The following is a 112,407-nucleotide window of genomic DNA, read 5'->3' on the forward strand; positions in this document are numbered from 1 at the left end:
TTAAATAAGGGATTTAAAAAAATTAATTGTCTGTTTAAATACTGTAGACAATGATGAATTTACACCTAGACATGTGGGGCCTAGGCCTAGTACAGTACAGGTTTATGGTGTGCCATCATCTGAAGTAATTGCTTGGGTCAAATTCATCATGGCGGCGATGTGGAAATGTTGTTGTCATTGTAAGTTCGTAAGAAAAAAAGTAAAGTGATATGTGATAAGTATTTTTTTAAATCAAAAAGCGAAAAAGTCCAATGAAATCACGATGTTTTTGTAAATCATTTTGTGATATGAAAATTTGACATTCAATGTATTTTTTTTTTTAATAAATGTCTCTATATTTATTGTATATTTTTTTGATGTTCCTATATTCTTTTGATAGATGTATTTTTTTGATAAATATCCCAAACTGCCCAAGCAATTAGGCGATGCTCAGTTTAAGATAAGCGATGATCAGTTTATGTACGTCATGGTCTAACGGCGTGGGTCTAGGGCGACATAATTTTAGGGGCGAAACAATTACAATAGTAAAAATTTTATGGACAATTGAAATTTAAAAATTAATTTGGATTAGTTTTGAATGAATGGCAAATTTTAGTCAAATTATTCTTAGATTTGTGTATTATTTTTAAAGATTTTTTTTTAGGGAAACTATAAGTATAGAAATCAACCCTAGTAGTTCAGTTGGTTAAGGCGTAACCAATTCCGTTCGCGATATTCCTAGGGTAGCGGGTTCGATTCCCGCCGTCACAACAAAAATTAGTTTAATTAATAGTTGGTATATGGGCTGGTGTAGTGCATGAAGAAGGTGCACTCAGCCTCTGAAAATAATTGAAAAGCTGATAAATGATATTATCAGCGGAAAAGGTGGTAAAACACATATATGGTATCACAATGGGCTCTATAGCATAAATGTGTTCTTTGTGGACCAATAATATAACCTAACCTAACCATGATTATAGAAAAAAAGTTATCTATAAGTGTTCAATTTATAATATTTATGTACTTAAACCTATACTTAAGTATAAATAAAAAATTTGATTAATTTTATTTGTTATCTGTTCCTAGATAACAAACATGAATTTGGCAAAATAAAGAGTTATTCGATTAAAAAATTTCGTTTGTGATAGATTTTTTCTGAGAAATTGACGATATAATAATAGTCTAGCCAACAAATTAAAATTGCTGTAATATAGAAGTACTAGTCGTAAAAATACGTGCGATAGCTCCTGATAGCTAGTTAGATTCGCAATGGTGTCTAGAAAAATGTTCCAGAAGCACTTTTCAGCACATAAAAGTGCAAACTTTATAAACATTTAAAGATGGCAAAAAAGGTATTTCGTTTTTCGCCAATATTTAAGAAATTTAAAAAAAAAAAGTGAAAACAAACAATTGACTGAATTAATTATTGAAATACCATGCATAGGCAGTGTTGATTACTCTGTCACATTACACATACACACATGTCACACACACATAACTGATATTTCCATATAATACATACTATTTAATTTACACCTAATTCCAGTCCTCACGAATAAACAGTGATGTTTACGAAAAAAGTTTCAAACAAAAGTTAGTTATTTTTTTATAAGGAATATTTTTTATATTTAAACTTTTGTTCTAACTCTAACGGTTTACAAGATGGGTCCGATACCAAAATTTTTTGCGTAGCGTCAATATTTTTAAGCGTTACAAACTTGGGACTAAACTTACATATATATATAAGTTTAGTCCCAAGTTTGTAACGCTTAAAAATATTGACGCTACGTAAAAAATTTTGGTATAGGACCCATCTTGTAAACCGTTAGAGTTAGAATATATATATATATATATATATGCATAGTGTAAAGATTCTTAAAGATAGGAATTCTATCACACCCAAATTTAACGTTCCTGTGTTACTGCAATATTTTTCAAAATTTTACTATCATAGTTTCTATATTTGGCCCAAGGAGTGGTATGAGTGGTGAGTGAAAATTGGAAAGTACGATTTTTAATAAACACTTCCGCATAGAACAAAAAGGACGCGATATCGGACACTGCTTAGGGCGACATCGATACCTAAATCCACCACTATGAATACTGTGCGTATATAAAAATTTGGGTACCCATCAATGTTAATTACTTTTATTTTCAAATATTTGAAGCGAAGCTCATTACATTCATATTTGGAAAAAGGCAATAATAACCTTCATAATAAAAATCTATTAAACAAATTATGATTAATAAAAACCCATACTCATATAATAATAATAATGTTATAGAACACGCAAGTTTTTTTTTTCATTTCAATAATTTTATACTGTTTAATAAGTCCTCTTTAAAAATTGAACACAATTTATATATAAAAAAAAAAAAAAATAAATAAATAACTGAAAACAAACAATTGGCTGAGTTAATTGTTTAAATACCATGTATAGACAGTCTTGATTACGCTATCGTTTTTTTTATGTCATGTAAGTAAAGAAATATGGCCACTCTTACATAGCCACACATACATGTCACATACACACATAACTGATATTCCCAAATAAACATACTATTTAATTTGTACCTAATATCCGCCCTCACGAGTAAACAGTGATGTTTACGAAAAAATGTATCAAACAAAAGTTGATTATTTCTAAACATAATCTAAAAGTTGAACATTATTTACATTTAAACTTTTGTTTTATTTCTAACGGTTTATAAGATGGGTCCTACGAACCCAAGGTCCAATTCACCTATGTTGCTCATTATTTTCTTAGCCTCACTTTTTATGCCCTAAGCACGCTATAAAAATTTCAGCTAGACATCCCTCTTCGTTTTTGAATTATCGTGGCGATAGACGGACGACCGAAAATGGATTATGTGATTTTATGAAGATCCAAACCAAAATTTTGATCGTATAATCAATATTTTTAAGCGTTACAAACTTGGGACTAAACTTAGTATACCTTGATATATTTCATATATACATGGTATAAAAATTTCATGAGCAGCAGAACTCCGTCAATAAGGTTAAATTTCCCCCTCGTTAATTCTTTCGTGTTTTTGAATACATTAAATATTTATATACATCTGCGGATTAAGGCAGTATTCTGGTCTAAAAGTTAAAAAAACAAACGATTTTTTTTAACCCCCCGAACTAAAAAAAGGGGTGTATATGGGTTTGACCGCTATGTGTGTGGATCTATCTGCATTTGTCTGTATGTGGCATTGTAACGCCTAAACGCATGAACCGATATGGTTTTTTTTGTTTCGTTTGAAAGGTAATTTAATGGAGAGTGTTCTTAGATATCCTTCAAGCGCAGGTTTATGGTTCCGTACCCAAAAAAAAAAAATGGGCTATTATCTTCAAAATTTTTTCAGTTTGGGAAAGGCTTTAAAGAAAAAGGTAATTCAATGGAGAGTGGTCTTAGAGATGTTTCAATTAGTGTAAGTTTAGGAAAAATTTGGCAGATTTTTTTAAATTTTGTAAATTTTTTGCATGTTTTTAAAGGTTAGACCCTTAAGAGTTTGTCCTTAAACGGATTTTTCAAAATACAAAATATTTTACTAGATACAGCAAATTTTCTGGTAACGAAGTTCGAAAATTGATCACTCTGTACTGTGAGATTCTGTTGCTTCAGAAGAAGGCAAAACAGCTCGGTTAGCAGAAATAATTTAGAAAGGCAATGCATGTGAAGTAGAAGAAGGCCCAATGTATGGATCTGGGATCGCCGATTAATCCAAAGTTCAGAGTAATATTATTATCCGAGTTACTTTGTCGTAATTGTCTCTCAAACTTAAAACGCAGGTACAATTTTATCTTTCCCCGTATCATCTAATTATGTAAAATAAAGTACTTGAACTGTACTATCAGTCATTGTAAAAAAAAAAAATCTATTAGAAATCCAAAGAGAGAATTAATTTCTCGATAAGATTCTATATAGCCGCCGCAACAATTTTGAGGATCCAAATTTTCCAATTAAATTTGCTCTCTATGAAACATTTTCAATTTCTTTTGTGTATGTGCGGGATTACCCTAGGCAGTTCTTTGAATAATGGTTAATCCAACCCTGAATATTTATATTAAAGGGCGAGAAAGAAAGCTAGAAAGGGTGCGCAACGTGTTAAAAACCGCTAAAAAAATGATATTTCGATATAAAGGATTGCTGAGATATTTCAACATTTAGATTTTCAACCCTGCTACGAAGTTGCGCAACGCATCGAAAGCTGGAAAAAACTATGATCACTTAGTTATAATCCTGTTTTCCCATTGCCTTCTTTCAACTCAATCAACCTCCCTCCCGTAACTCCGAGCTTCAATTATTCATAGATATATTATTGTAAATTATTTATTTATTTATGCAGTATACGGATGAAATAAAAATTACAAATATAAATTACATTCTAAAATTATAAATAACAAAAAAACAATCCTATCTTATATATTAATACTCTAGCAAGTTTTTTTCTGTCCTACCATTATCTTCCTTATTTCTTTATCAAATTTCATAATTCACTCCTCATTTTCAAGTTTAATATTATGCCTAGGTTTGACGAAAAATATACTCACGGTCTAAAAATGACCGCTTGGGAAAAACACGCTAGACAAATAATTTGAACGAAGAATGTCATAAATTTAAATAATAAGTTTATTATAGGCAAGTTTTATTAAGGCAGTTTGTACAGATGCTTTCCGAATACACTAGACATATAATACTCAAAACATTATTATAGGCAAATATGTTAGTTTTGACAGATTCTTTCCTAATACTTTTCTAATACTCTAGGCATAATTCCTATTTTTAATACATGTTCTACTAATATTGATTTAAGAATTTTTGATTTTTTTCACCAATTTTCCACGAAGTTTGTTGTTTGTTGTTTTTAGCCACGGGTACATGGTTGCTACGGATTACGGTAATTACGGGAGCGGAACTCCACACGGGTCGAACTAGTTATTCTTTATTAATTGTTACACAGAAAAAACTCAATAATCCGGCACTATTAAAAAACCAGAGGGTGTCAGATTATTGGAATGTACAGATTACTGGATTGTACAGAAAAATTTATAATAATTAAAATAATAGTGGCACGAAAATAATTTTTTTTTAATTAAAAAATTACTAAAAAGGGCACCCCCGCGGTCTATTGAAGTGCAGGATTAGAGAGATTGTACTAGGTATTTACAACTTTTGGAAATATGTACTAAATTGCAGGTAGTGTTTCTCTAATTCCTGTTTAGTTCCAAATCCAGATTCTATCCTTCTTTTATAGATTCAGATACTATCCAAATGACACCAATTTAATCACTCTATAGAAATTGAGTTTTCACATTTTTAATTTGAAGAAAAAAAAAACGATATGAGATATCAATATATCAATATGATCGATCATTAATTTTAGACAAAGAATGAATAATCATGACATTTTTATCAAAATGATTTCATGTAAATTATCACCTCCTAGAGGTAACAACAAGATAATTTTCTTTTGTTAAAAATGCAAGCCATTTACACTTCCATATGTGCCACAAAACCACAATGGGTATGTAAACATTATAAAATTCAAAGTGGCAACAAGTGAAATTTACAAATTTTTAAAACTCCCGGATACGGAACCCTAAATTCGCACTTGAAACATATCTATAGATAGTGTTCTTATAAGAACACTCTCCATTAAATTACCTTTTTCCTTAAAGTCTTTTCCAAACTGAGCCGATTTTGAAGATAATCGCCAAGTTTTTAGTTTTTTTAAACTCGCACTTGAAACATAGCTAAGAAAACTCTCCATTAAATTACTTTGCAAAGGAAACAAAAAATACGAGCAAACAGACACACACACATAGCAGTGTCAAACTTATAACACTCCTTTTTAGTTTCGGGGGTTAAAAATGAATTTCATCGATTTTTTCATTAAATAATGGTTGTGTTTGAACATAAAAATTTTCACATTTGAAGATGGAAATCCCACGATATGCATTTCTACTTTTCTACGATAAATCCACATATTAATGAATCACGTTAACATCCACAAAAAACATTAATATAAAAAAGGGCAGTAGTTCTCACAGAATCCTAATAAACTCGATTACGTCAGCCCAAAAAAGTAGTAAAATCTCGTAGCGAAATGTCCTCTAAAAAATATTAATAAGAATGATATAAATTTATTGAGTACGTTTTCGATAAAGAAGCATAATTTAAGTAAATTTTCGGTGACTTCAAACCCTCACCCCATCTCTATAGGAGAAAATAAGAAAATCGTCAACCCCTTCTCTCCACTTCTAAAATGATAAGACATAGGAATTTTTCAAACATTTTATTAAATATCAAAATTTAAATTTAAAATATCAAAGTATTTTTAAAGTTTAAGTAAAAAATTTACAAACTTTTACAAAATAGGCAATTGAAAATTTGCAGATATCTCCATACAGTGGTATTGTAAAAGATTCTTTAAAAAAGATTAAAAATTAGAAAGTACCAGCTTTTAAACGAGATATTGCTGTTCCAAATTCGATAATTTTTCACAGCGATACACAGCTGTTTTAAATTTTGATAAAATTTAGTAAAATAAACTTTTTGTTTTAGTATTTTGGTTGTGTATATAATTACCTACCTAAGTTAGGTAATTAGTAACCTGTTTCAAATATTACTAAAAAATTATCATTAAAACATTTGAATGCCCTTCAAATAATCTACTTTCCTACAATTAAAATAATATTTAAAATTTTGTCATACATTAAAATCTCTTTACCTAAATATAACTAGGTACTATTTTTCAAAACCAGCTCTGCCCTTGCCTCTCAGCTCATCTATAATCCATTAGTAACATAAATTCCATGTTAGTTTCAAAGACACACCATCTTATACCGGCAACGAATTCGCTCTATAAGTTTTAGATTGAATTAAAACCTCACTCTGATTCATAAATGGCAAACCTTAGATGAAAGCTTTAAATTAGAAAATTGTTCTTTAATTTTTAACCCCCGGACTAAAAGAAAGGGGTGTTATAAGTTTGGCCGCTATGTGTGTGCGTTCAAATATCCACACCATATCCCAACAATAGGAATAAAAATAAAGCCTTAAAGAGAAAATAAAAAGAAAGCAAATTAATTTCAATAAATAATTTTATTTACAAAAGTTTTATATAAAAAATTTACGTTACAGTTGTGTTTTGTGTTCTATTTTTTTTAAATGTACACCGATCATATTCAGTCGATTGGTATCTGATCGGATTTTTTCAATATTTATTTTCATTTTATTATTATCATCAGTCTGTTTATCAATGGTATCAGCACCACAAGTTGCTGCATGCGTACGTTTATGTTTTAATAAATTACCAATACATGAGAATCTAGCACCACATGATAAACATAAATGTGGTTTGATACCAGTATGTAATGAATTATGTGTTATTAAACTTTCACGATATGCAAATGATTTTGGACAAAACTGAAACAATCAACAAAAAATATTTAAATATTTAAGAAATGATATCGTATACAATTGGCTACACATGTTCTTTTGTATAAGCCAACATGTATAACTGTACAAGTCACTTGCGAAGCATTTGAACTTTTACGAGCTTTAAATACAATCAAACTGAACGTGTCTATCAAAGACATACAGACTTGTACAAACTCGGGCATATTTTTGGGGGGTTATAACTTCTCTCATCATCGAATTCTTAATACAATGAAAAAGTGTCGAAAGACAGATTATACGAATTCTGTCACGTATTGCAAAAATCGTACCATTTTTGACCCGAAATTCCACTTTTTGACACAAAAACGAAAAACTAAGTATTTATCGTCCAAACTGTTATCTATGAGATATGTTTGGTCGCTGATTATGAATATAATGTCAGAATGCTGATTACGAATTTCTGTCAAGAATTTCATTTTTTTTACACAAAAATGAGAATTTTTGGCTAAAAATCTGACATTGGATTCGTAAATATTGCAGAGTTTGATGGGGCATGTTCTGACATCAAATTATTTTCAAAATACATATGAGCTACCAATTAATAACAGTAAACAGTGGCAGATTAGGCAACTGCCTTGGAGCCCTACATTGCCTTAGAGTTCCGGAGAAATTTCAAAAGAGGAAAAGACAAATTTATACAAAAAGGTCGCTACAATGAGTATTATGTTGATTTGCTAATACTAAAAAAACAAATTTTAATGAGAAGGACACAAGGATGCGCAAAGTTGATTTACGAAAGCTAAAAAAAATAAAAGTGGGGAAAGGATAAATTATGTTATGACAAGGCTGCCGCACACAAGATGATTAACGAAGATTAAACAAAAGTCGACTTTTTTCACATCGCCTAGGGGCCCCGTTGTATTTTATTGCCTAAGAGCCCCGGCATAGATTAATCCGGCACTAATATTAATTAAATTGAAATTTGTATGCAATGTTTTAATGTCCGGTTAATCTTAATCTACTATATTCGGTGGTATGAGAATAGGTCATAAAATATTTTTCACCCTACTACCCTCACTCTAAGGTGGTAAAAAAGGAGATGATATTTTATATATGAAAATCTCATTTAATAATTTTATAGAGAAATAAATATCAAAATGCTACAATGTCAATGTTAATAAGGTTTTCTTAACTTCATATGGTTTATAATATTTACAAAGAGAATTATAATTATTCTTCTCACAAGCTGTATGTTAGAAATGTTTCTTTATAAATCAAAATAATAATGCTATATGTATAAAGTTGCAGGTTAATTAAGAATAATAATCGTTGATCGAATGAATCGTGAAGTTCACGGGGTCATCTAGTAATAAAATATTATAAATAATTGATTTACCTGACATTTGAATGGTTTCTCTCCGGTATGACTACGTTCATGTATTTTTAATTGTCCTTTCCAATTAAATGATTTAAAACAATAGTTACATTTGAATGTTATAACTTCTGTTGTTGTATTATTATTATTATTATTGTTATAATTTCGATGTAATTTCGTTTGATGTGTATTTAATGTATATTTATTTGCAAAATATTTCATACAAACATTACATTTAAATTGCTTTATTAAATCATTACATTCATTTAAATAATTATGTTGTTGTAAGAATGTTTTCGATTTAAAATCAGAACGTCCACATTTCTCACATATGTACGTGTATGTTTTACGTTTTTCACCTTTATGAGAATATTTTTTATGACTTTCTATGCTACGAATATGATTGAATGTTTTATCGCATGTACTACAATCTGTGAATTAAAATACAACATTATTAGTACAATCATCTTGGGCCTTCACCTCCGTAAAATTGAAAAAAAGTGAAACTTCCTGGAAATAGCTGTTTTTATACATGTTTTAAAAAACGAAAAGTGGGAGCGTGGTAAATTTATAGCTCACTTTCAAGACAAATATACAAAGGACCACACACGATCTGATAGGAAAATTGCTTTCTGTGGAAGTTTTTCAAATCGCCACCAAATGTTCTTCGGATCGTTCTGATTAAAAGCTCTCACGGCCACAAAATATTTTAACGGGTAGTTTTCGAGCTACAGGCGTTCAAAGCTACACATCTTATTCTATGGACCGTGGGACAGAAAGGGTGCTTAATAAAATGATGAATACATACTTGAAATTTCGTGAGACTATCTGAAAAAAGCAGCAAGGAATTTGAATATTTTGACAGATAAAATTATTGCACCGATGAGCTGGTCTACTACCTCGAACTTGCCGTACTTAAGTATTTTTGCCTTTCAATGCATACATGGTTCATTTTTGCTGAATTGTTTAATGCTTATTAATGTTATTAAGTGGCCATAGTATCCGACCAATTCACGGCTATGTTTTTTTATATCGATAGCTTAAATATGACTTCATCGTGTTCCTTTGAGAACGCAACGCTTTCGAAAAAAATCTTACAGAGAAGTTTGATGGACTTGCCAAAAGGCAGCCACTCACGAAATTTCAAGTATGTATTTATCATTTTACAAAGCACCCTTTCTCTTATGAGGCCCCTATCTTGTGGTATTTGGTAGGGCAGCGTGAACATGCAGAGGTACGTGGAAGAAGTTTTCCAAAACCACGTCGCACCATTTGCTCTACTTACGCGTTGCTAACCATCACACAAAGGCTACACAAGGTCGGTTTTTAAACTTGCTTGGCCCGCGCGTAGTGCTGACCTCAATCTTATCGAATACATTTGGGCCAACCTTAAAAGGCGAGGTCGGTTTTTAAACTTGCTTGGCCCGTGCGTAGTGCTGACCTCAATCTTATCGAATACATTTGGGCCAACCTCAAAAGGCGAGTTCGGGCAAGAGTACCAGTGTCAACTACGCTAGGAAAGTTTAAGACTGCTGTGATAGAGAAGTGTCGAAATATACCACAATCGGACATTCAGGATGTTCTTTTGTTAGAAAATTTTGTAGGATCTTTTTGTTAGAAAATTTGACCGTATGAACTTTCTTCTAGCCAGTTTTTTAAACGTTTTAAAATCCTTAAATTAGGGTTTAACTGCCTCTCAAAAAAAAAACAATTTGAATTAATGAATTGACGACATTCGATTATATGTACTTACGTAATATGTCCAAATGTTCTTTTTGCTGATGTTCATTTCGTTCTATTTTATTCACAAAGACTTCTTTACAACAAGAACATTTAAATTGCCTTTGATTGGATTGTTGTTGTTCGTGTTCATGCTTTTCAAGATGTCGTTTAAACCAGTAACTATCGTTTTTAAAAATACGATCACAATATTTACACTTAATACTTTCACTGTGACTAATATCTAAAATTTAAGAATACGTAAATTAAGGTATTTACATTTTACTACATACATTTTAATTTTTATAAAATTTCATAATTTATTTTTCACTACCAAAAGTATCCTATTATTGATCCCCACATGTGTATGGTAACCAAAATTGTTTTAAACTTACTTTTAATACTATTTTTAGTCTTTCTTAATTTTTGTAGCCTTGTTTGTAAATCCAATGAATATTCCGTATCAGATTCTGAATAAATATCATCATTTTGAACATTATCATTGAATAATTCATTATCGTTTTGTTCATTACAATTTAATTTCATATCACTTTCAAATTTAATTACCATTACATTATCATTATCGTTATCATCATCTTTCATATTTTCTTCTTTAATCCAAATATTATCAATATCATTATCATCATTATAAATATTATCATTATCGATCTCTGATTTTACATCATCAAAATATTTTTCATTATCACTTTCAGATTTAACTTTATCAAGTTGAATAATATTATCATTTGATAATATTTCAGGTATTGCATTATCATTTATTTCAGATTTAACAATTAATGATTTATCATTTATTTGATTTATCACATTATGTACTTCATTTGTTTTTCTAATTGATGTGTCATTATCATTTTCAATTGTTTTATTCAGTTTTAATTTATCTAAATTTAATGCTAAATCATTATCATTGATCATTTTATTATCATTTAATAATGATAATAATATTTTTTTCTTTTTGGTCTCTTTTAATCTTGTATTTGATGGTGTATTTAGTTGTAACTTGTAAATAAAAACAAAAATTACCTTTTTAGATCATTTTCATACTCGGATTTGAAAAGTCCGCTAGGATATGCGTACAATATTTAGGAGGTGGCAACAGCTGTAAAAAAATCTCATACGAGCTTATGAATCCAGATATTCGGTTTTTAAGTTTATTTATTCAGGATTATTTCAGAAGATACAGGATTTTAAATTCAGAAGTGTTAATTTTGTTTGAAAAGCGAATATCTTGGTCCAAAAAACTCATACCAGAATTTTTATAGCTCATTTTTAAGAAAAAGAAACAAATTTTTGATTGCTCTTAGCAAATTTGTTGTAAAATAATTTTAAAAATTTTTGTACGCTTCTAAACTTTTTATAAAATTTTGGGATGACATTTCCCACCCTTTCAACCACTCGTACAAAGCAGCAAGAGGTGATACAAATTTTGGGTATCAAATTCTGCAAATTTTGTTTAAGTTATTTTTTGGTTGGTTATCTAAAAAACGAACTATTAATCATAATAGATTAAACATGTGTCCATCCTGTATAGTTCGGATTTTCTAAATGTGACTATAAAAGCGGTTTATTATTACTTACTTTCAATTTTGTATCAGTATTATCTACTCGATGCGTTGTTAAAGGTAATTTTCCACAGGTGTTTGCATGTGTTCGACGATGTTTTAACAAATTTCCAATACATGAAAATTCAGAATGGCATGCTTCACAAGCATACGGTTTGACTCCTGTATGTATTGTCGTATGTGTTATTAGCGATTGTCGATGTGAAAAACCTTTATTGCATACCTAGAAAACATTATTCATTTAATTTTCCTTTTACTTAACATACGAGACGTTTAATATCAAAGTCAGCTCAACTAGATTATTTTGGGTTTGTTTTATGTCTTAGATTCATTCTAAAAGCTCCTAAATGAGCTCTAATCGGAGCCGACTCAACCAATGACCTCGTCAGAGCAAATAAATCAGTCATAAAAACTCTAAATAATTTTCTGAATACTTTTTATATTCTTTACGAGAAGTATTAAATATGATAAAACCTATACTAATTAATTTTTCGAAAATATGAAATGTTTAAAATTTTATTGATTAATGCTGAAGAAGTCTTACCCTTACTTTAGCTAAATTTTCATGAAATCTCTGATTAATTCTGAAAAAGTCTTCTAGGAGAGTTCAAAACATTATAAAAATGCAGTCTTCAAACTGCTTAGTAAGTTTTGCATAGATCTATTCATACTTTTTCAGAATTTTTTAGACTTACTCATTCTTCTAGAATTTTTCTTCAGAACATTGCAAGCTAAATTAGACTATTGGCAGAAAATGTTTCCACCAGGGCGCAGAAATTTATAAAACGAATTTCCACTAACAATTATTTAAGGAATACAATCTACAAACCGTACATCGATCTGTTTCTGACATATTTACAGGATCGATTTTTGAATCATCGCAATTTTGGTTGACAAAGTTAAGCTTTGACGAAAAGACATTGCCGGGCAACAGGACGTCAAAAATTCACTCGAAATACTCGATATTTGCAATGACGATGCTTTTAAAAATGTCTACCAAATGCTTCGCGTTCTGGTAGTTTTACCTGTGACATGAGCGACGAATGAACTCTCCTTTTCAACTTTGCGTAGTCTCAAAACAAATCTTAGATCGACAATGTCTGAAAATCGGCTAAGCCTTTTAGGCGTAGAGGTCAATGCGCATAGAATTTTGGAAAAGTTTTTTCCTGTACCTCTCACCATTAACTTAAAAACAATTAACGAAAAATTGTGACCGAACTTTATGATTTAACAAGATGAACAAAAGTTTGAACCCCTCTCTCCTTACCATCCCATTTGATAATTTCCGCGCGCGGGCCTGTCTCATATTAATGTTTATAATATAAAAATCTTACCTCACAAACAAATGCTTTCTCCTTGGTATGTTTCCGTTCGTGTACTTGACATTGTCCATCAGTGTAAAAAGTTTTCGCACAATATCTACACATATACCTTCGTTTATTTGCATGTCGTAATTTATGTGTGTATAATGAACCTTGAGTCATCAATAATTTATCACATTCATCACATTTATATCTGAAAAAATCAATTCATATTCAACACATTTCTAACAGTTTATCGTCAAAAAGTTTTTTTATCCGACTGTGCAACGCAAGGAAGTGGTAATCTTTTTATCAGGCTATATATGCATGTATTATATACATGTGTTCCTATATGGATCACGAAAGAACAAATGCGTGAACAAATTTTCATGATTCTTACGTCAATCGATTTGTCTTAATTTTGCGAGGGTCACTGAAGATATGGTAGTAATGAAAATTTAATACGAAAACCACCAGACGGCATATTGCGAAAAGAAAATTATGTTAAGTGGGGTATCATTAAATAGGTATTGAATAAACAAATCGATTTACGTAAGTCAATAAAATCGGCATGATCTAGTCGATCAATTAACACCTGTTTTACGAGAGATACAAATATCAAATGTTTCATTATTTTCGTTAACCGAAAGGTACTAGCCACATATAAAAAATAACAAAGAAAATGGAACCCAAAAAATTTGCTGACCAACATTGAAAAGTAGAAACATACCGTCGTACAGTACCACATTTTGATTGTAAATGAACACTCAATTGTGTTTTATCCTTAAATTGTTTTCCACAATCGTTACAAACAGCTAATTCTTGATTTCTGCCTTCATGATACACTTCTGTATGTAAAACGTAATTCGTTTTATCTTTAAACGATAAATTACACAAATAGCACCGATATTTCTAAAAAATTGTATCATCAATTTATCAGTTTTAAAATATTCTCCAAAATATGTATATAAATATTCTCCATCTGTTTGTGGATTTTCAACAAAATTTACTTTAAAATCAAGAAATTTTGGTCCATTTGACTGAATGACAAAAATTTGCTAAGATATTGCTTGAAATCGATCCGAGATATCGCTTTAAGTAGTGGTGTTTGGGCAATATCATAGAAACTATACATCCGATCATCAAATGAATCCGATTATTGTACTTTTTTGGGTCAAAAGTACCTTACATGCTAAGATTTATCGAAATTGAAGACAATAAAATTCAAGGCAAATAATTAATTTTAACAAAAATATTCTTATACCTTATATTTGTATAGTTTATCATTATGCATTGATGATTTATGCCGTATCAGACCCTTTTCTGATTTGAAAGTTTTCCTTTTCTCATTAGGACATTCACTACAAGTATATAATGCATTCGATTCATTTTCCTATAAAAAAATTGAAATTTTTAAAAAAATTAAAAAAACATTTTAATCAATTAAAATACATACCATTATAATTATTAAAAAACAAAGGCTCTACACTATAAATACTATAAATTTTCTTAATTTTTAACACTTTCAGTTTCTTCTAGTTGCAGTTTTTGAGGTTAGGATAAACACTGGTCAATATTTATTTACATTTAGAAATACTATAGATGAACAAGAAGTCACTTACCATATTTTTAAAGAGTGCTGCTATTACCACCCGCTAACGGATATTCGTGGTTAAGGATCACAGGGTGAACGAAAGGGCATAACAACCAGTAGACCAATCCTAACCCGACCCCATTAAAAGCATGGTCAACCCCTGGATCATCGGTAAGACCACACGAGAGAAAATTCTCAATCCGTGACTAACTGTATATCCAAGGATATCCATGTCTGAAATTACAGGCACGGATATCCGTGGCGGGTGGTAATACACTACGTTGTTTTAAACCAAGACTTCTTTTTTCCGTGCGGCTAATCGTAATTTTTCAAAAGCTCTTAATATCCCAAGACGAACATTACTCGGATTTATGGTTGCCAGTTTGACACCTCCAAGTTCCAGTCGGTCAAGTTCTTAAGTCGGGAGGAAGTAAAATTGATCCAACTACATATATCACCCATAATACTGTTCAATTTACAAAGTAGCGCTGGAAAAACAAGTTTAAAGGGAAATATTGATTTGACATCAAGTCAAAAATCCTTTTTAAACTTTCTCCTTTATGGAGTAAAATAACCTGTTTTACTACTCAGTTTTAGAAACTACTAGACACTACAACTTTACAAAGTACCCGTACTAAGTGAAATTAAAAAAACCACCGACAATTTTTCGGGTACTTGTAGCTAAGAACACTACAAAATAAATTACCTCTTTCCTTAAAGTCTTCTCCAAACTGCGGTATTGAAGAACATCGCTTAGTTTTTACTTTTTCCGGGTACGAAAACTCGCACATAACTAAAAACACTCTCCATGAAATTACCTTCAAAACGAAATAAACTCAAAATCGGTCATACGTTTAGGTGCTACAATATTACAGACACAAATAGCGGTCAAATTCTTTTTTGGTTCAGGGGGTTAAAAAATCAATTTGTGAGTGGCATGTTTTTTTTTGTAAATCCAATTTTAATAAAATCTTTACTATTTTTTCAAGGTACTATTTTAGGCAGAATTTGATAAATTTTATCGGCGTATAAAAATTTCATATTTCAATGGAATTAACTAACTCATCACTCGGTATCAAATCACCTAAAATTTTTAAAAAATATTCCGTTGCATAACTTTCGAATACATCCATCACTTTTCTCTTTGTGAAGTAGAAAATTTTCATTTCTCTGAAATACAAATTTAGGAGCAGGAAGAACAGGATAAGGTTTTTTATACACAAAATACAAGAATTCGTTTTTCAAATTTTATTGTAAATAAAAAATACAATAAATAATTTTAATCAACTTAAGATGAAGCACCACCGGCTGGTGTTTTTTCTTCCTTAACACGGTCCTTCTTAAGTTGTCCCATAAATGAAGCTTTATCAGCTGGCGTTTGGAATCGACCATGACCAAATTTGGATGATGTATCAATGAATTTAAGATTAATTTTCTCTAATGCAGCACGTTTGGTATGTACAAGTAATGACTGAAAAACAAATCATACAAATATTTTAGGATAAAATTTTTCAAACCACTTAAGAAATTCTCAACAAATATTTAATGAATCTCAGTCCTATCATTCAACGTCATAGAATTATTCAGAAATAAATTTTTGGCTCTAGATTGTTAACATCATTGAAAAACTTTAAAAGAAGTCATAGTTTTGTCGGGGCACATTTACGATAAAAACTCAACTTTAAAGTATTTTCTAAATCTTATCGCTTAACTAAAAATTAGGGAAAAAACTTTCCCCTGAAAAGTCTGCTCCTTGAACGAGGCACTCGTAAGCAAAATTCTGCAATTATTCAACATTCAAATTAGACAAATGGGATGGACGACTAGTATATACTGTTTGCCTTCTTGAATACTCAAAATAGAGATAATTTTATGCGGCAGTAAATGTTAAATAACGTAAGGGGGTAGGGAATACCCCATGATGAAACTGGGAAGTGAAAGAACAAAATGTATAATGTATAATTATTCCTTTAAGAATATTTTTTCGTGAACTTTTCGTAACAAGCGACAATCAAATAGTTAAAATTTTATCGTGATCCCAACATAACCAAAACTTACAATAACAAAAAAGTGTACAAAAATATCGCTTACCTTTCTCAATGTGATAACACGTTTCTTAGGTCCCATACAACATCCTTTTAGCATAATGAAATCATTATTGACCTCACCATAATGAGGGAAACCGCCCATTGGTGTAATCGATTTCTCTGATAAATCGTATTCGGTTGAAGCATTATTTTTAATGACTTTTCCATCCTTGGTATGGATACCAAGTCCAATACGATAGATTTTCTTGTTCATTTCGGTACGATGATGATAACCTTTTTGACCTGCACGTGCTACCGTGAACGATACACGAGAAGGATGCCATGCTCCAATACAGGCAACTTTACGTAAACCTTTGTGTGTTTTACGTGGTAATTTCTTTGTATGCCAACGTGATGTAACACCTAGTAGTAATCAAAAAAACCAGAACAGAGGGTTAAATGTGTTGAAATCTTTTGATTATGTAATAAAGAATAGGAAAGGAATGAACTCAGTAGGAAGGCAGCATGAGGTATTTCGTCAAGTGAATCAGAAATTGCACATCTCATGTTTTTTCATCATGTTAATAGTTTTTTAGTCAAAAATTATGGTGAGTGGAGATTAAAGTGGCTTTTTGAAAGGTGCCCTTGAATCTTCACCAGCCGAAGTAGCTTTTCTTTTAGTTTTCTTGGTATGTACTTGTTCTCCGAAGTATACAGAAGAAGCCTGGGTAATTGAATAGACGGGGTCGACCTTTAAAAAGGTCTGGAGTGACATCAACTGATGGAAGGTGTCAAGTCAAAAACTTTTTAGCCTATCAAGTTGATAGGAATTTTTATTTTCTTGGTATGCATTTGTTCCTCGAAGGGTAAGAAACTCAGGGTGATAAAACAGGCGGGCTCGATCTTAAAGAAAAATCTGGAGTCTTTGAAAAAACTTGGACACGGTGACTTTTTTGTTTGTCAAATTAGTAGAATAGTAGAAATTTTTTTCTTCATGATTTGTTGGTTTGGAGTCTTTCTTCGAAATGTACAGAGGCTTGGGTGATTGGACAGGCGGGCTCGACTTGTGAACAGGCCTAGATGTCACAAACTGATTGAAGGTACGAAGTTATAAGCTTTTCTTTTTTTTTTTGTAGTTTTTGTTTGGAGTCTCTCGACCTTGAAAAACTGGCGAAATTCAACTTATCTGACTTTCAAGTTAATGGTAATTTTTTTAGGACTTCCTTGCTATGTATTTGTTCCTCGAAGTGTACAGAAAAGACCCAGGTGATTGAACAGGCAGACTCGATCTTTATTTTGTTTTATTACTTTGACTGATAGTTTCAAGGGCGCTTTTATAGGGAGGCACACACACAAAATCATTAGCTATGTTAAATGAAGGTGTGAGTTTTAAAATTCGCAGACAAAAGACAATTCACAATTTTTAATAAAAATAATCCAGCAAAATTAGCAATGTCTAGTTTTTGCCCGATTGTGTTCGAGTTAAAAATAAATTTTGAAGAAATTGATTTAAAAAAAGACTATGTCCACTATCTACGAATAATTTTCTTTTCTAATTTCCTTTCCAAAACTATTCCTTACCTTTGTATCCTTTTCCCTTGGTAACACCAATACAATCAATCATTTCATCTTGAGAGAAAACTTGTGTAACTGGAACTGGTTTTTCTAAATGTTCACGAGCCCATTGAACTTTTTGTTCAATAGTTCCACCATTCAATTGAATTTCCATAATGTGAGCTTTCTTTTGACGTTGTTTCAATAATTTCATCTAGAATTTTTAATTAAAAAATCTTTAGAAATGTCGAAATAAAATAAAATTTTTTTTTACAAAATAGAAATAGGACTGTGCTTAACATGGTTTATCTCAGTGATCATTGCCAGAAAGGCTACACCAAAGCTATGGAATATGCTAACCGATCCACTTGCAATAAAGCAAGGGAATACATGATCTACGATGTCGCGTTAAGATACTGTTATGGAATAGCAGCTCCCGCACGCGGGGTCCTTGAGGAAGGATTACCACTGACATCGAATAAATGAAAATTCCTTATTTTAATCCCTAGACGTTTTCAAAAAGGCTTAGAAAATAAATGCATATCTGTATAAAGGTGAGGTTGTTCGGACACTATCATCGTGTGTTCAGCGTGAGTCTCAGGTTAAGATAATTTGGAGTAGATAATTAGCCTGAACAGATAATGAACATAATAAGTTTTTCTCAAATTAATTTAGCGGTAATGAAAGCTTCTTTCAAAGAACTCTGCATAATAATTTTTGAATTTATTTTAAAATACATTCGTAACTCACAGGGACGTAAGGGCCAAAAACACACACCAGTATCAACTCAATTCACAAGGTTTAAGTCAAAAAAACCTGTAGACTTGTGCTAACTCGAATCCATTGAAGGCATGGCCAACCAGTAGATTAGTGAAATTATTCAGATGAATGAAAATTAATGATTCTTTAAAATTGACATCCTAACCTCAAATTAAGTGGTTTTGAAATGCTTGTTTTTCGCGAATAATAAAATTACCTGGTAGCTAAAAACAACGAACAAATTTCGTAGAAAATCAACGAAAATAGAATTAGGATAACATGTTTTAAAAATAGTTTTGCAATATCTATTGTTATTTCTCAATGATGTCTTCTACATTAAGAGAACATCTATAAAAACTGTTACTCAATACACTTAAGACTTTTTTGTTAAAATTATTTGTCTAACCTGTTTTTTCCTAAGCGGTACATTCTTACTACTAACAAGTATGGTCCTGTTAAGTGTGATTGCCTCTCGTCAGAAAATGAATTAGCCCCCGTTCAAAAACGTCTAAGTTTCCAAATTTTTTATGCGAAAAATACGTGAAATTTATATAAAATTACCTGAGTGTGGGCAATAACACGAATAACTTTACAATATTTAACCATTTTCTTAATATCCTTCTCAATTGATTTACGTCCTAAATCGTCTTGCCATTTTTTGCTTGCTTTTGTGAATGCCTTCTTCTTACTCTTGTACCTATTTGGAACGTTAGAAGTAGAATTCAAAAAAATTATTGCAACCACAAACACACAGAAGTCTCAAAAATCTTTGCTGCGAAAAAGTTAAAGAAAAAATGGATTTGTCTCATCATATTGAGCGGAGACTACACATCCATAAAAATGTTGTGACCAAAAAAACAAACTGCTCAAAGGCAATTTTTTGTCAACAAAACATTTCATAGTGGACTCTCATGCAGCCATTGGAGAGCTATTTTTTGAGATAATTAGTTTTAAAGTTTTAAAAAATTTCAAGAAAATTCGGGTGATAAAATAGTGTTAATAGACGAAAGAATTAAAGCTCTAAAAACGAGCCAACTGTCGATTTTATGAGAAGTACGATGGATCAGAATGCGATTATGTGTGCATCTATAAACTTTGCGAACAGAAGAGGGATAAATGAAAAGCTGGAAGGACAGGTTAAAACATCGATGGAAATAAATCTAATTTTATTACTCGTGGGCTTTTGGGGCCGCTTAACTTGAATATCGCAACAAATACGATACCCTAACTGGTGCCCAGGGAAGGTAGTATACACCTCGTGCCTTGGAGTTGAGAATGTGTTTAAAGAGAACATATTTCGACTAAACTCGTTACTCGGGGGTTTTCGAGATCACTGAATACGAATATCACTACTAAAATGGCTTCCGAAGTATGTCTTAACTCCAAGACACAAGGTGTATACAGCCATCCTTAAGCACCAAGTATCTCGGAAGCCATTTTTGTTTTCCCAGTTTTTCATTTCTACCTCAACATTTAGTTCGCAAAGTTTGAAGAATACACCCTCAAAAATGCTCACAATTTATCGACAGTTCATGGGTTTATTCCTTTATATATAGTTTCGGACTGTGCTTAACATGGTTTATCTCAGTGATCATTGCCAGAAAGGCTACACCAAAGCTATGGAATATGCTAACCGATCCACTTGCAATAAAGCAAGGGAATACATGATCTACGATGTCGCGTTAAGATACTGTTATGAAATAACAGCTCCCGCACGCGGGGTCCTTGAGGAAGGATTACCACTGACATCAACATAATACGGTATCACTATTTTATCACACCAAAAAATAATTTAAGTTTAGTTTAAAAAACTTACCAATTCTTGTAGAAGCGACGACGGCAATCTTCACTTAAATGTTCGGCCCAAACAGTGACCAAAGCACGTAAGCCATGTGGAGTTTCAATGTACCCAACGCATCCTACAACAATCATTGGTGGAGTTTCCAAAATTGTTACAGCTTCCACAATTTCTTTCTTGTTTACCTCTGTACAAAAACAAATACTTGATTAGGTTTTTTTTAATTAAATTATTAAATTTAGCCTAGTTTGTAACACTTAGAAATACACGTGTTCATAAAATCTACATAAATCAATTGACTCGACATCATGCTCGAGTAGAAGCCTATAATTGACTTTCGAAAATCAAATAAGATTGGAAACCAAAAATGTCAATTTTAGACCTTTGTTAACTCTGAATTGAAATAATTTAGCCTACGAGACAAAAGAATTGAACTCAAAGAGCAAACGCATTGAGAAGTGGTTTGGAAATATAGATGAGAATTTGAAAATTTACTCAGACCGCCCTAGAATAGTATCCACATGATTATTCAGGTAATAACCATAAACAGAAATATCTAAATCATCACAGTAAATTTGTAACATTGAAATCAGTATATACAGGATCTTTCAATAATTGAACTGTACACTTTTCACAGAATTCACAAAAATGTACTTACTTGAACCAGGTCTGTCAGCTTCACGTACCACGTGGGTCATACCAGCTTTGTAACCAATAAACGCAGTTAAATGGACTGGTTTGGTTGGGTCATCTTTTGGGAATGCCTTAACTTTACCACGATGGCGTTGGGATCTCTTTTTAGGATAGAATCCCATAGACCCATGTCGAGGGGCACTAAATTTACGATGAGACTGTAACGAAAAAAATAAAAATTTTAGACTAATGTTTAAGAAAAACCACCTAAAAGGTTGTATTGGACTAAGAAAATTTACTCAGACCGCCCTAGAATAGTATCCACATGATTGTTCAGGTAATAACCATAAACAGAAATATCTAAATCATCATAGCGAAATTTTCTTCGAAAAATGAATTTAAAATTTATTTAGAAACATTAAAAATTTAATTAAAACTTGAGTTAAATATTAAATTATAATAAAGATTACTAAGATAAACTTAGATTTTGATAAAAGTACTTACCATTTTGAAATCACAATATGAAATGAACGATGGCTACGTTTTTCCGTGACGACTTGGTTGACGTAGCTTCACGAAACACGAACAAGTCTAAACCGGCTGTAAATAGTCATGCGTAACATAGGAAACGATAGATTGTAGAATATGTTCGACTAGAATAAAATCTAATTAGGATTCCGTCTTCTGTATAGTAAAATTTTGTAACTTTATAATATGTATTACAAACTTTTTATAAATTTGCTTTCGTGTTTGTTAGTTTAAATTATTGTATTTAATACGACTATGGAAGCGGTGGCAACTAAATTTCTACCAACGTTTCCACCATATTTGATATATATACGTTTTATAATTTACAATAAAAATTTGGTACATACAAGCTTTTATAACACTAAAATGTAGATACTAATTTTTTTCCTGTTATTCATGTCCGTAAAAGCTTGAGAATGATTTGGAGCGCCTCGAGTGGTAACAAATATATAATCATCATCATGATTGGCATTCTTCTACTCCTGTCCAATTGGCGCTTTTCATTTTTATCCACTGACCTTCATTTTTCTTTCATCTTCTATGTCCTTTATCCATATTCTTCGAATGATCTTTTGAAGAATCACCCTCCTTGCAATGATTCATCAATCTTTCCAAGACGTCCTTAGTATATTAGATGTTTACGAAAAAATGATCAATAACCGAGGGAGGAATTAAAGCCTTGAAAAATATAACTGGCACCGATTTGAATTTTTGCTCAATTCATTTATAGTTTCTCAATAAAATGTTCCGTACAAAAATTGCTAGTATTTTCAAGAAAAAACTTTTAAATTTAAAATTTTTGCTTTAGGAGCTAATAGCTGTTCGGATACTATTAAAAATTTAACAAAATTAGAGTGAGCATACTTGTTTGCTATTAAAAAAATCAACAATTTTGTTCGAAAATACCCTTCAAAAACTCAGTGGGTTCGCGCAAATCTAATTTGGTGTGCCAAGTTTTAAACACATGAGATTCAACACACCCAAGGCCAACGGGCCAACATATCGATACATACTATCGAATATTGAAATTGATATACTACGATGGACATATCGTATGTTCTATCATCCACTTGACCTTTTTTTTTTAATTCAAGGTCTATTTATATTTTGATTTGAAGATAAAACTAAAAAATGTAATTAAAAAAGTACAAAAAAACCAAAATAAACTTCAAATAAATAAGAAAAAAAGCACCAATCATGAATTTTTTAACTAATTCCATACGTACAAAATGTCTACAGATATGCACAAACTTTCGAAGGTACGTATTTTTTCTGGAATGCAATAGTTTGTATTTTTTAATTAACTTTCTAAAAATCAATTAAAAATTTACATAACATTTTTTTTTCCTGTAGTGCCAGATATATTTCTTTATCGAAAATAACTCAGAAATCAAATAAAGAAAGAATTGAACCAGAAGATGGGCCAATAAAATATTCACGTAGTGAAGCTGCACAATGGCAAGCCAGAGATTCTCGTATTGGTGTACGAACTGAAATGCCATGGTTTCAACCGTATGTAATATCGTTAAGTTTAGGAATATTTCTATTATATTTTTGTGTATTTCGTGAAGAGAGTGATATCGATATTGGTTTAGATCGAAGTTTATTTGATCATATCGAAGGACTCGAAGAGAAACAGATCATGATACGTATTAATTATAATCGTGAGCATAATTTAGACACACGAGCATTAGAAGAACGTTTAGCTGAAATTCACCGATTAAAGAAACAATTGTAGTTAGTTAATTGTTGCGATAATGATTGTTGTTGATAATTTATAAGGATATAATTTATTTTTTTGCTTTTTAAATAAAAAAATTTTATAAAACTCAAAAGTATAATTTATTTTGCAACCCTAAAGCATTTTTATTAGTCCAAGCAATGGCTAATGGATCTAAAATTAAACGATAAGGAGCTATTCGTACAGAATCGTGTCTTCATCGAGAATACTTTTTAAGATAAATTATCTGAAAACTAGCGTGAATAATTATCTGCAAGTTATAAAGGAGTTGGTTGGATTCTGAAGTTTTTTGCCCTTGCGTTCAAAAATGGAATACAATTGCAGAAAACGGAAATATTCTATTCACGCTAGACACCCGTTTATATACGTATAACGGTATAGCCTCAGACAAAATTAAAGGGTATAGAATATCGAGGTCGAATAGCCAAAATGAAATAAAAGATGATCCAGTCACAAACAGAAATGTTTGTAATTTCTGGATCAATTTTTACAAGGAAAAACTTCGCGTCCGCGGAAAAAGTCCGCGGGACATCATCCTTTTTGTTAAATGATCAATACATACTTAAAACTTCATGAGTGGTTTCTTTGTTTTGGTGAGTCTACCAAACGTTTTCTACCACTTTTTTCGCAAGTGCTGCGCTTTCAAATGATCCCGATAACGTCATATTTAAGCTATTGTTATGAAAAAACGCAAGAGGGAATTTGTCGGACACTATGACCACTTGCTAACATTTGCATGGATCCAAATTTCAGCTCAATTGGAAACGAAGAAGTGGGTCAAATTTTATATTCTAGGATGTAAAAAAAATCGATGAGCCCTAACTTTTTGCCGCCTATAAATAAGCTCCTGAGGCGATGTCGATGATGAGCATTTTCTTTCATAGGACATATATATGGCAGATCAACCATTTTCGGGATAAAGAGGAGTGTAGAAAAATGGAACCTAATCGTTCGGAAGCAACGGTAAGTCAAAGCATCCTTTTCCATTTTTTATAAACTGCGAAAAATAGTGGCAAACAAAACTTTTTGGTACTTTCTATAACCGGATAAACTCAAGTACGATTTTCTTGTTACAACATGCACTTTTATGGAAATATAGTGGCAAACACCGCAGACTGACAGTATGACACAGTAATTAGAAATCAAGCGTGGAAGAAGGCTGTTTGCCAAATTACTTTCCATAACGACCGCATAAACATTATACAATACTAGGGCAGAAATTTCGCTTCGAAACTAACATAACGGGCAACGTATGGCATGTGTATAAGGGGATTGCCCACCTCCCCCCCCCTCTTTTATATTTTTGCTCCTGGTCAGCACAAGGCATTAACATCAATTTGGAGAAGAAGTATTTGTGTTTGTATGTGTATATACATACGTACGTACGTTCGTACTTGTACACCGTGATATATCCTAGATATCCTAGATTCAATATGACACGAATAAAAAATGATATCGACTTCGTTGAGGTCAAGTTGATTGACGTGTCGATCGAGGCGTGTTAATGACACAATATGATCCAAAAAGAATTTCATTCAAAAGAATAACATTCGGTCGAGTTTTTATTATTTTAATTTTTTATAACTATTTATTACGCTGGGAAGTTATTCGTATGAAGCTCAAGGGTAAACCTACCCACGGCTTGTTATATTAATGAAATTAATCGAATTAAATAATTTTATTCCCAGTTGAACAGTTGAATTCTACTCATCTATGTTTTAAAGTATTTTGAATCCTAAGGCGGGAATTAAAACATGGTGACATCGATTGATGGAATGCGCAAGTAAATAAGAAAATATTGATTTGATTTGTATGTCAAGTTTCAAGCATAGAGATAATACCATGAAGGCTATAAAGAAGGAGAACGATCGCTATGTACTAAAGCATTAGCGCACCTGTCCCTGAAAGTTTGTAGAATTTATAGTTCATTTTTCAGCCACCAGCCGCGCTGTCGTCGGTAAGTTAATGAGACAACTTAGCGATCCCAGCGCCTCACTTATTTTGTCCATATTTTGGGGACAATATTTTCTATTGCGATCGTTCTCCTTCTTTATAACCTCCATGTATAGAATTAATAAGCTCTGTTATATATAACCTCTTTGGTTTTTTTGTTGTTATGTGAATCAAGTGAATGGAACATAGATTCCGTTATGTTATGTTTTATATTTTATTATTCTGTGACATAGATGGTGAATGAACCACACAAAGAAAATGGAAAATAATTCATTTCATGGAGAAAAACAAATTAAAATCGAAAAAGACTTAAATATAGAACTAGTATTAATCAAAAATGAAATAATTGAAGAAAGTGATACAGTAGATGATGAATATATTAAAGAAAAGACGCTAGAAGATAGTAAAGAAGCAAATGAAGGAAGTTATTTGTCCTGTGAAAATATTAAACTTGAACAACAAATAAATACAGAATTAATTATTAAGGAGGAAAAATTAGATGAAATTATTGTAGACGATCAACGAACTGAAAATGAAGAACATTTTTCATGTATTGATTGTGGCAAGACATTTAATCGCATACAACTTTTAATTAAACATCAACGAACTCATGCAGAAAAAAAACTTTATTCATGTGAAGTTTGTGAAAAATCATTTAATCTAAAACATAATTTAACGAAACATTTACGATTACATACCGGAGAAAAACCATTCTCATGTGAAGATTGTGATAAAACATTTACACAAAAACAGCATTTAATAATACATCAACGGACTCATACAAGAGAAAAACCATTTTCATGTGAATTTTGTAATAAAACATTTACACAAAATTCACATTTAATTCAACATAAACGAACTCATACGGGAGAAAAACCGTTATCATGTGAAATTTGTAATAAAACATTTACGTATCACATTCAATTAACTCAACATAAAGGAGTTCATACTGGTGAAAAATCTTTTCCATGTGACCTTTGTAATAAAACATTTTCATGGAAACATAATTTAACGAAACATAAACGAACTCATACAAATGAATCGTTTACTTGTGAAATTTGTAATAAAACATTTAATCAAAAATATAGTTTAATTGTACATCAAAGAAAACACACGGGAGAAAAATTATTTTCATGTGAAATTTGTGATAAAACATTTACAAATAAAAGTCATTTAGCTTCGCATCAACGGAGTCATACCGGGGAAAAACCGTTTGAATGTGAAGTTTGTAATAAAAAATTTGGTTACCAAAGTGTTTTAACTGAACATAAAAGAACTCATACCGAAGAAAAACTTTATTCGTGTAAAATTTGTGAACAAACTTTTACTCAAAAAGATGTTTTAATTGTACATAAGAAAACTCACACTAGAGAAAAACCATTTTCATGTGAAATTTGTGATAAAACATTTATTTACCAAAGTCATTTAGCTGAACATCAACGACATCACACTGGCGACAAACCGTTTGAATGTGAAATTTGTAATAAACGATTTATTTGGAAACAGAATTTAACTCGACATTTACTCATTCATACTGGAGAGAAATCATTTTCTTGTGAGCTATGTGATGAAACATTTACTCAAAAACAACATTTAATTCATCATAAACGAACTCATATTGAAGAAAAATCTTTTTCGTGTGAATTTTGTGATAAAACATTTACGTATCAAAGTCAGTTAGTTCAACATAAACGATTGCATACAAAGGACAAACCATTTTCATGTGAAATTTGTAATAAAACTTTTACATATCGAAACGGTTTAATTGAACATTTCCGAATTCATACGGGAGAAAAACCTTTTTCATGTGAATTTTGTGATAAAGCATTTGCTCGGAAATTTACTTTAATTAAACACAAACGAATTCATAGACAAGAAACGTTGTTGAAATCAGAATCTTGTTGAAAATTTCTATGTAATTTTAAATAAAATAATAACTTTTTATTTGATAAATTGATTTTAATTTTAATTATACCAATACCACAATCATTGAGGCCTTTTTACTTCACAAAAAATTTTCAACTGCCTATCTTTTATAGTTTTGGAGAAAATGGACACCAAAATTTTATCCTAATTTGAGCCCTCAAGGGTAAATCATGATCTTTACGACAAAAAAGGTTTTAAACAAAAGTTGTTTTTTTTTTATAAGAAACATTTTTTACATTTAACTTTTGTTCAATCTATGACAGTTTAAAATATAGGTTCTACGGACCCAAGACTCAATTGCCCTATGTTAATCATTTACGAACTTGGCCTCACTTTTTACGTCCTTAGCACGCTATACAAATTTCAGCTTGCTATCTCTTAAAGAAGAAGATGCACTATTAAAAAACTATTCGCACAAAAACTGTTACAAAAACAATCTTTGACTCTGTACAAGATTTAACTTCTCTCAATCGTAGCGTGTACTTTGACATTTATTAGTTTGAAGGTAAAACGCAGAGGAGTCCAACAACACCAATATCATTAAATTTTAATCAATAGAACGCAAGCTATGGGTCAAAATGCAAAAAAATCATTTTCCAAGATGGCGGCGAAAGGGTTAATTTTGGGAATACGCAAAAGATTTAAGGTCTCCAAACAATTCCCTATTAAATAAACAAATAAGAAATCTAGTGTCACAAACTTTTGGGTCGCTCCTCTTCGATTTTCGTAAATGCACTAGTCTAATTCTCAAAAAACAGCTGACACGTAGGCATATGTGCCTTTTATATTTTATGAGACAACATTTGTACAAAAATTCAGCTTATTCCGTTAGATTCCGAGATAAAACCTTATGATGTATATATGAGGTATATGTACTTTTTATTTGAAAGAATATATTATAGAAATTTGTATGATCTATGACCCCGGGCAAACGTACCCAGCATATTCGCTGAGAGGCACGCATTAGAATAATAAAAATTTTCTATTACTCGATGAGATTTGTTTTGATATCATTATTCCATTTTTGGTGCGTACTTTTAAAGGCACTTGATCATTCGAGTGCCTCACGTTTGGACATTGTTTAATCACTTACGACCTTTTTACCGATTCGCTTTTGTCTAAGTCTCGAACAGTTGTCAAAAAACTATACAAGTAGACATATCAAATAATTTCCCTCTTTGTCAAACAGCACTGTTAAACAAAAGTAGAAGATATATGGCGTCTCCTCTCTTGAATAGTATTTGACACACTGCTCGAAGCAAAACAAAAAAGAATCGTTTTTTTTTATTAAAAGGTCTATTAAAAATTATTGCTTTCCAAATGGATCATATAGAGTATAGACCTTTTTATTTTAAAATTACAATTCACTTTTGTTCCGGACTAATAAATGATTATAAGCAATGTGATAATATACCTACTTATAATAATCTGTGAAAAAAATGAAAACTTTCTGATTGTTCAAGGTCGATATAATCCAAAAGATAAATGCTGAATTAATCCAGAAAAAATCAAACATTTCATTTAAAAAAGATTTTAAATGAAATGTTTTTTGAAAGTAAAATCATCATGTTTTTAATTGATTCTTTATTGAATAAACATTTGGATTCAGGGAAAAAAACAAAGATAACATCTTTTCAGAAAAAAAATACAAATTTCCATATTTCCTTGTATTTATCATTACGCCATAACTCGTAACCCACACATCACGTATACGATTATAATTACTATATACAGGTGTCTCAATAGTATTGTGACTTTCTAGCTCAATTTTTATAGGCATATGAGTAATCTTTCAAAAAATATTTTTAACAAAAACTCGAAGAAAACCATTTTTAAATAATTTAAAACAAAATTCATCAAAATAATAATAGTTTAAAAGTCTATGTAAGCTTTTTCTTAAAAATTTTAGTCTATAACAAGGGACTTAAAAATCAACTATATGGTTTTATTCATAACAAATTACTATTTTATGGTGCAAGCAAATAGATTGCATCGTCAAATAACCCCCAGTCAGACACAAAAGGAATTGTTTTATATAATTTCAAATAAATAATATTAAACTAGATAAGATATAAAAAAAAAACAATATTACTCATCCCCGCTAGACCCCCTCCGTCATATAAAATATTCTAATTTCTATTTTCATGCAATTATAATTATAGAAAAACTCTTAGCTCAACAATTGCGCATGCGTTTATTATATCTGTATACTTTTTTGGGAGCTAGAATTTTGTAATGACCCAACCTTTTGTATCTTTTCTTGAATAGAAAAATATGAAAATTTCCATTTTCAAAACAATACTGTAATAAATATTATGGTTGATTGTGAAGATATTTATTAATATTAATTATTTAAAGAAAATATATTGATAATAAAAACTTTGAAAATAATAATTTCTTTAATAATTTAAACAAAATTCCAAAATTTCGGGTTCATTCTATTTTGAAATTGGTAGAATTATGGTTTAAAATAAATTTATAAAAGCAGTTTTCGGTCACTTTGAAAGAAATTTTTATAAAAAATGTGTTTTTAATAGGGTATACGACAATAGGGACCTAGAAATTTCGAAAACTGAAAATAAAAATTTTCTTAAAGCACAAAATTTTAAAAATATTTGTAAATATTTTGATGAAAAATTTCCACTAATCAGAAATTTTGTTACAAATTTCAAGCCAATCAAAAACATGTTTACAATGATCCAATGAAATGGTATAATCAGTGATTACAGACCAATAGAATTAAAAAGTAGTAAGCGTCAGCTGTTGTTTCAGTCTTTCATTTTGGTATCCATCTCAGTGTTCTGTTTCTGTTCTCATTCTTATTCGTATATTTGTCCGGATAGTTGTGTTATTAAAGTTTTTGTGAAAGCTTATTATCAAGTAAGTGATTAGAAAATTCAATTATTTCGATTAAAATTATTTTCAATCTCTGCATTAACATGCCAGTAACATTTGGTGATAATTAGTTTTTATTAATTTTTAAAATAAAAGTGAAAATTTTCATGTTTTATTTGTGATATATTGGTGACAATAAAATTGTCCGCCATATTGTTTTGACTGTATATTTCTAAATAAACATTTCATTAGATGAATTAAAAATTTCTTTTAGTTTTAATTTCATCTCTCAATTAATTAAAACAAAAAAATTATTAATTTTAATTGAATTAAAATTTATTTCGTTAGGTTTAAAGTGAAAAATGGCGCGTACCAAGCAGACAGCTCGTAAATCGACGGGAGGAAAAGCACCCCGTAAACAACTTGCAACAAAAGCAGCACGTAAATCAGCACCATCAACCGGAGGTGTTAAGAAACCACATCGTTATCGTCCAGGTACCGTAGCTCTTCGTGAAATTCGTCGGTACCAAAAATCAACTGAATTGTTGATCCGTAAATTGCCTTTCCAACGGTTGGTTCGTGAAATTGCCCAAGATTTCAAAACAGATTTACGTTTCCAGAGCGCAGCCATTGGTGCTTTACAGGTAAAAACAATTTTTTTGAAAACTTTTTTTAATCGCTATTTTCACTAATCTAAACAGATCCTACAAAGCGGTTAAGTGGTAAAACTTAACTTATTAATATATTATATTCATTCAATATGTCTTTGTAAAAATGGGCGCGAAAATTCATAAAGGCGGGAATAATTTTAACAAGATTTTCAAAACTTTAAGACAGTATTCTGGTTTATTTTAGACATTAATTAAAATTTAAACTTATAAATCCAAGGTAGAACCAATAGAGACATTTTGAAAGCCACCAAATTTAAAACGAATCGGTAAGATAGAACTTGAAATATCATGACAACCATCTCTATAAATGTAGTTTTAAGAAAAACGCGTTTTAATTTTGAAAAATAATTCCGCCAGAGTAACTCGATTAATAATAATTAAAAATCTTATTTTGTATTCATCGGCGATCACAGATCCATCGAACCTTCTTCTACTACAGTTCCTGCAAAGAAACAATCCCTCAAGTCGCCCGGCTACATCTTCTGTTAATTGAGCGCGTCGCTCGGTTGGCTTATGTGCCGCGTCACAAAATTCACTGTATCTCGAAAATAATTCGAAATTTGAAAAATTATTCGGCTTATTTTTACTAGTCCAAACCTTGTAAATATGCCAAAAAGCCGATTTTTCAACTTTCTAGATCGGGATCCGCCCTTAGCACCCCGAAATTTTAAAACTTTCAGTTGTACTGGCATAAGTATAGTGAATAAACTTAAGTAATATTTTGTTTTCTTTGAATTTCTAGGAAGCCAGTGAAGCTTATTTGGTAGGCTTATTCGAAGACACCAATTTATGCGCTATTCACGCCAAACGTGTCACCATTATGCCGAAAGATATCCAGTTAGCACGACGAATTCGAGGAGAACGTGCTTAAATATATCTTATCATCATATTGTGTTCTAAACACACATTTCCATCGCCCCCCACTTTTCAAAAATTTATTATATTTCATTATTGAATATTTACTTCTTAATTTGAATTTTGTAATTAAAAAAAAAATTAATTAGATTCATTTTTCACCAATAATATTAATTAATTCATTATCATAATTATTCAAGAAGTTATCAATAATTTTGCCCCCCTTTTTAATTATTTTTTCGTAAAATAAATATATATCATCACTTTGGTACAAAACACATGGTTTTTTATTTTAGTTAAATTTTATTATTTTCGACAAATTTCTAACATAAAATAGGCTGAATTTTTCTTAATGATTCGACCTTTAATTTTTTTTTTTTGTCTAAAATATAAGTTAAAGCTTCAAATTGGCGTGACGTTGAAAATCAATCAACTTGTTTTAAGGAAGTTTCAACGTGATAACTACCGTAAAACCTACGTTTCCACAGTTTAACCAATTTGTTTTCACAGGTTTAATTTAGAACGCGAGATAATTAAATGCCTAAGTTCCCAATTTTGATCATTTTACGTCAAAATGACGAAATTTGGCCTTAATTATCTCGCGTTCTAACTTTGAAGTTTAATAGTAAGCCCTATTTTTTGTCTGTGTAAAAAAACTGGCTAAATTCTGTAGAAAAGCAGATCTTGCAGTAGTTACCACGCTGGAACTATCTTAAAGAAGTTAAGAAGTATTAAAAGCTAAACCCATTTTGACTTTACTTCAGTGTTGAAGAGCATTATAACCTTTTAATAATTCCACCATTTGATTGATGATGATCGGTAGCCATTTTGATTGTCCAACACTTGAGTTATACTGAACGCAACCTTTCTGTAGTATTAAAGTGATGATTTTGAAATATGTACTAATAAAAAAAATTCACAATTTATTTTCCACTGCCAAGATAATCTCACGTAAATAGTTTTTAGTGTGAAGGATTATTAATTAAAGTAGAGGAGTATTGGGAAAATTATTCTTTATTATTTGTAAGCAAATATTTTTTTATAGTTCATATTATATTTAATTTTTTTTTTTTGGTCTTATCTGGATAACTTATCTCTATTTCACAGCTATTTTATGTTTGGAATTTAAAAAAAAAATTTTTTTTTTAAATGTATGTTAATTTTATTTTTTAATTTATAATAAGCTATTATAAATGTTTTCTTAGTAAAATATCAAAAAAATGTTCAAAATACCTAAAAAAAATAATATTTTATTTCAAAAATACGTTTATCCTTTCTTTTTTTTAATTAAAATTTGTTCAACTTACAAGTTTACAAAAATTTTTCTATTGTAGACACACACAAAATGTTCTTTTTTTCGATTTGTATGTCATTTCAAAAATGTTCAAATTTTTGTGTAAAACGTATTATTGTAGGTATATGTAAAAAATAAAAAAAAATATTCGTAAACAATATGAAAATGTTTTTTTTTTCTAATAATTCAAACCCTATTTTGGTGGAGCGATCAGCAGTGATTGTAACTAAAAGGTATATCTAAATTTTCTGAAGGCGTAATTTTGATAGAAAACAAAAATTGTTGTTATAATAAGACACGGATTTCGAAATTTTGCATGTGAATCTGCTATTTAACGAAAGATACAATATGGAATAGGTGTACCTGGATTTATCCTGACAAAAATATTTTTTATAGTTTTAATGATTACAAGTATTTTGCACTTTCATTGAAATTAATTTGTAAGAGACCATTTTATTGCAAATTTTATCTTTTTTCAGAATTTGCTGTGACATAACTTATCGAGACAGAAAGGTCGAGCCGATTTTTAATATATAAAGCCAATAAAATTTTACCCTTATCGCAGAATTACTTTTTTTTAATTTGTTCGTTTTGAGTTCTACTTTCGAAATATCTCGGTGTGATAGCTCAAAACTAGAACAAAATATCTGCCACACTAGTAAAAAAATTAGAAAATTCTGACACACCTAGTCCATATTGTACCTATCATTAAATATTATTGATTCATATGCGAAATTTTTACTGTGACGGGCTCAGGGTTATTTATGGACTGAGTGTTCCCTATTCAGCTGTGTAGTAAATACGGGCAAGAAACTATCAAAGACATAAAGCGAATGTACGGCCAGTAGTTGTCTTTAGAATTTTTACAAAACTATCTAAAAGAGACAGATATTGCCCACACAGCCGATTTGTTTCCTTCTACAGAGCGGTCAAATTTTGTGCGGGTTTTGCTTAGTCCATTCTCTGTCTTTGATTTGTATGGTATTAACTATATCTTAAAAAACAATGCAATAAGGAACTAGATGTCCACGGATTTTTATTGCAGAAATCGTGTATTAAATTAGAGGGTGGAAATTGAAGAAGATAAGGAGGAAAAGCATCACTTTCGTTTTCTTCCAAATATCTCGTAAACTAAGCAAAATTTTGGTAAATTTTTTATAAAACTTTTTGTAGAGAATCAAATTTTCCATCGGATTAGTAATTTCAAAAAGGGGTTTCGAATAAATGATTAATTTTTTTGGAAGGAATAACCTTCTACAACTTTTAAAATTTCTGTTAAATTAGATTTTATTTTCTAACATCAGGGAGAGTTTCAATACTGTAGGGTGACTTTACTATTGATAATAGACCTTTTCATCATGTCATATGCGCAAGTGCAGAGTTTATTTTTTCGTACTGACAGCAATAAGTAGGACTAAGATAGAAGATATTTGTTATGCATTTTATCAATTGGTTATAAATCATTTAGTACGAAACAAATGTGAATGGTGATTTTAAAATGAAAAGCCCTATTGGGAGTTATAACTTTACCAACTGACGATAATAATTCGTACTAAATAGAACAGGAAGTGGGCCCATTTTGAGTTGTTCCAATTAAGACTGCCAGATGGCAATACTTGTACTTAATATTTTTAAAGGCCATTAAAAATACTCAAATTCAAATAAGGTAAACCCCGCCAGCTGGCAATAATAATTCATACTAATTAAAACAATAAATGAACACGTTTTTGGTAGTTTCAATTTAGACTACGAGGTTACTTAAAATTTATCAATACCGGAACCATAGATGTAAGAACTTCTGGCTACTATTATGGAAGCTCTAAGCTTGGACTATGAATGTAAAAACGAATATCACAATTTTAAAAATTCTTTATTTAATTTTTATATGCAGCAAGTAATTAAAAAGTACAAATGACATATTTTAAAATAATTAAAAAATATAAATAATTTTAAAGCAGTCCTCTACTAATTCTAACCATTTCGTATACCCAAAGCTTGTTCTAATTCTGCACGTTTCTGTTGTACCTTTGAGTAGAAGTACCGTGAAACAGCTTCATGTGCCCATGGTTGATAATAGAAATCAGATCGACGTTCCTCTTCCGGATTACCCACAATATCCGTCATGGTTTTAAGATCTCGTGTTTGTGATATAATCCATTTATTAATAAACTGTTGGGGATCTTTTGCAAATGATAAAAAGAATTCTCGATTTGTTTTTAGTTGATTTATTGTATCGACTGTTTCATGGATTTTCGAATCCAAGCCTTGAATCTCTTGTTGAGATGCAGTCGATAGCAAGAAATTATTCATTTGGGTTTTAAGTGTGTCATCAACTTCTACGTCAATATCATAACAAGCTGTTTGTTTACTTTCCGTTGGTAACGCTGAATTTGAATTATTTTCCACGGATATAACGTGGTTAATCACAATTGGATCTGGGGGATGAAGTAATGGATTTAAACGTTGTGGAATTTCAGCGAACTTCATCCGTTGACAACTGAAAATTTGTTCTAAATATTTATCACATACAATATACTCTCGTTCATGGACATCTTGAAGACGATGCGTTTTGATATACTGCCAGAGGGCGGAAATAATTACAGGACGTGTTTGAGTATGAACTCCAAGTAATCGCGCAAGACGGGGATCTAATTTAAATTGTAATGGTTGATAATCTAATAGTAATAAAATTGTACATCGTACATTTTTATCACCAGGTCTTTTTACTTGAAAACCGTCGGTTTCTTGAGTCGTTAATGTACGATGCCATTCAACTAAATGATTATCCGGTCCATAAAGTTCTTTATCCAGTTCGATTACCAGTGATTTAAAGAATGACGAGAATTTTCGTTTAATTTTAGTCGGATCATTTTTATTGTTATCTTCAAGAAGTCGACCTTCGACACGAAGTTCCCATGATGCAACGCTCCCTTCAATTGATGAATTTTGGGTACTTGGTGTAGTTGTGTTCGATGAGTCGGTATTAGTGTTCGAGTTTGCACCAGAATTTGCTGAAGATGGTGTTGTTAAATTATTATTAGACATATTATTCGAATCTACGCTATTTGGATCCTTACTAGGATAAAATGTATTTGAGATGAAAATACGTAATTTACGTTTTTGTTTCATTGGACGTTTCAACGCCTCTTGAATGTCCAAACGTTTACGCATTATCGTTGCATCTAATTTACGCTCAAATGCTAATAAATCCATATATGCTTGGCTTTCTGGAACTAAATCACGTACTTTTTGTGGTAGGATTTTGTCAGCTAATTTTTTCTTTTTCTTATTCGCGGAATGTGTAAAATCACTAGAAATTAAAAAATATGTTCATTTTTTACTTCGGCAACAATTTTTAATACACACAGATTTTAGTACAGATAATAAGCCGAGATGCATTGGAAAAGTTGGCAAATAGCACATGGGCAAAAATTTGCCTGAAATGCTTATTTTGGCTTGAAATTTTCACCTATTAAATATTTTTTATGGCTAAATACGAATCCGATGTCATGTCTTCCAAAAATCGTGCCATTTTTGACCGGAAATTCTATTTTGTGCCACAAAAACAACAAAATAATTATTTATCTCAATTTTCATCTTGTCGCTGAATACGAATCCGATATCTGATTATCACGGATTTTTGTTGCGTCTTCCGAAAATTGTTCTATTTTGCCAACGAATTATACTTTCTTGGCACAAAAACGATAAACTAAGTATTTGTAGTCCAAACTGTTTTGTAGAAGGTATTTTTTTCCGCTTCTATAATATTATGGCACGACTTTCGTAATACGTGACAGGATCTGTATAAGTTGACATCGGATTCGTATTGAACGATCAATAGTACCTACTAGATGGAAATTTTAAATCAAAATAAACATTCCAAAAAAATTTTGGGATGTATACGCCTCCTGCTGGGGCCCTATACCACTCATGACTAGGCTAAGTTGGCTAAATGTTTCTTGGGGTTCTAATAAACCTCAGACTCTATAAAAATGAGATGTTAAATATCACTGGCAATAAGCCAATATTTTCGAAGAATTTCCTTTTTAATTTCCCTTTTTTTCTAATAATTTTTCAGGTTAAAAAAAATTTTTACCGACGTTTATTTATTACCAGTTTGAAGAGCAAAATTAACGGGTAAAATAAAAGTCGTAATGAGTCCCTCTCGTAAAATATTTTATAAGATAAAAATGATCTTACGCTTTCTGCTGTTGAATTTGTCCCCGGCTATCTTGATTGCCCCGTTTCACACCACCTGTAGATGGATTTGACATTGGTCCTCCACGTATAGGTGAATATGTTTGTTGTGGTGGTCGTGGCATCATTGGCCCACTGCCTGGACCTCCAGGACCACCTGGACCACTACCAACAGGACCAGTTGGACCCGTAACTGGACCTCCAGGACCACCGCCTGGACCACTCATGTTTGGTGGTGGAGTAAAACCGCTACGCTGTGGAAACTTTTTAATGCACATCGAAAGCGTACACATGATAAGAAAATAAAAATCATAAAGAAAACAATAAAGAAACAGAAATGAAAAATAAAACGAAAACAAAAAGAAAATAACTTACAGGAAAATTTGGTGCAGAATATTGTCTTAAACCTGAACTTTGTGGTGGGCCATACCGTTGAGGTGGTCCTCCAACAGGAGTTGGACTTGCACCAGACGCAGAAAATCGTTGTGCCATTTTCTTAAGAATTTATAATGCATAAAGTTTTTTTTTTATATTTGGATTTCACAGGCTAAAAAATATACTAAGTTATAAAATTTCTCCTTAAAAGTTAAATAAGAAACTTAAACTTGCATACAAATGTTTACCTTTTTTGATATTAATAACAAATTGGTTAATTAAAAGTTTAAAACACCGGTTGTTCTCGTTTTGACAATTGTTTAATATTTTATTCAGAATTTGTTAACGCCATTTTGTATTGATTACGCTTGTACACAAATCAAAAGCATTTTTTGTGGCGCTTCATTTAAAATATACAAAAATGTATAAATTAACATATTTATTAAAGATTTCTGTTTTGGGAAATAATTCAAAATTTAATAATGCGATTTTCAAAATCGAAAAATTTTTTATTAAATCAATGAATTTTGGGTAATGAGTAATAAGGTATGTAAAAAATTATTTTGTTTATATATATATATTAGCCTAGAATATAATAATGTACTGAGCATGAATTTTATGATATGGAAGTGTTAAATAAAAATAATATATTAATGAAAATATAGATTTTATCAAAATTGAATTAGTTGAAAATACATAACTTAAATGTTGAGTTGAATAAAACAACATTAAAATACGATGGAACTCATAGTCTCAGTAGCCGTGATCGTCTAGTGGTTAGGACCCTACGTTGTGGCCGTAGTAACCCAGGTTCGAATCCTGGTCACGGCAATGTAACAAGTTACATTGTCACGGAGAGACGCAATTTTTTTCTTAATTTCTTTCAAAATAAAGTGAAATTTATTTAGATAGCAATAAAGCAAATTGATTTTTTTTTCTTTTGACTTGTGAAAATAAACAATTGAGTTGTTGAAATACCTATATTGACAATGTCGATCTATTTGCCCCCCCCCCCTCCGTATTATCCGACAAATTTGGTATAATTAGAATCAATAGACTAATTATATTGGAAGCTACCTACAGAGTGATCAACGTCTATACATGGTATTTCAACAATTAACTCAGTCAATTGTTTTTTTTCACTTGCTAATATTAGTCTACCAAGTTATAGATAATATTCTGAGCGATTCGAGGCTATACCGTTTAGCCGATCTTCAGACATTGTCGATCTAAGGTATGTTTTAAAACGACGTAAAATTGAAAAAGAGCGTTCATTCGTCTCTCTGTTGTCACAGATAAAACTGCCAGAACGCGTTTACACGTTTATGATTCAAAAAGTTGAGGGCAAGAATCCAATTTTTTTTTTATTTTGTTAGGAAAGAGTCATACGAAATTTGTTAAAATATTGCAACGATTAAAAAAGAATAACTGAATCAGTCTTTATATTCGAGCGTTGAATCTATTTTGACGTGAATCTCACATTTGATACTCTCATTATCGTTTTCAATAATTTTTAATGTGTGGTTTTTTACACAAAAAGCGACGAAACAGCTTGAAGAGCTAACTAGTCAGTGGAAATACGTTTCATAAATGGCTGCATTAACAGGACTAAATTGTTACTTCAAATTTATATGGTCAGATTCTCAATGAGAGAGGTTTAGCCAACTTTAATTTCAATAAAAATTTGTTTAAAAGATAATTATATATTATATTTATTACTAAATCTTTAACCATTTACAAATTATATATATTTATCAATAGTTATTATAATTATATAAATTGAGAATTGAAATATTTATTTATTAGCAAAATTAACAATATAAATAAAGTAAGATATATAATTATTATATAATAATTAAAGGCTGACAATGGTAAACCTTCTCTGATAGGACGTAAATTCACTCTTAGCTTTTAGCAACATTAAAAAAGCAACAAGGTTTTATAAGCTCAAGTGCAACCAAGTTTTCAAAAATTATTAATTTTTTATTTAAAATGTATATTCGGCATTTTCCTGTCTAATAAACTGATTGGTTACAAAAATACGAAGGGTTTAAGGATGATAATTTTCGATGTTACTTTTGAATGTGCTATTATTTTTGTATTTGTCTTGTAGCAAAGTAAGAAGTCCATCGAATAATCTTTGGCAGACGTTAATTGATCACCTAGATCTTGTGATTTAACGCCTATTAATTTTTTTCTTTGGAGATTTTCTAAGGCAGAGATCTACAGTAATGATCTTCAAATCATAGATGATCTGAAATTATATATCATTTACGTCATACAAGAGATAAGCGTAGAAATGGGTCGAAAAATCCAATATTTCCACGTTCGTCGATGAATTTTATCCATATTCATCAATGAAGTATTTCGTGATTATTGGTAATCGATATGTTTTCACTTGTCATTTGTATACAATGCATGATATTCTAGTACAAAACATATTAAAATGGAAGCATATTTCAGCAAAAATAACATCGAAAATTAAAACCTTATACAGGGTGAATTTTTTTAATCTATCATGACTAATAGCTCGGTTTGTAGTTAATCATTAGAAAAAAACTTAAACAAAAGTTCTCCAAGTTTCTTTAATAGTCAATGTAGATCCTAAAAAGTAATAATACTTTAAATTAGAAAGTTGATCCTCATAAAAAACTAACATATTTTCGAAAATCGTTAGCTTGCGAAGGAAATACGACTTGAAAATATATGTCATTAGTGCATGTAATCAAAGAAAATACGTTAAATTAGAACAATTTTTTGAGACAAAAGTTATCAAGTTATGAAGATACATACAACTATTGTTTAAAATATTTTTTGATAGGTTAACTGCAAAACTATTAAACATAATAGATTAAAATAAATAGCTATAAAATAAAATAATATCTGTACTTGAATGTTTACAGGGATAGTTTTTTTTCCGATCAGCTCTCGTAAATAAATCCTATATCTAATTTGGTTAGTTTAAACAATTAAATTGTATAATAATTAATTTTAATAAAATATGATTAATTGTGATTGTTTATAAAATTTCAAATTTCTCAATTTGATCATTGTCGTGATCATCAACAATATGATGATTGTTGTTAGTATGTGAGTTGGTAGCACCACTGTTTGTAATAAATGTAAAATGTTGATTCACTTCGTTGTATAAACTATGCTCGTTTAATATTAAATTATTATTATTAGTGATGATATCTGAATCGTTATGATTTGTTTGAATATTAAAATGTTGATCGTTTGTTTTATGTTGTGCCAATTCTTCACCAATTATCTAGAAAGAAATGTTATAACAGAGTTAATTGTTTAAATAACCTATTTATAAGCTATTCGAGAGTTTACATTAACAATATATATGAGAGGCTGATATAGGCACCTGGTTCTTAATCGATTAATTTAAAAAAAACTTGCTAAAAAACGTTAAATTAATTTATCGAAGGACCTCGGACACAATACATTGATTTTTGGTTTCGGTTAAAATTTTTTGAAAACTATGGATTAACGTAGTTTTCATTATGCTGATCAAAAGTTCTTATAAATTCAACCCTCAAAAACCCTTACTTTCTGAGCTACGGCCCTTCAAAGATTATGCCTACATGATATATTGATTTTTGGTTTCATTAAAATTTTTTGTAAAACTATGGATTAAGGTAGATTTGTTCATGCTAATCAAAAGTTCTTATGGGCTCAAACCTCAAAAACCTATCTACATGAAGGGTTTTTGAGGGTTGAGTTCATAAGATATTTTGATCAGCATGAATTCAAATTCAAAAATTCCTTAATCCATAGTTTTCAAAAAATTTTAATCGAAACCAAAACTCTACATTGTGCCCGAGCTTCTTTAAGAAACTCCTTCGATATCAAATTTTTGTTTCAATACGTGTCCTAGATGAAATGTACAGTGGAATAAGGTTCGGGGCATAGTGGTCCAAAATATATCTACTTTTTTATGATCTACAGAAAAAATAATTTTATATTAAATTATATTGCATGATCCGAGCGATCTTCAGAAATGATTTTTTTCCAGGTCTTATTATTAACAAGAGAAAATAAACAATTGACTGAGTTAATTATTTAAATATTATGTATATACAGTGTTGATTACGCATTCGTTTGTTTTTTTACGTCATGTAAGTAAAGAAAAATAAACAAACGCATACATTATATATGTAACGTAAAAATTTAAAATATAAGCAATAGGTGGTACCTGAATATACATACTATACAGAATGTTCGATTTACATCTAGGCATATAAATATCACGAGTATGACAGAATATATGCATTAAGCAATGCATCTAAGTGAGAGGTATTAAATACATATGTTGAAGAATCGATATGCGTTGAGATAGTCGTAAGACGCTTGGAGAGTGGGAGTTTCTTAGTTGAATAGATGAACTACAACAGATAAGCCACGATACAAGTCACTTTTGCAATTTCATATAACACCTATTATACTTCTTACTTAGTTGCATTGCTTAACGCATGTACTCTGTCCGCCCGCATGTCACGACAGGCGGGCGGACAGCCAACTGAAAATGGTCTAATTAGGTGATTTTTTGAACACCAATACCAAAATTTTGTTCGTAGCATCAATATTTTTAAGCGTTACAAACTTGGGACTAAACTCAGCATACCTATATATATTTTATATATTCATGGTACAAAAACAAATATTTACCTGATAAGAATCAAATTGATTATTATAATGACGTAACTGATTTTCTGTAGTTAATAAATGATGTTCATTGTTAAAAAAGTTATAATTATTGGAATGATGATTATTGTTTGATAATGATGAACGTTGATGGCTAGTGTCTGTAGAATTGACAACTATATGATCGTCAACAGGAACAGATAAATCAATTGAATCAAATGTACTATTTGTAATATCATCTTTTAATGACGTCACCACAGATATATTTCTTGTGTCTAGATCTTGATCATCTTTTATAACTGTTTCAGTTATACTTGAATTATATGGTGATGATGTTGATGTATCTGCATGAAAACTCATATCTATATCAATAATAAAAGTTAATTAATAAATTAAAGTCCAGCCTAAGAGCGAGACCTTTAGGTCCAATATCATATTTTAAAACAAATGACATAAAAAAAGCCTTCCAATTAAGTTATATCAAGGCGATTGACATTTTTATGAGTTTAAATAATTTATACCCAAGGTCTTCTTTACGTTATTGGGGGTCCTGGTTACTATTACCTTATGAGTCTCCCATTAATCTTTATACTACGGGAATCTTTTTAGCCAGCCGAGACAATTTTCAGTCCACGGGGGCCTTTTTTGCTACAATTTGGAGGCTCTAAGGAATTTGAGACTCTGGCACTTGCCAATAGTGCCCATTAAGAACGGGGGGCCTTATCATATCTGACAATTATGTGCGTACAAGTTCGATATCTATTATATAAATGATTCGAGAGGACAATTATCTGGTTATTTACCGTTATATATAGTTATTTGGTTAATTAACCGTTAAAATAAATTTCTGAATGCTAATCAAACATTTTTATAACTGAGAGTAATTTTTTTTAAATGAAACTTTTTAATATCTTACAAGTGCTTATTGAAATTATTTATTCAATTAATTTTTGAATAAATATTTCAAGGAAGGGCTTAAAGGGTTCAATAGAGAGAACCAGGGGCTATTTAACACATTTTAAATATGTTTAGATATAAAAAGGAAAGAAAACCATCATGGCTCCCTTGCTATAAAATAACCGCGGAAGTATTTTTTGAGTGGAATCTTCAATCCGCGGTGAGCTTTTATTATGATCCCACCACCTTCGGATCTTTTTCTACATGCAAACCAAATAGGATAGGATGGAGGAGAAGCAGCCCATATGAGCTAATGTAAAATCGTAGTATACGAGTTTCAGCGCCTCTACCGAGTAAGGCTTTTAAACTTAATAGATATTAGTCGCCCCCGCAAAGTAGTCAAATTTAATAGTCATACCCAAGGCTGACAAACTTAATAGTTGATCGCCACAGACTCCAGATGTCACTTAAAATTATATTGCTGCTTCTTCTCTACCTTATACTCTTTGATGCAAACTTGAAGACCATTGGCGGTAGATTAAGAATTTGGGAGCCCTTAAAATGGCGGGGATCTGACCACTTACATGAATACTTACATCCAGAGCTATTTGGTAATGATATGGACATATTATCACAGGATTCCTTTAAAAATTCCATATTGTTATCATCATTATCATTAATATTGATATTACTATTATTAGTATTGTTTAAATGATTATCCACAGCATTATTGATGGAATCTTGAATTAATTGTTCTAGAAGTAAAATTCAGTAATTTACTTTTTGTCAACCCAAGAGAGCAAGGCCGGATTAACCATGTTGCAATGCAATTCTCCGAGTCATTTTTCATCCTTTTGAAGATTATTAGCTCTTTTGAAGTTGATGAAGGGCTGTGATTAAAATGAAACGCGGGTTGAGAGTCGTTACGTAATGTAACGCATCCATATTATTAGTTCCGCTACTCGATACTAGATGGTTATGTTCAGTAAGTATCAAGTATTTCATCAACCGCCGACAGCATGAGGATCGAAATTCCAATTCAACTTTCTCTGTATTTCATTTAATCATTTTAAATTTCTTTTGTGCATGCGTGGAGCGCGTATCCGTGGCTGAGTCCCTAGGCATTTGCCTACTCTGTCTAATGGTTAATCCGAATCTATAAGAGATTCTTGAAAACCTTTGTGTAAAACATCTCTCTCTTCGAGTTATGAATCGCACGAAGAATGTATTCGACACAAAAGTTTCCGAGTGTAAAACAAAATATATTTACTGTTGTCAGGACCAGGCGATTCAACAGACATACTCATTGTACCATCTGGTTCAAATTTTTGTACCACGGTTGCAACAACTGGTATTTTTATTTGTACAGTGGTTGTTGAATTCGAATTTTTAGCTAAAATAGTAATAATCTTAATTAAAAATAAAAATTTATACAGGATGGTCCAAGTTATGACAGTAAGGAAAGCGTCCTTTTCAGGATGTTGAAATTTTGGAAAAATTTGATGTATTTGGATGTATTTGTGAAAATATATTCTCCCATGGCTAAACGCCTGCTTGGAAAAAATTGGAAATCGGAAGTAAAAAGGATCACAAATTACTGACTATTTATTACATAATCCTCTAACACTTTCCTGGTGGTTAGCTCGGAACTAATAATTTTTGCAACTTTTTAAAAGAAATTTTAAAAAATTGCAAACAATTGAATTTCTTGGCTTTTGTTAAAATTATCCTGGTGGAAACAAAATTGAAAGAGAGAATAAGTCTTAATCAGTCTAAGAAGCTCTGAATAAAACTGAAATTCTCAACGTTTTTGGACTGCCTAACTCAGACTTAATAAGTCTGGGTAACTCTGAAGTTCCTAAGATTTTTTCATAGTTTCTAAGACTTATTTCTTTCTTCAATTTTTTTTTTTCACTAGAATAAACAAAATTAAAAATTACTTTTTAAACGAACACCCAAAATCAGAATTCGTTTGTTTACGTTATACCTTTGTGATTGGATCACCATATTTCAACTTTCTTCTTCAAATAGATTCGGAGTAAACAGGTTGTGATAATCGGACAGACAGACAAACAGATAGAAGAATGATCCTATAAGGTTTTGGGTTTCTTTTTCCGTTTGACCTTAAAAACATTAGAATAATAAGAGATCTTACATGAATCATAACGATCAGTTAAATGTATGCCCGTTCCACTTCCATTCCCATTATCAGAAATTGTAATTTTACCGTGAGCTTTTAAATCTTCTGCTGTGGCAGGTACCAACATATGTTTGCCATGAGGTGCGGACAGAACACGTACAAGTACAGGTATTCCACCAATTGGTCTTAACAATGCAAATGGTGCGGATGATGGTAAACTGCTTGTACCATTTGCTTGTTGAGCTTGTAATGCTTGACGCATTGCTTCTGTGTTGATAGCATCCACAAGCACACCATTTGTATAACGAACTTTCGTTGATGATTGTGTTGGAACTGATTGAATCGAGCCCCCTATATCCGGTATGTGGATTCTACGCATTTTACTGGAATCAAAAAGATGTAATATGATTAATTTGTTGATACCTCAGTATAAATTGCGCGAGAGATATCCTGGTAGAGAATAGTACAGCTAATGGATACTCTCATACCGCATCGATTTTCAGATCAGATCAAAGTTTATATTAAGCATTTATGTTAATAAATGATAACGGGAATCGATAGAGTGAAGAATTCTAAGCAAAAAGTGTCATTGAAACATATTTCGAAAATTTAATACTTTCCGAGTTAATCTTAATAATAAATTTACAAAAAAAAGTCTAGAGGGCCAAAATTTAGCTCGTTTTCACAAAATATTTTACTTTCTGGACTTTTTTTTGTAATTTTACATTTGAAATTTTTTGTCTTTTGAAGTGAAATTTTCTTTAGACACGTTGAGCACTTTTTGGATAAACAAAAATCATGGAACTCGCGTCATCGTAACGCTCCATACATACCACAATGAAAACAACGGTTCTCGCCCTATCACTGAAGTTAAGCAGGGCGAATTTCAATCGCCAATAACTAAAAAGCAAAATATTTTGCGGAAAACGAGCTAAATTTTTGCCCTCTAGACTTTTTTTTGTAACATTATTATTAAGATTAACCCGGAAAGTATTAAATTTTGGAAACATGCTTCAATGACATTTCTTGCTTAGAATTCATCCCTTTATCGGTAGCTTCCAACTTTGTTTCTTACGCTATTTTCTACTAACTGTCCAAGTTTTCAGGTCAATCGGGCCAGGATGCCAAGATATCTCTCACAATGGACTTTTCGAGAACGCAATAACTTAATAGTAAACTTACTCTTGTCCTAGATGATCATTAGCACTAGAATTTCCAACTCCATTAAGAAGTGGTGTGCCCCCACTACCATTCATTAACAATGTATTACCAGTGGCCTTTGATTGTTGTAATATTAAATCACTAGTATTTATAATATTTCCTGATGCTGGTAATCCTGACAAAGATGTTGCTGATGTAGATGCTGTCGTTGCAGTTTGTTGTTGATTTTTGATGCCATGTTTATATTCTTCATGATTACGTAATGCCATACGTTTTGGAAATTCTTTGTTACATAATCGACACATGTATTTTGGTTTATCATTACGTTGATGTGCCTTTTTTATTTAAAAATAAACATACTTATAAATTTCTTAACTAACGCCTATCTATTGTTAACTAACGAAGGTGGCTATAGCATTTACTTAAATTGGTATTAAATAAATAAGGAAGAGCAACAGTTAAAATTTTCCATTTTCGTCCCAACGCCACCTATTTAACTTTCGTTGAGTTTTTTATTTTCATAGGTACCCGATTGTTTTGGGTGCATCGTGTTCAGGAAATTCCCCTGATCATTTTGGTACCCTTTTTTACGTCCAAGATTAGAAAAATGTTTTTAAAAGGAAAAAAGTTTTGTTTATTTTGTGTATAATTTTACATTAAAAAGTATTTTATAAAAATTTAGCTACTTAAAAACTTAAGCATTTTCAAAAAAAAAAAATATTTTTTTGGCAAAACAGTTGAAACAAACAGGGAAAAAAGGCCAAAATTTTAAAAAAAATAACCGAGATACAGCCCAGCGTTAAAAAAAATTTAATCTACTTTCTTTGTCTGTTTGTTTCAACTGTTTTGGCATCAAAACTTTTAAAAGCATTTTACGATGGGACATTTGATTATCTACAAAAATTTTTTATAAAATTTATCGAAATTTGGTTTTGTAAATTTACGAGATACATATATGTATTTAAAAAATCAAAAGGAGTGCTATTAAGCAAGTGCTATCTTCAATTTCAACCGTCAAATTTAATAACACTCCGCCGTTTGTTTTTTCTTTAATAACCCATAAAGATTCCTGCAGTAAAATTTGTGATCGTCTTAGTTCCTTATTGCCCAATTTTTAAAACATAATAGCCTAATAGGCTTTTGTCTACTAAGAATAAATCGGATGGATAAGAGTTTCTAGTGATTAATCATGATATGTAGATGACAAAAAAGATTATTTTTTGAAAATAAATCACGTGGCAGCAAACATCAATTAGAAAGTGTTACGTAACGCCATGCCAAATTCTATTAATGCTGTGATACACAAAAATTATGGTTTACTTACAACTGCTTACAATTTTCATACTCAAAAATGATTCCTTGGCAAGTCGTGATGTCATTCAAGACACCATGACATTCTACACTGTTTTCGAAGTAAATTTGAATTGGTTTTTGAAAATGCAAATATTGTTTTTTTTAAATAATACTTTTTTGGTGTAAATCAGGTATTTTTGTAACGTTTAACTCAATTTTTCAAACTTAGGACAAAAGCCTATTGCGTGTAAATGATTAGGAAAAACAAGGAATATTTAAATAATGAAAAGGATAAAGGATAAAATGATAATATACCTTTAATTTATGACACATTAAATTAGACATTTGATTAAATCCTTTCTGGCATACATCGCATTTATATGGACGCTCGTTTGTATGCGTAAAGATATGATTTCTTAAATTACCTTAAATAATATAAAAAAAGGATAATGGATAACAGTACCAGGATATAAAATCAAAATGGATTAAGGATTAATGAAAATGGATTCAGGACTTACCTTTTTGATGGAAGGCTTTGTGACATAAGTGACATTGATGTGGTTTTAAACCAGAATGTGTTTTACGATGCGAAATTAATGTTGAGACACGATTAAATGTTTTACGACATAATTCACAAACGTAGGGACGATCTGCTGAATGTATGGCACGATGTTGTGATAACGTTGACATTTGACGAAATGCTATCGATTGATTAGACCTTAGTTAATGTAATTTGGGCTTTGAAAATCATATTAAACCCGACTTATCAAAATCGCTCTGTTTAGTTCTATCGTTTAATCTATTCGAGGGCTTCTACAGGTATTGCTTGAAGTCAAACATCCTGAAAGTTTAGGCTTATCAGTGAAACATTTGTAGCAATAAATTTTTTTTTACATAGTTCCAAGTGGTTTATATCCTCAATAGCCTTATGATCGAAGGATACAGGGTACTTTTTAAGCTGAAGTCAAAGAAAAATTTTTGGATGTATAGACCCACATCTTACGCAGACATTAAACTTGTAGTAGACTTTCAGGTTCAATGAAAAGCTCTATTTCATAACTGGTAATCGATAGATGAATACTTTAAATTAGAAAGTTGTTGTTCATTAAAATAGTTTAGGCAAAAATGGATTGAAATGATTTATTTCGAATAATTGTTTCTGCGGAATCTAGACACACTTCGACAAAAATTTCCAATAAATCCAATTAAAGTGGTATGTTTTTTCTAAGACCGATTTTGTTAAAATTGAATGAACAAACACGCTAAAAGCTAGATCTTTGTTATCAATTACTGTATAAACTATTCGGTTTACAAAAATATTTTTCAAACAAAAAAATGTTTCGTGTATTTATTTTCGATTAAAATTATTTTTCGAGTTTCACGTATATGTCAAATTTAAAAAGGATGCTCGGTATATATCTCATCCATAAATAGCTCTTCCAACTTTTAAATTAACGCCGGTACTGTAATTTAACTTAATCCCACAAAGTTTTTTCAATACCAATAAATCATTCCTCTGTAATTCCCTTCTTTTTTTGTTCTATTTTGACTAACCCATTCTAATGTAAACGTACTTTTTGGTAAAGAGAATTAAGAAGGCAAATTTTTGGAGAAATGCTTATTCGAGTTTAGTTGCATATAAAAAGGATGCAGTTAAGCAATCGGAGTTGTATAGGGAATTCAGGAGCTGTCGTAAGTCGGGGTTAATATAAACATAGGAATCATCGATTGGAAAATCTTTACCTTTTCCACATGTATTACATTGAAACTTCCTTTCATCGGTATGCGTTGGTAAATGACGCATTAAAGTATATTGATGTCCAAATTCTTTATTACCTAATTTGGAGAAAATTTAATAAATATTTAAATATAAAATTCGTCCTTTAGAGCCAAATGACTCAAGGAGACAACAATCGAGCATTCAAACCCAAATTCGTTTAGAGATTTAAAAATCTCCCTGTTGTTTATGATAGCTAACGAGTTCAAGCTTACATAACAGATATGTAAACTTGCTCCTCAACCTATCAACCAATAAAACATTTCAAGATAAACAGATGAAAAAGAGACAGACTGAAATTTTGTTAATTATAAAGCAAATCTTAAAATTAACGCAAAATTGAATTTCTTGCCAATTGTAGGGTAAAATGTTAAATATGACAAAATAAAGACAGCATAAGAGAGACGGCTGGGCCGGTTTTTTGTTTTTAAATCCGAGGACTGCATGAAAAACCTCCGCATTTATACTGTTGAGCAAGATTTTGATAGGAATGAGGAATTAGCTGATTGAAATAGGTTAACTTCTTCAAATATGAAAACATCATAGGACGTCTTAGGCTTATGTTGACAAGCAGGCAACCTGTCTCCCTCATACCTTAAGGGAACAATTTGAGAGCTGTATCAACGAAATTGAGCGGCAGTAATATAAAATGGCAAAAATGTTTTGGGATTGAACATTGAGTTTTTATTTTAAGAATTTTTGACGGAGTAGGCTAGACCCCCAGGAACCTTCAGCCACTTAGTCATAGGAGGCATATATCGCCAAAAAATTTTTTGCAATGGTTGATTTTGGTTTAAAATTGTCATATAGTAGGTATTTATGGTCGCTGAATACTAATCCGATGTCAGATTACACGAATTTTGGTGTCTGATTATAAATCCGATGTTAAATAACACGAATTCTGCGCCGTCTTCCGAAAATTGTGTCATTTTGGCCAAGAATTTCCCTTTTTTGGCTCAAAACACACACAGTGTCCAGAAAAAACTATTTAATTTTTAGTTACTAGCTCGAAAATGGCACAATTTTCGTAAGAAGTGACAGAATCCGTGTAATCCAATATCAGATTCGTATTACTATATGCCCCCCCCCCTCCCATTGAGACCCTAAGTCCTCTATGACTAGGTTAAGGTGGCTGACTGTTCCTCGGGATCTTATAAGCGCGTTACAAAATGTTTCATTAAAATCGGTGCTGCTTCCCAACTTTTCTATGTATCACGGCTTATTAAGTGTACTGTTAATTAAAAATCTACTTTTATTATTATCTTTAAAGAATTTTTACTATAAATAGTGTAAGTTTTTATATTTAAATTGTGGTTCGCTCAAAGTTTTTGAAATGACGAAAGCTTACTAGCTTTTGATCAGTAAATTAAAAGTCTCCACACAAAAAATATGAGTTTGAATGGTCAAATTCAGACATAAGTATCACTTTAATCCGTTATAGATGTTTTATGATGTACTGATTATTTTACAGGGGCTTGAACTAATAGACCACCTACTAAGTTTAAAAACCCATGTGTACACAATAACACTCTTTACATGCACACCCCCTGGTAAGTAAATAAATAGAATATATAATAAATAAATACATACAAACACCACATTCCCATACTTTAACATGTTTGCCATCACGATTAACATATTTAACATAATGTAAACGATTTTTAAAGCTATCCGATAATGTTGTACTACCATTTTGTTGATTTGTTAAATCATTCAAACATTGTTGAGTTGATTGTGAGATCAATTGATTCAAATCATGTTCATTGTGATGACGATGACCATCTAGATCCACTCCCATCATTAAATCAGATGTATTGATTTCTATTTTCTGTTCAATTTGATCTAAATCGGTACTCGATAAATTACTTGTACTTGAGTACATTTCATCCAACTGCATATCATCCAATATTAAATTTTCATTGCTTTGTGGTGAACTATGATGTTTTGATGCTTTCATTAAATTCACGGAGTTCATTAGGTATTCCGTTGCTAGTTCTTGCTGTTATTTAAAAGGGAAAAAATGGTAAGTTTTTTTTGAATGGATAGAATGGATTGGGTGCGCCAACTTTTATGTCGGTCTGTAAACATTGAATAATTAAAAAAAAAAAAAAAAACAATTTCTGATTGCTTATTAACTGCGCCAGAGAGTGTAAAATTGGCCTGGCCGGTCATCAAAATTCGCTTAAAAAATCAGGGTCCGTGTCAACCAATTAGCGACTGTTTGGTGACGATGCGATACTTTTGGGTTCAAGCCCAAAGGAGATGATGCCTGTTGGCCACGATATTTTCTACGATATGCACGTTGAGTTAACAGAACTGAACGCTGTACAGCGTCACTATTTCGGTACATTTTTTCGGTGTAAAACGATTCATCGTTAAAATTGTAATGCATTGACGTTTCAAAAACATATCTAATCAACTCAATCAGTTAACAAATGAAAATTTATTCAATGTTTATATACCGACATAAAAAATGGCGCACCTTGTACACACAAAAAAAAGTTGAAGGAGGGCATATCTTTTTAGCATCTCAACCTTTAGATTTGATCTGATGAGTGTTATTTTCCTGCCTTTTGTTGTTGGGAGTCAAGTTAAGACAATTTTTTAAACGCACATGTTGGAAAATTTTTTGTATAGATGTTTGATACAGTGAGCACAATTTCCTAGAGAAAATATATTTTTTCAAGCCTTCTTCCGTACTAAAATCGATGATAATTAAATTATAAAAAAAATATAATTTTCATGATTGAGACGAATCAAACTACAGTTTTGACTTCACATTTTATCCCTTTAAGACAAATGGTGAATTAAGGAAACAGACGTACAAATACCCAAAAAATACTGCGTAAGACGATAGGTCATTGTTAAAATATCTAGAAATTATTATCAGAACAGCGTCTAAAATTTTGCTTGTTAACTGTGCATAAACGATGAGAAAATGAGATCTTCACGCAAAAATTGTTAAAAAATGTTTTGAACTGATTTTAAAAACTTCGCAATTCAACTCCATGAAGATTGTTCACTTAAAGCTTTCGCGACAATACCAATTTCCGATCCTGTGGAAATATAAAGTCATTCGGGTTTCAATTCCAACAGAACAAATCAAGGCTGTCTTGTTGATTCTATTTTTCGAAAGAGATGAAATGGAATGAAATTTTTACCTCTGTCATAACTTTAAATTCTTGATGATTATTTAAGATACGATCTTGACCAATTAATTTTATCCCAGATGAAGGTAGCGTATCGGCAATTGTTGTGTGTTCAATTTCTTCATTATTTACACTACTAATTGCATGATGATCTTGGGCTAAATGGGCAACATCTACAGCAGTACATGATTAAAGATGTAAAAGTCATTAGTATCAGGAATATGGGCGTAGCTTTCGAGGGAAGTGGGTAAGATTTGTATAGTTAACTCCTCGGAATATACCCAAATTTGTCTTTAGCGTACTCGGTAACATAGAAACTGAGCGAAAATTATTTATGAAAGTGCCTTTGTCTTCTTAAAATATACAGGGTGTTTTGTTAAGTTTATATATGCTTGAAACTTGAAAAATAAGTTTTATCGATAAAAATGCCTCAAGCAAAAAATGTTGGGTGTGTGACGCACATCTTACACAAACATTAAACTTGATCTAGGTTTTCAAGCTCAATGAAAAGCTTACTCTACACCATAACTGCGGAAACATTTTTCCACAAATCGTACAGCTTAGGCAAAGGCGGACTGGAAAATTTTATCCAAAATTGTTTCTGCGAAATCTGGGAACTCTTCGAAAAAAAAAATTTTCCATTAAATCCAATAAATTTGTTCGTTTTTCTATTAAGACTATTTTTGTTTAGGGTAGTACTATCGGTAATAGACTTTGCATTCAGAATTTAATGAAACTTGGCATAGTTGTCCATTATTATATCATAATTAACCAGTTAAATTTTTTAGGGCCTTCAGAGAACTGAAAATCTGAACGTCCAGTTTTGTGAAATAAAATAAAATCTGTGATTTTCCATAAGGATCAATGTTAAAATATCTTTTTTTCAGTTTTCTGAAAGCCCCTAAAAATTTAACTGGTTAATTATGATATAATAATGGACATTTATGCCAAGTTTAATTAAATTTTGAATGCTAAGTCTATTACCGATAGTAATACCTTAAGTTGAATGAACAAACGCATAAAAAGCAAGATTTTTGCTATCAATTATTGTCTAAACTATTATGTTTACAAAAAAATGTTTAAAAAAACAAAAATGTTTGCGTATTTATAAAGAACAACTTTCTAAATTAAAGAGTTTATCTAATGTTTGTCGGTTATGAATCAGAGTGAGGTTTTAATTGAACCCGAAAACTTCGATGCCAGTATAAGATGTGTGCCTTTGAATCTAACACTTTTCTTTTGAAGCATTTTCTTCGATTGTATTATATATCGAGTTTCAAGCATAAAGGCACTCTGTATTTCATATATACATATATACAGATATTTATGATTATGATTAAGTCAAATTAGACCGACAAATACTGATCGTTGTAAAATACCGAGATTTTTTTTTACTTACAGATATAATAAAATCGGATTTAGAAAAAAAATAGCCTCGGAAAAAATAGACCGATAAAAATTTCTGTAAAAGTGACTCATTTTTGAACGCAAGGGCTAAAAAATTCCGAACCCAAGCAACTTCTCTCTAGTCGACAAATTCAACCCAACCATCTCGTTATTACAACAATACTCCGGGTCTACAAAATTTTCGGTCTATTTTTTTTGATTACCGATAAAATCAGCCTATCAGGAGAAAATACTAAGTTTGTGAGTTGCGAGTAAGGTCGAAACGTTTAAACGAATTTTAAAGATGAAAAAGACACATTTTTCGATTTTTGTAGGAGGTTTGCCACAGACAAGAACGAACGTTATTGCCTGATGCTTATCACCGACAAGCATTCCTATTGAGATGTATATGCATCTTACAAAAAAACGAATACGTTAAGAATCTTCACCGTGACTTCATGATTTAAACAAAAATGGGTATGGTTTCGATAGTCTTTCAGCCCAGCTCACTCTAAACGACTAAACGTCATTACACCCATGATTTTGAGTATTACCAAGATCTAAACCATGACATATATCCACAAATGTGGCATTCGTTGAACAACTGGATTCTTTATCAATATTCGCACTAGCATTTATTAAATCGGAATCAATATCAAATGTAATGCTCCCATTATTAGTGCCGTTCTGTACATCAAATTCTTCATTTTTTATTGAAATATCATCTTCGTCGCTATACAACATTAATTATCTATTAATTATATGCAAAAACGGCGGAACTGAACGTTTATAGAAATTAAATAGGGGAAATTAAATTGTGAAGAATATAATAGGAAGAGATCCCGCAAAGGCAGAGTTCGACAAAATGAGTATATGAAATGTATACTGGGAAGTCGAAATAGAATAAAAATAAACTACTGTAAATCGGAAAGGAATTCAGTTCAAAATTTAAACGAACACAATTTTCTAAATAAAAAGTACCGTTTTATCTTTTAAATGAAAGACCTTATACGCAAGGTCCTCAAAGCGGAAGAAAGTTAAACATATTAAATATAGCCATAATATATCTTTTACGAAGATCGTCAATCCATGGCCATAAAATTTTCTTTCGAAGAAATGGAACCTATGAGGGTTTATAGAAACCAATTTATATAAAATTATTCAACCATTCGAATAGAAGAACCATGCTTCTTCCATTATTAGAAGGAAAATAATTTACATATAAAATAAATTACATTTTAGTTACTAAAAATCAAAATGTCTACTTCGAATATATTCGTAAAGATTGGTAATTATCTTCGAAATTGTAATCAATTTCTAATGAAACCTTATTCTACTGCTTACCACAATTGAAAATGATATAAAAATAAAAAATAGAATTAAAAAAAATTACCCCCAAGCACTCATCCATGATGCAGAGACTTCTGTCCACGGTGTTAATTCGGCCATTTTTGGTAAGATTAATAATTGTCAAATAGGTATGTGTAGTTAGAAATAAAATTGATAATTTGGAAGATAAATTTTTTTTTTAAACAAATTAATAAAACTTTGAACACAATCAATTAATTATTGAATAATAAAATAAAATTTGTAATTGACTAGTCGATTATACGACTATAAAATATTATCATTCAACACCAAATGAAATTAATGTTGAATAATTCAAGTCAATAATAAATACTCCTCAAATTATTAGAAATGGATATCAATGGTAATATTTGATGTGTGAACGAAATTTTTGATTTGACAGATCTGATCTTAGGATAGTTTATTTCCATAAAAGTTTAGGATGTTTGATTAGAAATATTAATAAAATAAATTGCAAAACTATTATTCATAAAATATATTATTAAAATAAAAGATAAAAAATCTTTATTTATTATACCCTTAATTTTTGTTAAAATAGCAGTGTTAAGTTATAAGAATTAGAAAAACTTTAAAAAGAATTTAAGAATGTAATTAATAATAAAAAAAAAATTATCTAATTTAAAAAAAGTTTGTAGGACATTGTCTTATTTACAGTAAATAAATCGTTTTTTGTTAATATTATACATATTTTTGTTTTTTGATGCGAAAAAATATATGTTAGAAAAAAATTGAAGAAAAATTTTATATTTGGTACTCTTTTTTTCTGACCAAGGACTTCCAAGATATATCATAGATTTTTATTAAAAAAATACTTGCCAACTATGTTTGAAAAAACGTAATAAAATTTTTTTCATATTCACTAATTTTATAAAAAAAAAAATTACTTTTTTCTAATAATAGATTCGAACAAAGTTAAACAAGAAATTAGCTGTTTTTCATAATCACTAAAATAAAATACTTATAGACGTACCACTCTGTCTTAATGGGATGAATCTTTCCCATATTGATAAGGGTGATCAATATTTATATTTACGAAAATCCAATGATAGTAATAATTACGAATGACGTTAAAAAATAATATTTTATTACGGTAGGTATTATTCTCTTATCTAATATCTCAAAGTATACCGATGTCGTTTTCATTTCGAATCTACGCCCCTTTTACTCTTTTTTCAAAATTGAGAGCTCTTACCAATAATCTTGAAAACGCGGTAATGGAATAATAAAACCTAGAAAATATCGTAAGGCTTTCAATCGCGGATCCAGTAAGTGTGCACGATAAGGGGGGGGGGGTTAATAAGAGCTTTACACGAGTTTCTTTTTGAGCAGAATAATTTTATACTGATTAGTTTGTTTGGTTGCCTATAATGCTTTCGGATATCGTTTTTGTATACGATTTTGTGCATCTCAGAAACTATAATGCCATTCGTTAAATGGGTTTTGCTGGGAAAATTTTTGCATACGCCGTAATTTATTTTGCTACTTTCTCCAAATTTACCCATTCCAGAATTTCTGGAAATTTGAAAGGCTGTTGCCAGATTTGTATCTCAAACTTTTTTCCTCTACAGGACTGAATATTTTTAGTCCAGCGGCGAATTTAAGCGATCGCAAGGGAATAGTTTCCCACTGGGCCCTCGAAATAGAGGAAATAGAGCACCACAGGGGACCCGAGGTGCATTTTACAAAGCTAAAAAAAGGGGGAAAAAGACAAATTTGCATTTAAAGGGCACGACAAGGCGGCCTTTAAATGCAAATGGCGGAGAAGTTAATTAAGGAAGACTAAAAAAGGGGGAGTCAAATTTGTAGGAAAGGAAGGGTACAAAAACGGCCCTATTTACAGATTTTGCCCACTGGGACTATTTCCTAAATGCACTACTGATGCTACCAAAGTAAGATTCTTTCAGTCGTATATCTTCATCCGCCTTTGTCATTTCTAATTATTTTTGTGCGTAGAGAAATTTAAGCCCTATATTATTTTGTTCGTTCGTTTCTTGAATTATTTAGTCCAACTTGATTGGTTCAAGCGCAAACCGGTACAATAATAATACCTATTTATAACTACAACCCCTTGTCACAGACTTAATTATGCTCCAGTATATGTATACTTATATATCATCGGTTACTCTTTGAATAATTATTTGTCAAATTTCCCCCAAAAATATAGACATATGTACTCTATCGACGGTCAAAGGAGCAAAGTCGGGATGTGTTGCAAATCCGTTTCATGACCCCTATATCAAAATTTATATGGTTTTGGGGATGTTTGATATAAGTATATGTACCTAACCGCTTTTTTCGAGATTTTTAAGACCATGCACATCTCCAAATAAAGGTAGAGAGTTGAAAAGTGCTATGTAGGTTGGTTAGTATCAAGGATGTGCCTTTTGGGGATGTCAACTTCCCAGCCCTCTTTTCCCCTTTTTTATGTTAATATTTCCTACATAAAAAAACCCATTGAAAACACCATGTTTTCTTCTCGATTTATATTTGCGAGGCATCAAACAATAATACAAATTAAATGAGGGGGAAATATGATTTTAGTGATGGAGCAATGCTCCTCCTGAGTTTTTTTCTATTCTAAAGGATACAGTGTACGTATTAAGTCATGACACTTGTCTATTCAAAGTATTTTTTGGAGAAAAATACTTTGGAACAATTTCTTTGTTATTTCAAATGTACTTTATTATTTCAAATAAACTAATGCCATGATTTAATAAATATATTTTACTAATAAAATTTGAATAACTTATGCGAAATATGTTACATATGCAGCTATGCTTTATTGGATAGGTTCCATCATGGTTTATAAAGTATTGCAAAAAATATTTGAGATGTTTTTTATAATTTTTATTTATTGTTTTCAATATTTCTTAAGTGCTTTGAATTGAACATGATCAAATATTTCAAACTATCGAATATTTTCTATCTTCCTCTGTGAGACATTCTTAATAATTTTATTTATATTTTATGTCCTTTTTTGTTCCAACTGAATCTAATAATTCTGCCCCTTTAGCGAACGAAAATTTTGTGGAATTTCTTTTCTCTTAATCACTGAAAATATATATGGCACGCCGTCTAACTTTTTAAAACCTCAATTTATTTTTTTCAAATTTTAATTACGATTTACGGAATTAAATTATCAATATTGATAATTCGATTCTCAGAGAGCTGGTTGGTATAAGAAACCTTATAAGAAACTTGAAATTAAAATTAAAATTTCGAATTAAAATTATCAATATTGATAATTTTAACTTCAAGTTTCTTATAAGGAATCAGCTCTGTGAATTAAAATTATCAATATTGATAATTTTAACTCCATAAATCTTTATTAAAATTTGAAAAAAAATAGCTTGAGGTTTTGAAAAGGAAAACGGCGTGCCATAAAAAATACTTGTTAATATGCTTCAAGAATACATAGAATTTAGTACTGAATTATGATTGGTTCATATGATAAACAGTTCTGTCAAATGTCTTCTGAATGCAACCATTAATTGAGGTAGTGCTTGCTAGGTGCTACTGAGATAGTAAATGCTGTTTGGCGCATGCGTGTTTAGAATGAAATGAGACTGAATAAGAGAGAGTGCAGATAATATATTTATGTGTACATATGAACACAAATCTAGTCTTTCTCTTGAACTCAGAACTGGAACAGTCTCATTTTGTTTTGAACGACCTACATTTGATGACTGCAACTTAAAATTCTAAAGAACAAAGGGATCATCTTTTGCTAAAGCTATTTCTAGAAATGTCACTTTTATAATATCTTTTAGGGATTTTTTTCATCTGAATCATTATTGAATTGAGATCGAATCAAATTTTGTTCCAATTAATGGCAGCGCTCAGAATATATTTAACAGTTTAAAATCTTTCAAATGAACCAATAAAAATTAATGCTGTTATCATATGACGTAGCTGCGATTGAAAATTGTGATCAATGTTCTGTTTAAATAAGCAAGCATGCTGATGTAAATTAAGGAAATATGTAAAATGTATTAAATTATATATATAAAAAAAAAAGATTTAAAAAATTTTAATTGATATTTATTTATTGATTTCCAAATATTCTTTAAACAAATTATATAGAATTATATTATTTTATCTAATAATAGTTATTATAAATAATTGTCTAAACAAATCAACATGTATACTTGTATTCAATTATTCGTTTCTTGATTTATTAAAATTATTATTAATAACAATTAACACGCATTACAATAATTAATTAAAATTTATTTTAAAATAAAATTAAATATTTGATTTATCCTTGGAAATATTTTAAAATACCATCCATACATATAACATATATGCAAACTGGGTTGCCTATGAAAATATTGAAATGTGCTGTGGTAGTGATTTATAGTTTCGCTATTTATTAATTATTGAAATATTTAAAATAAAAAATGGGGGATGCGGTTGATGAGATTCTTAACAAGGTAGGTAAAATATTTGTTTTAATTACATTCAATTAAGAACGCACCATAAAAAAGTAATTTAGTAATTTCTTGGAAATCATTCAGAGTCTCATTTAAATTTTGATCTTGATTAATGATAATTTTAACTTGTTTATAATTATACTGTAAAAACAAAGTGTTATTGCATTAGAAATGTAAAGTAGGAGTGTAAAAAGTGTGATAAAATTATTTGAAGATAATTTAGAATATTAAAATGTCGGAAGCAGCAAAACGGATACGAATGCATTCACGGCTTATTGCCTTTTTAAATGTAATAAAAACAAGTGATAACAACAATTGACCGAGTTAATTGTTGAAATATCATGCATAAACAGTGTTGATTACTTTATCGCATTACACGTACATACATGTCACACATACATAACTAATATAACTGATATTCCCATATATAATACATACTTTACAATTTACGCCTAATTTGCGCCCTCGCGGGTAAACAGTGATGTTTAAGAAAAAATGTATCAAACAAAAGTTGTTTTGTTTTTTATAAGGAACATTTTTTAAGTTTAAACTTTTGTTCTATCTCTAACGGTTTACAAGATGGGTCCTGCGGACCCAAGACCCAATTTACCTGTTGCTCATTTACGAACTCGACCTCACTTTTTACGTCCTGAGTACGCTATTTCATCTTGATATCTCTTTTCGTTTTTGAGTTATCGTGTTGGCAGACAGCATTGGATAGATATCCAAATTGGATAAAATTTACGTGTGGTAGAACAAAATCAACTTTATGAATTTTGAAGATCATAAAGATTAAAGATTTATTGCTTTTGAATGAATTTATTTTCGCAAGGCACTAACTTTGGTAAAATTTCGGTAATGGGGTTGCATTTTGCACAGTGCCGAGTAGAGGCTATAACGTTTATTCCGATGCTCTCTTACCCAATCTAAATTTTTGGATTGTATGCAATACAAAATAATACCATGGGCATACCCATATTTTGTAAGTATGCAATTTTTGGTTTGGAGGACTCCTAGCTCCTCAGTATGTAGACGTATTACATTGCCAATTTTACAGTTTTTAACGAACTAAGTGGTCATACATCTTTGGCAACAATTTCCCCAAGCTGAATATTGCAAACTTGATTGAATGACTTAATAATCTACAATCGTTAATTTTTTGTTTTTGTATCTATATAGAGACGTCGAGACGATTTTGAACGAAAAGCACGCCGTGGTGAATTAGATCCACGACTCGAGTATACTTTTCAATTTTTAATTGGATCCACGGGCCTACCAAGAAATGATATTATGGATTTTGTATTTAATGGAAATATGCTGGATCCAATCAATGAACTTTTTATGTCCAATAAACGAAGGCGTTTAATGTGGTTTTATCAAGAAGTTCCTGAAGAAGAGGTAGAAGAACCGCCAGAGGATGAAATGGAAGAAGAAGAAGAAGCTGGCGTACAAGCAGGTCCATCAGCAGTAGAACCTGTACCTTCAACATCAGCTGCACCCCAACCGGGAGTTGAAGACTCTACAGTTTCAGACCCGCCTGAAGAAGAAAAATCAAAGAAACAATTATTCTTGACAGATGGTCGAGATGTATGTCTAACTGGTCTTTGCCTGTATATGTTTCGTATAAGTACAGTTAAACAATTGCCGAGCGAAGAAGGTTTTCACAAAGATTTGTACTGTGGTGTTTTGAATGCGGAGAAAATTGGTATAGTTACATCTGTTGAACGTGTTATGGAATATGTATTTATGAGAGCGTTAGCATATCCACCAACAAATGTAGAAGATGATGATGGCGCATATCCAATTATTAAAAGTACACTGTTACCAGTATTACGGTCATTTTGTAGCGCCTTAAGAGGTATTTTCCATTTTTGTATGGTAAATTTTTAAATCTTTAAATGCAGGCAAAGATTTGAAGATAATAGGGAATATTTATGAAATTTTTTTACCTTCACAAATATATCTTAACAAAATATGAAAATACCCTAAGAGAGATGACAAAAAGTAAAATAAAAATAAAATAAATACTTAGACAGATATTAGACAAAAATATCAAACATAGAATTTGACGTCATACACTAAGTTTGCAAGAAGAATACATGTTAAATTCTGTTTTGCTAGAAAGAAATACAAAGAAACCTTTGACGACTTTTATCTTGGTTGTTTTTATTTCAAAAAATAATTTTTCCCTACTGTTTGTTACATGAATGAGGTTTTAATAAAGCAATAAAAAACAAGTGAAAGCTTAAATAATTGACTCAGTTAATTGTTGAAATACCCTGTTTAGAAAGTGTTGTATGTCGGTACTAGCATTATTTTTAGTAAATTAAAATTTTTTTGATTGGCTAACTATAAAATGAGCTATTAACCATAATATATTAAAATCATCCATCCTGTATATGAAACATTCTGTATAAAACAATTTTCATCATGGTCCTCCAAGAAGTATAATTTTCGGTTTGCATTTTTCTACTGCTAAAAAGTAACAGTTTCAGAACGACTTGAGTTTATTTCCCGGATTCCCAGATTTGAAATTCTGCTATATTCTATGAAAATTAGTTTCATGTTTTTTTTTTTTATTCCTAAAAATGCGCGTATTTTTTTTGCATTAGGTAATTTTTTTTGGTCTCAAATTCATATTTAAATGAAAGAAAATAATTCATCTAAAGTACATTTAATCAATTGTTTTTAAAATAATAATTTCATTTTTTATTAATAATTAATAAAAAATAGTTATATTTGTCAATAAAGAAAACGGTAGCGACGTATTTACACCCGCTGAGGCTGTGAGCCAATCGGAATAATGCTAAATTCACATTTTTCGGCTTGTTTCTATGGAAAATTACATTATAATGTAATGAATGCAAGTTTAGAAACAAACCATTTATCATTCTGCATGTTATTTTATCATTTCACTGTGCGGTGGCGTTGCTAAAACGACGCGTTTTTCAAAAAAAGTTATTAAGTTATAAAATTTTTAAAGTTAAAAAAGTACATATACCTTTAATTAAATTCAATGACTTCATTTTACAGTTTGTGAAGTTGGTTGTCAGGATGAGAATGGTTTAGAAATTGACGAACTAGTTTTATCAAATTTAGATGGTGATCAATTACGTGAAGCCGCATTCACACCACAAATCATTAGACGCTTAGAGAAACGTGTAATGCGTTGGTCAAAACAAGTATCAGATTTATTACTGGAAAGTGATCAATTACGACACGAATTCAATACATCTGGACCGCAAGATGAACTTGAATATTGGAAAAAACGTGCAGCACAATTTACACAGCTTTGCAAACAATTACAGCATTCAGAGATACAACGTAGTTTATTATGTTTACATGTGTCACGTTCACGGGCCTTTAAATTTTGGAAAAATTCTATTGATAAAAAAATCACAATATGTTATAATGAAGCGAAAGATAATGCGAAATATATTGAAGCTATGGAGAAATGTGTTCATACTTTATATTTGGATGAACCAGTAATTTAAAAGCATAAATGTTTGTAATAAATCTAGATCAATTGCAGAGTCAGCTAACCCTTAGATCCAAGGGATGTGTGTTGGTACAAGATTTTTGATGGTCGCCGTACAATCGGCTGGTTTTGAAAATTAGGGGAAGGTCTCCAATAATGATAATGATCCCCCAAAGAAAAAATGTAATTTATAGCCAAACTATTTTAGATATGTATAACGCCACAATAATTTTGGTTTCTTTATTCAAGTGTCGCAATATTGGCATGCCAATTCCTTTGATTTGTTTAAATTTTAGAACTATTCAATGTTTCTCGTTTAGAACTATTCAAGGGATCGTTTTATTGACCTTGTAAGAATGGGCGGGTAAAATGATCCCATTTTGGGTATAGTATCTTAATTTATTGGATACGAGAACTTTAGAATTATGGGAATCTTTATCTTAAACTATTTTAAAATTTTTGTTTAATATTATATTTTTGCAAACTTTATAGTGGAAATTTTGTGAATTGTGGCTTCTCGGTGGTTATTAGCAATCTAGATTTATTATTAACATCTATGTATAAACTTTAATCTAACTTGATTGAAAAACACAGTCATATACAGGATGATTTTTTAAGTTGACATATGCTTGATACTCGATAAATAAATTTAATCGAGGAAATTGCATCAAACGAAAAATGTTAGTTTCAAAGGCACATATCTTATACTGGCATCAAATTCGATTTACTTTTCAGATTCAATTAAAACCTCACTCATTCATAACTGACAAACATTAGATGAACGCTTTAAATTATAAAGTTTACTTTTATAAATACGCAAACATTTTTTTGTAAACCAAATAGTTAAGGTATTTGCAAAAATCTAGCTTTTTGTGCGTTTGTTCATTCAGTTTGAACAAAAATGGTCTTTATAAGAAAACGAACCACTTTTATTGGATTTATTGGAACATTTTTTTTGATTCGCAAAAACAATTATACGAAATAACAATTTTAATATGTGTCTGCGTAAGATGTGCGCCTACACACCCAACATTTTTCGCTTGAAGCGTTTTTATCAATAAAAGTTCATATATCAACTTAAAAAAGCACCCTGTAGTGTATATTATATAATGCGATTAATATGTGATTTTACTATTTTCAGAACAAAATGCAAGAATCAATTTTGGGTATGATTCAAACTGTAAGACTCATATATAACGTGTCCCAGTTTTATAACACTTCTGAAAGGATATCATCTTTAATGATCAAAGTTAGTTGATATTTTTTGAACATCTTTCTGCTATACTTTCTTGTAAACTTGAGAATTTTGCCTTTTCTTAAATTTTCTTGCTTTAGTGTAATAATATGATTCAAGAGTTGCACAGTAAAAGTCTGCAGATCGAGTTTTTAATACCAGTCAAAGATATCGTCTTATATGTTGTCTTTCACAAAGATTAGATCTCGTAATCCAAATAGCGAAACGCAGACAGATAGGTAGCGCGATAGACCAATTTGCCACTTTTCTGCTGCTTTTAATCGGGGGGATAAGAAACAGTTAAAAAGTTTTTCCAAAAACTATGAGATTCATGAAGGCAGTTGTACGGGATTTAAACAAAGTGGAAAATGGAACCATCGTTACCTACCTGTCGATGTTTCCCGATGCAGTCAGGTAGGAAAATCCTCCTGATTTGCGCGCGAGCGATCGAGACGTTGGGCTATGCTCACTTTATTTGAGAGTTTTTTTGCGTGGTCTTTTCTGATATATATTCTTTTCCCCTGGATCGAATGCAAGTGATTCAGAGGTGCCAAAGTCAATTTGATCTTAATTGTCAAAGTAGCAAAAATTCATGCTTTTAATCAAAGTTATCCAAATTTGATCTGGAATGTAAAATTGAAAGAAAGAACAATTTGGATAACAATGAGTCTGGGTTCGGGAAAAAGTTAAGGGCGGCTTTCGAATTTTCCTTTTTAAAAAGCATTCTTTTTTTATATTATAGATAACAAATCAAATGATCGATACGTGTAGACAATATATTACATCCACCGGGAAGTATACAATTTGGAATCAAGACCAGGATGAAATCATTGAGAAAATGTTTCAATGTATCAATTTAAACGATGTAAGTTTTAATAATAGAATGTTTTTAGGAAGTTCGAGCATTTTTCCAGAGTGAGGATGCAATTTTTTTCAATTTTACGCCTTCAGGCTTAGTTTTTTCGATTTATTTATTCATAGACACATTAAGTTTGTTAAAATCACTTTGTATTCTAAGACAGATAGCTTCAGGATGTTGATGGTATTTGATAAAGAATTACATTTTACATCTGCCTGTTGACATAAAATTCATTATGCTCTATTTAAGTTAAGTAGAAAAATTAAGCCTTTTCCCACCTACCGTGCTCGAACTTACCCTTATAGGACCCTGTAATAACAAAACTTATGAATTTAGGTCTATCGACGCACATATTACACTGTAAGATCTCAACCATTTATACCTGGAACAAAACCACTATATTTCTCCGAAAATTACGTTTTCGGAAAGTTTGATCAATTTTCTAATCGTCTATCAAAAATTATCGCAACCTATAAATTCATTGACGATTACACACAACTGTTTGGAAGACGTGTTTCTGGATTAATGTTATGGGAAAATTTGGAAGATGCTATGGAATTTTTTGAGAATACGAAAAAATTCATTCAAACTAAACAGTATGATTACTTATATCAACGTAATTTTCAATTCGATAAAGATTTTACCACGTTTCGAAAACGTATTAATGAACTAAGAGATCAAGTTTGTACAGCAGTTGAACAAAATTACATTTTGGTCTGGAATACACCACAGGGTCTGTCGTTTTTACCTCGTTTCGAACGTGTTAAGGCAAAAGTACCATCGATTGATATGGACGATAAATATGATCGTGTTTTAAGGTTTGTTCAATCTGAAATTAGTACACTTTCCAAATTCATTTATTAGGTGGACGTAGATTAGTTTTGATAAGATTCGATTTAAAAGTAAGTCTTAAGTCAAAGGTGCTTCAGAAATTCCATATCTTTAATAAACTTCAAGATATTTCTGGATGATAGCTTTTTTTATTTCACTAAAGGTAGTAGGTATCTATGAAAACATATCATCCATCTACTGTTCTATCATAAAACTAGTGTTAATAATGCTTACTTTTGAAGTCATTTATTTACTTAACTAATCGGGCACCCCCCCCCCCTCAATGTTCAGCATTGATTAAGACTTATTGTTAGTCCAACTTCATATTTTTGCTGCAGATACTGCGATTATCAAACTGAACGTGTTCTACAAGTATTTCAAAGGCAACGTGACAATCCTCCAGTTGCCAGAAATTTTACACTAATAGCAAATCGTATTCGTTGGTCTCGCACTTTACATTTACATTTGAAGGAATTTATGGATGGTATCAAAGCACATTCAGTTTTAAGCACAAAACCTGTCACCAGTGATATGCTAAAACGATATGATGCGGTAACGGACCAGCTAAAGTCTTACGAAAATGAAATGTTAGCTATTTGGATGGATCAAAATATAAGTCAAGCGGATATTTGGTTAACTCAGCCATTATTAAAATTGGATAAGGAAGCTGGTTGTATTAGAGTGAATTATTGTCTGGGCATTTCGTTGCTTATACGCGAAGCAGATTGTTTAGCCAAGTTGGATTTGCCTTTGCCAATTGTGGCAAGTACGTTGTTAACAAAACGGGCTCATTTTGATAGAATTAATGATAATTTACATGTAATTATTGAACTTTATTATGTACAGGGTGCATTTAACATGTGGAGAAAAATGTAAAGAAAATTTTATATATTAGAGAAGTGGAGATTCTGATAATAGCCGATAACCAATTGTCATGCTCATGACAATCGCTTGTCTGTTTGGGCAGCATTTTTTGAAAAGCTTAAATTTTATGAATTCATTTTTCGTATCTCTGTAAATATGCCACCCACATTTTTTTGCTTGAATCCTGTGCAATATTTGTGTTGAGCGTGGGCCCTTTTAATCTATTCTGGTGAATAGCTCTGTATTTAACCAATCAAAAAATAACTAAAACAAAATTTGCAGAGTTTGATGAGGGAGATCATGTTCCGACATCAATTGGACTCAGTTCTCTTGGTTCTTTTAATAATCAATTTAGATCCTAAAAGATAAGAGATAGAATAGCACTTTAAATTAGAAAGTTGTACCTCATACAAAAACTAACTTTTTTTTATTCAAAACCTTTTTTTCGAAAATCGAGCTTAGCTTTCGGAGGAAATGCGACTTAAAAATATGTTATTATTGCATTTAATCAAAAGAAAAAAGGATAGCTATAAAATTTTATCAAAAGGTCCTGCAACAAAGGTCATTTACCTGTTTTAATAAATTTAAAGCTCCTGTAAATTTTCAAGGTCATATGAAGATCAAGGTCAAATGAGCTTGAAATTAGAATTTCAGGTCAAGGTCATGGATACAGTGGAATGTGTTCTATTGCCCTTAACAACTTTCGGCTAAAGGATTATTGTGTAGCCAGAGTGTTTTCTTTCGCTTAAATGAAATAATGACCTATTTTTAAGTCACATTTCCTCCGAAAGCTAACGATTTTTAGAAAAATGTTTTAATTTAAAAAAATGTTAGTTTTTTTATGAGAATCAACTTTCTAAGTTATTCTATCTCTTAATTTTTAGGATCTAAATTGGCTATTAAAGCAACCCGAAGAATTAGACAAAATAGATTAAAATGGCCCACCTTGTAAGCTACTTTGCATTATAAGTTATATCCAAAATTTTTTAGCATATGATAGATAGATTTTTAACGGTTGTAAAATCAGTAAAATTAGAAGTTCGTTCATTATTTTTACCACATTTACTACGTTTGTCCTCAATGTTAACACCTGGATTTCAATCATTAAATTGGGCTGGAAAAAAATGGGAGTCGTTTGTTCAGAAAATTTTTGCAGCTATCAATCAATTTGAAATATTGGTAGGCGGATCTAATAAATTTGATATTTAACTTATTTATACAGTGTGTCGCATTTAAGATGAAGACACCCTCATATTTTCGTTATTTATAAGAATATCGATTTGAAATATCACACATGGGGAGTGTCACATTTTTTAAGATATACTTAACCGAAATTTGAACTTTAAACTCTGCCTACTAAAAATTGAATAGGACCGAATCTTAATATTTTGCCTAGCGTCAGAGAAGGTTAAAGAAATCGAAAAAAATTATTGAAAAAGTTGCTTTATTTTATACCCATGTACCGATTTTGATTTCAAATTCATTTTTAATTTTTTTATTATTTTGAGTTTACTCAAAATTATTACAAGTTTATTGAAATATTTGAATACATTACAATATTAAATTATCAATTTGTCCAGTTTTTATATTCCATAGCATCCTGAAAAGTTTATTTTTTAATTTTATAACTAGTGTGCTATGGAATGAAAAATCTGGACAAATTGATAATTTAATAGTGTTTTGTATTCAAATACTTCAAAAAACTTGTAATAATTTTGAGTATAGACCAAAATAATGAACAAATTAAAAATATTAATTTTATGATGAAAATCGGTATATGGGTATAAAAAAATATTCTAAGCAACTTTTTCTAATAGTTTTTTCAATATCTCTAACCATCTCTGGCACTAAGCAAAATACTAAGAATCAGTCCTATTTTCCAATTTGTAGTGGGCTGAGTTTAAAGTTCAGATTTGGCTTAAGTACCTATAAATAACGAAAATATTAGGGTGTCTTCATCTTAAATGCGACACACGGTATAATATCAGCATTTTACTTTATCAAAAAAAAATTTGTGCAATACTAAACATTACAGATGATACGTGTCCATGATATTTATTCAAATAGAATCCTCGAAGTATTAGCTTCAATGCAAACAGTAACAATACATGCACTTCCTGAAATCGGAGAACAATGGACCATAGAACAGTTTATGGAAAAATCTGAACTTGTAAGTCATGCGTCGGCTACCATCTTACATAATAAAAGTTTTTTAATTGAAGACGCAGTCGAAGAAATCCTGTATTTAGTCAAAGATGCTACGAAATATTTCCAAACAGATGAGCCCTCAGAAATTGATTCATTATTGCAAGAAGATACTTCCAATTCAGATACTATAGACAGTGAAAATTTAGATTGGACTCAAGTTGATGAATGTTTCGAGCAACCTCACATATTAGTCCCGGGAGGTACAGGACCTCCCAAAGCAACTCGCGATTTAGTTCAATGCGCACCAAATGAGATGCGTCGCTTTTATACACGTAAAGTGATTGATGTTATAATTAAAGTCACAAAGCATTCATTGGAGATAATACGTAAAAAATTCTTAACCCCTGAATTAGTTAGAAAAGAAGAGGAGAACGCTGGAGGAGGGGAAAATGAGAAAGCATCTTTGGCGGCTTTGGTATTACGTATCAAGAAGAAAGAGTTGAATCTGTTTAATGAACCTTTATTTATAGTGCAAGCGGTTTTAGATATACCAAATATATGTTTGAAACCAAAATTGGATGAAGTGCAAGAAGCGTTAGTGATTGGTGCTAATCATATTACAGGAGTTGCTCGGGGTGTTGGCCAATGGACTGGACCTAGGCAAGTCAAACAGGTATAGAATTCCGAAGTTATTGATCCAAGCCAATTTGCTAAGCCTGTGTGTAAAGCAGGAGGGGATGGCGGTTAACTTCTCTCCCCTCTATTGACAATCTTCCCACATAAATTTTAATTTACAAGAAAGCCCTGCAAATGCAGTCATTTATGAAATCGATTTTCACTGACTTGTCAGCTGTTCAAGCTATTTCGACCTTTGTGCCGTTTCAGAGTGTCGTCAATTTTTGGAATCATCAAACTTTGACGAAAACTATACAAATTTAGATCTTTCGTGATAAGTCTCGGAAACTGAAATTCTCAGAAATCCGATTTTTGAACAATCTTAACATTTTATGAAATTTTGCTTATCTATTTCCCAACAGGACGTCAAAAATTCACTCGAAATGGTTCGCGTTCTGGCAATTTTGCCTGAGACAACAACGACTATGCGTTGTCGTTCGATAGGCTAAACGGTTTAATCTCGCTCAATATACTAATATAACTAATATACATCGCAATGTGGAGGTCGAAAGTTTTTTTTTCTGTAACTTGCAGGATTAACTCATTGAAAAATAGTCTTCGTAAATCAATGTGGCACCCTTCCCTTCGGATGGTGTCCTTAAAAATTTGTCTTTCCTCTCAATTTTTTTAGTCTTCATAAATCAACGTGGCGCCTTTCTCATACAAATAACCTAAACTTTCCCTAAAATTTTTTCCGCCCTAGGCACAGGTCTAACAGGCCTAAATCTGTCTCTGTGTTGTTGACTTATCCAAATATGTTGTTTTAAAAATTTTGTGATTTGGTGAAGAATTTGTTCCTGGAGAACAATACCGGTTCCTTTCAATGATGTTAGTTACAAAAGTTCTTCAAAATCCTCTTCAATTATAAATACCAGTCTCTTCGCAGAGGCCACTCAAATGTGTACCTTCCTGGAATTATCATAGGATTTGTAGCATATTTTTTGATCGGTTTTTTTGTTAGCTGCGTTTTTAGCAAGACTTTTTTCTTAATTGAATTAGGCAAGCAGAAAAGTGAGCACCGTTTACCATCGTCAATCAATTTTCTCAGTAGTGAATCAACAAATTGGACACGAAAAAGGAGTACGTGAATTTCGTAAAAAATTTTACCGTATGGTTGACGATAGGCGACCAGAGTTTCCAATACAGCAGCGAAATTTTTACACACAAATTATGGAAAATAAGGAAGTATCGAAATCTGTTGCTTTAATTGCAACATGTACGGATAACATCAAGAAGGTAAGTAATTATAAACATACAAATAGTGTAACTTTCTACTCGATAAGTTAGGTTGTTATATTAGCTGTCCATAGCAGACACACTTAGGCCATACGATCCATTGTGATACCATATATGTGTTTCACCTCTTTTTCCGCTTATAATATCATTTATCAGGTCCTCAATTAATTCAAGAGGCTGGGTAAACCTCCTTCGTGCATAAAGCATGTATTACACCAGCCCATCACAGCCATTAATTAAATTAAATTTTTGTTGAGACGACTGGAATCGAACCCGCCATCCTAGTCATACCGCGTACGGGTAATTAACCAAGTGAAATAAAATATTTGTTTCTTAGGAAGTGGATGATTATATGAAACGTTTCAAACCATTTACATTTTTATGGCGTAACGAAAAGAGTAAACGTGAAATGTTGGCAGCAACTTTGGCAGATTTTGATCGTTGGTTACGTCGACATAGTGAACTTGAAGAACGTTTAGAAAATGAATCATTAACAAAATCATTTTATAATAGTTTGAAAATATCTATTGAACAATTAAAAAGTACGTTATTAATTGAAATTAGAAAATCAACACTAAGGTTTGTTATTTCTTTGATTTTCGAATAAAATATAGAATGTTACTAGTACTTTTATAGGGAAGGACTTTAAGGACAAAAGAAAACCTTATTAATAATAAATGGAAAGGCATTGGGTTATAAAGGCAATTAAATATGCTTTAATCTAATATAACGACTCCGATTCATCACTAATAGAAGAAATGAACGTACAAAGTTTTTGTTTAAAACTTTTTATTTTATTTTTTTTTCATAAATCGAATCGATTTAATAATAATACCTATTTGGATAACTGGACCTATTTGTGTTAATTGGGGTATCATAAATAGGTCTCTAGTACCTAGACAGAAGTCCTATGTGCCATCCTTGAAAATAATCTGTCACCCGAAGGCGAAATGTCTCCGGGTAAGAGAGGAAGGATACAGGTTCGCCGCTGGGAGTTCTACCAGGAAGAGAACCCAGGATTGATGGATCCAAGATTTCCGACCAGGTGCAAATAACATGAATGGAAGTTTTATCGTTCACCATATAGGTCCTACAAGTGGGGTCATCAGAAATCCCCATGTTAAGAAGGTGGTAGTTAATTCGACAGTTTCCTGTCAAGAATGTCCCTACCCTTCTCACCTGTGCTTTAATGAAATTAAACAGACGAGCACAGCCGAATGACCTAGTTGTGGTTATACATAGTTTGCCCTGCCGTATGCCCTGCGCAAAAGTCGTAGCCACTCCTTGATTCGGTAAATTACGATAAACTTCTTGCTATGGGAATGACAAGCTCAAGTGAACGGGCTTTTTGAAGTAACCCCTCTCGTACCAACAAGTCCATTGTTTCATTCCCCTTAACGACAGAGTGGCCCGTTACACAGATCAGTAAGACTATGTTTGTCAGTGCCAAGCGGTTCTCGTATCCATTTACTTTATCTGTTTTTGTGTATTTTAGGATCGGCTTAGTAATGAAAAAAAAATACCATCGAGAAATGAATTATCTATATGCGGTTATGAGCGAATTGGAACGTAATTTATTACGACAACCTAAAGATTTGGATGAGACACGTTTAGTTTTGCTTGCTATAGGTAAAATACGACAACAAGAAGTTGATATGGAATTACGTATAGATCCAATTGAGGTAAAGAATTCCACACTTAAAAAATAGGCTGGTTTTTAGTCCGAAAAATACGTGAAGACATTAATCATGACGCAAGTCATATCAATTGTTGAAATAAAAACATTTCATTGAAGGTTAAAAGATTGGCAATTTCAAAATAAACGTTGAGTGGTTCTAGTTTTTACGTTATGAAGATGATTTCCAGATTCTTAACCATTTTTGGATCATTAATATCCATAAAAATATTTTGTTTATTTATTATAATTTTAGGAAGCGTTTGCAATATTGATCAAACATGAAATAGAAATTGAACCGGAACTTCTGGAACAAATTAATAGTTTACGTCCATCGTGGCATGAATTAGCAGAGAAGGCAATATCCTTCCACTTTAGACTGCTATTAGATCAACCAGATTTGCAACAAGAATTAAAAGAAAATATGGAAGTATTTGTTGTTGATAAGGACAAATTCTGTTTTGATTATGAAACAACCGGACCAATGATACCTGGTTTAGAACCAAGAGAGGCCTCTAATCGCTTAAAATTATTTCAAGTAAGTATTCAGCAAGAGGATTATTTGTTATTAAATTCTGAAAACGAGTGGTTCTGGGGTGGTTCTGAGGTGGCATAATCTGGTTCCCAGCTTATCTCAGCTTACCTCAATTTGCTTTAAGAAAAAGGGAGGAATTATCCTTCCTCCGCAATTCGAAACATTTTATCGAGTCTTAATAATACTTTAGGAATTATTTATTGTTTTAAATATGTGTATGTGTGAAAAATGTCTTGACAAACAACTCAATTGCATTCGAAGAATAAACAGTAAAGCATCGAAATCAAATATAGATTTTCTCTGTGAATATTAGACTTGCTAAGAAGATTAGTTAGATTAGGTTAGGTTGGAGTGAGAAAGGCTGGCTCAAGTGAGTCTATCTCCTCAAAGTAAGAGCTTGACAAATTTAGAGAAGTTGAGACATCATTTCTACCTCTTTTCCACTGTTTCCACTTTTTCAGCGCGCCTACTGTCCAGGCAGTGTTCTATGATAGCCGCAATGATTTTGCTTATAGAGTCCCTTTGAAGTGATATAAGATCTTCGGAACGTCTACCATGCCTTTCTTGTAGTACTACAAGCGTGTTCTTTCCCATGATCTAAGATTGGCCTTTTCTAAGATACCCCCATTAAGAAGCAGTTTGTTATTCGCAAATGGAACTTCCAGATGCCTATTGATGCTTGTCTGACTATCTTGTGTTATTTATAACAAGGTCGACGGCTTCAAAGTTTCCTGAACTGCCCCTGTGTCCCGGTACTCAAATACTCAAATCAAGTTTACATTCATTTGTTCCCCCCAGCTCATTTAAAGACGTTCGGTAGTCCTGTGCTATCTTTGAAGTTCGGTACACTAAGCTGCATGATTTTAGCGTTGTTTGCCAATCGGTGAGGATAGTAATGTCACTGGAGATTCAATTAAGTCTTATAGTCCATCATTCCCGCTTAATATTCGCTAAAATAATCCGGCAGCCGATAATCTAAATTTTCAGACCACAAACCTACCGTCTTTAACTTAGATCCGTCGGTATATAATACCACGCCCTTAATCTTTGGTTATCTCTGCTAAGAGAATATCTAATTGCTCTGTATGTTTATTGTCAGTTTAGTCCAAAGTACCTATGTAACGTTTAGAAATATGGAAGTGATCTAGAAATGAGTAAATTTAAAATAAAATTCGTTAAAATTACGTAGTTTCCTGTGCGGCGAATCTTATTTTATTTTTGTTTTAGAATCGCTTTGATGTTTTGTGGAGAACAATGAACACATATCAAAGAGGTGAAGATTTATTCGGCGTAAAAATAACCGAATATCCTGATCTACAAGAAATCCGTAAAGAATTGAATTTATTACAAAAGTTATATCAATTATACAATGATGTAATCGATAGTACGAATAGCTATTACGAGATATCATGGTGTGAGATAAGTATTGAAAAAATTAATGATGAACTGATGGATTTCCAAACACGATGCCGCAAATTACCAAAAGCATTAAAAGAATGGCCAGCGTTCTTTGCGTTAAAGAAGACTGTGGATGATTTTAATGATATGTGCCCGTTATTAGAGCTAATGTCAAATAAGGCAATGAAACCACGTCATTGGGATCGTATTATGGATGTGTGCAAACGAGAATTTGATTTAGAGAATCCAGAATTTCGTTTGAAGCATTTGTTAGAGGCACCGTTATTTACCCCAAAAAATAAAGAAGCTATTGAAGTAAGTTAAAGGAATTTTAATTTATATGGTAGGATTGTAAGTGTAAATGAAAGCTCTGTCGGACTGCTGCGATAAAAATATTTGTTTTTTGTTTGAAAATATAATAAAATATACAGCATTTGCATCCTTATAACTTTATTACCCTGTTGCCTTTTGAACTCTACCAAGGCTCATTTCAGAGGGTACAAAAGTTTATTTGAAAATGTGTTACTCCAGTTTAATCTAAGACCGGAGGTGTTGTCATGGCAATCTGAAATTCAAAAACATTTGTAAAAAAAAGTCCATAGTTATTCTGAAATATGTTAACCGATTGAGCTGAAATTTTTCATGCATGCTTAGTATAGATGTCAATGCATGAGAAGTGGCGTCCTGATTTTCCCACTGCTTTGCTTCCACCATATTTGCTATATATATGTTTTGCCCGGGTGAAATCTTGCAACTCAATTTTGAAGCAGTTATTTTTGTCCTTTCAATTTGATGTGCATTTTATGAGGTGATTAAATATTCCTTAAAATAAAGTTAATTGTTAATTGTTGAAATATCTTGTATAGAAAGCGTTGAATGTAAGTACTTGCATTATTCGTAATAAATTAAAAAACTTTAAAAACCAACACCGGTTACCATTTGTTTTGGTATTCGAAAATTTTCAAAATTTTCGAAAGTATTTTCTATAATTTTGTTTTTCGAGAGTGTTTTACAAGCCCACTAGTGAGAGCTACCTAAAAATTTTCAACCTTTTATATATGTTTAGAAAAAAATAGACACCAAAGTTTGTCTTTATTTGTGCCATCGTGGGTAAATAATTATATTGTGGGTAAAAATGTTTCAAACAAAAGTTGTTTATTTTTATATAAGGAACATTTTTCATATTTAATATTTGTTCTATCTCTAAGGGTTTACAAGATGGGTCCTACGGACCTAAGACTTTTTTCGTTTTTGTGTTATATATGGATTAAAAGATTGTGTGCATTTATTCGAATCAATTTACAGGATATTTGTATTGGTGCTCAAAAAGAGAAGGATATCGAAGGAAAATTACGACAAGTGACCCTTGAATGGAATAATCAAGAATTACAATTTTTGAACTTTAATAATCGCGGAGAATTACTGCTACGTGGTGATACAACCGCTGATAGTATCAGCTTACTGGATGATTGTTTGATGATATTGAGTGCATTGGTCTCAAATCGTTATAATCCACCATTTATTAAACAAATTAATTATTGGGTTTACGCTTTATCGAATACAAATGAAATTTTGGAACGATGGCTACTTGTACAAAATATGTGGGTAAGTTCAAAACTACAAGCTGAAACAAAGGAAGAGTAACTGCAGCTTTACAGGACGTGCTTTTGTTCCTGCGAATGATTCTACTAGCTTATTGAAGTCCGTTTTAAAGGTAGTTATATATTCAATGGCTAGGATCAAGAGGCCAAATAGACGTTCCCAGTTTATTCTTAAAGCTGTAGTTACATGTTAACACCCCCCACTAGATCCGAGGTTGAAATTATGTCCGAATTATTTAAGGTATATAGTAACAGATACAAAAATTGAAGGGGACATATCTCCACTCAAATTGATATTTATTTCTGGGAAAATTTTCAGATCTTCGAAAATTCCCCGCCTCCTCTTGCGCCCCCCCCCCAGAACCCCAATATCGCCTAGATAAGCTTAAAAGACTAAGTCCACAAAGTTTAACGAACAAGGGGCCTTATGGAATACAAGATGGAAATAGAGACTGTCGGAACTAGTGATATCGGTTTATAAAGTTGGAATTGTCCTGTTAGGATGAAAAATAGGACAATTTCAACTTTATAAACTACAACTTTCTACAAATTAAAATTTTGACTCTGACAGGTTTATTTAGAAGCGGTCTTTGTTGGTGGAGATATTTCGAAACAATTACCAGATGAGGCAAAACGTTTTGCAAAAATTGATAAAGCATGGCAAAAAATTATGCAAAAAGCACATGATACTTCGAATGTTATATCATGTTGTGTGGGAGATGAATCCTTAAAAACATTGTTGCCACATTTATATGGGCAATTGGAATTGTGTCAAAAATCATTAAGCGGATATTTAGAAATGAAACGGACAACATTTCCACGATTCTTTTTTGTATCAGACCCAGCTTTATTAGAAATTCTTGGTGAGTATTTGACTAACTTAAAGCAATTTATCATCTCAGTTCCCTTCAATGTTTACTAATTTGATTATGTGACTCATGCCAAAATGATCCCTACCCGCTTTATTTTTTTGTTTGGAAAGTGATTTAGTTATTGTCTGTTGCGGTTCTAAAAACCACTCTTTAGAAAATATCAACCCTTTAGAAAAAACAACACTGATACAAAGTCACTAATCGTTGTGGTCTCATTTCAACCCCTTTTCGGGCCTAGGTGCAGCATCTTTTTCAGCCTTAAGAAACGAAATGCGTTACAGGTTATGTCAAAAATACTAAATATCACATAATTTATGGATTTGTTCCAAGGTGTTTATAAGCCATGATAACAACACAATGCTTTTGGCTTTATACCAAATTTTGGAAAGAACATCCAAAGTTCGAAATTAAGTATCGATAAGCAAAGCATCGAAGGTGGATTATTTGTATGGCAAACTAAGTACGTTTCTAGGGCGCCCAAATGGAAGTTTGTAAAACAAAGTGGTCGCTAGAGTGGAGCTGATGAGGTGATTGCCTAGGGTACTCTCGATATTTCCAACCACCTCTGTGAAGCATCCTGGTAAAATATTTTCTGCCGATAGTCCAGTTTAGCCTTGCAGTGCTTTGAAAAACACAATTCTAGAAGAATGAGTAAGTCTAAAAATTCTGAAACATTTGGAAAAAGTATGAAAAGATCTATGTCTAACTTTTTAGACTCTTCTAGAAGACTTTTTCAGAATTAATCAGAGACTTTTTCAGAATGAATTTTTCGAAAGTCAATTGTTTTTTAAATTTTACTGATTAATTCTGAAAAAAGACTTATTCTTCTTACTTTAGCTAAATTTTGAATGAAATACTTCTAGAAGAGTCTAAAAATGCATAGTAGGTTTCACAAATATCTTTTCATACTTTTTAACAATCTTTCAGAATTTTTTAGACTCCCTTCTGGAAATAAATCTGTTCTGGAACTCTTAGAATACTTTTTTTTCTGAATTACAAACCAAGTGTTCTAAGTTCCAGAACAGATTTATTTCTACAAGAGCATACACTTCTAGTTTCGAGATTTAATTTTATTATACAAAATGTGATACGAAAACCTTTTTTTTTGTAGGCCAAGCATCTGATCCTCATACAATAGACAATCATTTGCTATCAATGTTTGATAATATGCGTAGAGTGAAGTTCCATGAAAAGGAATACAACAAAATGATAGCGTTCATGTCAAGCGAAGGTGAAACAATACCTTTAGAACGTTCAGTACGAGCTGAAGGTTCCGTAGAATCATGGTTAATGGCACTGTTAGTTGCCGCTCAAGCATCTTTGCATGCAATTATTCGAACAGCATATACAATGATACAGGATCCAGGTTTCAATCTGCTAACATTTCTGGAAAAAATGCCAGCGCAAGTTGGTTTACTTGGTATACAAATGATATGGACACGTGATGGTGAATCAGCATTATCGAAAGCACGTAATGATCCTGAAATAATGGGAGATAATAATAATAAATGTTTAAAAATGTTGAATACGTTGATTGATCAAACTACACGTGATTTGACTAAAATTGAGCGTACACAATTTGAAACGTTAATTACAATTCACGTACATCAACGTGATATATTTGATATTTTGGTAATTTGTCTTTATTATGCGGTTTTCATATTTAATTCGTTTGTTTTTGGCACCAATGGTTCCTTGTAGGAAATTCCAAGCTTAAGTTATTCTAGTTTTTGTCCATTCAGCAGCCAAATCTAATTAAGCCTTGATTTTTTTAGCTTTTGCCTACGTTTTGTCGAATATAAATGAACAGAATGTCTATTGCCACCCGGCATGGATACCCGAGCCTATTATTTATATAACTAATATATACTACTAGCAGATACCCGCTTGCTTAGCTTGGAAATTTCAATTTTAAAAACAAATACTACTGTTTTAGAGCCCTCACTTGCGGAACTCTAATTTTAAAAGCCCATGATACTCGCTGATAATGTAACTTTCAACACGTGAAATAATTTTTAAAATCGGTTAAGCATTTAACTCAAAAATGACGAATAACAACTTCGAAGCAAATCACCCCCAAAATAACTTTCTACCCCTTTTTAAACTCATAAGGCGATGTCCCTCAATATAATACGAACACGCCTTCTATCAATGAATGCTTATGTAAAATTTGAAGTAGATTGGATCAAGAAATCACGTTTTCCCATACAAATTTGCCCCATTTTCACCCCCTTAGGAGTATAATTTTGGAAAATTTTTTCTTATAGGATGCCCACGTCATACAAAGCATACATCCTCCAAATTTCAGGTCTCTACGATCTGCGGTTTAAGCTGTGCGTTGATCCATCAGTCAGTTAACAGTTCAGGACAAATAATTTTATGTGCATAGAAGATATCCGATTCCTATAATTTTAGACACGAATATCCGTGAATATACAGTTAGAGTCACTGATTGAAAATTTTCTCCAGCGTGGTCTCACCTTGTGACCCTGTTGGCATTTGTCTTTATTGGGATTGAGATATCAAGGATCTGCGTGTTTTTTAGTCCTTGCATTCACCCTGCAGTGGTATTCACCCTGTGATCCTTAATGGTGAGGATATCCGTGGCTGGTGGTAATAACAGCACTCATTAATAAATCGTTGGTAAGAATAGAAATGCAAATTTGGGAAAAATAACACTTTTTTTCACATTTTTAGAACAAAATGTAAGTTTGTTTATATGCAAAAATATTTCGATACGCTTCAAAAAAAGTGTCATTAGATTTAGGTTTTGGACCAAGCATTCTTCGGGTAAAAATTAAACACGTTATAAAAAAAATGCGCCCAGCGATTGAGATAAAAATTTTTCCTCTTGATTTGCACTCATACTTGTGCGAAGACCGAACATCCAAGCTTGGGCTGGATATCTGGGCTTGGGATCTGACATTAAAGCTTGAAACGATTTTTATCATTCGAAACTAATTCTAGTCTGTGCTAGTGATGGCTTCCAAGCCTGCCCCAGTGCTCAACAATTTTCTTCCAGTTTTGAATTAATATTGACCCGGTTGTTATATTTCGATGGACTTTTGTATCTTTTTGAGAATGGAATATTTAAGACTCTCGCAATATTTTCGCATGTTAATAAGTGCATCTTAAGTGGTATTTCTGCCAAATCAGGAATCGGTTAATAAAATCAGCCTCATTTATTACTTATAGAAACCATGTACCATGTTTGACATAAAAAAAGTAATTTACGAAAAACTCTTCTAATAGTAAAAACTTGGGCCTGAGGAATTCTTCATAATCGTTAAATGTGCATGTGTCAGGATTAATCTTTGGGAAGTTTAGATTATTAGGTACCAAAATCTTTCTTTCGCCTTCACCTATATGACTAATAAAACAATATTGACTATAACGTAGTTTTAATAATTTCAGTGTCGAATGAATATTCGATCAGCCAACGATTTTGAATGGTTAAAGCAAGGTCGTTTCTACTTTAAAGAAGATATTGATAAAACTTGGATATGCATAACTGATGTGACCTTCGTTTATCAAAACGAATATTTAGGAGTAACAGATCGCTTAGTAATCACACCATTAACAGATCGATGTTACATAACATTAGCTCAAGCGTTGGATATGAGCATGGGTGGAGCACCATGTGGCCCGGCTGGAACGGGTAAAACTGAAACAGTTAAAGATATGGGCAAAACTTTAGCAAAATACGTTGTGGTATTTAATTGTTCTGATCAAATGGACTATCGAGGTTTGGGACGAATTTATAAAGGTCTTGCTCAATCTGGTGCCTGGGGATGTTTTGATGAATTCAATCGTATTGAATTACCGGTTTTATCTGTGGCAGCACAGCAAGTCGCTGTCGTTTTGGCAGCGAAAAAAGACAAACGTTCAAAATTCCAGTTTACTGATGGTGATGTAATTAGTATGAGTCTAGAATTTGGTATTTTTATTACAATGAATCCTGGATATGCGGGTCGTAAAGAATTACCGGAGAATTTAAAAATACAATTTCGTATAGTTGCTATGATGGTGCCAGATCGACAACTAATTATCCGTGTCAAGATGGCTAGTTGTGGATTTTTAGAGAATATCACGTTAGCCAGAAAATTTTTTACATTATATAAGTTATGCGAGGAACAATTAACAAAACAGGTGCATTATGATTTTGGATTACGTAATATTTTATCGGTGTTGCGTTCATTGGGGGCGACGAAACGTGTAAATGTTAAGGATAGCGAGAGTGTTATTGTCATGCGAGTGTTGCGTGACATGAATTTGTCCAAATTAATTGATGAAGATGAACCGCTGTTTATGTCCATGATAGCCGATCTATTTCCAAATCAAACCGTCGATAAAACAGCTTATCCACAATTGGAAGAAACAGTCCATGAAGAAACTGATCTAGCTGGTATCATCTACCATCCACCATGGATATTAAAAATTATTCAACTGTATGAAGCCCAATGTGTACGACATGGAATTATGACGCTGGGTCCTTCGGGTGCTGGGAAAACAACTTGTATACAAATACTAATGCGTTCTTTAACTAAAATTGAGGAATATCATCGTGAAATGCGTATGAATCCCAAAGCAATTACTGCTGCTCAAATGTTTGGTCGATTAGATGTGGCGACTAATGATTGGAATGATGGCATATTTTCTTCTTTGTGGAGGAAAACTATGAAATTAAGGAAAGGTGATTCTTTTTAGGGAAAATTTTAGCTTATTGAAAATACACTCAAAAACAAAATTCACCGTCCACTCTACATTTGAAAAGTGGTTTAGTAATTTTTGATAGGGTGTTACTACTTCGTTAATAATGATCGTATATTGAGATGAAATAAAAAAGTTGTAGTGTAAATAAAATAAAACTTTAAAACAAAAAAAAAACCGAATTCAAAAAAGATTTAAGTAAAGTAAGATTTCGGAGGAAATGTGACTTGAAAATACGTCAGTTTTGCATTGAATCGAAATAAAACGCTAGCTACAGAGAAATGTTTTAGCCAAAAGTTTTCAAGGGCAATAGAAGGCATTCGTGATCACCTGTGTCGATGACTTTGGCCTGATATTCTAGTTTCTTGGTCATTTGATATTTACTTGAACTTAAAAGTTATTATCAAAGACAAATGACCTTTTATCAAACATGATATCCTCCATCAAACTCTGTAACTTTTATTTATGGTTTTATTTAAGGATTGGTTGACTCCAAAACGGGCTATTAGCCATAATAGCCATAATAAATTGGGCCACCCGGTATATATATATATATTGTTTTTTCTTCAAAATATAAAAGACGAAAGATAATGAGAAGGAATTATATGCTTAGTCATGCTGATCACGATTTTTTTCCATTCAGATGAACACGTTTGGCTGGTATTAGATGGACCTGTTGACAGTATATGGATCGAAAATTTAAATTCAGTATTGGACGATAATAAAACACTTACATTAGCTAACGGTGATCGTTTACTAATGTCACCCACCGTAAAAATAATCTTTGAACCAGAAAACATTGACAATGCATCGCCTGCAACTGTTTCACGTAATGGAATGGTTTATATGAGTTCCAGTGGTTTAGATTGGGAACCAGTTATTGAGGCATGGCTAAAAACACGATCACAAACTGAGATTATTCTATTACCATCCACAACGAAATTACAAAAAGAGTATCTAAAAGAACAAGCTGCAGAAAATCCTGGCGAAGCAGTTCCGCCAACTGAAATTCAATTTGAATCAGATGTTTTTCGTATTTTATTTGGTCGTTCGTTTGCGAAATTATATGCCTTTACTTTAGAAACGTTAACGATGGCGATAAATGTATTACAGTGTAATGTTACAATGCAAAGTACTAATATAATAGATGGTAAGTTTTCACTAAAGTATGCATATTTTCACCAACTTTTCATGTAACGTTATTTTGCAAGACCTCATTTTCTTAGACAATTTTTTCTATTAGTAATTTTGGCTCATGTGAGGACAAAGTTTCGCAGTTTGACAACTGTAAACTTTCAAACACTTTCCTAGAAATTTTACATAATTGCATTTTTGTTAACATATTTCTTTTCTGAATCATTTGGACAGTTAGCTTCTTTAAATTTTTACATTTTCATGGAAATGGAGTCCTTATAAGAATACTAACCGACCCGGTGAACTTCTACCGCCTAAAAGTCAATGAATGTCGTTTTTGCTGGGCCGCATTTTGGGTCGCATTTTACATTCTCCGTGTTAGTAAGTTGCTTTTACTAGTCCTTGTGCCAAGTGTGGAAACCATGGAGAAATTTTGGAAAATATTACAGTTTCGTTAAATTTGGCAATAAATTTGAAAAGTATAACCCAAAATTAGTAGAATAACATAGTTTATTGATTAAAATAGAATAAAATTTGGGTGTGATAGAGCAAAATCCGATTTTTTTATTTTATTGACGTCATAAAGTATAAAAAATCAATTTTTTGAATATCTTGGCCAAATTTTGATCGATTTGACAGAATTTTTTTTGAAACCCACTAATTTTGGGTCGTATTTTCCATTTTTCATGTTAGTTACTCGCTTTTACTAGTTCTTATGCCAAGTGTGAAAACCATGAAGATGAATTTTTGGAAAGAAAACTTATTTAAAGAGCAGTAGGTTTCTCCGGATCTTTTGAGAATTTGTAAGAATTGAATTTGATTTTCCTGTTGTTTAGGCGTTATAGCTCTACACTTAATTCCACCAGTAGATGAGGCACCAGTTTCGAATTCTCCACGTGATCTTGATGATGACGTAGAAGAAGAAGAAGAAGAAACTACACGTGTATTGACATCGGAACATTTGCACAGGATTTATATGTTTGCTATAACATGGAGTATGGGAGCTTTATTAGAAACGAGTGATCGTTTTAAATTCGATCAATTTTTACGCGAAAACTTACCATTTTTAGATATACCACCAGCTCAACTTGAAGATGATCCCCAGCCAGTAAGTATTTCCTACAAATTTTAGTGAATTAAATGAAAACTCAGCTATTAGATAAGTTTCCATGAAGATATTGATTAAATTTCCATAAAAATTACCGTTAAGCTCTTTTCATTCGCTGTTATAAAATACAATAGGTATTAGATTAGATGAAATTTGAGTTAGCAGTCAGTCTTAGAAATATCTTGTATGAATATCATTTTTTTATAAACTAAAGAAGAATAAATTCAAGAAGAAAAACATGTGAAAACAAACAATTGACTAAGCTAATTGTTTAAATAACACGTATAGACGTTTGTTTTTTTACGTCATGTAATTAAAGAACGGTAGCCACTCTTACATACAACGTTATAAGAGTATCCAGCTTCTTACTTCCACAGTAAATATAGTATAAGCTATAACAAACAAACATACATAATATATGTAACCTATAAATGTAAAATATATACAATATCTGTATATACAAACTATATATTTATAACCTAATTTGCGCCCTCACGGATAAACGATGGTATTTACGAAAAAATATTTCAAACAGAAGTTGTTAATTTTTTACATATTTATAAGAAACATTTTTTACATTTAAACTTTTGTTCTATCTTTAACGGTTTACAAGATGAGTTCTACGGACTCAAGACCCAATTGACCTATGTTTCTCATTTACGAGCTCGGCATCTTTTACATTCTCAGCAAGCTATTAAATTTTCAGCTTGATATCTCTTTTTGTTTTTGAGTTATCGGGTTGACAGGCGGACAGCTGGAAATGGACTACTTAGGTGGTGTTCCTAGCATCAATATTTTTAAGCGTTACAAACTGGAGACTAAACTTGATATATTTCGTATATACATATGGTATAAAAAGAATAGAATAACAAATACAATTAAAACATTTTTCAGAAAACAGTTTTCGATTATTTTGTCAATTACAATGGTGAATGGGAACCATGGTCTACATTAGTCCCTGTTTATACATATCCAGAAGTTGGTACGCCAGAATTTTCCTCAATATTAGTACCAATCACCGATAATATACGAATTGATTATCTAATGAATATTGCATCATGTGAGCCGGTATCCCGACGTGTTCTACTTGTCGGCGAACAAGGTTCAGCTAAAACCGTTATGATGAAATCATTTATGAAAAAACAAAATGCTGAGATATTTTTACATCGTTCCTTTAGTTTTTCATCGTCTACAAGTCCATATCAATTTCAAAAAATAATTGAAGGTTTTGTGGAGAAACGTATCGGTATGACATTTGGACCACCAAATGGTAAAAAAATGATCATTTTTATTGATGATATTAATTTACCAGAAATTAATGAATGGGGTGATCAGGTAAGTTCGATCAATATTTTAGAATACTTTCAAAAAAAGACCTCGTGAGTTGCGGATTTTATATTTTATAAAAACCGGCAAAAATTTTTGTATTTTGATATAAAAAAGAGCAGGAGGGCTGAAAAGTTGACATCCTCAAAAAGCACATACTTGACACTAATCCAGACTTATGCACACGGGGAGGAGTTGGAGAAAATGTCCGTAATCTATCCCCCCTCCCCCATTGAGAATCTCTCCGCACAAACTTCAACTAACAATATAGTACAGTAAATGCAGCCATTTATGCAATGCATTAATGACTAGTGAGCTGTTCTTTTGGAACCATACTGTTCAATTTTGCATAATAATTCAGCAGGGCCGCGAGTCAGCATTCACTTTTTGCGAGGCCTTTTTAGACATATGTCGCCGATAGTGTCGAAATCAGTAGTACGTGAAATATCCTGAGCCATAGTTGATCTCAAATAATTTTTATCAATTTTAATTTTATTTATTAAAGTTATTTTGAATACTTTAGATCATTTAAAATACTCACCTCTTGTCAGAATTGCCGCACATACAACCGCCACTGAAGGTGTGTTTTCAAATGTGTACCAAATACTTTGCTTTCTGGCAGTTTTTCTTGTGACATTAGCCTCGAATGATCAGTGAATCAACGAAAGAACATCGACAATGTCTGAAGATCGGATAAACGAGCTAGCCTCGCTCAAAATAGGAAAATTTTAGTTTGGCGAAGCGAAGCTCTACTAAAGTTCAAAGCCATGAAGGCATCGAAAAAAACTTCAATTCCAAATTATACCGCCGGTCATTTCCAAAAACCCAAAAATTGTGTTTTAAAAATCATGAACGAATTCAGAACACCTCTCTCCCTTCCCCGTTGACGGTCAGTACAGTGCATAAATCTATTTATCCGAGGGAAATATGACTAAAAAGGGTTCCAGCATTTTCTGATGAGTACACGGTTCAGTATACACACGGTTTTTAAATAATTAAAAAAATAAGTTTTTAATTTTTATATATCTTGGTTAAAATCTGTTTAAAAATTTTTATTTAGATAACAAATGAACTCGTCCGACAAACTGTGGACATGAAAGGTTTTTATAATTTGGAAAAACCCGGTGATTTTACTACCATTGTTGATATCCAATTTATGGCAGCGATGTGTCAACCTGGTGGAGCTCGTAACGATATTCCACAACGTTTAAAACGTCAATTTACAATATTCAATTGTCCATTACCCAGCATTCAAACAATGGATAAGGTATTTGGTCTAATTGCTGAAGGTTATTATAATGCGAAACGTGGATTTAAGCCTGTCGTCCGAGATTTGGTCAAAAAAATGATAGTAGTAACACGGTTAATGTGGCAACAAACTCGAACAAATTTATTGCCTACACCAGCAAAATTTCATTATGTATTTTCGTTACGTGATTTATCACGCTTATGGCAAGGATTAGTAGGAACACTGTCTAATGTTATCGATTCTGAAGAATGTTTGCTACTTTTGTGGAAACATGAATGTATGCGAGTATTTGCTGATCGATTTACGACTGTAGCCGATCGTGACTGGTATGTTGATAATCTTTCGACGTTAATAGAAACCGAACTTGGACCCAGTTATAAAGCATTTATCACGAAAAGAGATCCTGTGTTTGTGGATTTTATGAGGGATGCGCCGGAACCTACCGGGGAAGAAGGTGATGCAGGTGATGATGCCGAGTTACCGAAAGTCTATGAGCCGGTTGATGATTTAGAAGTCTTGCGTGAACGATTAGATATGTTTTTAGAAGCATTTAATGACATGGTCCGTGGTGCTGGCATGGATTTGGTATTTTTCCCGGATGCGATGTTACATATTACCCGGATTTCCCGTGTCATTGGACAACCTCGTGGTAATATGATGTTGGTCGGAGTGGGTGGATCTGGGAAACAATCTTTGACAAAATTAGCAGCGTTTATAGCTGGGTATGTATTTAATGATTTTCTCAGAAAAAATTGCACGTTTGTCAGAAATTTGTCTTCCTTAAAAATTAAGTCAGAAAAGATAATTTCAAAAATTTAGGGCTCTGAGAATTATTGTAGCCTAGATTTAAAATTTCCACTACCGTTGCCTGCGCAGTACATTTCTTTCAAATCCAAAGAAAATTGATTGTTTACCATGCAATGAAAATTTGAACATACCTATTAGAAAATAAACCAATATGCAAAAAAGTAGTAACGTAGCTATAAAAGTTTTAAAAGGCAGCTTAAAAATTTGGAAGATTTGAAATTCAAAAATATTTAATGGCAAAGAATAAAATTTCTAAATGAACACCAATGCCAAAATTTTGTACGTAACATCAACATTTTTAAGCGTTACAAGCTTAAAAATAAACTCGTACAAAGAGTCGAACCCGGACCTCTAGGCACTGAGTGTTATTTTTTTAAACTCATCGAATTTTTATTTTTGTTTATAATTAAGGCAACAAAAGTTTGAAAGATTTGAAATTCAGAAAAAAAACTCGTAGTGCAGGAACTGCGTTAGCCAAGCGAACTCCCTCGGAGAATTATGAATACTTTTCAAGAATTTTTATTTCAAAAAATAAGCGTTTAGAGAAAAAATCATAAGAGTACTTTTTTGCTTAAAACTGATAAAAAAATACAAACATATTTTTTATTTTGAAAAAATTAAAAATTTTTTACTTTGCGAAGTACATTTTTTTCGATTTGAAAAACAATTCTTACAAATAGAACGCAATTCCTTATTTAATGTCTTTTTTTCTAGATACAAACCATTTCAAATAGCTTTAACGCGTTCCTATAACATTTCAAATTTCCTAGAAGATTTAAAAATATTGTATCGATTATGCGGTGCTTCTTGTAAAGGCACAGCATTTATATTCACCGATTTGGATGTGAAAGAAGAAGGTTTTCTCGAATATTTAAACAATGTTCTATCAGGTGGTGTCATCTCAAATTTATTTAATCGAGACGAAGTACAAGAAATCACCGATGAATTAATACCAGTGATGCGACGCGAGAATCCAAAACGTGTATTTAATACAGAAACAATTATGGATTACTTTCAGAATAAAACGTGTATCAATTTACATGCGTGCTTTTGTTTTTCACCGGTCGGAGAAAAATTCCGTAAACGAGCATTACGTTTTCCTTCGTTAATATCTGGATGTACATTAGATTGGTTTCAACCGTGGCCACGTGAAGCATTAGTTGCATGTGCTAGACACTTCTTATCTAGCTTTAATATTGAATGTGAACCTGAAGTGAAAGTTGAGCTTGTGGAAGCTTTAGGAACAATGCAATATACTGTGATTGATATATCCGCGGAATATTTTCAACGATTTCGACGAGTCACTTCTGTCACATTTAAATCTTATTTAAATTTTGTGAACGGTTATAAAAAAATGTATCAAATGAAGCAGAATGAGTTGGGCAGTGGAGCTGGAACAATGGATACCGGTTTAAAAAAATTAGCGGAAGCTTCACTTTCTATTGAATTGATGAAAGTAATTTGTTAAACGGCTATTCCATTTGTACTTCTAAAATGTTAAAATATGACCTTACATTGTTTAAAATTGATCTAACCACGATTTAGAACCCATAGGTTTCTAAACAGAACTTCGACAAAATATATACTCTTTTTTACCAAACTGGAAATATGTAAAAAATCTTAATTTAGATAGTCCAGCTATAAGAAAGGGTCGATTCGGATTTAAAAAAAATATTTTATCCTCTGCTGAGGTTTCTGCTTTTCTTCTGTGAATAAAAACAAACGCCATCAACAATTCTGCATTTTTATTGCACGATTCTAGAATTACAAATGGAATACATCCCAAAATGATTGTTATATTCATAAGCTAATTATTTAATATTGAAAAAATTTGCAGAAAGAATTAGCTGTAACAGAAGCAGAATTAGATGCAGCTACCAAAAAAGCAGCTGCAGTTTTAAGTAATGTTACAGAACGTGCTAAAGAAGCTGAAATTGTTAAAAATCAAGTCAAGAATAAAAAAGAAAAAGCTGAAATTCTTGTTGCAACAATAGGTAAAGAAAAAGCTTTAGCAGAACAAAAATTAGAGTCGGCAAGACCGGCCCTGGAAGAAGCTGAGGATGCTTTGAACACAATAAAACCAGCGCACATAGCCACAGTACGTAAATTAGGACGTCCACCTCACCTAATCATGCGAATTATGGATTGTGTATTAATTTTATTTAAATATAAACTACATCCAACCATTGCGGATGCGACTTGTTCAAGCCCAAAACCGTCATGGGCGGAATCATTAAAATTCATGTCGTCCACAACATTTTTACTACAATTCCAAAATTATCCAAAGGATGCCATCAATAGTGAAATGGTTGATTTACTCCAACCGTATTTCGATATGGAGGATTATAATATGGAAACGGCAAAACGTGTTTGTGGCGACGTAGCCGGGTTGTTGTCATGGACAAAAGCAATGGCATTTTTTTATAATATCAATAAAGATGTGCTACCATTAAAAGCGAATTTAGTGTTACAAGAAGCACGCTTACAACTTGCTATGGATGATTTAGCCGCTGCTGAAAAGGAGTTAGAAGATCGTGAGAATGCATTGCTGGAAGTGAAACAACAGCATGAACAAGCTGTAGCAGCGAAACAACGTCTTGTGGATTCTGTAAATGAATGTTTAGGCGTTATGAATGCGGCTACAGCGTTAATCAACGGTTTAGGAGGTGAAAAAGTGAGTATCGAATTTTATGTATTAAACCCGATAGAGCGATACATATATATTTATTTTATTTATATCCTATTCTGGTATTTAATTTTATTTTAATTTTAAGGGTTAACCCTGAAAGGGAATTGTAATTCTAACCTTAATATAATCCTTGATGGAAAAAATATTTGAAGAAAGAATAAGAAATTCTGAAAAAGTCTTAGGAACTTTGAATTTCTCAACGTTTTCGGACTAGTCTAATTCAGAGTTATTCAGAGTTCTTAATACTTTTTTAAAGTTTCTAAGACTTTTTCAGAGTTTCCTAAGACTTATTAAGACTTATTCTTTTTTCAAATATTTTTTCCACCAGGGATATTTTGTTATTTGTTTTAGGGCGTTGCAGATCCATTTTATTTGATTTTATATTTATCTTATTTTTATAATTTATATTTAAGAGTTTAAGTAATGCCACTGAAGGGGATTGCCAAACCAATCGAAACCGGTCCAGCTAATTAATGATAATTTTATATTCTAGCTAAGTTTTTTTATTGTGGACCCTAAAGGGGACATATTTTAACAAAATTCATAATACAGCCCACAAAAATGCTCATCTTAATTTGAATAATTACAATAAAATTACAACCCTCCCCCCCCCTTTAAAATTTTGGATAAAATCTTACAAATCAAATAAAATTTGACCAGCAATCCAAAAAATTTATTTCTTTATCGAGTCCAAAAATTTGTTTAATTTTAGGATCGTTGGATTGAGCAAAGTAGAGAATTTAAGCTAAAACTAACGGTATTGGTGGGTGACGTTTTATTAGCGAGCGGATTTTTATCATATTGTGGTCCATACAATCAACAATATCGCTTGAGTTTAGTGGATACCTGGATCAAACTAATGAATAAACATTCCATACCATATACACCAAATTTAAATATTATTGGTATGTTAGTCGAAGATGCCGAGCTAGCCGAATGGGAATTACAAGGTTTAGCATTGGATGAATCATCTCTGCAGAATGCTTTAGTTGTTACCAAATCGAACTCCTATCCATTATTAATTGATCCACAAAGTCAGGGTAAAACTTGGATTAAGAAAAAAGAAATGAATAATCGACTACAGGTTTCTACTCTTGAGCATAGAATGTTTAGGTAAGTACAACGGTGGATCCAGAGTCAGGGGGAAATTCTTATAAGGCGTCTGATTTCCAGGGGTAAAAATTGACGTTCAAGAAATGTGATTTTAGTAAAAGAAACCTCTATAGTAATATAATAATTATTAGTAGTAGCAGAACTAAATTAAAAAAGGTTTCATTCAAGCTTTACATAAAAAAGATTTGATTTTGCTAATGGGTCCGAGAGTGTTGCCATTTGTCAACCGGTTTCTGGCACACAGCCCACATGAAAAATTTGGGTGCAAAGCCTATCTGTTTCGGGAGAGATATGCTCTGGCGTCGACAAAATCCTGTAGTTTCATTTCTAATAAAACTTATTACAGGTAGCTCGTAAGAAGAACATAAAGGGCCTACAAGTTTAAGCTGGAGAGCCTCAAATACGATATTCCTTTTATTTCATTATTGTAAAATCGATTTTTTCTAAAAATCTATCCGCCTAGAAAAAGTACTAGCATACTTTTTTTGTAATTTGTTAAAAGCTGATTAAAACCCCCAACTAACCCCCCCCCAACCCCCATAAAAGAGGGTTAGGTACGCCCCTGAGAGGTCGACTTTTTTTTACAAAGTGTTACAACCTAATAAACAACTGTGGAAAATTTCAAAGATGCATTAATTTTTTCTTTATTATTATGATATTCTATTTAATTTTATTAGACTTGTTACCTACTTTTAAATTATTATAATTTTTCTAGAACGTATTTAGAAGATTGCCTGGGAAACGGTCGACCATTATTAATCGAAGATATCGATATTGAAATCGATCCAGTACTTGATAATGTACTAGAAAAAAATTTTATTAAATCTGGAACAATTGAAAAAGTTATGATAGGCGATAAAGAATGTGACGTAATGCCTGGTTTTATGTTATACATAACTACAAAATTACCAAATCCTGTTTATTCACCAGAAATCAGTGCAAAAACATCTATCATCGATTTTGCGGTAACAATGTGTGGTCTCGAGGATCAATTGTTAGGACGAATCATTTCAATGGAAAAATGTGATTTAGAAGAGGAACGATTCTCTTTGTTTGAATGCGTTATCGCTCTTCAATTAAAAATGAAAGAACTGCAAACAAGTTTACTGGACCGATTAAATTCGATTGAAGGACCATTAGTGGAAGATGAAACTTTAAAAAATATCCTACAAACTACAAAAGATACGTCACGGGAATTAGATTACAAATTAGAAATTTCTGCTATAACAGACAGAAAAATTCGTACGGCTCAAGCAGAATTTCGAGCAGTGGCAGCACGGGGCTCAATGTTGTACTTTTTAATTGTTGAAATGTCAAACGTAAATGTTATGTATCAAAATTCGTTAAAACAATTTTTACAACTCTTCGATAGTTCGATAACGAAAAGTGAGAAATCTCCCGATACTGAAGAACGAATTAATATTATATTAAAGTATTTAACGCGAGAAGTATGGCGTTATGTTTCACGAGGACAATACGAGCGTCATAAATCATTATTTACGTTGATGTTAGCAATGAAAATTGACATTCAACGAGGGAAAATAACGCATAACGAGTTTTTGGTATTTATAAAAGGTATTAAGATATTATTGTTAGAGAATTTTGTTATCTTTGCACAATTGGCAGTTTTCTCAAGCCTAGGATAACAGAATAGAGTATTTTACTCTATATGAGAAAAAATCTAAAAATATATTATAAAGATAGCTTAAGCAAAAAGCAGTCGGAAAATGTAAATTTTAAAATTCAATTCAAAGTTTTCAGTTATTTAAATCTGTTTTAACATCATGAAAGAGTAGTCGCCATGTTATTACGTCATACGGCTGTGTAAACTGAAAACTTTTTGTCCTCGGTTTTAGTTCGTATTTGTTCTCTAGCCGTTACACTAAATATATCGCTGTGGCTATTTTATAGTTAACAGTTGTATACATTCATGTATATAGAAATACCTAGACTCCCAGATATTTTAATATTGTGGGGTCTTTGATTTTCTTTCTTTAAGTTACAACAGGAATAAGACATATGGCTTTAGATGAATGGCCCTCCCACTTTAGTCCACTTGCTTTTGAGGTTTTCTTTAATCGTAACTATCTTATAAGTTACGAGTTGAATTGAGCCTCTTTTTATTTACTGTTTGTGGAAATGCTGCTTGAACATAAAAATTACCCAAGTATTTACAATTTTGCAAAATGGCTGCATAACAAAAAAAGCTACATATTAACTAAATTTCGATTAGGTGGCGCCTCATTGGATTTAAATGCAGTGCAGCCCAAACCATTCAAATGGATATTAGATATCACATGGCTAAACTTAGTAGAAATCAGTAAGCTAACTATATTTAAAGATATTTTACGTAAAATTGAAAACTATGAAAAAGATTGGCGTGCATGGTATGAACAAGAGAAACCTGAAGAATGTACTATTCCATGCGGATATAATTCCAAATTGGATTTGTTTCGACGATTATTATTAGTGCGGTCATGGAGTCAAGATCGTACACTATCACAAGCACGACATTATATAATGGATTCATTAGGTAGGTATATTATGAGAAATATAGACGTTGATTCAATTTTACGATCAAAATATCATAGTTTTCTTAGTTAAGGATGTACGAGCACCAAGGTAGGTAATTTTAAATAAAAAGCTTGATGTTTTTTAATATGAAGTTGGCCTAAGTTCAAATCAATTCTGAAAATTTTAGGGGAGCGTTGTCCGATTATTTAAATAAATAAATGACTTCAAAAGTAGGCATATATATTTAACATTGATTTTATGGTAAAACTAATCTAGTCGGTGGAAATTAAAAAATAACTATTTAAAGTTAAAACCTTGATAAATTATTGAAAACAAAAAATCCCGTTCTGCCCGACTAATTAAGGATGTATGAGCTCGGTAGTGGATCCATAAATTTAAAAAAAATTATTTTTTCAATTTTGATGGTGAATTATGTTACAACTAGACAATATAAGACGAATTACTACCAGAGAAAAAAAATTAGATTTTTTCAAGTTAGCACGGTTCTGCGGGTTTTATGGCTTTTAAGTTAAACCGTGTGATTGCGTTCATTCACTAATTCACGGGTTGGCCATGCCTTTAATAATGTCGAGTTAGCATGGGCATACGGGTTTTTTGACTTGTTAGTTAACCCGGTAATTGTTTTTGTTCATTCACTGATCCACGGGTTGAGAGCTCGCATAAGTATGCGATCCGGTTTTTTTCTTAAACTAAATTTTTCTTATAAACTTTGATCGAAGCGTAAACCCCTTTTATATAAGATGCACCTCATAAAGAGTTTTCTCACACGTGAAATACAATTTAGAATTAAGTAATTTGAAATTTTATTTAATTTCCGAAATTTTCACATCGATCTGTAGTAAAATATTTTAATGTAGGACCTGAATACGGTGATTCAAATATATTGGATTTGGAAGCAACATGGCTAGAATCTGATTCACAAACACCCTTAATATGTATCTTATCAATTGGTTCCGATCCATCTCCACAAATAACATCGTTAGCCAAAACAAAAGGTATGCCATTAAGTGCTATATCAATGGGTCAAGGACAAGAAGTGTATGCCAGACAATTTATTGATAATGGTTTCGCTAATGGTGGTTGGGTACTATTGCAAAATGTACATTTATCGGTACCATTTTGTACGGAAGTATTGGCTATTTTAGGAGAAGCTGATTTTACCAAAGTCCATGAGACTTTTCGATTATGGATTACCACAGAGGTATGTATGCAGAAAATACATGGGCAGGAACGCACATACAGGAAGGAGAGGGGTTTAGGGTCATACCCTAAAATATCAATCAGAACAAGAAATGCATTGCCGTTTCCAAATGTCTACCATATGCTTCGCGTTCTAGCAGTTTTGCCTATGACAACAGCGATGAATTAACGCTTGTTTCAAATTTTCGTCGTCTCAAAACATATCTTAGATCGACAATGTCTGAAGATCGGCTAAACGATTTAGCCTCGGTCAATATACATCGCGGTGTAGAGGTCGTTGCGAGAGTTTTGGAAAAATTTTGTTCTGTTTCTCGCAGAATTAACTTTTTGAAAAATAGTGAGAACGTTCTTTCGAGTAAAAGAGTTTGTCTTTTTTCGAGTAAAAGAGTTTCTTGTTTTTATTGACCTTATGACTTAACATGATAAGCAAAAATTTGAATCCTCCCTTGGATGATTCCTGCGCACGGACTTGCCTGTGAGTATATGAGACTTGTGAAACTCTCACAGGGAAAAAAGAAGGTAAGAAGTGCGTAAACGCTTCTCTAAAGTTTTATGGAAAACGATTTTTGCAGTTCTAAAACTTATATTAATTGCAGGTTCATGATCAATTCCCAATAAATTTACTACAAATGTCAATAAAATTCACAAACGAACCTCCACAAGGTATTCGGGCATCACTTCGCCGTACATATCAAAATTTCGATCAAGAAACTTTAGATGCTTCCGTACAACCACAATGGCCTGCCATGTTATATTCTTGTGCATTTTTACATACAATACTTCAAGAACGTCGTAAATTTGGACCGTTAGGCTGGAATATTCCATATGAATTTAATCAATCTGATTTTGCGGCCAGCATGCTTTTTGTACTTCATCATTTAAATGAAATGGATGTTAAAAAGGGAATCAATTGGCCAACTGTCAGTTATATGTTGGGTGAAATACAATATGGTGGTCGGGTCACTGATGATTTTGATAAAAGATTATTGGTCACTTTTACACAAGTTTGGTTTTGTAATGTATTATTACGGCAAGGTTTTGAATTCTATAAGGGTTATAAAGTACCCAATTTAAAAAGTTTAGAGCTTTATATGGAGTATATAAATTCGTTACCATCTTCCGATTCACCAGAAATATTTGGTCTACACGCAAATGCTGATATTACTTATCAAATAAATACTGCGAAAGGTGAGTTTTCGGTTATTTAATCCTGCGATTTAAAACGTAGTCATTTCAACTTACTAATTTTGATCCTCGTTAAATTGATCCCCGAGAATTTCATCCTTTGCCATATCGCACCCGTCAATTTTGTTATCCTTTCTTAACTGTTAAATATGCAAAAAATGCACAAATATTATTGAAATAAAGTGATTAAATTACCCAGTCGTTCTAATGGATTCGAGCTATCACGGATCTGCGGATTTTTTCCTCTTGTGTTAACCCTGTGGTTGTGACCAGGGTGGTGCTAAGTCGAGTAAGCATAACCATGCGGGTTTTTATATTTCTCTAATAGGATCGATTTAGTACAAGCGTGCAAGTTTTTGGCCCCTGAGTTAGCCCTGTGATGGAAATACACAGGCGTTCTACTAGTTATCTAATATCCAAACATTCTAGTTTGCTATTGGTGTTCGACCGAAGGTAAATTTTTCTGAGGGTAGGTTATACAGAAACAAAATGATTGAAGGGTGGGATTCCAAAAGTGAAATAGCAGGGTGATTAATTTCCGAGGACAAAATGACCGGGATGAAATTTACGAGGATGAATCGACATGGAACCAATTCATCTTCTTATATAATATCTTTCTATATTAGGTATTTTAGATACAATTCTAAGTGTACAACCAAAAGAAGGAGGTGGAGGAGGGGGTTCAGCTAAATCCAAAGATGGTGAAGATGCCGAAGAAGAAGAAGAAGAAGAAGAGGAAGTACCTGTAGTAATTGAAACGCGTGAAGAAGTTGTATATAAATTAGCCGAAGATATGTTACAGAAATTACCGAAACAATATAATAGCTATGAAGTAAAGAATGCGTTACAACGTATGGGAGCGTTTTTGCCAATGAATATATTCTTACGACAAGAAATTGATCGTTTCATGCGTGTGATTACCGAAGTGAGTACAACGCTGTCACAGCTGAAATTGGCAATTGATGGTACAATTGTTATGTCGCAAACGTTACGTGAATCATTGGATGCTATGTTTGATGCTCGGGTGCCTCTAAGATGGCAAAAGGTATTTTTGACCCACTATTAATTTTATCAAAATCAACTTAAATCGATCCTCTTTTCACAAATCCATAGACTAAGCGTGCTACCTGAAAAAGTAGTTGATTTACAAAATAATTCGTTACAGGGCAAACTCAGCAGGAAAGAGTCGATAAAGGGGCTACAAATATTGGGTAAAAAATCCAACAGCTGCATGTTTGCCGGTGAAGAGAGGTGGGAAACGGTTTTTTGCGATTTGGGGTATAAATACTCGTCGTATCAAAAAAAGTTAAATGTTATAGTTCTAGACAGTAAAAAATCTAAAACTTTTATTTTTATCATTTTTCAAAATTTCGAGTAAAAAGCAAAAAAATATTTTTTTGGTTTTTAACTTTGTATTCCGCGAAAAAAAATGCAATCGTTATGTAATTTGGTACAATTGAATCTATTTGAATTCCTAATAGCATAATATTTTTTTTCTTTCTAAGTTCTGAGAAATTTGTAAAAAAACCCTCCTTTTCAAGAGGCTCAATCCCTTTTGTAATCCTTTTATCGATTCTTTCCCGCTGAGTTTGCCCTGTAATGAATTTTTTTTGTTAAAAAAAGTAGTACGCTTAGACTATATCAATATATTTGAGCATGACATAAGCAAATAATTCATTTCGAGTCTTCGAATTTTCGAAAAATTCCAACGGTTTCCGATTTTTCTTCTTAATTTGATTTTGCACAAATATAGTTTTTCAAGTAATTTCTAATTAATTGATTATATACCATTTTCATTAGGTATCATGGGAATCAGCAACACTTGGTTTCTGGTATACAGAATTATTGGAAAGAGATGCACAATTTCGTACATGGTGTCAAAATGGTCAACCAACAGCATTTTGGATGACTGGATTTTTTAATCCACAAGGGTTTTTAACAGCAATGAGACAAGTATATATTTTAGAACAAATTTTGATCTATGTTTTCCATAATCAACCTCAATCAGTAATCGCTTACTCGTTAAAAAAAATGTTTGTTCGGCCTTATTGAATATTAATTTTTTAGAGAAAATTCTATAGTCGCCCGAGAATGTAGTGCTTTTCCTACTAAATAGGGAACGACCCCCTTAAGAAAAATTGTAATTTATAGCCAAACTATTCGAGACATGTATATATGTATAACGTCGAAATATTTTTGGTCTTTATTCAAGTGTTGCAACATTGGCATGCCGATTAGTATGAAAACAAAAATTAAAAAAACGATTAGTATGAAAACAAAAATCACTGGTAAAATCATCTAAATCGACACACTTAATATATTGTGAATTTTCAAAGTTTTACCTATTCTAATTTTACACACAAAATAGGGATCATTTTAACGCATATAAAGGGGATCATTTTACTCGTAAATACATATTTGAATATCTTCATAAAAACTGACCTTGAAATTTTGTTATACGACTATCAAAGTGTCTTATAATATATTATTAAAAGTCAATAGAAGACAAGAGTCAAAAAACATCGGGGGGAAACTAACATAAAAAAGAAATTTTACGTTGAAATTTCTCCTAACATAGATCATAAGCAGTAAAATTAATATTTTTGCTAGAAACACAAAATAGCTTATACACCGCCATAAGTCTTTGTAGAACGATTAATTTGATCACGTGGAAGTCATCTATCGATAAATATACTAAATTATTATAAATATACTAGTTATGTCTTGTATAATTACTTTTTGATTTACGTAATTTTGTACAGGAAGTAACAAGATCTCATAAAGGATGGGCAATAGATACAGTAATAATGCAAAATGAAATAACACGACAAACCAAAGAGAATATTACGGAACCACCAAAGGAAGGTGTTTATGTTTATGGTTTATTTTTAGAAGGTGCTGGCTTTGACAGACGTTCAAGAAAATTAATTGAAAGTAAACCAAAGGTAATCAAGAAATATAATAGAGTTTATTGTTTTAATACAGTGACGTAGCGAGCTTAACTCACCCCCGAGGCACAATACCTTTTATTGTTGTATCAATATCTAATTTTACACAAAAAGACTTCGCTTTTTCTATTGCCTTTTCACAGAGCTTGCCTCGAATTTCGGCTAGTTCAGTCGCTAATGATTCAAAATCATATTTAACATATTATTTTACCAGACAAATCAAGCAAGAAGATAATTTATGTAACCACGCAGCGTAGATACCATAAGGAAATGCTGACAAACACAGGTCGAGTCAGCACTGCCAGCAATTTTTTGTTTTCGTACCATTTGGTGCCCTTTGTAAGTAGCGCCCGGGCATGATGCACCCCCATTTCCCCTCTCGCTACGCCACTGTTTTAATATATCCTATCTGTTTCAATTAAATTTGCTTGAATTGGTTTTATCGAATTTAGGTCTTGTATGAACCAATGCCAGTTGTATATATTTATGCAATCAATTCAACATCAGCTGCAAAGGATCCAAATTTATATGAATGTCCAGTATATCGTAAACCACAACGGACCGATCTGAAATATGTTGGATCTATTGATATTGAAACTGACCATCATCCAAAGCATTGGACTTTACGAGGTGTTGCTGTATTGTGTGATATTAAATAAAATCCTCGTGGAAGGAATCTATTTTTGAATATTATTTATATAGAAAAACAACTTATATGATGATTATATGATATATGGTATATACTGTACGTAAACCATATCGTTAGCTATTTATATTATATGTAGTAAGAAAAGTTCTTATGGACCTTCTTTATAATGGACATTATGGACCTTATGTTTAAACAAAAATGGATTGTATATGTGTATACATGAACACAACCGGTCAGACTCATCACTTGAACTTTTACACACACAATACCAATCACACACCATAGCACACAGTACACATTCCATCTTTGTTTTATACATAAGGACGTCCATAAAAACTCTTCTTACTTCACATATTTTATATGGCTAACAAAATAGCTTACAATCGGTACAATTAAACAAATATTTATTATTTCTGTTTATCAATCAATACCTACCCACAGATTTGATTATAGAAACTCCCAATTAATATATGATGTAATACACCTTTAAAATAAAATAATATCAATTAATAAATTATTTAATTTTTCTATACCTAACATTTCAATTTTTTATGCAAATTGTCCACGAAATAATAGAGACTTGCCTATGCATTATATGGAACTTCAACGGGGAGCCGTGGAGGGATTGCTATAAATAAATATTAGTTTCATGACCCCTAGAACACAATTTTTGAGGCTTTTGAGATGTCTGATATACAAGGTGTTTTATAATTGACTGCAGAACTCACTTCCTAAATAAGCTTATAAAGACGAACGAAAAAGCTCTTTACCAAATTTCGGTCTGAGACCTAATTTTTGAGATAATTAACCAAATCAATTAATAAATTTATCCAATGAGAGAGCACTTAGAAATAGAAGGATGTATTTATACTCCAATAAACGAGGAAAAAAAAGACGAAATCTCTAAATTTTGACCTATAGCAGCGATTCCGATGAAAATTTAGAATTAAGCTTTGCACCTGGTGATTTTTTTGTACCAAAAAATAACTCCAGTATTAATTACAATAAAACAAAAATATAAATTTTAAAAATAATATTTTGATATTTATTTTATTTGATAAATTAATAAAAATAAATTATAAATAACAATGGAACTGTTTAATAAATCAAATTCGTTCGACCAATGACGGTAACAATGGCGTTATTAACAATCTTCGAATTCCTATTAAGGTCAATCTCGTTCTTGTTTCAATAATTTAATTTGCTGTGTTAATGTACGAATTTCATTTTCTAAGTGATCAACTAATGGCCGTGACACCTAAAATAAATAAAAATATTTTAGGATTTCCAAGGTTTTCTATAAGTAGTGTGCCATCTAAAGTTAATTTTATTATTGGCTCACCTTTACAGATTATAATTTTTAATTTAAAACAGATGGGCAACTCAATGAGAAACTTTTACTATTTTTAGTTCTAAGGTGTCTTACTACAGATGGCTCTCTACACGATTAAATGATTGGGCTATCTATTAATTTGTTTGGATAATAATTTACTTATTTCGATGGTTGCAGGGGAAACAATATTTTTATATATCTATAAAACCGCTGGGTGTAGGAACGCACAGCTCAAACCGCTGGGTCTTGAAGCCTGAAATTTTGTACACACGTTGCTTGAATGACGTAAGCGAGCACTAAGAAGGGATTTTTGGAAATTCCTCCCCTAAGGGATTTGAATGTTAAAATTGGCATTTCTTTCTGTCCATAAAAATAAATTTTTCACTAATCAAGAAAGAAAGAAATCAAACACTTCAGTTTATCTGCTTGGCACGTCCAGTGTAGCGGGTGTGAAAATTATTAAGTGAGTGTATTCTCAATTGATTGCGTTTATTAACATTTTTTGGACCATTTGTGTAGCAAATTTATTTAAGTGTATAGGGCGTTTTCATAGTGTTCATTAACTAATTAGTGCAATTTAGTTTAGGTCGTTTTGGGTGTGTTTATAAATATATTTTCTGATTTTTTTATGGAATGTACTGAGTATTTTAGTGTTTAGGTCTGAGTATTTTAGTGTTAATGAGTATTTTAGTGTTTAGGTCTTGTAAATCGTGTTGATTACCTTTAGTTTATTTGTGATTCTTATTAACTATTAACGAACTAAAATAGTTAGACATCGCATTTAACGTACACCAAATTAGCAAATAATAATTTTAAATATGTTAATAATAAAATGAATGCTATTTTGTTTCATATATTGCAATGAATTATATATTATTTTATTTTAACTAGTTATTTTACTTAAAAAACCCCACTTTATTCTATTAGAAGACAAATAAGTACAAAAAAATTTAAAAAAGATAAACTGAATATAAATAATTCAAATAACACCTAATTCCCGCTTTTTTTTTAAGTAGGTCACTCTAAGTGCCTTACTCCAGAGGCCTTTTTACACAACATTTTATGTTTAGTAGAGTTGCCTATCTATTTATGTAATCAACTATAATTTATGCTTACCTTATCAGTAATATTAACAAACTGTAACGTTTGTAACGCATTATTATGCAACTTCGTTAACTCATCAAATTGTGTACTTTCATTCGAACGAATTTCTTGCTCCTCCTTACTTAAAATTTCTGGTAATGTAGCTAACGACTGTAATGCTACCGAGCATGCATCAATCGATGACGTTGGTATAATTTCCAAACATATTTCCAATCGTGAAAATTGATTATTTAAGCGTGTATTTGTTTGAAAACATGTCACCTGTATATCATTACATTTCGAACGATTCGATGTGGACGATGAAAATACAGAAAATATAATTCCAACAAAATGTTTATCCATATTTTGATACATCGCTTGTGTTTTTAAATCGACATGAGAAGGTGACACGGTTATATGCGGATGTGAATGATACCATCCTAAAACACGTAAATTATCGTTCAATTGCTTTGATACTTCTTCGGCGTAGGTTACAGCTTCCATCAATTGTTCGGGAGATATTTCAACGCGATCTGGTTGTTTATCACTGCGTGCTAATATACGGCATGCTGTTATATATGATGTGTGTGTTTCTTCGTCTACCTAAAACATGATATCATTGTAAAAAGTAAAACATTTTCGTCTCAATTCACTCAATGTTGATATTTTTAACTAACCTTTCCTATTAATAAACCCATAACTTCTTCTTTTTCGGTGCTTAAAGCATGACTAAGACACACAGCATATATTTCAGCTGAAAGGCAAACTTTTTTTAAATATGCCATCATCGTTAGATTTTGCTAAGTTTGACAGAACACTGAATTAATAATTAAATAAATAAAAAAGTTTTTAAATGCTGTATTGTTTATGTTTTTGAAGATAATCCCGAAGTAAATAATCCTGAAGGGTGCGTTCACTCGTACAGTTTTTATATTTTAAAATCATAATTTCATGAGTTTAAAAGTGTGTACTTTTTAAACTCTTTTAACAGTAAAAAAAACTTTCTTTTTTTTTTTTGGTCTCTTAAGTACTCTTTTAACAGTATTTTTAAATGTTACCGAACATCTGAGACAATTAAACGAAATTTTCATAGTTCTGCTTTAATTTTCTGTAATAAACGATTTTTAACAGAATATAATTTTTATAGTACACGATTTATTGAATACAAATTCAACACTTCCATTCTTTTACCTTCATGGGTGTTGAAATGGACTGATCATTGTTGTAAGCTTAATTTTTACGTGGCTTGTTTTTTCTATAAAACAATGTCAACACATTGAATTAAAAAAAAAAAGGACTTCGCGTTTGGAGTTAAGTTAGAAAAGCAACTTTGAACTAAAGTAAATTTAGCTAAATCGACTTATTTTGAGCTGTACACTTTATCTTAGATATTGTTGCATCAGACCTTTAAAGAGCCTTCTTTGTCAAAAAGCTCGATGTCATACCTCATACACTATTTAAGCATCCTGTAAATCAGATTCTGTCCTCAGATTTTAGAATGGTTCCAAAAAAACCACTCCAACTAGCGCTAACTCAACGTCTATTAATGGTTATGAACTCATTACCTTTTGTTTAGTTGATCTGGGTCAAGTTTGCACGGGCTGTGGTGGTTTTTGGCTTCTTTTTGGGAAATCAAATTTACAATTTTATTAGTTATTTTACAATCTGACGGAAAGTCAACATTACGGTGACATATATATAATAATTTTTGTTATAAGTGAACGCACCCACGATATTTTTATGACGACTTTTGACAAGTCTAAAATCAAAAATCGTTTTTCAATATCGACAATTTCTTAAAATAGTAAAAACTATTCTCATTGCATTAAAATATTCAATTTTAATTCTAAAAGTGAGCTATAAGAATGAAATCTAGAATTATCTTCTAGAATGTTCATTGAAATATAAAAGTTAGGTTATGTGCTTGGACGTTTTATTGTGTTAATATTTTCTCAAAATCTAAATATTCGTTTTTTGATTTAGTGCTCAATAATAATTACAACTAAAAATGGATGATAAATTAAGACAAATGGAAGATGAAATGAACAGGTATGATTTCTTAATTTTCTATTTGGCAAGATCCTGGCAAATTAAGATATCCTCCCCCCTTCCTTTAATAACATGTTTTTCGTTTAAGGTAGTCCGGCTGTTTGAGCAAGTTCGGTGAATATTCATTTATTTTTTTTTGCGGTAAATGACAATTCAGAGGGCTGCCCGTTCAAAGTCCCTTGATCACAATAAACACAGTTTTGGAGCTTCTTGCGGGGCCAAATTTTGAAATATTTCATTATAAAATTGTGATTTTTAACACAGTATGTTATGAAAGAACTCACAATAATGTTAATTGTACAAAAATTAATCGATGATTGAGGATCAAAAAAGTTTTCATCATGTAGAAAATTTGTCACAGATTTTGTTGAAAAAAAAACATTACCTTACGCCGCCTTCCATAAAAGAAAACATAAAAAAACTTTGGTGTTTGACGCGGTTACGATATTTGTTGAGCATTTTATTACATTTACGTCATACAAATTCCTAGTTTACGATATTTTTAGAGCATTTTATTACATTTACACCATACAAATTGCTTTGTTGACCAGTCACTGATGGCCGAACTGCTTTAAATCTAGCAAATTCATACTTCGCAATACTCTAGCCTAATAACATAACATTTTTTAAATTTAGGTTTGAGGCCGAAATATCGGGTGAATCAAGGCAAGTAATTGGCGTTAACACATTTAATCAAGTCCAACAAAAATTACAATCCGATTTCACAGGTTTCGGCAGTTTTCCTCCTCCACCACCCCCACCTCCAATACTAATCCCACAACAAGTTCGGAGTAGTGCAGCCACATATTCAGCTCCCGCTAGTGTTGTTGTATCCCAACCAGCTGTCGTAACAGCTACACCAAAAATTTACGCAGCCAAAGCAACAGTTTTATCCAATCCCGTTATTAATATCCCAGCCGTATTAAATATCCCAGCAATTCAAGCCGAAGTGGAAAAGAAATTGAAGAAATTAAAACCAGATAAACCAAGTATTGCTGCAGAAGTTGCCATCAGTCAAGGTAAAGCGAGCAGTGCTCTACAATCATTTGGTACCGATGAACATAAACGTAATAAAAAAGGGAAGAAAATTATACGAACAGCTGGTGGACAAATATGGGAAGATCAAACGTTATTAGATTGGGACGATGATGATTTTCGATTGTTTTGCGGTGATTTGGGAAACGATGTAACGGATGAACTGTTAATTCGTACATTTAATAAATATCCATCGTTTCAAAAAGCTCGCGTTGTACGAGATAAGCGAACAAATAAAAGTAAAGGTTTTGGATTCATTAGTTTTAAGGATCCAGGAGATTTTATCAAGGCTATGAAAGAAATGAATGGTAAGTTTTTTTTTTTGGTAATTTTATTTTTATTAATATAATCTTGTTTTTACAATACAAGCACGTAGTCAGGAAAAGGTTAAGGGGATTACATTTATTAAATATGTTACACAAGTATTTTATCTTTTTAGAAAACATTTCTGACTTCGAACTTGAATTAAAAATGAACATGGCAGCAAAAAAATCGCTCCTTATAACAAATTTTTATCGAAATTTCAAACAGATATATCTCGGCGAAAAATGATATGACCTGAATGAAAAATATAGGGTGGCCATTTTAATCTATTATCCCTAAGAGCTCGTTTTGTAGTTAACCAATCAAAAAATAACTTAAACAAAAGTTGCAGCGTTTGATAGAGGACATCATATTCTGACATCAGATTGAATCTAGTTTTTCGGGTTTCTTTAAAAGCCAATTTTGATTCTAAACGGTAAGAGATAGAATAATACTTTAAATTAGAAACTTGATCCTCATAAAAAACTAACAATTTTTGTTCCCAACATTTTTTCAAAAAAACGTTAGCTTTCGATAAGCGCATGTCCTCTATTGCCCTTGACAAATTTTGGCTACAGTATTTTTTTCGTACTTAGCGTGTTTTCTTTCGATTAAATGCAATAATGACATATTTTTAAGTCGCATTACTTCCGAAAGCTGACGGTTTTCGAAAAAATGGTTTGGATGAAAAATATTAGCTTTTTATGTGGATCAACGTTTTAATTTAAAGTGTTATTCTGTCTCGAAGAACTAGGTCCCATCTGATGTCAGAACATGATGCCCCCTGCAACTTTTGTTTGAGTTATTTTAAAAATTGGTAAACTACAAAACGAGATATTAAGGTGTATAGATTAAAATGGCCCACTCTGTGTATGATCCGATAGCTTGTACTTTCTAGTTTTTGAGTCAATATCTCAAACATTTTTATTATCTTTTAATATTTTATGCGCAGAGCTGAAACGCTGAGATTTTGATATGAATTGTAAAACCGTGAACGGGGTTCTTAAGTACTATACAAGACATTGAGTATGACCTTCTCAGATCGAGTTATTCGCCGAAAAAGCAAAATAGACACTTTTTACTTTGGACTGCCGTATCTCTTCAAATAATAACCACAAAGCGATTGAAAGTAATAAAAAAATTTCTTCTTCGTATTCAAAAACTATAAATTTCAAGCATCAAATTAGTTGTAGATGATCCCGATTAGACTATTTTTCACAAAGATACAGCTGTTTAAAATATCGAAAATATTTCAATTTTTTAAAAGGGGCATTTTGATTCCAAATGTATTTAAATTAAAACACTTAATTTTTATTTAAAATTAAAAAAAAAAAAAAAAAAAAAAATTGTTTAAAAGAAGTATATTTCTTACATTTAATTTATGAATATTTTCCAAATTAATTCAAATTTTTTATTTAAAAGAATATTTAAATGCAGTTCCCACAACTAGAGTTGGAATAAAATATCACCACTTTCTTGATATTTTCTGAGCACCGTAGGAACTCTAAACGTATGCCATTTAACTTAATAAAAGAATTTGCATTTTTCACAAAAGATAGGGCTCCGTGCCTTTTTAGGGTTTGGTTGCTGAATGTAAAAATACGAATTCCCTAAAATTTCATGTACGTCCCAAATGTAAGAACTCTTTTAATTTTCCAATTGTTAAGTTCTTTCGAAAATTAATCGTCCCCTGTCCTTTTAATTTTTAAACTATGTTTTATTTATATTAGGGTGCGCCATATTTTATGTTGGTGTATAAAATTTGAGCAACTTTGGAAAAAAACATCCGATTTCTGTACATGAAGTATTTTTGTTCAATTCGGTTCTTTAAAATTTATTTGGATTAGTTTTTGAATACATGAATCAAGTGGCCAACTCTATTGGCCAAAACAAAATTTACCCTTTTTGCTGTGTTTTGGCCCAAATAGTTTTTGGGCATGCAATGGCGTTACAAGAATCTCATTGTGAATTTTTAGTTAACCAAATACGACAATTTTGAGTTTTTTTCAGAGAGTATGAAAGTCTCCGTCGGGCATCAAAAACTGTTTTCGGTGACGATACGAAACTTTGCTCTGGAATGCCTTGGTCGTTGATGAACGGAATATTGACGATATCCCAATGTCCTGTGCTCAACAAAATATAACACTAAACGTTAAATAATGTTGTCGGGCGGTACTTGTTGGCTGCGATATTTTCGAAAATATGAACTTTGTGTTAACACAATTGTATGACTATTTTCGATGTATAGCGTCACTATTATGTCAGAGTATTGTTTCGGTGTAAACTGATTCATGAATAAAATTGTACTTAATTGACGTTTCAAAAACATATCTAATCAACTCAATCGGTTTACAAATGTCAAAGTTACTCAATGTTAACAAACCGACTTAAAATATGGCGAATCACGTAAATCTGCAAAATCTCAAGATGGTAATACTTGATAAGTAATTTTAATCAAGATAAAAAGACATTCTTAAAAATTTTTGAAAATTATGTGTCGTAAAACATTATTATAATAGAATGTCAAATTCGTCCCAATTTCTAGATCAATTTTTCTATTATAAATCCGTATTTCAATTAGCCTTTTTCTTGGGAAGATTAAAAATAAATCCTCTAGATGGCAGGGCATATTTTACCCCCCCCCCCTAGTGTTTCCATCTAGCGGATCTTTTTTTAATCTTCAGAGAAAAAAGGCCTGGAATTATTAATTATTGTATGTCCGGACTTAATGATAATATGATAATGTTTATAATTATGTAGTTAAAATTTTTTATCAGTATTATTTAAAAAATATAATGCTTTAATTAGCCTTTTTCTTGGGAGGATTAAAAAAAGATCCGCTAGATGGCAACATTAGAGGGGGGTACAAATATATCCTGCCATCTAGAGGATCTTTTTTAATCTTCCCGGCTAATACAATGTAGTTATCATCAAAATTAATTAGCTAATCGTAATTATTCTCTTGAAAGATGATGCTACTCGTCGCTAATTTGAGCGACAAATTTTATTTTTAGTATATACAACAAAACCCTAAATATGCGTGTACAACACGATTACACATTTGGCCCATTTTAAATTCGCATTCAATTTCAAAAACTTAAAAAACCACAAACTTGATCGTATCGTGAACAAAAAACAATTGTTACAACATTTTTATCAAAAAAAAAACAAGACTTTGTTTCTGGAAAAACATTTGTAAAAAAATCATCAATAATCAATCAATCACAAATAATAATTAAAATTTCCCATCGTCATTGAGATTTTTCACCCGGAATAACACAAAAAACATCAATAGAATTGTTACTTGTTGTTCCATATATGTTTCATTTTCCTATTTACGTCCTAAGGGACCCCATCCATAGGAGACAAATAATTGTGGTATCACCGAATACGATTTACGAAATGTATTCTTTCGGGTACCAGCAGGAGCTGGAGGATGTCGTGGCGTTTGATTTACGATTTCATTTGATTTTGAATTATGTTTTTGATTTGTTGACGAAGTCATTTTATGTTGTTTAAATGATGATAGCGTTGAAGCCGGTGATAGATTATTCATTCGTGTCGGTGGAGGTTGACTCAAGTATAGGACATTGAATGGCATACCACCTGCAGCCCATCCTCGAGATATAAACGCAGATCCATCTTTTTTCTTATCAATATTATTTATTAATAAATTTTGAGATCTATCCATATTTTTCCAACTTGGATAACCATTTACAACGGTGATGATGTTATGTAATATGCATGTAAAAGTTATTATCGTGTAGAAAGTCATAGCGTGCTTGTAAATATGTTTTGTGACCATTTTTCCTTTTTTGAAATTCTGAAATAAAAAAAAAATGTAAATTATTATTTAATCTTTTAATATTAATGGACTTCATTTTCTTAATTCTTGGAAAATATTCGATCAATCGTCAAATGTTTACATAGTTTTATCAAACTCTCAAAAAAAAAAACTTTCAAGGGTGACAAACATGAGATCTATGAAATTCTTTGTTTGCTTCCGTGGTGTTTACGGATTGTACGAATAGATAACTGTCTGTATAAGTGTAAAAAATTCCAGTTTCGGTCGGACACTATTAATTATACTAGAAGTTGTGAAAATTGATTCTGAAAAAACATTCAGTTTTTGGTGGACGACCGTGAAATACATGTTTTCCACGAAAATTAATATGAAAAGATTCCCAGGTTTTTTCGACTTTCAATTTTCAAGGCACAGTAAAATATTAGGATTACCCAAAATATTTGAATTATTAATTTAAAAATCATTTTAAAATTTGCATTTGTTTTAGGACGTTATGTTGGTAGCCGACCAATAAAATTACGTAAAAGTTGTTGGAAAAATCGTAATTTGGATATTGTACGAAAAAAAGAAAAGGAAAAAGTAGCATTAATTAATTTACTCACATCTGGTAACAATGGACGATAAATTCGAAATAATTTTTTTATTAAAACAATAAACTTTGTAATTCAAATAAATTATAATTTAAATAACAAAAAAAAAAACAGTTGTAAATATATTTCAATAATTATTTGATAATTCAATTGTGTTTTTATTTTATATTCTCAAAAATTAATAATGTTTAAAATGCACTCATTAAATTAGTAATTATATTAAATTAATTAAATGTTTTAACGTTGTTTTAAAGAATAATTCAAGTATGTAATGTATTTAATGAAATTGAATAAAATCCACGCGTTATAAATATGATACTACATATTTATGTCTTGTCACATGGTAGCGTAATCAATTTTCGCACAAAGCAATAACCTCCCGTTATAGCGACTCCCTTGCTATAGTTCAAAGGATCTAAATCGATGAGATAGGGTTAGCAGAAGCAAAAAAAAAAGTTTTTTTTCTTCTTTCAAATTGAGATAGAAAGTTGAAAATTTGTTTGTGAGTTAGGTTTTTGGAAGGGAGTGCTTTTTGAGGACTGTCCCACAATCTTAGAGTAAAGTATAATGTTTGTTCCCGTATTTTTTAAGACTATACATGTTGGAAATTTGTATGAAAGTTGAATTAGTGTCAATATGTTAAAATATCATAGTTTTCACATGTTTAAGCCTTTTTTCCACCTAAAAATCTACGAATTGAAATAAAATGTTGAAAATTTGTAAAAATGTTGAGTTATTACCAATTTCCGTTTTCTGTTTTTTATATCAAAATAACATATTTCTTTAATAAAAGAGTTAAAGGCCCAGGTCTTTCCCCGCTCTTTTACCGTAGACATTTCATGATTTTAAAAATTTTCTGGTTCAATTAAAACCTCCCTCCCCTTAAATTAGAAAGTATTTCTTTATAAAAACGCAAACATTTTTAAACCGGATAGTTCTTTATAGAAAAATAACTTTATAGGAAAATTTTATTCGAAGAGTGGCTAGATTCCATGGAAAACATACAAAAAAAAATAATTTTTGGGTAAAACTTTTCAGTTTGTTCTTGCTTAACCTGTACGATTTGCGGAAAAAAATTTCGAACAAAAAATGTTACCCTTTGAATCAATAACAACTTTCTAATTTAAAGTATTCATCTATCTATTACCAGTTATGGAATAGAGAGAGCTTTTCATTGAACCTGAAAACCTGGATCAATTTTAATGTCTGCTGCTCACAATCTTTTTTATTTTTACCAATCAGATTATCAGAAATATGAGATAATTTTTATTTTAAATCGAATGACCTTTTAATTTTCAAGGTACTTAAGAAAGACAGAAAAACTTAGAACTTTGAAGCGTGCTACAAATATTTCTATTCTATCCAATATGCTAGCGTGTGAATAGAGAGGGCACGTCGTAATAAACAAGTTTTTTCCACTTTAAAATCAAATTTTTTTTTATCAATCAATTAATAATGTCTACTGTTTCATGTTTTTATCAGAATCATGAGTAAAACATCGTCTTTCAATTTTTTTTTCTTTATTGATCTTTTTGTTCTTGGATGTTTGTCTCAATTTTGATTTGTTTTGCGTGTCTCATATCTAAATGTAAATACGGAACAACTTTAAAAGGCAAAGTCTATTTTAGTATTTTTTAACCCCCGAACCAGAAAAAGGGGTGTTATAAGTTTGACCGCTATGTGTGTGTGTGTGTCTGTCTGTCTGTCTGTAGCATCATAGCGTCTAAAAGAATGAACGGATTTTTTTTTTGGTTTCGTTTGAAAGGTAATTTAATGGAGAGTGTTCT

At 31.5% G+C, this 112,407-nt stretch overlaps 10 protein-coding genes, 1 long non-coding RNA gene and 3 other non-coding genes across 16 annotated transcripts; 5 read left to right on the forward strand and 9 right to left on the reverse strand.

Annotated features, from left to right (window-relative positions):
- Positions 1-9,088: 9,088 nt before the first annotated feature.
- On the reverse strand, positions 9,089-11,012 carry LOC123296793. The gene is made up of 3 exons (XR_006535199.1): positions 10,881-11,012; positions 10,520-10,729; positions 9,089-9,197 (listed from the first exon to the last, which is right to left on the reverse strand). It is a non-coding gene; the product is annotated as an uncharacterized LOC123296793 (long non-coding RNA).
- A 518-nt stretch (positions 11,013-11,530) lies between these two features.
- Positions 11,531-15,192, reverse strand: LOC123296230 (oocyte zinc finger protein XlCOF15-like). Its single transcript, XM_044877692.1, has 6 exons — positions 15,172-15,192; positions 14,631-14,759; positions 14,097-14,278; positions 13,400-13,580; positions 12,082-12,288; positions 11,531-11,602 (listed from the first exon to the last, which is right to left on the reverse strand). Exons 1-6 carry the CDS (start codon positions 15,190-15,192, stop codon positions 11,531-11,533), a joined length of 792 nt encoding a protein of 263 aa, XP_044733627.1.
- A 1,001-nt stretch (positions 15,193-16,193) lies between these two features.
- On the reverse strand, positions 16,194-22,322 carry LOC123296788 (60S ribosomal protein L3). The gene is made up of 7 exons (XM_044878443.1): positions 22,236-22,322; positions 21,757-21,949; positions 21,117-21,285; positions 19,862-19,997; positions 18,569-18,755; positions 17,052-17,410; positions 16,194-16,431 (listed from the first exon to the last, which is right to left on the reverse strand). Exons 1-7 carry the CDS (start codon positions 22,236-22,238, stop codon positions 16,249-16,251), a joined length of 1,230 nt encoding a protein of 409 aa, XP_044734378.1. The 5' UTR covers positions 22,239-22,322; the 3' UTR covers positions 16,194-16,248.
- LOC123297054 lies at positions 21,590-21,666 on the reverse strand. The gene has a single exon (XR_006535238.1). It is a non-coding gene; the product is annotated as a small nucleolar RNA U43 (small nucleolar RNA).
- LOC123297053 lies at positions 22,027-22,103 on the reverse strand. The gene has a single exon (XR_006535237.1). It is a non-coding gene; the product is annotated as a small nucleolar RNA U43 (small nucleolar RNA).
- Positions 22,323-23,335: 1,013 nt separating the features above from the next.
- LOC123296791 lies at positions 23,336-24,087 on the forward strand. The gene is made up of 2 exons (XM_044878446.1): positions 23,336-23,518; positions 23,613-24,087. Exons 1-2 carry the CDS (start codon positions 23,457-23,459, stop codon positions 23,995-23,997), a joined length of 447 nt encoding a protein of 148 aa, XP_044734381.1. The 5' UTR covers positions 23,336-23,456; the 3' UTR covers positions 23,998-24,087.
- Positions 24,088-30,610: 6,523 nt separating this feature from the next.
- On the forward strand, positions 30,611-33,366 carry LOC123296792 (histone H3.3A). The gene is made up of 3 exons (XM_044878447.1): positions 30,611-30,759; positions 31,063-31,358; positions 32,128-33,366. Exons 2-3 carry the CDS (start codon positions 31,077-31,079, stop codon positions 32,254-32,256), a joined length of 411 nt encoding a protein of 136 aa, XP_044734382.1. The 5' UTR covers positions 30,611-30,759; positions 31,063-31,076; the 3' UTR covers positions 32,257-33,366.
- A 2,061-nt stretch (positions 33,367-35,427) lies between these two features.
- On the reverse strand, positions 35,428-38,469 carry LOC123294623 (brahma-associated protein of 60 kDa). 3 transcript variants are annotated; one of them, XM_044875714.1, is made up of 5 exons: positions 38,355-38,469; positions 38,107-38,278; positions 37,735-37,994; positions 36,600-36,844; positions 35,428-36,491 (listed from the first exon to the last, which is right to left on the reverse strand). In XM_044875714.1, exons 2-5 carry the CDS (start codon positions 38,221-38,223, stop codon positions 35,506-35,508), a joined length of 1,608 nt encoding a protein of 535 aa, XP_044731649.1. In that variant the 5' UTR covers positions 38,224-38,278; positions 38,355-38,469; the 3' UTR covers positions 35,428-35,505. The 3 variants fall into 3 exon arrangements, with proteins under 3 accessions (XP_044731649.1, XP_044731648.1, XP_044731647.1); XM_044875713.1 differs by having other exon boundaries at positions 35,428-36,844; positions 37,735-37,985; XM_044875712.1 differs by having other exon boundaries at positions 35,428-36,844.
- A 396-nt stretch (positions 38,470-38,865) lies between these two features.
- On the forward strand, positions 38,866-38,937 carry Trnah-gug. Its single transcript has one exon. It is a non-coding gene; the product is annotated as a tRNA-His (tRNA).
- Positions 38,938-41,125: 2,188 nt separating this feature from the next.
- LOC123296231 (bromodomain-containing protein DDB_G0270170-like) lies at positions 41,126-56,066 on the reverse strand. Its single transcript, XM_044877693.1, has 11 exons — positions 55,956-56,066; positions 55,117-55,295; positions 53,189-53,349; positions 51,747-52,026; positions 51,618-51,694; positions 46,979-47,292; positions 45,812-46,179; positions 44,927-45,049; positions 44,253-44,411; positions 42,784-43,121; positions 41,126-41,377 (listed from the first exon to the last, which is right to left on the reverse strand). Exons 1-11 carry the CDS (start codon positions 56,009-56,011, stop codon positions 41,126-41,128), a joined length of 2,307 nt encoding a protein of 768 aa, XP_044733628.1. The 5' UTR covers positions 56,012-56,066.
- Positions 56,067-60,330: 4,264 nt separating this feature from the next.
- Positions 60,331-100,432, forward strand: LOC123296233 (dynein axonemal heavy chain 5-like). Its single transcript, XM_044877694.1, has 35 exons — positions 60,331-60,363; positions 61,543-62,221; positions 63,397-63,848; positions 64,983-65,090; positions 65,818-65,940; positions 66,271-66,752; positions 67,104-67,584; positions 68,620-68,808; positions 69,665-70,189; positions 70,277-70,450; positions 71,452-71,688; positions 72,026-72,267; positions 73,184-73,370; positions 73,620-73,901; positions 75,126-75,611; positions 76,602-76,901; positions 77,469-77,760; positions 78,881-79,401; positions 81,184-82,462; positions 83,123-83,629; positions 84,450-84,725; positions 85,623-86,056; positions 87,108-88,018; positions 88,818-89,559; positions 89,941-90,777; positions 91,505-91,905; positions 92,621-93,480; positions 94,139-94,438; positions 95,298-95,641; positions 96,237-96,828; positions 97,452-97,526; positions 97,575-97,870; positions 98,626-98,778; positions 99,588-99,770; positions 100,226-100,432. The coding sequence occupies exons 1-35, from the start codon at positions 60,331-60,333 to the stop codon at positions 100,430-100,432; spliced, it is 14,190 nt and encodes a 4,729-aa protein (XP_044733629.1).
- A 1,087-nt stretch (positions 100,433-101,519) lies between these two features.
- LOC123295658 (lys-63-specific deubiquitinase BRCC36-like) lies at positions 101,520-103,715 on the reverse strand. Its single transcript, XM_044877078.1, has 3 exons — positions 103,516-103,715; positions 102,872-103,441; positions 101,520-101,680 (listed from the first exon to the last, which is right to left on the reverse strand). Exons 1-3 carry the CDS (start codon positions 103,624-103,626, stop codon positions 101,594-101,596), a joined length of 768 nt encoding a protein of 255 aa, XP_044733013.1. The 5' UTR covers positions 103,627-103,715; the 3' UTR covers positions 101,520-101,593.
- A 938-nt stretch (positions 103,716-104,653) lies between these two features.
- Positions 104,654-110,674, forward strand: LOC123295667 (RNA-binding protein 42). The gene is made up of 3 exons (XM_044877088.1): positions 104,654-104,887; positions 105,524-106,230; positions 110,518-110,674. The coding sequence occupies exons 1-3, from the start codon at positions 104,847-104,849 to the stop codon at positions 110,652-110,654; spliced, it is 885 nt and encodes a 294-aa protein (XP_044733023.1). The 5' UTR covers positions 104,654-104,846; the 3' UTR covers positions 110,655-110,674.
- LOC123295668 lies at positions 109,476-110,022 on the reverse strand. The gene has a single exon (XM_044877089.1). It carries the CDS (start codon positions 109,998-110,000, stop codon positions 109,557-109,559), a length of 444 nt encoding a protein of 147 aa, XP_044733024.1. The 5' UTR covers positions 110,001-110,022; the 3' UTR covers positions 109,476-109,556.
- Positions 110,675-112,407: the final 1,733 nt, after the last annotated feature.

This window comes from Chrysoperla carnea, chromosome 3 (assembly GCF_905475395.1).
Source record: "Chrysoperla carnea chromosome 3, inChrCarn1.1, whole genome shotgun sequence".
Classification (NCBI taxonomy): domain Eukaryota; kingdom Metazoa; phylum Arthropoda; class Insecta; order Neuroptera; family Chrysopidae; genus Chrysoperla; species Chrysoperla carnea.

Coding starts and splice junctions, on each gene's coding strand:
- LOC123296230 (XM_044877692.1), bottom strand. CDS start 15,192: ATGGATATCCTTGGATATACA. Junction 14,279..14,630: donor ATAAACTATACAAATATAAG/GTATAAGAATAT, acceptor ACAATTTTTTAG/AAATATCGGTGCTATTTGTG. Junction 12,289..13,399: donor AGAAAGCATTTGTTTGTGAG/GTAAGATTTTTA, acceptor AATGTTTTCTAG/GTATGCAATAAAGGTTTTTC.
- LOC123296788 (XM_044878443.1), bottom strand. Junction 17,411..18,568: donor CAAGGGAAAAGGATACAAAG/GTAAGGAATAGT, acceptor GATTACTACTAG/GTGTTACATCACGTTGGCAT. Junction 16,432..17,051: donor GTGTTATCACATTGAGAAAG/GTAAGCGATATT, acceptor TTTGTTTTTCAG/TCATTACTTGTACATACCAA.
- LOC123296791 (XM_044878446.1), top strand. CDS start 23,457: ATGAATTTTTTAACTAATTCCATACGTACAAAATGTCTACAGATATGC. Junction 23,519..23,612: donor ATATGCACAAACTTTCGAAG/GTACGTATTTTT, acceptor TTTTTCCTGTAG/TGCCAGATATATTTCTTTAT.
- LOC123296792 (XM_044878447.1), top strand. CDS start 31,077: ATGGCGCGTACCAAGCAGACAGCTCGTAAATCGACGGGAGGAAAAGCA. Junction 31,359..32,127: donor CAGCCATTGGTGCTTTACAG/GTAAAAACAATT, acceptor TTGAATTTCTAG/GAAGCCAGTGAAGCTTATTT.
- LOC123294623 (XM_044875712.1), bottom strand. CDS start 38,223: ATGGCACAACGATTTTCTGCGTCTGGTGCAAGTCCAACTCCTGTTGGA. Junction 37,995..38,106: donor ATTCTGCACCAAATTTTCCT/GTAAGTTATTTT, acceptor TGCATTAAAAAG/TTTCCACAGCGTAGCGGTTT. Junction 36,845..37,734: donor CAAATTCAACAGCAGAAAGC/GTAAGATCATTT, acceptor TTTAATTTCTAG/TGATTTTACACATTCCGCGA.
- LOC123296231 (XM_044877693.1), bottom strand. CDS start 56,011: ATGGCCGAATTAACACCGTGGACAGAAGTCTCTGCATCATGGATGAGT. Junction 45,050..45,811: donor AACTGATCGTTATGATTCAT/GTAAGATCTCTT, acceptor TTACTATTTTAG/CTAAAAATTCGAATTCAACA. Junction 43,122..44,252: donor ATTACCAAATAGCTCTGGAT/GTAAGTATTCAT, acceptor TTATTGATATAG/ATATGAGTTTTCATGCAGAT.
- LOC123296233 (XM_044877694.1), top strand. CDS start 60,331: ATGGGGGATGCGGTTGATGAGATTCTTAACAAG. Junction 62,222..63,396: donor ATTTTGTAGCGCCTTAAGAG/GTATTTTCCATT, acceptor TTCATTTTACAG/TTTGTGAAGTTGGTTGTCAG. Junction 88,019..88,817: donor TTAGCAGCGTTTATAGCTGG/GTATGTATTTAA, acceptor CTTTTTTTCTAG/ATACAAACCATTTCAAATAG.
- LOC123295658 (XM_044877078.1), bottom strand. CDS start 103,626: ATGATGGCATATTTAAAAAAAGTTTGCCTTTCAGCTGAAATATATGCT. Junction 103,442..103,515: donor TGGGTTTATTAATAGGAAAG/GTTAGTTAAAAA, acceptor ATCATGTTTTAG/GTAGACGAAGAAACACACAC. Junction 101,681..102,871: donor TTGTTAATATTACTGATAAG/GTAAGCATAAAT, acceptor TATTTATTTTAG/GTGTCACGGCCATTAGTTGA.
- LOC123295667 (XM_044877088.1), top strand. CDS start 104,847: ATGGATGATAAATTAAGACAAATGGAAGATGAAATGAACAG. Junction 104,888..105,523: donor ATGGAAGATGAAATGAACAG/GTATGATTTCTT, acceptor TTTTAAATTTAG/GTTTGAGGCCGAAATATCGG. Junction 106,231..110,517: donor GGCTATGAAAGAAATGAATG/GTAAGTTTTTTT, acceptor CATTTGTTTTAG/GACGTTATGTTGGTAGCCGA.
- LOC123295668 (XM_044877089.1), bottom strand. CDS start 110,000: ATGACTTTCTACACGATAATAACTTTTACATGCATATTACATAACATC.